Source organism: Cnephaeus nilssonii (genome assembly GCF_951640355.1).
Source record: "Cnephaeus nilssonii genome assembly, chromosome: 3".
Classification (NCBI taxonomy): Eukaryota; Metazoa; Chordata; class Mammalia; order Chiroptera; family Vespertilionidae; genus Cnephaeus; species Cnephaeus nilssonii.
This window is the reverse complement of record NC_137074.1, coordinates 58,642,326-58,782,370: the sequence shown is the minus strand read 5'-3', so window position 1 is coordinate 58,782,370 and position 140,045 is coordinate 58,642,326. Positions and strand designations below refer to the sequence as shown.

Below are 140,045 nucleotides of genomic sequence, written 5' to 3'. Positions count from 1 at the left end.
GCCAGCTGGGGCTTTATGGTGAACTCCCAGTATCTAGAAGAAGTGTCAGGGCTGTTGAATGCACTAACATTGTCAAATAAATGGCTTTCTGTTAAACACCTAAAGCATTCAGGATTTGATTAATCTCACTATGACCCTGACTTGTTGGGACTAGACAGAAAGAGCACCCCAGAGTTTACAGACACCACATACACTATTAAATGCTATGGCCTCAAGGGAAGCTGTAGATGAGTCTTCTCACACTTTAATGTGCATGTGAATCACCTGGAGATTTTGTAAAAATGTAGATTCTGATTCAGCAGATCTGGGTGGGGCTGAGATTCTGCATTTCTAGCAAGTTCCTAGGTGATGTTAATATAGCTGGTCTGAGCGCCACATTTTGAATGGCAAGACTCTGAAGGAAGCAGAGCAGATGGAAAACATCCCAGGACATAGTTCCAAATTATGTCCTTCTATGGACATGATTTTCTTACAGCTGGAAAGGAAGTCACCTTTAAGACAAATGGGAATGGCCTTCATCCACCTGGCCTTTGTAATCTTCTCCCAGATATTTTGGTGTGAGCAAGCAGAGGTAATGGAACTGGTTAGTATTCTAGAGGAACCCGGACATATGTCAATATTTCCACCACACTCCACATATACCCCCCTCAAATACTCACCTAAACACACCCCATTTTTCACCACCCACTGTGATTCAGGTCTTTAGTCCCCAGGACAGGGCAGAAGAGATGATGGGAAATTGTTCAGTGACTGGATAATGGTTAGTGCTGGACAGCTGGGATTTTCAGAAAAGGTAACAGGGTTCTTTTCCTTCTCTACCTGCTGTCCAGGTGGTAGTTGGCAGCTCACTGTGGAAATCAGAAATAAACAAAGAAAACGGTATTCCTGCTCTCTAGACACTTCTTGTCTAGTGAGGAAGCCACACGTGAGCAAATAACAATGGAACAATGTATTGACTTATTAGTAGTCTGATGACAATATCTGTTTTGAACATGCTGGGTGAGAGGATGGGGCTAAGGTTTGGGAAAGGACTTAGAAAAAGCTTCACAGAACAGAGGCATGGGGGCTAGGACTTTCCTAGGTGGAGATGAAGGCCTGAGAGGAAGTCTAAACCAGTGTCCTGACAGGCTTCCTTGAGGGAAAGGCTGGGAAGAGAGAGCAGCTCCAAAGAGGAGTGCCCAGGACCATGGTTTTCCAAAGCACAAGACGTAGGGAAGGTGACTGAAAGGGGAGCAAAGGCTCTGGATGAAAATTAGATACATATTTGGTCAGATGGAGCTCCCGCTGAGCTATGAGGGTTTTCTCTTCTCACTTTTAATATTTCTCTGAGTGATAAGAAAGAGTTGATTGCTACAATGAAAGGGGGTACTTATGAGCTTCTTAAAGATCTTTGCACCAGAAAACATCAAAGTCAGACCGCAGTGTTCCGGGGACAGGCCTGCTGTCAGAGTCAGGTGCCACATTGAAAGGGGCATAATTGACATCTAATGGCCCAAACCCACAAGTGTGAGCTCCATTTTAGTCATCTATAGTTTCTTCAGGCGTGGAGTCACCGTGGCCTTTACAAGTCACGTGGTATAACCTCCTCTGTCTTCTTCCAGGTCCTAGCCCCTTAGTTTGGTTACTGGAGAATATTGATCCAACTATGAAAATGTCAAATGGGCAGTATTACACAAAAAATTAATCCACACTAAAGTGTAAATAATTACTCAAAAAATGTTAGTGACTGGCGCTGCCCCTGTGTGTAATTCGATAGAGGAGAGCAATTGATGGAGGAACCGTGGGGAGCAGGAAGAGCAGGGGTGGGGTGGGGAGTGGGTTGTCCCTGAAGAGAAACAAATACAGGAAGAGGCGGCTGGAGCAGCAGCTGCCTTTGATTTTACTTGTTTACCTTCTCCTGGGAAGGGGCAAATAGAAGCTGATATTATTTTTAGAGCTATTTTCAAACAGTGTGGCTAGACACGGCTGTGGTGCTGTTTGGCTATGAAGAATGTTTAACATGTCTGGCTTTCTTACAGAGGCTTCCTTCCTAGGTGCACCAGCAAGCTAAACAACACACTCTGAAGAAAGAAATCCCACGTCAGTCCCTCCTCAACGACGTGGGGTGGCTCCTGGGCACCATGAGGGGCCCTGGCATGTCCTTCTGGTGCCGACGGGGGGAGGGAGGGGTGGCTTGTTTTACTGTTTTCCTGCTGTACTCTGCTTCTCCAGGGTCTCTTACTATTTGCCAAATTCTCACATTTCTCAGAGAGAACCTAAGGACTCCTTTGAGACTGTGAAAAAGGTATTTTTGGATGAGAAGGCCGAGCCATTCCAGAACTGGTGAGGACTGAAATGAGGTAAGAGTGAGTACGACAGGAAGGTGGAGGGGCTGGGATCAAGGGTTTGGCAGTAGACATCCAGTTCTCATCCTGGGGTCTTATGAGCTCTGCAAAAGTTAATAAGTTAGGGCATCTCGCTGGACTCAGTTTCCTCCTTTAGAAAAGGGAGATAAAAATAGTGTTGCCCTGGCCGGTGGCTCAATGGTTAGAGCGTCGGCGCACGCACCAAAGGTTCATGGGTTTGATTCTTGGTCAGGGTGACTGCTGGAGGCAACCAATGCTATGTCTCTCTCACATTGATTTTTTTTTTCTCTCTCTCTCTCCCTCCTCTGCCTCCTCCCTCCCTCTCTCCCTCCCACTGTCTCTGGGAATCAAAGGAAAAAATATCCTCAGGTGAGGATTAACAACAACAACAACAACAAAAGAAACCCAGTTAGTGTTATTGTGAAGATTTAAAAGAGATAAAGAATGGAAAGCACTGAGTCTGGCTCCTAGTAGGTGCTCAGTCATTACCTTTCAATGACTACCCTCAAATCTCCCTTCTAATTACCCCATTCCCTCCTCTGTGCCTCCCCACTTCCTGTTGGGAGGGTATCTCAGTCTCCTGTGTTGCTCAAAGACCCCCCTTTTCTAGATGGAGGAGCTCTCATCTGGTGGGAACAAATCCACAGAGCGGGTATGTTAAGGACAGAGCTCCTGAGTCTCTCGGGCTGGGGGCCTTCTCCTTTCAGAAGGCCCAGGCTCCTCTTTGGAATTCCTTCCTCCTTCCATGCTCAGGGCTGTGAGGGGCCCCTTACCCGAAAGTCCAGGGGTGGCGGCTCAGGCTGGTGCTGCTCCAAGTCTGAGCGAGGGACACTCTTTCCCTACTTCTTTGGTGGCCCTTTCCAAAGGGGCTCTTTTCACCTTCTGAGTGTTTAAACCTCAAAGGTTTAGGTTAAGCATCTAGGCCTGATGCGTGGGCTGTGAGGTCTCCTATTTGGGTAAAGTACAGTTCTCTCTCTTTTTTTTATTTGGTAAAATATAAATAATAAAGTCTACTGTTTTAACCATATTTACATATAAAATTCAGTGGCAGTAGGTGCATTCATACTATTGTGCGATCATCACCATCATCCATGTCCAGAACTTTTTCATCATCTCACATTGAAAGTCTGTACCCATTAATAACTCTCTAGTCCTCTTTCCCTCCAACCTCTGCTAGCACTGTTCTACTTTCTGTCTCTATGTATTTGACTATTGTAGGTACTTCATATCAGGGGAATCATGCAATATTTGTCCTTTTGGGTCTTTTAAAAGAAAAAAAATTATATAGTGCAGAATTACTCTACTGACTATTCTGATGTTGCACACACACATATGTGTAAAAATAGGTATAGAATTCTATGTTACAGAACTATTTACAGCTTAGACAATTAGAAAAATAAAATGATCGAATTAAACCTAAAAAGCCACATAATCTTATATAATTAAACTTAATGTGAGAGATGATATTTTGCTAAAACAAATCCCTAAAGTTGTTTTAATAATTGAAAGAGTTTGGGTTCTGGTTCTATATTTAATTTTTACCTGCTTTTTTTTTTAAAATATATTTTATTGATTTTTCACAGAGAGGAAGGGAGAGGGATAGAGAGCTAGAAACATCGATGAGAGAGAGACATCGACCAGCTGCCTCCTGCACACCCCCCACCGGGGGATGTGCCCGCAACCAATGTACATGCCCTTGACCGGAATCGAACCTGAGACCTTCCAGTCCGCAGACCGACGCTCTATCCACTGAGCCAAACCGGTTTCGGCTTGCCTGCTTTTTGACATGACTTATTTTAATGCAGAGAATAACTGTTTGCATAAGTAAGTTATAGAAAATGTCACTAATACATCAAAGCTTGGTTTGATAGTACAGGATAATAAGACAACACACTTAACCATAACGATGCCAGCAAACAATTCTTGAAGACCAATATTAATGAAATGTTACTAGAAAATAATGCAGAAATTATTTTTTGAAGATAACATTAGTATTGTGATGTTGTTGAAATCTGAATTAAAGGAAGCCTCTAATCTAATTCTTATTAGAATTGGGAACAGAAAAATGCTTTATTGTTATTACCTATTATACTTGCTGTTATATAACTGTTATGAGTTGATACATACAAAGACAAGCTCTGGTCAACAGAATCTGACCTGTGGCCTTGAATCACTTCTTGAATCCAGCATGTTTATAAAACTGTTCCAATGATCTATTCCTATGACACAGCCATCCCCATATTAGTGGCTTAAAATATTAACATTTATTTTGCTCACAAATCTGTGATTTGGGCAGGGCTTGGCGGGGACAGTTTGTTTCTGCTCCGCTAGACTTAACTGGGGTGGCTTGAAGACTGAGGGCTGAAGTAAACTTTTTCTGTAAAAGCCCATTTAGTAAATTATTTTTGCCTTTGTAGACCACATGATTTCTGTTGAAACTACTAAAACTCACCATTGTAGGGCAAAAGAAGTCACAGACAAATAAATGGGCATGGTCATATTCCAATAAAACTTTATTTATAAAAATAGGCAATGGGTCATATTTGGCCCACTGGTCAAAATCTGCCCACCCCTGATTTAAAAGCTTGCTCGCTCACATGTCTGGCAGTTGACACTGGCTGCTGATTGGGACCTTATCTGGGTCTTCCAGCCAGAATACCTACGTGTGGCCTCTGCATGGGTCTTGAGTTTTCTCACAACATAGAGCTATGTTCCAAGAACAATTGTTCAGGGAAAAAGAGCCAGGAGGAAGCTCTATCCTTTTTTTTTTTTTTTTTTTTTTTACCTAGCCTGAGAACCACATTCTTTTTGTAGAAGCAGTTGCAAAGTCCACTGTGGTTGAAGAGGAAGAAAAACAGATGCTGGTGAGATAGTGACAAGGCGCTGGAAGAGCATGTAGGACCAGGAATATTGCTGAGCCTATTTTGGGCAATACAACCTTCCATATTTACCATCTGTCATGTGATGATTCAATTCTCTCACTACTTTTTACATTCGAACCATTTCAAAATCTTTACTTGTACAGTAGGCCTTAACATCATTTGAGCTTCATTTATTGCGAAAACATTCACAGACACAACTTACGTACTGAAATTTCATGGAGCATTCTAAAATAGTCATCCAGATTATTTAGAACAAGCTAAGAATTATTATAAAAAGTAAAAAGTCATAATTAAAAAAAAATCTCAGAGATCTTGCAGTTCTCTGAAAATATCTTCTGCATTTGAGAAATACTTATCTCAGCCTTAGGTCAAAGGGACAAACGAACTCCTCCCTGCACTTACATGGTCCAGTACAACTTCCCAGAGTGAAGGTCAGTCTCATAATCAGAAGATGTGTGTACTTGCTGCAAGAGTCCTCGCCCTGGGAAGCTGTAGTTCAAGAATTTGGTCTTGGCCATCTCGGTGTCTTTCTCCTCAGAGACACTGCTAACAAACCCTAATTGTTTTTCACCACTTTCAGCTGCATTGTGGCTCTTCAGCAGCCTCTTCACAGCAGTGTGAGAAAAAGATTATCTTCTTTATTATTGTCTGGATTTCTGGTTGACATGCCTTAGCTTTGTGGATCATCTTCCAAAAGACTTTCTTAGGATTTTTCTTGGTGTCCAACCTGGAGGACTAAATACCTGATGCAGGCTGCCAGTTGGTAGAAGAAAAAGTATGAAAACTTTTTCCTGCTTAACCATCTGGCTTCTCTCTTTTTCTTTTTTTTTAATATATTTTATTGATTTTTTTTTTTTACAGAGAGGAAGGGAGAGGGACAGAGAGTCAGAAACATGTATGAGAGAGAAACCTCAATCAGCTTCCTCCTGCACACCCCCCACTGGGGACGTGCCCGCAACCAAGGTACATGCCCCCGACCGGAATCGAACCTGGGACCCTTCAGTCTGCAGGCCGACGCTTTATCCACTGAGCCAAACTGGTTAGGGCTGGCTTCTCTTTTTTGATTATCCGAACAAATAGGTCTTAAGAATGCGGCCCACTGTGACAAAGCCTTGCTGAGACCTTCATTCAGTGCTTTTCGTGATGAAAGAAGACATGTAAAGCATGTCTTCATGTATAAAATACCAGCATTCAGAAAATCTGTGGTGGCTGAATTGAGATACCACATCTAAAGTCTTAGGGGACATTGTAAGCACACAGTAGACCTCAAAGAGTCAACAAATGTCAGGTAGGATGGTGGTCATAGCCCATACCTCCATACCCATGGTGTCTTTTTTATATGTTGTTGGGAGCGAGGTGCTCAGTTGGTGTGGGAGACCTTAACTGAGCAGCTGGAAGGGAAGTACTAGCCTATCCTGAAGGTGGGGAGACACTTGGTTAAAAGCTATTTTGTTGTTTCTGTTGTATTTGGTAACTGAGAGGCTGAGCTATGGGCCCTTCTTTTCTTCAGTACATCCTGGTAAGGGCTCGATCTTAGGATGCTTTTCCTCTTTCCTACTGTTCATTTTCCTACTGAGAACCAAACCTCTCTATGACTCATGTAGTTGCTGGAGAGGTAATTCTGATGTCAGGAGCAGAGGCCATTGATTTGATAGGAGGAGAGCAATGACTATTCAGAAACAAGTCTCCTCTCATCACGCAAATACCCCTAATTAAGAAATCCAGAGACAGATTCTGTGTCATGGAAACATAATTTCCTTTGACTCAGGAATTCCAGGAATTGCTGCAGGCTATCAAGCTTTCTTGATTTCCTGGGTTAAACAGCTTTACCCCGAGTTTTCTTTCTTTTTTTTTTTTAATTTCTTTATTGATTAAGGTATCACATATTTGTCCTCGTCCCCCCATTCCCATCCCACACCCCTCCCCACACATGCCCCCACCCCCAAACCTCGAGTTTTCTTGAACAAAAGTGAATTCAATCTTTTCCATGGGCCAGGGGTGGGCCTAGTGTCTTGAGAATTAGGTGTGAACAACGACAGAGTTCCTGCCCTCAGGTTCCTACAATTGAGGAAAGTAATCTTTAAGTGGTTAATCCTGAATGGTATGTGGATCCTGATTTTTTTTTTTTTTAGGTGAAAATTTTGGACACTGTTTTAGGTTGAATTGCTCTCCTCCAAAATCCATATGTTTAAGTCCTAACCCCCTATACCTCAAATGGGACCTTATTTGGAGATAGGGCCTTTACAGAGGAAATTAAATAAAAGTAAGGTCATTAGGGTGCACATCAGAGAAAGAGGCCTGGAACAGATCCTTCCCTCACAGCCCTCAGAAGGGATCAATCCTTCTGATGCCTTGATGTTAGACTTCTAGTCTTCAGAACTGCAGCAATAAATTTCTATTGTTTAAGCTATCCAGACTGTGGTACTTTGTCACAACAGCCCTAGCAAACTAATATAGACACTCAGTGGCCTCCTTCTACTCTTGTACAATCTAGTGGGAAAAACCTTGAGTGGATATAAATTAAATGTTTGCATAGTTTGGACTTCTGAATAAGATGGTGGAGTAGGTTAACACTGTGCTCACCTTCTCCCAGGACCACATCAAAATTAAAAGTAAACTATAGAACAACCATTATTTAGAACTGCCTGAACAGAAGTCCTATAACTAAGGATGCACAGAAGAAACCATATTGAGACTAGTAGGAGGGGATGAGACTTAGAACAGGCTGATCCCACACCCATGTGTGGAGGTTAAAAATCAGGAGGGATTATCTCAGCTGCGGAGGTCCTCCCTGAGGAAGCGGGGTGTCCCAGCCCCATATAGGGATCCCCCAGCACAAGACTCTCCAGTGCCAAGGAGAGAAGTCCCCATAACTTCTGACTTTGAAAACCAGCTGGGATTATGGATGAGTGAGACAGAGCTGCTGAAGTATCAGGCATTCTCTTAAAGGGCCCATGCATAGGCTTACTTGTTGAAGACTCACTTGCTCTAAGCTACAGTGCTGGAGCAGGAGCTCAAAAAGTGTGAGGAACATACAGTGAAGAAATGAATTGTCTGGCTTCAGGGGAAGAGCTGGAGAAGCAGCTTTCCCCCAAGATGAACCCAGAGGCCTACACCAAGACACATCATAATTAAAATGGCAAAGGTTAAAGACAAAAAGAGAATCTTAAAAGTAGTGAGAGAAAAGGTGTTAGTTACCTAAAAGGGAGCGCCCATAAGACTGTCAGCTAATTTCTCAACAGAAATTTTGTAGGCCAGAAGAGATTTGCACGAAGTATACAAAGTGATGAAAAGTAAGGAACTACGGCCAAGATTACTCTACCCAGCAACATTATCAGTTAGAATCAAAGGACAGAGCTTCCCAGACAAGAAAAAGCTAAAGGAGTTCATCACCACCAAACCACTATTATAAGAAATATTAAAAGGACTTCTTTAAGAAAAGAAAGATAATAATATGAATAATAAAATGGCAATAACTATGTGCCTATCAATAATTACTTTAAATGCAAATGGATTAAATGCTCTAATCAAAAGACATAGGGTGTTTGAATGGATAAGAAAAACAATACCCATACATATGCTGCCTACAAGAGATCCACTTCAGATCTGAAAGTAAAAGGATAGAAAAAGATATTTAATACAAATGAAAATATGCTGGGGTATCAATACTTATATTAGACAGAATAGACTTTAAAACAAAGACTATAACAGGAGACAAAGAAGGACCCAGCAATTCCACTCTGGATATTCACCCCCCAAAAACCAAACACATTAATTTGAAAAGACATGCATTCCTATTTTCATTTCAGCATTATTTACAATAGCCAAGATATGGAAGCAACCTAAATATCCATTGATAGAGGAATGGATGAGATAGTACATATATACAATGGGATATTACTCAGCCATAAAAAAGGAATGAAATCTTGCCATCTGCAACAACATGGATAGACCTAGAGAGTATTACACTAAGTAAAATAAGTCAGACAAAGAGAAATACCATATGATTTCACTTATATGTGAAATCTAAAAAACAAACAAAACAAGAAACAAACTCATAGATACAGAGAACGTTTCAATGGTTGCCAAAATGGGAGGAGGTTTGGAGGGCGATGAAAAATGCTAAAGGATAAAGATGTGACTATTGCCGAAGCCGGTTTGGCTCAGTGGATAGAGTGTCGGCCTGCGGACTCAAGGGTCCCAGGTTCGATTCCGGTCAGGGGCATGTGCCTTGGTTGCGGGCACATTCCCAGTAGGGGGTGTGCAAGAGGCAGCTGATCGATGTTTCTAACTCTCTATCCCTCTCTCTTCCTCTCTGTGAAAAATCAATAAAATATATTAAAAAAAAAGATGTGATTATTGCTAGCTCTAAAAACAATCATGGGGATGTAAAGTAAAGCATAAGTAATATAATCAATAATATTATAAAAATGTGTATGATGTCAGATGGGTACTACACTTTTATTTCTCGAGGTGATCACTTTGTATGTTACATAAATGTCTAATCACTGTTATATACCTGAAACAAATATAATAATGTATGCCAACTTTAATTGAAAAAAATTTTAAAAAATTTTTATTGATTGATTGATTTGAGGGAGAGAGAGAGAGAGAGAGAGAGAGATTTGCTGTTCTACTTAGTGATTCTTGTATGTGCCCTGATAGGATCAAACCTACAACCTTGATGTATCAGGACAATGCTCCAACCAACCAAGCTATCCAGCCAGAGACTAAAAAATTATTTTAAAAATGTTTGCATAGTTTTCACCTACTAGATATGTGACAAATTTATTTATTTATTTATTTATTTATTTATTTATTCCCTATCTCCTTACCCTGATTTATTTATTTTTAATTGTACTCACAGTCTGGAGAATTATTTTATCTTTTGTTTACTATTTCACTATTTCTTCATTAGCTTCATGTTAGATGAACAATAAACACCTGTTGAATAAGAATTTTTCCTCCCTTGATCCCTTTCTCCCTCCATTCAATATTTAAGTATCGCTTATGTCTATTGTGTGCACAGCATTCCAGGCTCATCCCTGTCAGAACATAAAAAGGTTTAAAAAATGGCTCTTGGGAGTTTGTGATTTCAGGAGAAATAAAGCATGCCTGTGAGAGAGGCTGCATTCCACTGTGAAGTAGCGGGTGAGTGTGCGCTGGACAGAAGTTAGTTCATAATTGCCGCAGAGAGAAGGCACAGGGACTGAGGGTGTGCAGGAAAGGCTCATGGAGGAGGAGAAACCTGCACTTGAGATGAAAGTAGGTCACAGGAGAGTGTACAGGAAAATACAGAATGTTCATAATCCATTTGCCTTCCCTGATACCTGAGGCCTATATTTAGGAAGGAGTAGGAGTGCTCCAGTCCAGGGGTGGGGCAAAGCATGGGGATGGAGATGATGGACATAAACCAGAAGATTCACTGTGGCATCCCAGGAGGTCAGAGCCAAAGCCCAAGGACTCTCAACTTTGGCTGCACACGTTGGAAACTTTAAAACAAATTCTAATACCAAGACCCTACGTTAATCTGGATGTCCTGGAAACTGCAGGCAGGGCTTCAGAGGGAAGACATCCTTTTGGGATGTGGATTGATAGCAGTGGCTTCTGGCTGTAAGACTCCAGCCACTGTGGCCCAGTTATGAGACTCCTGTAGGTCCGGAGTGATGGGATAACTACTGGAAATAAGACACCTGGCCATATTCCAGTGGTATGGCCTCCTTCTCCTGAGTGTAAAAGTGCCTACTTGTGACATCAGAAGAATGTGTTGACAGATGACATCCTGTTTCCAATTCTTTACTATATTTTATGGTGGGGTCCTACCTGCTTTCTCTCTTTGTAGGAACTTTCAGCTTCCTGTAGGAGTTTGTAGTCAGGAACCATCCAGAGAAGCAGGTTTTGATGTTGCTGGTTTTTATTTGTTTGTTTGTTCTGAGGATGTTGGGGAAATTGGATCCAGAGTTTCAAGGACTTACTTTTTGGATCCTGTTAGCTTAATTTCTACTAATTATCTGCAGAGCCCTATCATAATGCTTGGCATATAGTGGACTCTCAACTAATGAGTCAGCTGAGAACCTCTGAAATGCTAAACTTCAAGTACAGTCTGAAAGAAAAGTACTGCCACATTCCTTTTTATTTACTCATGATACTTTTGGTACAAACAGAAAGGTAGAAGCAAAGAGAGACTTGGCCAGTCTTCAAAATAAACCTGGAAATGTTTATTAAGATCTACAAGGCATTAAGCACTGTGTGAAATATTGTGAAAATGCGATGATAAACATGGCTTTTGTCCTCCCATCTCTGACCATCTTGTTGGAGAGGCAAAAAAAGCAAAAACAACAGCAACAAAATGAACAAGTGAAAAGTGAACAATGAAGGATTTATAGAGCAATCAAGACAATCAAGACGGGGGGGGGGGGGGCATTTCAGGAGTATGTGATTTATTGCCCAATAAATTCTGAGGCCAGTTGGAAATGGTCAGAAGAAAGGTCACTCCAGGCTGGGGTGGTTAGAATGAGGGAGAGAGGGGCTGGTGTGAGCAAAGGCGTAGAGCCTGTGGAGGTTCAGAATAAGCGACCCCAAGATGTGCCTCCGTGGTATGCAGATTACTTTGAACTAAAGGCAACATTAAAAAAAAAAAATTAAAAAAAAAATTAAAAAAAAAAGGCAACATTAGCTGCACGCTGGAGGAACTTCTGCTCCTCCCTTTTTAACTACCCAGAAGAGCTTGAATTAGTGGCCTTGCTCATAAAAAGTTATTATCAGAGATACCTTCTTTTGACCTGTCTATAGAGCAGGGTAAACTCCTATTCACTAAATGTCTGCTCTTCTTATCATCCTGCAATGACCCTTCAAAGCCTCCAAGGTGTGTTACCTCATCCCTAGCTCAGGATGTCTTATATCTCTCTACTAGAGGCCCAGTGCATGATTAAATCATGCACGTGTAGGGTCCCCTAGGCCTAACCTGCCATCCAGGCCATATCCACTGCCTCGCAAAGCCTAGCACGCTCCACAGACATTGCTAGCAGCCTGCTCCCCGCTTGTGATGGCAGGGGGTCCGCTGGTGCCAGAGCGGACACACAGCTCCCCGCTTTCGATCGCGGGAGAGCTGGCTGTCTGTCCGCTTCGGCACCAGGCCTTTCGAAAGCCTCCGCCACGGCAGACAGACAGCCAGCTCCCCCGCTTTCACTCCCCGCTTTTGATGGTCCGCAGCAGGACGTGGGCTCGCTGCCCCAGAGGCCCCTTCTGTGCCGCAGCACAGCCATGGCACAGACGCTGAGCTTGTGCCGCCGCTGGCGATGCGAGCTCAGCGTCCCGCCGGCCCAATCGGCCACCCCGACCACCCCGAGTCCCGCCCCCCTGCACCTCCCGCTGGCCCAATTGTGGGCGTAGCAGAGTGATGGTAATTTACATATTACCCTTTTATTATGTAGGATCCCCCTTTCTGTTTCTGAAGCTCTCCTGCATGTGGAGTCTCTGGCTCTCGAATGTATGTGGGGTTCCCATGCATATGTATGTATTAATTTTGGTTATTTACTCTTGCTAATTTGTCTCATGTCTATTTGATTATTAGACCAGCCAAAGAATCTTGAGGGTAGAGGAAAGTTTGTTCCTCCCCAACCCTGAGGTGGACAGTAGTAGCAAATGAGTAACAGACAGTAAACTCATTTGGCAGGAGCAAGGTGAAGTGTTTTAGGTAAGTTGAGAATGGGGGAGGATAGAGTTCCAAAATGGACAGCCTCAAACCCAAAACCAGAGTGAGACTTCATTCTGCAGGAAGTGGGAGCAATGAAGGGCTTTCAGCAAAGTAGAAACTTGAGTTGAAGAGATTCTATGGCCCATCCCTGATCTCAGCAGCAGATCTGTTGCCTGTTTTAACTCCTGATGGGATCTCCTGCAACCCTCACCCAGCTTCATGTTTTTGTGCCATTTAAAGGGCACAATACCTGGGGCGGGGGGTGGGGGGTGGAGGGGGGTGCGACTTCCAGCTTGGGGGACTGACCATGGTCTTTTTAAACAAGGGACTTGCTTGTTTTCAGTATCACATGTATTTGGCATTGAACTTCCTGAAGAGGGTGGGAGTGACCAGGTAGCTTTAGAATGCTCCCTTCCAGCCTCTAGGAAGCTGGTCAATGACTCAGCAGTGGAGGGTTTTGCAATAGGTTTACAGAACCAGACCAGCTTGCTTTTCCCAAGGAAACCTTGGTGTCCTAAGAAAACCTCAGGCTGGGCCCCTGCCCTGCCGGGTTGAAATTCCTTCTGTCTTCTGGTAGCACGCCTGTAGCACATGCTCTGGAACCAGCATTGGGGAGTCTAAAAAGGGCTTTGGAATCAAGTCAGATTTTCAGTTCAAATTCTGGGTATAACTCTAAACCAGTTGTATGATCTCAGGCAAGTTACCTAACCTCTCCCTGTTACAGTTTCCTCATCTGTAAAAATGAAATAACCACCACATTGTGGGGTGGTTGTAAGTATTAAATGAGACAAGTATTAAGTGACACATAGTATTCATCCCATGTATTTTTCTTATTACCAAGTGTATAATGGTTCTACAAAGGAAATTAATTGTGTCTCTTGGCTCCACTCTAAAAAAAATCAGATTTCCTGATTCCCCAACTGCCCTTTCCCTCTAGGCCAGCCCTAACATTTGAGTCCTGCAGGTGGGGGTGCTCCTGCAGTAAGTGAACTTGACCTTGGGGTTCAGGGAGAAAATTCTGTTGCCCAAGAAGTGGGTTGAAACAATCCTCATTTTTCCAGATCTATTTAGAAGACCCTTCCCTCAGACTGAGCTGTCAGAGGGGAGGAGGTTGGGGGAGGGCTGAGATGGGTGAAGGGATTAAGCAAAGAAAAATAAAGAAAGATTCATTAACATAGAAAAAAAGAATACATTGAAAACAAGGTGGATTTTGGTATAAAGCAAGAAAACTTAAAGAGGATTTCTAAATATAAATCTATGTTTCCCAAATAACTTCCTAAGACAAATACTGACATCATGTTTACTGTGTGCCAGGCATAGTTCATACCACTTTACAAATAATAATTCATTGAATCCTCATAACAACCTTATGAGGTAGGTGTTGTTGTCCCAGTTTATAGCTGGGAAAACTAAGCCACGAAGAGGTTATGCAACTTGCTGAAAGGCACCCAGACACGGGGGTGACTTTAAGCCCAGGCATTTCAGTGGGGGTAGAATATTATTGTACAAAAATGAGTGGAGAAGAGAGCCCATCTAAAATGCCTTCTTTTGACAAAGGGTTTAGGTATCATCACAAAGGATTTAAAGTTAGGTGGATCAACAACACTGCTGTTCATGATAAGCCCTGCCTCCCAGGTGACTTCTATTATTATGAGTTGCCTCTTGAGGTCCCTCTTGAGACAATTCTAGATAGGTCACACTTCTTTCCTCGGTTTATTTCTTTTGACAAACATCTGCTGAACATCAACCATGGGCCAGGCCCAGTGCTGGGGACACCAAGGAAATTATGACATGTGGGCTCAGGAAGCTCACAGTTGAGTGGGGAAAGTCAAGAAATTAACCAACAGTCACATACATACTGAAGAAAGAGCTCTGCAAGGCTAAAGTGATCCTCATTTCTCTCAAAATAAAACCAGAGCCAGCTCATTTACAAAGAGGTAATTGCCACAATCTGTCCACTGACAGAGTTAAGCAGGATGCCTTTCTTCACCTCCTCCTTCATCTCTCTCATCTCTCTCTGCTCTTCGGACTTCTTGTCTTCCTTCTCTTTTTTTTTTTTTTTTTTTTACCTGTCCTTTTGCCTTTCTCTTAGTCACCTGAAGATCTTTCCAGGGCCTATCCCAAGTACTTAGGAGAGGAGTTAGCTTGAAACGCAGGCAGATAGGGCAGGGGTCCAGTGGAAAACAAAGGCAGGGGGAACACAGGCAGGGACAGACATGGCAGTTTGAGCCAGCCTAACCACAGGAACCAACCAAGCCGAAATAATAAAATGTTTCTGGACTCAAAGCGGGAGGCATGGGAAAACAAGGGAGGGCCTGCAGTAAACAAGATGTACGAACACATAGAAACAGAAAAAGTTTAGCATAGGAACAGAAAAACAACACACAGAAACAGGGAAAGTTTAGGTTCGTTGCTGGGCAAAAACAATTGAGGGAATCAATCAGGTGACAACACAGGTAGACCTAGAGCAGGCTTGTAGCAAATATATACCCTGGACCACAAGGCTTTAACGGGCAGCCCATCCTTGGGTCCCCCTCCCCTTGTGGGGAGTCTGAATCTGCTTGTAATACACTTTTCACACGTTGCTTGAATCTTCTGGTCCTCGGAGCTCATTCTTCGGCATCGCGAGACACAACCCCGGGGAAAACACCTCGCTCACCGTTCCGGTTATCACTTATTCTCTGAGCCTATGCATCTTGCTAGTGTATTTAAACATCCAAAGGTAAGTCAAAGAATGAAAAGAGTTGGGAAACATTGACAGAGATCTTGTTAAGCTCATATCAGATTATTTCTCCCCGAGACACAGGCATTTCCTGTCTCTTGTGACCTCAATAGTGAACTGAACATCCCAAGATGTTCCCTTATTCAGATGCAGTTTGGCTGAGGGTGCTAAGATCAGGAACATTTTGGGAGAGAGAGAGAGAGAGAGAGAGAGAGAGAGAGAGAGAGAGAGAGAGAGAGATCAGAGTACATATCAGAGGTGAGGCAGAGCGAAGTCTGAGGACAACAGTAGCCTCCTTCCTGCCTCGAGCCCCATCAATGCCATCTGTGCATTAGACCTCTCATAACAAAGCCCAGATGGTGTTACTGGGAGGAACTGCTTTGTTTGGGCTTCAAGAAAGGGGACTCAGGAAGGTGATGGTGATAAAGATGTCCTCCTGCCAATAATGCTTATTAGTTACAAGCCTGTGAAGAAAGCATCTTTAAGAGAAAATCTTTACCACAATAACTTTCTTGCTTCTCTTCCATTTATTCCATTCTAGCCCACTTCTCCCTACGATACTTCAAGCACTGTCATTTTCAGAATTCAGTTACTTCTGGGTGATGTTGTTTCTTGCTCTTAACTCATTAGCAAGCAGTGAAACTGGATGGCTCTGGCTCCCTTTCGGCTGCTTTGCTAGCCCCAGAACAGGTTCTTTGTCCGCCTTTGTTTCATCCATTTATCTGCTCAGAAATCCATCCATCAAACACTTATTAGGCTTATCCTTTGTGCAAAGTTCTCTGATGTCTACTCTAGAGTACACAAAAATGCAGAAGACATACTCCATGCTTTCAGGAATTTGAAATCTGTGAAGACACATTTAAATATAACAAAATAAATACAGACACAGAAGAGATTTTGTGGAACTTGAACTGACTCTTCTTTTTGCCATTTTAGAAGCCATATGGTTCTTTAAAAGCATGCCTTCTACATCTGATACTTTCCCTTCCTTCCTCTATGAGCTCCAGGAAGGCCAAGTTGATCCTTCAAGGCCAGGAGATAGGGACCAACTTTGGATTCAGGCTGGATACCTCCAACCCAAAGATTTCAATCAGCAGGGCAATATATGCTTGGGTCAGAATCATGACTGGCTCCAGAGACATGCACAACCCTGATGACAGTAGCAAAGGCAATGTTTACTTCCCCATGGTTCCTTTGTACAAGTTACAGCCCTTTCCTCAAGAGCATAACAATCAAGAGCATGCCAAAAGCCACTGCATACTCCTCCCTTTGAGAATTTCATCACTGGATTAGCTGTTCTTGGGTAAAAAAATTAGGGAAAGAGGAGTAGGGGAGTGGTGGTGCAAGAGTAAATAATGGACTGGAAACAGTATAATGGACTGGGCAGGCAGTTGTGGTGTTTGGCACATCGTTTTTGAACCAAATGATAGGAAAAATTGGGGATATATTCTCCATCTTTCTAACCAAGTCTAGCCAGGGTTACAAAGTCATTCCAGGTAAAATGGATAATAGAAGCCTCTATATAACTGAGTTTGAAACACAGGTCCCCAAACATCTTTTTTTTAAAATTTAACTGTGGGGTCAGTTAATTTTATTTTGGGGTGTTCAGGAAAGGCTCAAGAGAGAACACATGCTGTACCTGAGTCTTGAAGGATGAGTAATTCACAATGTGTGCAAAAAGGAATTCTAGATGGAAGAGGAATGGAGATGAAGAAGGGCTGGGGTGGTGGGACTGAGGCTATAGAAGCAGAGAGACTGAGATGGGTAGAAGGATGGCCAGGTATAGAGCCTGCATATTCCACAGTCATGAACAGCGGACTGCTAGTGGTGACATGCTGGGAGGGAAAGAGCTGAGGGAGGTGAAGCCCAAACACAGGAACCCCGTGGGTGGGAAGAGTCCAGAGTCTCCACAGTTTCCCCTATTCACCGGGGCAGTTGTTTCTGTTACAAATGAAGTTTGGCAGGAGATGCCCTTGGAACCCAGGGTAACCCAACGCAACTCCGGTGGCAAAGTGTCCACTCTCTGTGCCTCTACTCCCAGCCCGAGACCACAATTTCTGAAGAGACTTGCCTTGGGTGTTGCTCCTCTTTTATTGAGGTGTCACTGGGACAGCACAAGCAGACACTACAAACCCACACGCAGAATAAATTATGACATTTGTATGCAAAAGTAGACAACAGAAGAAGCTGTGCTACCAGGAGGGCCTCCCAATCCAGTGTCTGGAGACTCATGAGTATTGGCAGCCCCCGTGAGTCCATGATAAATGTTCTGTGAGACATGCAGAGCCCAGCTCTCCCCAGGCATATCTAATGAGGCTCAGACCCCTGCACACGAACATGTGCACACACACGGATGGGGGCAGAGGGCGGCCTCTAAACCATAACCAGATTAGCAACAAGCAAAGTGGACCCATCTGTGCTCTCCCTCTGGGTCTGGCAGCAGATGAGTTCCTGGCACTCATCCCTCACCAACTTCCTGGCTTCCTTGGGAGGTGCAGTGGCCCCTGAGGCAGTGAGGGCTGCTTGCCAAAGTGAGGAACCCAGTTTGTTATCTTGGGGCTGGTGTCCTGGACTCCAGGGTGAGCACGTCTCGACTTTCCTACAGCACCCTTGCTTTATTGTCTGGCCTGCTTGCCATTCCCAGAAGAATGAGTCAAGAGATGTATCCCCAGGAGAATCTACCAACTTGAAGTCCCCTGGGCTGTGGCAAGTCCTACATGAACCACTCTCCTGCAGTGTGAAGTTGTAAAAGTCACCTCAGTTCTCGGAGCCTCACATGCCCCATCTTTAAAAATGGGAATGAGAGTGTCTACTTCCCAGGGTTATCATAAGGAATTACTGAACTGTGATGCTGCCATGTTCTATGCCAGACGCAAGGTAAAATTCCAAAACCTGTTCTCTTTCCTGCCCTCTTCTCCTCCATTTCTTCCTTTCTATCTCCCTGTTTTCTATTTCTAGGTTCATGTATCCATTGGTAGCCATGTAACCCCAATGGCACCAAGAGCACCCCTTGACCAACAGAGATTGCCAATGTGTGCTTCCCCTCAGTCCACAATGGCACCAGGGGCAGTGTCAAAGGGATGGACCACAGGACCAGTAGACAGTCTGGGCATCAGGTGCCATCCAAGCCCAGGAGAGAGATCTGGGTAGCCTGCGGCCACACGGAGACCTGACTATCTCGGGGATGATGGTGAGGTGCCATAATGGTGGGAAGACATGAACAAACAGTGCTGTAGAGGTGACTGTGAGCTGAGTCTGGCCAGAAGCTGGAACCCAGGGGTGGTGCTGCTCATAACCTTTAGTGGAAACGAAGTCGCACCCCCTGCCAAGAACGGGACACCCAAGGATGTAGGAAACTTATCTGAAGGCCAGTTTGATGGGTCATAGTCCACCACTCTGGTTCTGGAGAAAAGTTCCTCCATCTCTCCATCTGTCTGTCCACTAGCCAGCCATGTGGTATATATGAAGAGTTTTGTGGAAAACAGGCTGACCGGGACAGGAAAGCTTCTGTGCTCATTTAGCGCCTTTTCCCAAAAGAGTATCTCTTATGGTCACTCAACTGGAGTCTTTCACAGGAATGCTGTGAGGTAGTAACAAGACAGGCAATCCCCAAGAAGTGCTCAAGGTGACCGTACTCAAGTGAGCATAGCTGAAACACGGTAAGGGCTGGTCAAACGCAGGGCGCTGGTGTGTTCCCCGGAGGCCAGAACCGGCCTTCCCCCCGTAGGCCTTGGTACGGCTTGTCCTGGACCGACCTCTCCATCCAGGCCTGCTGCGCTGCGGGTCACACCAGTGTGGGTTTCAAGTCATCTTTGAAGTTCACGATAGGCTTTGAGCGGGCCCACAGCTTTTCCCAGGAAGCCAGCCCCCCAGCATGCTCCGGGTCAGAGTCTGAGGAGCCACTGCCGCTGGAGTCAGAGGAGCTCTGGAAACAGATTTCACAGTAGGGCCGGTGGCAGTGGCAGAAGAAGTCGTCTGAGCTGCTGGACTCAGTGTCAAGGTAGGTGCGCGGAGAAGAAAGGGAGAGAGAGCCCGCGGACCGCAGGGAATGCAGCTGGCGCTGCTCAGGCAGATCTGGGGATAGGCGCGGGCCAGCGGGACACGGTGCCCGGCCAGACCCAGGAGGCTGGTGAGGAAAGGCTGCGCAGCTTCTCCCGGCTCCCTGGGGCTCTGCCTGGCACTGTTTGCTGTCCTCCAAGCTGCCCGGCTTGCCTTGAGGATCTGAGAGTAATGAAAGCTTCCTGGAAGAGGGTACCCTGGGATCCGCAATTTGAGGGTCCAAGCAGAGGCTGTCTCGGTTCTGCACATTTAACCCACTTTTTGTGCCAGGTACCATCCTATTTGCCCGATGATGCCCCACATGTGAGGGTCCAGAGCCCAGAAGGTGTGAGCGAGCCCGCTGGGCTGCCCGCCTTCTCCTCACCATGTGTGGGCTGAAGCCCAGCTCCCTGGAGAGGGGCATCTTCCGGGGGCCGGGGGCAGCGCTGCTCTTCCAGGGCTGCTGGGGACAAGACAGGGAAGAGGGGACCGGAGCCTCAGAGCCCAGGCCCAGATCCTGTAGGACTTCCTGCAGCTTCTCCCTAATCACCGAATTGACCCTTGACTGCTTCTGGGGCTCCCCTGAGTTCTCCCGCTGCCCCTGTCTCTCGGGAACAGAGCCTTCTTCACCTGGTGTGAGACCCCGGCGGGGGGCTGTGTGTCCCTGGTCTCTCCGTTCTGCACCCTGGCTGGGCTCAGCCTGCTGCTTCTGGCTGCAGCCCAAATTTAAATGATCAGAAAAGTCTCTCAAGTCAGACATCTCCTTCCGCCCCGGGGAGGAGCCAGCGTCCTTCCCAGGCCCCTCGAGGCTTTGTGCACTTGAGGAGGGCACTGAGGTGCTCTGGGAGTCCGGGGCCGCAGCACTGGTAGCATTCCGGGAGTCAGAGAGGCACTCCGCACGCCGCTGAGTGGCCAGGCCGTGCGCAGGGGCTGCAGCCGGACCCTCCTGGCTATGGGAAGAGGCAGGGCGGACAGCGCACTCCGGGGGGTCATAGGCGCACTCCGCTGACATCAGCCTCACTAGCTTCTCTTTGGCGTTGTTGACTTGTTCCTGCAGGCTTTCAATCACAGCATTTTTCTGTAAGGCAAAAGCAAGACCATCACCAAGAGATGCCGCTGAGGGTTTTCACGCTGTCTCCCCGGGTGGAGGAAGCGTAGCACCGGAAGACGTTGGCTTAAATCCCAGGTCCTCTGTGTATTAGCTGGTGATCTTAGGCTCAGTGAAGGCACCGCCACAAAATGAAAAAAAATGTGACCCACACACAGAGTGCTGCGTACAATAGCTGACGCCTGGTGCTCAATAAAGGTTAACCACGATTTATTGTTGTAGGATCTTAATCTCCCCCTCACGTCCCCGCTCGGTGGCATTGCCTGTGAGACGGGAGGTTGGAGGAGACGCAGCTTGCTGCTTGCTGGCTGTGCACACCCTCCTCAGGACGGAGGGGGTCAGGTCGCTCTGCAGGACACAAGTCTGAATAATGGCCCAGCTCCGGGTTTATGACACCTTTGCAAAAGGCAGGCGAATTTGAGGCACATCCCAGAAGGATGATTGAATGGGGAAACAAGTATTTTGCCTCTTGCTAAACAGACTAGAAAATGGAAAACCAGAAGAAGGGTGGAGATGTCTGGGCCAAAGAGATAAGACTGGAGCCAGGAGGGGCCAATGAGAATCTCAGATTGGTGTTATGTCCTCCCTTGGCTGGACCTCGGAGTGGCAGGTGAAAGCTTCCAGGTGGCACTGCCAGTTATTGGTAGCTCCTAAGGTAGTGCAGGCATCAGAATTATTGGAGAAGCTTTGCTTTTTTTTTTTTTATTTAATAGGATTATTGGGCCTAAGTCTCTGACACTTGATTCAGTAGATCTAGAATGGAGCCCAGAAGATGAATGAGGCTGGGGCAGTTCTGCTGTTGAGCTGCCTACCTGTTGCATAGCTTTTAGTTGGTAAACAGGCTGTGCCCAGGAGGCCTGGCAGGTGCAAGCTGCAGAGGTGTGTCCCTACTGACTGGGATCGTGGGCATGAAGTAGGAGGAAGAATACTGATGGTGGGTGTGCCCTGAGCATCCTCTGGTGATAACAGCAGCTGCCTCTCTATCTCAGACCTTATGTCCACCTTCTGAAATTTCTGATGATCAAAGGCAGTGGAGGAGAGAAGAGACCATCCTGGGGAACTGATGGTCTTGGGGCAGACAACCCAGGTCAAGTGTTTGGGGAAGGTAATAACACAAGCATTGTGTTCTAGGAACTCTCTGTCTGAATACCCAGATGCTGCCTCTCTGTTGCCATCACCTTCAAAAAGCTGAGGATGAGCATTTGGACATACACTTACTATGCCCTAGAAATAAAGTCATTTCCCTTCTTTAGGATACCTGACACAAGTCACCTATGGACCAAACCTGTGGTGCCTTCTCAAGTTGAGATGGGAGACTTGCCCAGAAATGACCCTTTCAGAAAGCAGTACTTTGAGTAAACTAGTCTAGCAATAATCTCTGGCAGCAACTCCAAGGCAGATCACTGCTCCCTATTTATAGGCAGGAAGGTGATTTCTCTGATTCCGGGATTCCCAGTTACATCCTGGTTTAGTCTACTTCTTTTATCATCAGGAGAGTCCCAGACCAGTGAGTAACTGCTGAATAAGCGGGAGGGACTGGCAGCTGAGCACCTGCCTGCCTGTTCTCCCCTTTCTCACCCCAGAGTGGTGAGGTCGGGGCGTTGGGGGATGTGTGGATGACTCGGGGCTCACCAGGAGCAGAGTGGATGAGTAACCGGGAGACAGTCATTCAGGTTCTTCATGATACCTGGGTGGTGTCAGATAGCTCTTGAGCATCTCATAGTGGTCACTGTGCTGGTTGCCCAGGAGGGACCCCACCCCTCTTCCTCCTCAGCAGCCCCTCCTCATGAAGGAGGGTTCCGGCTGGCTTCAGGAGGCCTTGACTGCCTCACGGAGTTAGGAGGAAGCCACCAACAGCTGACAACTAACCCGGCAAGTAAACTCTGAATGCTGTCTTTTTGTGCCTTACCCACAAGTTTCTTTGAGTGTAGAAAAATAGGATAAATGCTGACTTGGGAAGAATACTCTTCTCCCAGCAGAGCAAACATCTGAAACTGGCCGGTGATGGATTGAGAAATGTCAGTGTCAACAGTAAATTTCTCTCCTTTCAGAGAAAAAAAGTGGAACTCTGTTTTCACCATGGCTGCCTACTAATTAGAGGTGGGGTGTGAGTCACTGGCACTGTGAGACCAAAATCTGACCTACCATGGCAGCTGCATTTAAATGAGCGTATTAGTTATTACTTTTGGCACATCTGGGGAAGCAGAACACCCACAGATGTGTTTCACAAGGTACAGGCTATAAGGAGAAATGGAATCACCCTCTGCTTGTTATGGCTCAGGGAAGAAAAACAATAGTTGGGTGTCCTTTGCTGCGGAGTGTAGGAGGGAGGTTCTGCAGCTCTGGGAAGGGTCTCCCTGCTGGCTTCCACACAGCCTGGGAAGTCAGTGATGGGTGCTGCCCTGGACAGCCCCTGGGGCACCCCTGACCATAGCGGCAAGGGCGGCAAGAATGAGAAGGTGGACTTCCCAGGTCATGGGAAAGTAAGAGGAGGACAAAGTAAGGGTGGCAGAGGGGCTGCATTGGAGGGAAGCTGGAGTCTTGCGCACAAGACGAGGCAGGAAAGATGCTGTGTTTGCCCACCAGGCAATGCCAGAGCTGGGCACTTGGATGCTGGGGACCTCTCTAGGCCTGCTACCGCGCCTGGGGGCAGCGGCTGGTTCCCAGGCCTTTTCTGGGAGAGATGTACCAGGTGGAGGGTGTTGGGGAGAGGCCAGCTTTTTACTGCCTGTGCATCTGCTCCCTATTAGGGCCCTTCCTCTGCAGACCCAAGGCATCTTTTTGGATAGAGCAGACACAGTCACTGCGTGGGAAACAGCGTAGTCAGTGTGGCAGCAGTACAAACAGCACGTCATAAATTACCATAAGGCTAAAGAGTCAGGCCACTTGGCTGTTCCAACATTAGCTGATTGTGAATGAAAACCATCCTGACTGTTCTCGCCAAGTTTCTGGCCTTCTGTTGAGCTAAAAAAAAAAAAAAAAAAAAAAGCTTCTTTGAAGACTTCACAGAGTATCAAAGGCAATGCTACTCCCTTGCCAGGTGGGAAGAAATCTGGCTTTGAAATAGGTCCTGAATGCTTTATAAATAGTACAGAAATAGAGAAGCATTACTCTGATTTTTTTTAAAAAAGGCCCAGACTGAGGGTATGGTGTGGGAGACTAGAGGGGCACCGACAGGGGGTGCAGGGAAGGTTCACCCCCTCACTGGGCTGTGTTTCTTGGGTTCCCACCTCACCGTCCTCTCAGACAGGGACTCCTGATAACCACATGTCAGTCCAATTACAGAAAAACATAGTTTCCCAAATAGCACCTACTCCGGTATGTTCTGTACTGAGGAAAACATGGAATCTAATGTAGTTAGTGTGAAAATATTGGCTAGTTCTTCTGAGCCCTGTGCCTTCTTTCTGAGGCAGTGCAGCCTCCTGCTTCTCCATGTGCTTTCTGCAAGCCCACACCCCAGTGCCCAGTTCTGGGAGAGGTGCCAACTCCGGCTCAAGTACGGAAGAAGGAGTTGGTACTACTATGGTATTCAGAGGCCCTATTTAGCCCTCCTCCCCATCTTTAGACACTTATTGCACTTACTGGAGGCCCGGTGCACGAAATTTGTGCATCGGGGGGGGGGGGAACCCCTCAGCCCAGCCTGCACCCTCTCCAATCCGAGATCCCTCTCACAATCTAGGACCGCTGGTTCCTAATTGCTCACCTGCCTGACTGCCTGGTCACCCCTCACTGTCCCCCCTGCTGGCCTGGTTGCCTCCAACTGCCCCCACCTCGCCAGCCTGGTCTCCCCTCACTGCCCCCCTCTGCCAGCCTGGTCGCCCCCAACTGCCCCCCCCTGCTGGCCTGGTCGACCCTCACTGGCCCCCCTGCCGGCTGGTTGCCACCAACTGCCGCCCCTGCCGACCTGGTCGCCCCACACAGCCTGCTATTTGGTTGTTTGGTTGCCCCTCACTCCCCCCTCTGCTGGCCTGGTTGCCCCTCTATACCCCCCTCTGCCAGCCTGGTTGCCCCCAACTGCCCCCCCTGCTGGCCTGGTCGCCCCTCATGCCCCACCCCCGCTATCCTGGTAACCCCCAACTGCCCCCCCTGCTGGCCTGGTCGCCCCTCACTCCCCCCTCTGCCAGCCTGGTCGCCCCTCACTGCCCCCCCTGCCAGCCTGGTTGCCACCAACTGCCCCCCATGCTGGCCTGGTTGCCCCACATAGCCTGCTATTCAGTCATTTGGTCGTCCCTCACTAACCCCCATGCCGGCCTGGTTGCCCCACACAGCCTGCTGTTCAGTTGTTACTGTGAGGGCATCCTGACCAATTTGCATATTACCCTTTTATTAGTATAGATTGCCTCTTTGGGGTGGTGGGATGATTGAGATCTCTAGTTAGAACCTGGAAATACAGTAAGGGGCCCTATAAGATTTGTAAATGAGGGCACTGCTCTATGTAAGGAAAGAATGTATCATACAGAAGAAGCTAGCATCCACTACAACTCAGGGCCTTTCCAGTGCTGTTCCCCTGCTTGGAAAGCTTTTCCCCACAATCTTTTCTGGCCAGTTTGTACTTAACCTTCATCTCTCGGCTCACAGAGTCTTGTCTGACAGCTCTAAATTAGGTTCCCTTGCCCTGACCATCCATAATTCTGCCTTACCACCCTGATTTGTCCCTTCACTATTCTCTTGATCAATATCTATTTCCTCCATTAGACTGTGAGCTCCCTGAGAGTAGGAACTATATTTGTTTTATTCATCAGCACTTACCACAATGCCCAGCACACAACTGTGCAATGAATGAATAAGTGGGTGAAGATCAGCAGTGGGAGAGTCACTGGGGAAATGCCAAGGTTTTGCCCACTGCCAACGGAAGTGGGGGAATGGGAGGAGAAGAAAGAACATTAGCAATAGGACATCAGGGGCCCATTGGTGCATGACTGGAGTTCTTTATAGAGACTCCACCAGGCGGGGGTCTCGCTTACTTCTGTGAGGAGTCTTTCCATGGAGGTTTTCTCTCCTCTGGCATGGCAATTCTGTTCCACACCATACTGGGCATGGCAGCTTTTGCTGGGAGTGCTGAAATATTTGGCCATGCATCTAATTGTTTGGTTTTCCTCTTCAAATGCCTTCCATTGCTTCAGCTGTTAAATAACAGAGCATATGTTATTTATTTAATTACACACCCAGGAACACATTCTCTCTCAAGTTCTCCAAAACACCAAGGAATGACGGGGATACACTAATGCACAAACTATTCTCTCCTCAGAATGTAGTGTGCTCTGGAAAGCTAATGGACGGAAATGACAGAAGGCACAGAGAATGTTAAGGCGATATAGTTTTCAAAATGCCAAAGGAAGATGATAGGTAGATGAGATAGAACCATCTTAGCTTGACCCAACCATTGCTGAACTGCTCAAAGAAAACAGATTGAAGTATACTCCCAGGGCCATATTCTAAAGCCAGAGTTTATGAGCTATCTCAGGGTTAAGCAATCTAAACTCTGTATGTTTCAAGGGAAACTGTTTCCAGTTATATGTAGCTGTTCTTAATTATCCTCATTCGTTGGGTAATTGTGTGCTCACAGCGATTGCAAACCCAGTTCCTTGCTGGAGGACTCCTAACCCAAGTCAATAATCAAAGCTCAGATAGGAAATCACAAATGGCAATAAATAGCAATAAAAAAAGACAGAATATTAGGTCTGCGATCTGACCATCTTTTCTTCCTAGACAAATGAGGGAAGACTCAGAAGGAGTATGACTGCTCTAGGCCCTTGCAGGGGGTTAGCAGTAGAACTTGCTTTAACGGGGTCACTGTGCCACCCACACGACCTCAACACAGCTGAGAAGACAGAGACTGTTAACTGTGGGGTCCTAAGGAAAGTTTTTTGGGAGAAACTGTTTTTCAGAAACAATCTGTGGGAGCATGGGCTAGTTTACCTTAATAGGGGTGGAGCTGAACACAGAACATTCACCAACGGGGGCCATCCTCCTGAGCCTTTGGGACACTGTCTTTATCTGGCGCACGCCAGTGGCGCGGATGCCAGGGGAGGCCACAGAGACGGAAGCGTCTGTTTTTCCTGTAGGAAATCCCAGCACTGAGAGTCCTAGTGATGTACACTGGGCACCGTGGCAGCTTAGAAACGATGTTGGTGGCTGTGGGAGCCTCACTGGGATCCTGGGACTTCTTTGCTCACTCATCAAACATGTCCTAACCCCAGTTTGGTAAAGTGCAGATCGGATTCTAAATCTTTCCATCAATTTCAATACCACCTCCTCTGTGTGCTCAGCGTGTGTTGAACTGCATGTTCCTCGTGCTATCAGGAGTCTTTGTGATCTGTACTGGGTCAGGCCAGGAACCTCCCCCTCAGATGTCCTTCTCAAAGGCCTCGGGTGTCATCAGCTCCCCACCCTACTCGGGCGTTGCTGGAGCCTGGCACCATAGGGTCACTATTCAGTCCTGAGTGGATGGAGCAGACACCAGTGTTGTTCTCCCAGTACTGACCTAGCAGTATCTGGGCTCCCTTTCGGGCTCCTCAGTTCCTCAGCAGTAGAGCTTCTCTTCTCTCTCCCCAGCACCCCAGGCCCAGCCCTCTCTGGAGGAACTGCTCAGCACTGGTGTAAGGGCACATCCAGGGCTTTGGGTCTGTTTCACCCCAAGCTGATCAGGTGGAGCCAGGGTGCCCCCTGATGAAAGCCTCTGCCCCCTTAGTTCCGTGTCTGTGAGGATCCTGATCCTTCAGACTTGATCCGTTGGAGTTTCCGAAATATGGCAATAGATGACCCCAGGTCACAATTTCAGGACTTCTCCATGCCCCTTCCTCCAGAAAGACTGGCACATTCCTGGTTTTTCAGCCTCTGAGCTATGTGGGTGTGGTAGGATAAATAATGCCCCCCCCACAAAGGTGTTCCTCCTCTCCACCCTACCCACCCACCCCCGCCCTCAAGCCCTTGAACTTGTGAACAGGTTGTCTTATGTGGCAAAAGGGATTCTGTAAATGTGTTCAAGTTAAGGATGTGAGATGGGGAGATTATTCTGGATTGTACAGTGGGCCCAATGTAATCATGAGTCCTTATGAGAGGGAGGCAGGAAGAGAGAAGTGACCATGGGAATGGAGGTCAGAAAGAGAGAGATTTGACGATGTCACACTGCTGGCTCTAAAGATAGAGAAAGAGGCAGGAGTCACAGAATGCAGGTGGCCTCTAGCAGCTGAAAAAGCATGGGAGTGGATTCTCCTCAGGAGCCTCCAGAAGGGATGCAGACCCCCTGACATCTTGATTGTAGCCAAGTAAATAAGACCCATTTCAGATTTATGACTGCCAGACCTATAAGACAATACATCTGAATTAAGTCACTCAATTTGTGTTAATTTGTTACAGCAGCCACAGGAAACTAATACAGTGGGATTCAATCTCCAGTCTTTAACAGGATACACGAGGACCTTGAGGACGTCACCTCTTAACCGTCTGCCACTCTTCCTTTCCTTCGATTTGTGCTTCAAAAAGTGCAGATTTGTGGTGCTCCAAACATAGCTTGTTCTCTCTCCTACCTCTCTACCTCTTGTCATGCCACCCACTGCCCTTCCCCAATCTTGCTTATCCTTCAAGACTGGGCCCATTTTCTGAGAAGGTGTTATGGAATTCCTAGACAGGCTGGGGCACCCCTTCCTCAGCATCATATAACGTGCCTTCCCCAAACACTTAAAACATGCATTATAGTTCCTTTCCTGTCTGCTCCCAGCTACACCCAGAGATGGGGGCGTGTGTTGAACTGCATGTTCCCAGCAGTTAATAAATGAATGGATGAATAAATGAACAAATAGTTTTCCTTTAAAAAAAACAACTCACCTATCTAGTAGGGGCACTGAGACATACACAGATAACTCTAAGGCAGAGTAGGAAGTCCTAAGTACTTACATGGAGGAGCAGATGAAACACTTTGGGGGATTATAGGAGAAAATAATGTCCTATCTCAGGACCTATCTGTCTCTCAGAGGTGGAGGGAGGGAAGGAGAAGACGTGTGTGGAGATGGCTCACATGCAGGATACCATCAACAAAAGCAGAGGCTTGCTCATGGCTGGTGATGACCTCAGTGTCTGGCATCAACACTCAGGCATTTCCTGAGGACCTGTGTAGAATGCTACTTGGTCCACTTGTGCCATTTCACTCAGCTCTCTGGAGCCACCTAATTGCCCTTGAGGCATCTGTGCCTTTATTTTCATAAACCCCTCCCACGCTGTCCAGTCTGAAGGCTCAGTGGCAGGAGGAAGTACCCTCTCCTTGCTCTCTTCCTTCCCCATGTAGCTCTCCTCAGATACTTTTCCAACTTTGCTCAGCTATTTTTCTCTCCTGGGAATGCACAGTGCAGCTCTCACAGGGAGACTCTTTCTTCTACCAAAGGCCACTGAGCCAGAGGGCAAAGTCAATTAAAGGGCGCACAAGAAAAAGACAAACCTTCTAGTTACTTTTAGATTAAAAAAAAAAGAATTTACTTCCTAAACCTAAAATATAATAGAATATATGTGTATATATATATATATATATATATATATATATATCCTATATAATAAAAGGGTAATATGCAAATCAACTGGAGAAACCAAGATGGCAGCATAGGTAAACACCTAAACTGCTGCCTTGCACAACAATTTCAAAACTACAACTAAAAGACAAAATGGACATCATCCAGAACCACAGAAAAACCGGCTGAGTGGAAATTCTACAACTAGAAGGAAAGAGAAAAGCACACTGAGACTCACAGGAGCTGCGCAAGGCAGAGGTACAGAGGCGCGCACGCAGAGAAGGCTGGCAACTGAGTACACAGCTGGCTTTCTCAATCAGGAGGGAGACACAAGCTCCTGACTGCTCTGAACTCCAGTTCAGGGCGAGATTCTGGGGACCCAGACTCATACAGGGAGAAACTGGACTGTCTGGCAGTGGGCGAAACTCAAGGGCAGCTTTCTCTCAGAGGTGCTTGCAGCAATTACCAAAGGACACTGAGACCCGAGGGCCTCTTAGGGCAGGGCTGATGGGAAGCCATTGCTGTTTGATCCGCCCTGAGACTCCGCCCCATCCAAGCTGTGCACAGAGGCTTTTGCATATGAATGGCCTGGTCCTTTGAATTCTAAACTTACCTATCAAACTGCAGTTGAGTCAGAGAGACCCAGAACATCCAAAAGAAGGCCCAAGGCCCCACAGCAGCTTGCATTGCTTCGCAGCTGGACCTCATCTGGGCACCTCCAAAACCCAAACAAGGAAGAGGAATCTGCAGATCTCTCTATAGCTCCTGCTGGGTGGCCTCAGGCAGAGGCTAAATTAGCACCTCCTTGGAGATCCAAGAGCCAGTGTACCCATGGGTCAGAGTAGGACCATCCAGATTACAACTCCTCAGATCCATAAGGGACACACTCAGGGGGCAGACTCAGTGAGCACCAAAGCCCCACTGAAGCAAGTCTTGCCTCATAAGGGTGTCTCCAGCATAGACACAGCTGATCCTCACAGCCAATTGGCCTGGAGGTCAATTCCTCCCAGTGATACCAACAACAATCAAGGCTTAACTACAACAAGACTGTGAACACAGCCCACAAAGGGGTGCACCAAGAGTGTGCACTTCAGGTAATTAGGGAGGCTGAGCCACTGGGCCCTATAGGACACCTAGCATACAAAGCCACTCTATCAACTCAGGGAAGCAGCCAAAATGCGGAGACAAAGAAACGGGTCACAAATGAAAGAAATGGAGGAAAGCAAATGACTGGATATAGAGTTCAAAACCACGGTTATAAGGTTTTTCAAGAATTTTCTAGAAAAGGCCGATAAGTTTAGTGAGACCTTCAAGGATATGAAAAAGGACCAACTAGAAATTAAACATACACTGACTGAAATAAATAATAATATACAGAGATCCAACAGCAGACTAGAGGATCGCAAGAACCAAGTCAAAGATTTGAAATACAAAGAAGCAAAAACACCCAACCGGAAAAGCAAAAAGAAAAAAGAATCCAAAAATATGAAGATAGTGTAAGGAGCCTCTGGGACAACTTCAAGCATACCAAGTGGACCAAGTAGCATTCTACACATCCGAATTATTGGGGTACCAGAAAAGAGAGAGAGCAAGATACTGAAAACCTATTTGAAGAAATAATGACAGAAAACTTCCCCCACCTGGTGAAAGAAATAGACTTACAAGTTCAGGAAGCACAGAGAACCCCAAACAAAAGGAATCCAAAGAGGACCACACCAAGACACATCATAATTAAAATGCCAAGGGCAAAAGACAAAGAGAGAATCTTAGAAGCAGCAAGAGAAAAACAGTTAGTTACCTACAAGGGAGCACCCATACGACTGTCAGCTGATTTCTCAACAGAAACTATGCAGGCCAGACAGGAGTGGCAAGAAATATTCAAAATGATGAATAGCAAGAACCTACAAGCAAGATTACTCTACCCAGCAAAGCTATCATTCAGAATTGAAGGTCAGAGAAAGAGCTTTACAGATAAGAAAAAGCTAAAGGAGTTCATCACTGCCAAACCAGTATTATATGAAATGCTGAAAGGTATTCTTTAAGAAGAGGAAGAAGAAAAAGGTAAAGGTAAAGGTAAAAATTATGAACAACAAATACGTATCTATCAACAAGTGAATCTAAAAATCAAGTGAATAAAAAATCTGATGAACAGAATAATCTGGTGAATATAATAGAATCAGGGGCATAGAAAGGGAGTGGACTAACAATCCTCGGGGGGAAAGGGGTGTGGGGGGTGCGGGAAGAGACTGGACAAAAATCATACACCTATGGATGAGGACAGTGGCGGGGGGGGGGGTAAGGGCATGGGGTGGGGTGGAGTGGGAACCGGGTGGAGGGGAGCTATGGGGGGAAGAAAAGAGGAACAACTGTAATAATCTGAAAAATAAAGATTTTTTTAAAAATGCAAATCAACCAAACGGCAGAACTGGACTGGCATGGCCCCTCCCACCAGCTGGCCCTGCCCCCAATCAGCCCCCATTGGGGTGGGCTAGCTGGACCCCACCAGTGCACGAATTCGTACACTGGGCCTCCAGTATGTATGTGTGTGTGTGTGTGTGTGTGTGTGTGTGTGTGTATATATATATATATATATATATATATATATATATATATATATATGTTTTGGATCATGGTCAGGTCAAGTTACCAGAGGTTCAAGAGGAGAAAAGAATGAGAGAGAAAACAGAAAAGGAAAGATAAAGTATGAGAAAGGGAGTTTAAGACAGCTAGGAGGAAAAATGGGAAACAGAGAAGGCAAGAGAAAGGCTAACACTGTCCATCCATCCTGTTCTTGTATCCCATAATAATTCCACTGCCACTCTCACTTTAAAAATCAAGTGCTTGTCGCTATTCAAACCTGGAAGCCAGATTTCAAGGTGAACTTCATCCTGCATTTTTATGCCTATGTGTGCAGATGGGAGTGTACCTAGATATCACTACTGTCCTAGGTGCTGAGGTGGAAGTCTTGTGTCTAAGACTTGGGATGCCCAAGGGACAGATGCGAGTGCTCAGAGAGGAGATATAAGTGGAGCCACGTCATGGAGATTGCTGATTCACTCAATTTTCAGATAGAAGTCTTGTTTTATTTAGGTCAGGAAGGCTTCCTCTAATAGTTTCTTGGTGATTACTTATGCCCCAAATTATTTTTTATCTTTCAGAGATTGCTATTAGCTCTAAATTGTATCCCTAGATAAGGTCTCCATATTTGATCTAGTCTCTCATTTAAAAATATATATTTTTTTATTTATTTCAGAGAGGAAGGGATAGGGAGAAAGAAATAGAAACATCAATGATGAGAGAGAATCATTGACTGGCCACCCTCCTGCATCCCCACTGGGGATTGAGCTTGCAACCCGAGCATGTGCCCTGACTTAGAATCAAACCATGACACCCGCCGGGCACTAGTCTCTCATTTTTTAACTATCTCCTTGTGTTCTGTGGCTTTCTTTAAATTAGTTCATTAATTCAGTATTTTGCTAGGTCCAATCGCCTATTCAGTGTTTCTACTGGGGCTTTGAATTTAACACAATGTTTTTCATCCTTACTTAATATTTCATGATCTAAGATTATGTTCTTCTCATGATGGTTTGCTTTGGTTGAAGACAGGCAATATCCTTTAAATCCTATTCACAAAACAAATTTGTTGTCTTTTAAAAACTTCTATTTTCCTTCAGAGGAAGGAAGCTTGTCCAAATCTCCAGAAATTTGTGCATCTCTTCTTATGAACTGCAGAATCTCTTCATAGGTCCTTTCCCTCTGAATTTAGTTTTACATGGGAAGAACTATAGTTTTCTAGTATAGTAAATGCATTTCTTGGCTTTTCCCTCATTGTCACAAAATGCCTGCCATAGCTCCAGGCACAACAAACATTCAAGGCAGAAAGAAGGTACAAGCGGTAAAGCCAGCCACACCCATAGCCTTTTCAGCAAAGCAAAAACTTTCTCAGAAGCCTCTCAGAAAAATTTTAGCATTCAAAACTGTGTCACATAGCCTGGCTGGTGTAGCTCAGTAGTTGACCATCAACCCATAAACCAGGAGGTCATGGTTTGATTCTTGGTAAAGGCATATGCCCAGGTTGCAGGCTCAACCCCTAGTAGGGGGTATGCAGGAGGCAGCCAATTGATTTTCTATCATCATTGATGTTTCTATTTCCTCTCTCTGAAATTAAAAAATAAAAAAATAAAAACAATTAAAAAAAACATATAACTGTGTCATATGGGCACCCCAAGCGTAAAGGAAGCTGGAAAAGCATGTGTTTAGCTCTTTCAGACTATATAGTAGAGGTGAGCAAAAAAGAAAGGGTTTGGCAACAGGTGGATGGGTTACCAATCAACAATGCTGGCTACAGGGCTAAATGGTGGGCTTCCCCAAAGGCCCCTCCCCACTCCCGTTCCCCATCTCCCAGAGAGGAGCAGTCCTTGCTTTTCAAAGCCCTCTTCTGCTACATTCCAGACAAATAACACTCAACTCTCAATGGCTTCCATTAATCCAGGTCTTATAACATTAAGATTCAGCAAAAATTCCTCTAGTTTCTGGCATAGAGGCAATACTCATCCTTGATTTTTTAGTGCTGCTGCTACAGATATGTCCATATTTGTTTATTCTTTTGAGTATTTTTATGAGAATTTGTGAAAAGGCAGAAGAGTAAAAAGCCTATGCCTGTGTCAAACCTTCATGCCCCGAGTCCACGCTTCCCTTTTATAAATACCCTGTGACCCTCCATCCGCGATTTTATCGGTTAGGGCCCCATGGGAAAGTCATTCACAGTCAACTGGAAGCTGCATTCGGAACCAGATGGGGTGCTGAGGGGGTAGTGGGATGAGGGAGGCCTTGGGGGAACAAAAAGAAAACTAGAAGGGAAACAGGAAAAATGCCTAATGTCAAGTTCATTAACTCAGATGTGTGTGGCTCAGTGGTACCCTTGGGCCCAATCTGAATCATTTCACATCACTTTCCTTCCAGAGACTATGATTCCTTTACTTTCCCCTCCAGATCCCTTTTTCCCCCCTTTGCTGTCTGGACATTTCTGCTGCTATCTTTCTCCTTTGTTTGATTTTTTTCATTAATCCCTATAATATGAAACACATGTTTGCTGAGTTTTTATTTCTCCTTATTGTAAAAAGAAGAGGAACGCTTTATATTTTCCTATAATAAAAAGAAAGGAAAAGCATTTAAAATTGCATAGAGTTCCAAATGGGTTTTCCCTGTGAATCTGCAATCCTAAACGGGACATAAAGGCTCCTGACTCCCAGGCTCGGGAAAAAATGACATTATCAAGATGAGGAAGGGATTGAGGAGGAGGAAACAGACTGGAGGATGGGGGGGAAAGCAGGTCTGCGAGTCAGCTCTCAGGGGTGGAAATGTGGGACCGCTGCACTCAGCCACTCTGGCTGCCCTCTCTGCTGAGTGGGAGCCGGACTGCCTTCCTTCAGGGGAGTGAGGAGGGAAGAACAGAAGGAGCCAGCTCACCAGGAACCCACCTTCCTCCTGACTCTCCAATAAATGTTACCCAGAAGCCTGGAGAGAAAACACAGTGAGCAGTTTCCCATGCCCAGCCAATGCTCTGGAGGGCCGGCCCTGCCAAATTCTCCTTAGAACATACCTGGGGAATGAAGATGAAGCAGTTGATGGTGGTTGTGCAAACAAAGATTCCCCCGGATGTGAGGCCGAAGACCAGGTTGGGCCAGGAGTGCAAGTATCTGGTGACCACAAGGAGAAGCCCAGCAGCCAGCACCACAAGGTTGACCCCAACCATGATGGTTAAAGACTGATTCACAGGAGGAGAGCTGACGTGGTCGGTCAGGCCAGCCAGGTAGGCACCATACAGCAGCAGCAGACCCTGGATGCGGAGGGAGGACCAGAGGCTCAGGGAAGTGGAATAACGCACTCAGGGTTACAGAGCAGGAGGGCTGGGACCATTTAAAATGAGGCTAATCATACCCACCTTAAAGGGTTGCTACGAGGGTTTACTCAGACATGAGAGGACCCTTAGGGTGCCTCTGGCACCTAGTAGGTGCTTAATAAATGTTATTTTCCTCTCCTGCCCTGAGAATTGGTTTGTCAGAGGTCAGCAAGGTGGGACTCTGCTGGGATAGAGGCCCAGGACCACATAGGAGGGCATAGGCGGGCAGGAGCCCTACAGAAAGGGCTGCGGGCACATCGTGCTGCCGGTGGTGAGGGCTGCCACGTCCACTATGTGGTTTTGCACTGCATGGAGCTGAGGGCACATGGAAGCTGAAATACCCCCGTGGTCTGTCTGCCCAGCCATGTGCAGCGGCAGGAGCAATGCCCTGAGGGAGGGGCTTTTTTCCCCCCTAATTTTCCCACAGGCACCATCTGCTTGCCAAGCCCTGCACCTGCAGGATTGCATCTGCCTGGAAGGGAGGCCTTTTCTAATTTGCACAAAAGACCTCTCCGGGCTAGCAGAGGCTCTGTGCCAGTGGGTGTTTATGGGAGTGGAAGAGTGGAAACAGGAGGACAAAGGCAGGCTGGGACCTCGCCGAGCCTGTGGGGCAGGCACAGGCAGCAAAGGCTCCATCTATACCCTTCTCCCCCTTTGTGACGTTCCCGGCCCCCACCACCAGGAACCCAGGGCCCTGTTCTTTCCTCTTTCCCATGAATATAAACCTGCTCTCAAAGTTCTCATTTGTACTAAGAAGAAAACGACTCACGGCACCTTACAGTGCTGCCTCTCTTGGAAGGAGCTGCATTTAAACAGAAATTAAAACTTTAATCAATAATACATAACATATAGATGCAACGTAAGTTCACCTGACTGTGTGTAAAGTGTCATGCTAGGTGTAGGGCAGGAACCAGAGCTACAAAGAGAACGAAGCCATGGTCCTTTCAAGGAGCTCGAACTGCTAGAGAGGTTTAAGGCAAGACACAAATGTCCGTGTTTTATAACTGAACCTGAAGATGCCAGGGGGATGAGGTGGGGTGGGAACTAGGGGACTCAGAGGGAGAACTAACAATGAATATAAGGTCAGGTCTCAGCAGGGCACCTGCCAGTGACCCAAAATGCCCAACCTGACTAGCTCCACCTGCAGGTACAGCCCTGGCGATGATTTTTGGGAGGACTGACAGCCTAGAGCAGTGGTCGGCAAACCGCGGCTCGTGAGCCACATGTGGCTCTTTGGCCCCTTGAGTGTTCTAACGCCACTTCTTCAAAATAGACTCACCCAGGCAGAAAACCGACTTCTGCACATGGGCCACGAAGTTTCAATCGCACCGTGTGCGCCCGCACGTGGTATTTTGTGGAAGAGCCACACTCAAGGGGCCAAAGAGCCGTATGTGGCTCGCGAGCCGCGGTTTGCCGACACAGAGATGCCTTCTGGGTGCCCCCACGTCCAGTGTCCTAAGTGGGGCCTGACATGCCGCCCTGAGACCTTCAATGGTTAGAAGGTACACCAGTCAGGAGGCCAGAGGGGCCTGACTTTTGGGTACTGATGCCATCAGGTGACATTTGGCAGAGATGGATTATGAGTAGTTTAATCAAAGGTGAAAAGTAACTCTTTGTTTTTAAAATGTTGAAATCTGATTCTATTTAAAAATTTCAGCCCTGGCTAGTGTGATCAGTGGTTAGAGCGTGGGCCCTGTGCACACAGAGGGGGGTTAGGTGGCGGGGGGTGGGGTTTGATTCTCGGTCAAGGGCACATACCTGGGTTGCTGTTCGATACCCAGCCCTGGTCAGGAATCATGCAGGAGTCGTGCAGGAGGCAACCAATCAGTGTGTTTCCCTCACATCCATATTTCTCTCTCTCTCTGTCTTTCTCCCCCTCCCTGCCTCCCTCTCTCCCACTCTCTCTAAAAAGCAATGGAAAAATATCCTCGGGTGAGGATTAACAATAACAATAACAAAATTCAATTCCATTACAATCCTTGCACAGGGAACTAGGTATTAATACAGCCCCTATACATCCATGACTCGTGCTTAAATGAATCACATATACTTGTAGGTCATTTGCCTTCACTGCTGAGAAGTGTGGGGTAGTGGGCAGTAGACAGGTGCAGGTGGGGGCTCCTGGAACTTTATACAGAGATTTGGGTCTTCCCCAGGGACTGCTCATGGACCAGGGAGCCCATGGGCGTCTGGCTCAGTCAGTTTCCTGATGCTCAGCACTCTTTCCCCCTTTTCGTTCTTTGTCCTTCAGAAAGCTATTACAGTGAAATGAAATAGAAATGGGATTTATATACAAGGCAATGGAGAAAATAAATCAAGTTGAGTCGCAAAGTGAGTTGCTATGGGGGACGTGCTGAGTTGCTGCTGGGGAGCACATGCTCTTCTCCAGGGCTTGAGGAAGGCTGTGATTTTTCAGAACTGTCTAGGGGAGCAGTAGAAGATTAATAATAATAACTAAAATTTACTGAGCTCTTACTATGGGGCAGGAGTGGTTGAAAACTCCTGCCATGCATTAACTCCTTTGAAACTCAAAACAGTTCTGAGTGGATATTATCATTACCCCCATTCTATGTAAGGGAACTAAGGCTCAGAGAGGTTCAGTGAGGTTCAGGGTCAGCTAGGAAGGGGCTGAGTCAGAATTCAAACCCTGCTCTGTCATGTTCTGAAGTTCATTTTCTTAACCATTAGCAAGAAACCAGAAAAGAGCTGTTCACTTCCTAGTATTTTCTTTTGAAAATATTTCAATCAGAGTAATAATATATGCACATAATTAAAAAGCAACATTTCCCTGTCCCATCCCTGCCCATCCCCAGGGCTAGTTCTCTGAAGCACCCACGTGAAAGTTTACCTTTGGAGAAAAACTCCTATTCTGCCAGCAATCAGTCAACCAGGCCTTTTTGCCCTGATAATCCGACAGACAGGCTCCTGCCACACAGGGCTCACCCTATTCATTAAAACAGGCCTGCCCTATGCTCCCACAGCCAGATTCTCTGTCCCTACAAGCTGAAAACCAGCTAACAGGACAGTTGATTCTAGGGACCTCCCTCAGTGCCCCATGTAGGTATCCTGTACCCTCTGGAAATAATATCCTACTTTTACCATCTAACAGAGACAAATGAGTCTAATGATGGGAGACTCAAGGCAGCTGGAATCACTCAAAGGACACCTGGACGTTGTCATCTGTCTTAGAGCCAGCCCGGCTTCCAACCAGAGTGAGAGAGTGAGGTGGGTGAACGGCAGCAGGATACCTGAACACAGTCTTCCTTGCAGGGATTTGGGAAGAAAACTGATATTTACAAATAAATTTAACACCAAGCCAAGAAATGGGAGAAACAGTAGGGGAATTCCACATGATTTGGGGAGAACAAAATAAGGAAAAAGTGACCCCCCCTCCCAAATGTAAAGAAATAATAAGGGTCATGGCTTTGAGCGTTATGTATCAACAGAGGTCTTCCTGATTTCAAGATTCTTTGCAGGAATCACCTCATCAATTCCTTCTTCATGTATGTCCATTTTGTTGGTGACAGACAGACTGTGCCCCAAGAAGATGTGGATACCAACCTTGCATCCCAAAACAAGAACAATCCAGACGTCAGAGTAGCGGGAAGCGCAGAAGTGTGTGCTGGTCAGCGAGCAGGCCACTTCTCTCCCTGTCACCTAGGAGGGACACAGAGTCAGTACCGAGGGCGCCCACAGTTACCAGGAACACACGGCAGATCCCCGTGAAGATCCTGGAGTGTGAACTCCTGTACAGCATCTATTTTCCCCCGTAATGTGTAAAAGCTATAAAATTTAGTCGACTCCATTAGATAAATGAGAGTGACTATTAATTGGAGGAAAAGACAATAAAGTTGGATGTTTGGTGACAGCAGGGCTTACCCTCTGTTGTGTGCTTTGCTACCACAATGATTCACATTAGTGCACCAGCAGAATTATAAATTCCTACCATTTGTTAACAGCTGGAACCTTAAATATTAAATCCTGCAATGTCAAGATTCCACTGTATTCCTCAGCTCCTGTGAGGCTGGGACCATAGGATTTCCTATTAATTGAATACTATGAACCAGGCACAATTGAGTTCTTTACCTGCCCTCTTACTTACTTATCACCAAAGCCCTAAGAAAAAGGTAGCATCATTATCTCCATTTTACTTATGAGGAAATAGAGACTTAGAGACTAGAAAGTAGTAGAGCTAGGATTTGAACCAGGGTTGACTGACTCCAAAGACAACCTCAAATTCCTACTTTTACTTCCCAACCATTAGGGGAAGGCAAATTCCTGTTGCTCAGAGTTCTCATTATTGATAATGTGGAAGCCGAGATAACTGCCAGGCAGATTCCAGTGTGTTGACATCTTAGTGGATGCAGGTGGAGGACGCCTGGGGCAGGAGGAGCAGCGGGAGTGGGAGCACACCTTGCAGACAAGGGGCAAAGCATTCACAGCTCCTCACTCTCCCTCCTCTTTGTGTCACTTATCTTCGTGTTGGGAGGATGCCCACACAGTGAGTGCTACTGGGAGAACGACCCCTGTGTGCCCACAGAAGCCAGTCCCCCCAGTTCAGGAAGTGAGTTCTCCAGGAATTGGGCCCCTCACCGTCATACTGACTCCGAGAATCTGGAGGCATTGGATGGGATCAGTCAATACCCACGTCATGAGCAGGATCACATCAGCTATCACCAGGACTGCCACCAGCCCCAGTAGCTGCAGGTCTTTGATGATCTGAAAAAGAGTCAAGTTCATAATTTTCCTTAGCTCACCGGCTACACAGGGGCTAGAGTGTCCTATATGCTCTGGGTTAGTTCTCCCAAAAAGCTTCAAATCCAGCCATCAAAGGTGGAACAGATATTAAATATTTACAATGATTTCTGTGTCTGTATCATCATCACCATTAAACTTTTCCATTTGTTTGTATTTCCCATATCCTGGCTTTTCCCACAAAAGATTCAAGAGTTCTATAAAGTAAACACTCCATTATTTCTAGATATGTGTATATGAGCAGATAGAGAGATGTGGGAGTTTTCACATAAAACTATTAAAACCATTAACCTGGTGGATGGGATTGAGAGCTGAGGGGTTGCTAACACTTTCTTTATACTTATACTAGAGGCCTGGTGCACGAAATTCGTGCATGGAGGGGGGTTGTCCCTCAGCCCAGCCTGTACCCTCTCCAATCTGGGACCCCTCAAGGGATGTCCGACTCACAATCCAGGACTGCTGGCTCCCAACTGCTCGCCTGCCTGCTTTCCTGATTGCCCCTAACAGCTTCTGCCTGCCAGCCTGATCACCCCCTAACCACTCTGCTGCCAGCCTGTTTGCCCCCAACTTCCCTCCTCTGCCTGCCTGGTTACCCCTAACTGCCCTCTCCTGCAGGGTTGATCACCTCCAACTGCCCTCCCTTGCAGGCCGGGTGCCTCCCAACTGCCCTCTCCTGCTGGCCATCTTGTGGTGGCCATCTTGTGTCCACATGGGGGCAGGATCTTTGACCACATGGGGGCAGCTATATTGTGTGTTGCAGTGATGATCAATCTGTATATTACTCTTTTATTAGATAGGATAGAGGCCTGGTGCATGGGTGGGGGCCAGCTGATTTGCCCTGAAGGGCGTCCCGGATTAGGTGGGGGTTCCGGGGCGTGGGGCGGCCTGAGCGAGGGGCCTGTGGTGGTTTGCAGGCGGGCCATGCCCCCTGGCAACGCAAGCAGAGGCCCTGGTATCTGGAATTTATTTTCCTTCTACAATTGAAACTTTGTAGCCTGGAGCAGAGCCAAGCCTGGGGCTCCCTCCGAGGCCGGCAGCCATTTGTGTTGGGGTTATAATTGAAACTTTGTTGCCTTAACTGGGTGAGCCCGGCCAGGGTGTGTGGAAAGCTTTGCTTCCCCTGTTGCCGGAGGCAACCCTGGCCTGCTCTCTCAAGCTCCATTCTGCCGCCATTTGTTTGAATTTGTTTACCTTCTATAATTGAAACTTTGTAGCTTGAGTGGAGGCTTAGGCCTGCAACAGCTGCAGAAAGCTTGGCTTCCTCTGTTACCTAGGAAACCTTGCTCTCTGTGGCTGTAGCCATCTTGGTTTGGGTTAATTTGCATACTTGCTCTGATTGGATTATGTGTGTGTCTTATGGGCGTGGCTTGTGGGCGTGTCTGAGGTATGGTCAATTTGCATATTTGTCTATTATTAGATAGGATGAATCATTTGACTTCATACACAAAAAAGTCTTACTTTTGTGACTACAAAATAAAATTATGAAAATATATATCTTGCAACAGGATAAAAAAATTGAAACACATTAAAAAAAGAGAAAATGAAAAAGAATTACGATAAAAACTCAGTTGAGTAGCATACATAACATTCATGAGTTGGGCCAGAAATGTGGGACTGAGTTTTTGTCAACCAAAGGAAAGAAGAAAGCATAATCAGTTACATGATTCCTGGTGTTTGTAAGATAAAAACAGTCAGTTGCTTAATCAAACTGCTCAAAACCAGTGATATAGAGTAAATCTTTAAAGCAACCAGTAAACAAAGATACATTATATATAGAGAAACAAAGATAAGGAAGACCAGATATCTCATCAGGTAGAAGGCCAAGTGAGAAGACAGTGGAGAAAAAACTTTAAAGTACTAAGAGTAAAAAGTAAAACCTTGAACTAGAATTCTACATCCAACAAAAAATATCTTTCTGAAACAAAGATGGAATAAAGACCTTTTCAGATAAAATTCAGCACTAGCACACTTGCATGAGAACGTTAGAGATCCTTTAGAAAAATAATATCAAAAGAATACCCGTACAAGGAGAGTAAAAGCTCTGGAAATGTTAACTTCATGGAAAAATATGTGATTGATTTTTATTTTTAAATATATCTTTAAAAGAAAACAAATTTTAGCCCAGCCATTGTGGCTCAGTGGTTGAGTGTCACCATGAACCAGGAGGTCATGGTATGATTCCCGGTCAGGGCACATGTGAGCTCGTCCCCAGTAGGGAGCATGCAGGAGACAGCTAATCAATGATTCTCTCTCATCATTGATGTTTCTCTCTCTCTCTCTCCATCTCCCTTCCTCTCTGAAATCAATAAAAAAAAAACGTATTTTTTAAAAAATAAGTTCTTTCTCCTCCATCAGATATTTGATTTTTAAAAGATAACTAATTTTGAACAACAACAACAACAAAAAAAAAACACATGTAAAAGTAAAAACAATAGAACAAAGATTGAGAAGGGGAGAAACAGAAGCATACTCTTGTAAAGTACTTATACTAGGTGACTGCCAATCATACAAAAACGCTTCCAGAAACTGAAGAGGAGGGAATACTTCCCAATTCATCCCAGAAGGCTGGCATTACTCTGATATCAAAGCCAGAGGAAGATTTTACAAGAAAAGAAAATTACAGAGCAATATCCCTTATGAACAGTAATTCACATTATAAACAAAATAAATCCAACAATATAAGAAAAGGATAATACATCATGACCAAGTGGAGTTTGTCTGGAATTCAAGGTTGGTTTGTGATTCTAAAATCATTTAATGTAATCCAACATATGAACAACTAAAAAAACAAAAACATGTCAACAAACATGCATTTTACAAACCCAACATCAATTCTTTATAAAAATTCTCAGAAAAATAGGAATAGAGGGGCTTCCCCAACCAAATAAAAGGTATCTACAATTAAATGACAGGTAACATCTTACTTAGCTTTGAAAGACTGAATGCTTTCCCCATAAAATAAAGAACAACTCAAGAATGTCTGCTCTCACCCTAACTGGTTTGGCTCAGTGGATAGAGCATCGACCTACCAACTGAAAGGTCCCAAGTTTGATTCTGGTCAAGGGCGTGTACCTTGGTTGTGGGCACATCCCCAGTAGGAGGTGTGCAGGAGGCAGTTGATCAATGTTTCTCTCTCATTGATGTTTCTACCTCTCTATCCCTCTCTCTTCCTCTCTGTAAAAAATCAATAAAATATATTAAAAAAAAAAGAATGTCTGCTCTCAGCACTTCTATTGAACATTATACTATTGTTTCTTGCTAGTGCCATCATACAAGAGATTGGACAGAAATTGTCTTTATTCACATATGATATGATAATCCATGTAGAAGATTTGATGGAATCTAGTTAAAAAGCTACTAGAATTAATAAGTAGGTTAGTAAGATTTGCAGCAAACAAGGTCAGCATACAAAAATCAATTGTACTTCTACATATTAGCAAGACAAAATTGGAAAGTGAAATAAAAAACAATAACATGCATAGTAGCACAAAAATATAAAATACTTAGTTATAAATCTAATAAAAGGTGTAAAAGACTTCCACTGAAAAATACAAAAAAAAATGTTGGGAAAAATTAAAGAAGACCTAAATAAATGGAGAAATATACTCTGTTCATGGGTTAAAAGACACAACATTGTTAAGAAGTCAATGCTCTACAACTTGATCTATAAATTCAACACAATCTCAATCAAAATCTTCATAGGATTTTTGTAGAAATTTGCAAACTGATTCAAAAATCCAAATGACAATTGAAATGATCTAGAATAGCAAAAACAACACTGAAAGAGAAGAACACAGTTGGAGAGCTAACAATCCCTAATTCAATATTTAATATAAAGCTACAGAAATCAAGGTAATATGGTATTTGTGTATAAACTACATCCACGAGACAGAGTAGAATTCAGAAATAGATCAAGACATCTATGGACAAATGATTTTCAACAAAGGTAATTCAATGAAGAAAGGACAGTCTTTTCAACAATTGTTGCTGGAACAATTGCATATCTATATGTAAAAATGAACTTTGATCCATGTAGCACACCATATTTCAAAATTAACTAAAATATGATGATAGGCCTAATTGTAAAATTGAAAACTCTTAAAACTACAAGTAAACACAGGAGAAAACCTTTTGGGGCCTTGAGTCAGGCAAAAGTTTTTTAGATTTGATACCAAAAACACAATTCATAAAAAAGTTAGGTAAATTGAACATCAAAATTAGAAACTTCTTCTTTTTGAAAGACACTTTCAGCGAATAAAAAGAAAAGCCACAAATTGGAAGAAAATATCTGCAAATCATATATCTGATAAAGGACTTATATCCTGAATTTTTAAAAAAAGAACTCTCAAAACTCAGTAATAAGAAAACAAACAACTAAATTTAAAAATGTGTGAGAAATGAGCAGATACTTCCCAAAGAAGATATACTAGTACAGGGTGGGGCAAAAGTAGGCTTACAGTTGTGAGTATATGAAACAGAGTTTCTTCTTGTATTTTTTTTTATTAATTATTGTATTACTAGAGGCCTGTTGCACGATATTCGTGCAAGAATAGGCCTTCCTTCCCCTGGCTTTGCTCCCGGCCGCCCGGGAGTCTGCAAATCCTCGCTCCTGGCCAGAGCACCGCTCCTGTAGATCCCTCTGCCGCCCCCCTCCCCCTCATAGCAGGCATCCCGCCCCTCCCAGCCTCTCCGCGCCTGCATATGCATATTCACTCCTGATTGGCTGTGGGCATAGTAGAGGTACGGTCAATTTACATGTTTATCTATTATTAGGTAAGATTTTCCATATAAACAACTGTAAACCTATTTTTGTCCTGATTCTGTGTATATGAAAAAAGATGCTCAATATTGCATTAGGGAAATGCAAATTAAGTTGCAACGAGATACTATTACACACACTAATTAGAATGGCTAAAATAAAAAAGACCAATCAAGTCAAATGTTGCAGAGGATGTGGAGGAAAGGGACTCTAAGACTCTGCTGGTGAGAAAGTAATATGGTACAATCACTTTGGAAAACAGTCAGGCAATTTCTTAAAAAGTTAAACATACACCTACCACATGATCCAACCATTCTACACGTGGGTGGTTGTTTTTTTAAGATGTCCCCTCCCTTTTTAAAAAATATATTTTTATTGATTTCAGAGAGGAAAGGAGAGGGAGAGAGAGCTAGAAACATCAATGATGAGAGAGAATCATTGATCAGCTGCCTCCTGCATGCCCCCTACTGGGGATTGAGCCCACAGCCTAGGCACATGCCCTTGACGGGAATCCAACCTGGGACCTTACAGTCTGCAGGCCGATGCTCTATCCACTGAGCAAAACCAGCTAGGGCTACACTTGGGTTTTTATCTAAGATAAATGAAAGGATATCCTACATAATAAAAAGGCAATATGCAAATTGCATCACTCCGCTACGCCCACGATTGGGCCGGCTGGAGGCGCGGGGGGCGGGACTCAGGGTGGCCGATTGGCTGGCGGTAGGAGCGGGGGGCGGGGACTCGCGAGTCCCCGACTCCCGCTCCTCCCACCGGCCGTTAGGCCAACGCTGCGAAAGGACCCATGGGGCCGGCGGAAGACGCTGGTGGTGGCCGATTGCGTGGCTGCTGGCAGCAGTTTTCCGCCAGCACCAGTTTTCCTCTGGCCACCCGCCGATTGGAGCGCCTCCCGGATCGGAGTTCCTCTCAGGGTAGCCGATCGCGCTGGCGGGAGGCGCTCTGATCGGCGGGTGGCCAGAGGAAAACTGGTGCCGGCGGAAAACTGCTGCTGGCAGCCAGGTTAAAGTCTATTGCACGAAACTTCGTGCAACGGGTTTCTAGTGCTTACATTAAGGCTTGTACATGAATATTCATAGCAGTTTTATTTTTAATAGCCACAAACTGGAAACAAACCCAAACATCCATCAATCAGTGAATAGAGAAACAAACTGAAATATGTCTACACATTGGAATACTACTCAACAATAACAAGGAAAGAACCACTGAAGCATACCACAACATGGATGAATTTCAAAATAATTATGCCAAGTGAAAGAAGACAGAAAAAAAGCACATACTGTATGATTCCATTTATGTAAAATTCTGTGACATGCAAAGTCATCTATAGTGACAGGAAGCAGATCAATAGTTGCCTAGGGACAGGGACAGGGGATATAAGGATTGGACAGGAAAGGGAGATAAAGGTGTATGAGAAAGTTTTTGTGGCTTATACACCATGTTTAATAAATATACACATACCAAAACTTATGAAATCATACACTTTGAATATGTGCAGTTCATTGCATGCCAACTATGCCTCAATAAAGCTATTATTTTTAAAGTCAATATTCTAGAGGGATGGATATATTTCTTGTCCATGTTTAGGCAATGTTTTTCATATGTATGGGTACTCACAGCTAAGCTTTTGATAAATATTCACCATTATTCAATAATTAAAAAATAAAAAACATCATTCCAGAAAAGTAAACTCCCACTAAGAGATATATTGGGACTGGGCAGAGCCTATAGACAAAGAGTTTGGTAATCAGGCTTTGAGGTTTTGGCAGCTCTATCAGGGAACCTGATAAAATGGGGGATATGGTTAGGATGGCATCTGATAACAGACATGTAGGTGATCTGCTGCCACATAGCTTCTATCTGCTGAATGGGTGTCTTCTCCTTTGCTCTCTGTTCTAAGTCCCTCCTTCTTAGTGCAGACAGTGGCCTCCTACATGGAAAAGAACTGGGCTCCACTGAGGGAAATAACTGCTTACACTCAGCTAGGGCTTCTCTGTACTCACTCTCCCTCCCTCCACTTTCAACTCACACCTGTGCCAAGCAATGCTCTCTCTGGTCACCTCACGCTGGTGCCTCATCTTGGCCAGCTCACATCCCCAGAACAGTACCAGGGCCTTGGGTACATATGAAGCAGAACCTATGTTCAAAGACCTATCTCTCCAATAGCAGTAACACACAGCCTTCCAGGCTTGGGGACTTAGGAGGCCACACGACTCCAAGGCTTGGAGTGAGGGTAGGAACTTCAGACTATTGTAAAAGGGCCAGACCTGTAATCTGGCAAAGCTTCTCTAGCTTTTAATCAATAGTGAAGCTGCCATCTGCAGTCAAGCACTGGGTACTTGTTGCTACTCACCACTCTCTTGTCCGGAACCCTCTGGGTAAATACCTTGTAGAGTCGCCAGCTCTTCCCCAGAATGGGTCCAAACACAAGGGAGGTCCCAATGCACAGCATGGACAGTCTTACCTACAGGTGGAAAGGGACACAGGAGCAAGAGGCATGAGAGAAACCATTGTCATTCTCCACACAGTCTGGTCCGCAGAGCCTCAGTCCACAGAGGGCATGGGACAGAAAGTGGACCTCACTGACTCGGCATTCCAGGGATTGCCTCTGACAGAGCCCACGTCACAGGCACAGGTAACCACCACCGACAGGAGTAAGCTGATTAAAAACCTATGAAAACTTTGGCATTATATTTAAAACAAAAACTAAGGCTTCACCTACCTGAATGAGAGTTTCCATGGAGCTTCCCACTGAAGCATCTCGACCTTGAATCCCAAAGAGGTAAGCGCTACTGTAAGTCAGACCACTGCCCAGTAAGGTCACAATGTTCAGATTCGGACTGGACATCTTCACAATCCTGGAGGGAGTCAGGATAAAAGACACTCACAGTCATGACCCCTTCCCTGGGAGAGGACACAGCTTCCTCACCAGCGTCATCTCCAATGCAGCCTCAGAGGGAAGGGCCAATGGCAAGAAACCACTTGGGAGCCCTCTAAAATATCGCTATAGTTTACTTATTTTAAAAGAGATCTAAATTCTGGCACTTCTTGCTTGTGTAACTCCAAGTCTTTTAAGAGAAGGCCAACTTCTAAAAGAGTTAGGCGTTTTCCATGAAGTTTATGGTTGCTAAGAGACTGCTGCATGCAGCCTAGTGAATAATCTAGCAGGTAGATACCTAAAGAGATACAGTTGAAAACCTTTAGAAATGAGCTGTAAACTGCTATTTGGAAAAAAGGCTTGGGATTTTTTTTTCATACGCTATTACTTTATTTGATAAATAAACTGTTTTCCTGTCTCTACCTGACCAAGAGGGAACGAGGAAGCAGGGATTGAAAGCAGGGAATATGGCAAGGGTCTTTTCTCGAGGGGTTTTAAATACGGTGACAGAGCAATTCAAAGATGAGAGGGAGGTCTCAGACAAACCCTGGACTCAATAGAGGCTCAGGACAAGGTATAAATGTGTGACTTGGTTAAGCTTAAGGAAAAACCAGGCTTAAGCTGTTTTTGTTTGTTTGTTTTTGTTATCAATAACAAGAAGTAAAAGTAACTAGTAACAATTAAGGAGGAATGTATGGTTGTATTTAAGAATTTTAGTCTAAATAGTGTATTTTACATAAATGCAATATTTATACTGAATCATATGATAATTATACTTAGTTACATTTTTTATTTTTGATAATATTTGAGGAGGAAAGCATTGCTATCTATATACCTGGATTACCTGGCTGACAACTTTAAAGTCCAGAGCCAAGGCAGAGCCATCTGCTTAGTGCAGCCTATTTTAACGGCAGCAAAATATCGAGGAGGCATTAAAGAGACCATTTGCTAGTGCTGGATTTGCAAACACCATAACCACCTGTGGCTCAGTTCCATTACTTTGTGGCTGGTAGCATGATTACGTCCGCACATGTAGGAACACCAAAGCACTGCCCCAGGACGCGGCCCCAAGTATGGTCACCATAAGCCAGAGTCCAGTTGAACTTTACCTTGTCTTGGAGTAAAACTCTTGATTTTTTTCCCTCCCACCCTTTAAAAACAAAAACAACTTTCATGTATTCCCCTTATGAAACAGGGATAATAATACTCCTTCCCCTCAGAGCTGTGAGGAGTCAAAGAGGCAATATAGCCAAATGAGTGGCATAGGACCTGGCACGTAGTAAGCATGCTGCCAACAACAGCTGGTGATATTATTAATCTCAACACCTTCCAGGCTTCAGAAACCTCGGAATCACATTTCCTTCTCCTGTTTGTCATCTACTAGTGGCCTGGTGCACAGATTCGTGCACATTGAAAGAAAATTAATTAGAAGAAATATTTTAATATCGCTATTTGCCCTTTCCCTATAATAGAAGTGTCAGAGATGAAAGAAAAGTAGTAAAATGTATATGAAAATAAGATATAAATTGATTAATAAATAAACAATAACAACATGATATAACAACAAAGACATTATAAAGAAACAACAAAAACATGATATAAAAAACAAGAACATGATATAAAAACAACATTGATAAAAAACAATGACTGACAAATTGATTAAACTTATTCTAACACTGAGGCCAGGGTCAGACGGGGACAAATCAATTCTTGGAATCAGAACAACCTCTCCCTCCGCAGATCCTGTTAATACTTCCGCTTCAATTATGTTAGGTCTCAATCTTTTGATAATAAATCTAATACCATTACAAAGACTCCATTTACTATTAAGATTTCTCAGTAGCATCATGATTGCACCTACTTTCAATTCTAATTTATGACACGGCATTCCAGAAGGAGTAATACTTTTAAGAAATTCGGTGGGAAAATTTTCCTTTTCGGCATCATCCATTGAATTTAGTATTATTGTCGATTACACTGTCATCTCTGAGTCTTAATGCAATATCCTTTCCCAGTGATGGGCAACCTTTTGAGCTTGGTGTGTCAAACGTCGCCAAAAAACTGAGCATAACTCGGGTAGTGTGTCACTTTGAGGAAAAAACATTATTTCGCAAATGTTTCATCCTCAGGAGCAGCAAATGTTTCATCCTTGGCATGCGGCCAGGCGGCCGCGTGTCATCAGAAATGGCTACGCGTGTCAGTGCTGACACGCGTGTCATAGGTTCGCCATCACTGCCCCAGCCTTTTTCACCATGTGGGAAAAGAATAGGATATGTCAGTGCATGTAATGTAGGAAACAGGATACTGATTTGCTTCATTTTAGAGGCATTTGGATTATTGGGATCTGGTTTACAATGAATGAGCAAGTCCCTTTCAAAAGGAGGTCCTCCCATCTTCGTTTCTGCATATGATGGCAACTTCGGTTATACAGGGATAATTATATCTACCCAGATCACTATTACAATCATATTTAATCACCATTGTTACTTCCCTGTGCCACTGCCTTCTTTCAGCTTCAGAATGTCAACAAAAACAACCAAATTCACGATTGACAATGACAGATCAAAACACACATGTGCGATTCATGCCAGTGAGAGCTTTATATGTATCGCGCATGTGCAAGTAACCTTAGCCTTTTATAGATATAGAACAAACTTGCTTAATTAGACCTGCTTTCTGATGCAGCTAAACTTTTCCAGCCCAGTGAAACACTGCAATTTCTCTTTCAGGTAATTGTCAGCAACACAGCAGGAAATATCAACACAAAGCACATTATTATTGTAGATCACGCAGGGAGAACAAAGGGTAAAATATTTAACTGCAGCAGTGTTTGACTATATTCTGCACAGTGAGAAAACCTGCAGTCATTTTCAAGGTCCACCATTTCTTACTTCTTTTCAGTCGAGTCAAGTTTCTAAGCTTTCTAAATCTCCATTTTCCGGCTAATGAAAATAAAATAGGATTCCACTCAGTCTCCGGTCTACCTACTCCAGGACTTCTGTGAGGATCAAATGAGATGAGGCATGGGAAAATGCTTCATAGACATTTGGTTACAGTGTAAAGTGTTTCCACCTGAGGCTAGTCGTTGCTAGGGAGAGGAAGCCAGGTGTTGCTACTTGATGTCATTACCCGGATGGTCAGACACTTAGCATATTAGCCTTTTATACAGACAGATTTATATAGATAGATACACTATCAATGGCCAATTTCTTTCACTTGTTATTTCAAAATCTCTCCAAGTTGTCCCTCCCTCTCCATTCCTGCTACCACATTTATCTAAGATACAATCATGTTAGATCAACCGGAGGCAGGTGTGACAAATGGAAATCCTGGCTTCGTGTGACTCTGGGCAAGTCATTCAACTACTCCTAGGTTCCTGTTTCCTCACATGTGAAATGAAGATAATATTATCTTTCGGATCCACCCTCCAAGTAATGCAAAGATCAAATGAGGCGTGTGCAAAACTCTTTGAAAACTCTAGGGTGATGCAAAAATATTTATTTTTAGATTTTTAGTGTAATCTTTAGCTCTCTGTAACACTGGTTTTCCCGTCCTAATACCTCCTGTACATTACTTTCAGATTTATTTATTTTTTTAAATACCACATTCATCACTTAACAAGAGCATTACATGTATAAAGAACATTTTCCTATTGTTTGCCTTATGTCTCCTATATCCAAATTTAAGATCTAGCCCTAACATCCTCAGTCACCACATCTTCAAATCGTGGGCTCACAGAGTCTAATCTTCCCTAGTTTCTTTATCTGTTCCCATAAGAAGGGGAATATGTGGTGAATATTGATTAGCAAAATGAGAACAATGCTAACCAGCAGCTCCACAAAGCATTTGTTAAGAAGAATCATACATCTGAGAGACCAGTGCTGACACTGAGTCAGAGAGGAGAGCACCGCTGACCTGGGACGGGCCACTCAGTGCAGTCAGAAGCTTGGGCAGTGACACTACCACTGGGTGGGCTCCTGCAAGACCAGTAACGGAGGCCATTCTTTCCCATAGCCACCCACAAGCTCCTGGGCATGAGCAATAAATATCCAATGACCTCCTCATTAGCAACATTCTGGGTTTCACAGCCACACATCTGTGTTGTCTAGATCACTGTAGGTAGGTTTCCTTCTTTATTCTTTCCTGGACCCCTTTTATGTGAACCCTACTGTACAATCAGATCTCCTTTCGTGTAATTCAGTACTGCATGAAATCCTCATTTAGAACTCCCCACCTCCTGATTTAGTTAGGAGGAACTCAATTTTGTCTCTTTGGACAAAATATAAATGGCAGAGTCTTCACATCTCAGAAGTTGATGCAAATTCATTTTTCAAATGGGCATGACATGGACTTATATATGTATATTTCATAGTAAAACAATTTTACTGGAAACTTGCCTCAGAAAAAAAAATGAATGGAAAGTGATTTACCTGTTTTGTTTGGCCAAGTTAACACCTGTGAAGGCACTGAAAAGTGAATCATCTCCAATTCAGCAGGTGAATAATGTATGTCTAGGGAATGTCTTTGCTACTTTGATGGAAATTCAACCAGCAATGTCATTTATATTTTTCTCTTAAACTAAAAGATGAAACTACATTTGCTGAATATTTTAATCAACCACAAACCCATAATTTCCACAAAGCAAGAAGATTGAAATATTATATACTTAATTATAAAGAGCGAGTCACATCTAGATTACTTGTGTCTCTTTTACAAAGAGAATAAAGCCCGGACTGTGTTGCTGGCAGTGAAAAACAAGGTGGGTTTTCTTTTTTAAAGGATTACATAGTGATCTCATCAATTTTCCTTCATTTATTGATTGGCAATATGAAGCAAGAACTTTCTTGACTTTTTTATCCTCAAGTAAATTCTCAATACATAAAAGAAAAATATGCATCTGCAGAATTTGTATGGACCTGGATTATCATCTCAATAGTCCAGTGTCAGCACTGACACGCGTAGCCATTTCTGATGACACGCGGCCGCATGCCGAGGATGAAACATTTGCTGCTCCTGAGGATGAAACATTTGCGACTAGAGTCTTGGAGTTAGTTTTGTCCTCAAAGTGACACACTACCCGAGTTATGCTCAGTTTTTTGGCGAAGTTTGACACACCAAGCTCAAAAGGTTGCCCATCACTGCAGTCTATAATGAATTCAGATGCATTAGTGATATCCACCAGCTTATAGGTATGATGACTTAAAAATCTTTATCAAATATTGGTTTCTGAACTTGGAGGCTTATTTATTATTCTTAGAGTCATGGAGGACTGACTGGTCATGCTATTGTTTCTTTTTAATGATGGGTAAGCACTGAGTTTGGAAACTGGGCCTGAAAATGGGGTGAAGGCTACTTCTTGCCTGGCTGTGACTATTAGAAGACTTTCCTAAGATGTCATAGGACCATGCTTTCTAAAATGCTACATGAATTGATATAAATGGTATCATTGAGTTTTAAACATATCTATAACTAAATATGAATGTCTTTTCAAAAGGCATTATAATAAAATAAAGAAGAATAAATTGTGAAGATTTATTGAATTTCTTTTTCAATCCACTGTTTTCTATCTGTGCCACAATGAGATTATAAATATATCTCATCTGGATATGTTCTAAACAGCTTTATTGTAATGTTGTCTGGTACGTTTCAGCAATTGTGATCATTTTTCTCTCTTGCTTATTTCTAATCTATTAGGTTCTAAATCTGAACCCAATTCAAACTCTGTACACATCAAACTAATATTTCTGTAACCTCTAGCCGTTTATATGAAAACTTAGTATCATAAGGGTAACAATAGCCTGGCCCTGCTCCTTCCTCTCCTGCCTGGACCACCATCTTAGGAGACTTCATTAACCTTTAAACCTCCGAAGTTCTAAATTCTTTAATCATAATGACTTCACTTTATTTCACTTTCAGACACCCAGACCCAGGTCATACCCTGGGTCTTATGATTATTTAGAATGGTACCACTTCAAAAATTTTAACATAAATATCCTACTCTCTGATCACAATCCACCCAAAATTTAACTCCTATTCTTTAAAAAAATTATTTTGGTGATAATTGTCAATTACAGTTGACATTCAATATTATTTTATACTAGAGGCCCAGTGTATGATTAAATCATGCACGTGTAGGGTCCCCTACACACTTTCGCTTTCAACCGCGGTGGAGCTGGGTGCCTGTCTGCTGGTGCACCAGGCCTTTCAGAAGCCTCCGCTGCACCGGAGGCTTCTGAAAGGCCTGGTGCCGGAGCAGACAGGCACCCAGCTCCTCCGCTTTTGATGGTCCGGCTGGACGTGAGCTCGCTGCCCCAGAGGCCCCTTCTGTTCCGTAGCACAGCCATGGTGCAGATGCTGAGCTCGAGCCGCCACTGGCGACATGAGCTCAGCGTCCTGCCGGCCCCAATCGGCTACCCCGGCCACCCCGAGTCCCGCCCCCTGTGCCTCCCTCTGGCCCAATTGTGGGCGTAGCGGAGTGATGGTAATTTACATATTACCATTTTATTAGGTAGGATTAGTTTCAGGTGTACAGCATAGTGGTTAGACAATTATCACAATTTATGAAGTGATCCTCTGATAATACAAGTACCCATCTGGCACCATACTTAGTTATTATAATATTATTGACTTATTTCTTATGCTATACTTTACTGTATATCCCTGTTACTATTTTTTTTCTACCAATCTGTACTTCTTAATCCCTTCATCTTTCTTAAACTCCCCCCAACGCCCTGCCCTCTGGCAACCATTAGCCTGGTCTCTGCATCTATGAGTCTGATTCTGTTTTGTTTGTTTATTTATTTTGTTCTTTAGGTTCCACATATAAGTGAAATCATATGGTATTTGTATTTCTCTGACTTATTTCACATAGCATAATACCCTCTAGCTCCATTCATGTTTTTGCAAAAGGTAAGATTTCATTTTTTTTATGACCAAGTAATATTTCATTGTGTATATGTACACAATTTTTTTATCCACTCAACTACTGATGGCATTGGGTGCTTCCATATCTTGGCTATTATAAATAATGCTGCAATAAACATAGGGGTGCATATATCTTGTTGAATTTTAACTCCTAGTCCCCCCTGCCCTCCATAACCTGTTCCTCTCAAATTCTTCACCAGTTTAGATAATGGCAACTCCTTCTTTCTATTTGCTTGGACCAAAAATCTTGGAGTCATCCTTGACTCCTGCTCACCACCATATCCAATCTGTCATGAAATCCTATTAGTTCCATTCCTGAAACACATCCAAAATCCAACTACTTCTCACCACCTCTGCTGCCACCTCCCTGATCAGTCTTACTTTGCATTTCTCATTTGGATTATTGCAATAGCCTCCTAACTGGTCTCCCTGCTTCTATGCTGAACACTTCCTATGTCTGTTTTCAACACAGCAGCCACAGCGAAGGTGGATCAGATCATGTCACTACTTTGCTCAGAACCCTGCAATGGCACTACATCTCACTCCAAGGAAAAGCCCATCTACAAGGCTTATACATTTGGTCTCCATTAGCTCTCTACCTCATTTCCTACTTTGTTCCCTGCCCACTCCACTCGACATAGGCCTCCTTATTGTTCCTGGAAATACCAGGCACTCATACACTTCAAGGCTTTGAAGTGACTATTCCCCATGCCTGGACTCTTTAATTCACACATCTGTATAGTTTATTCCCTCTGTCCCTTCATATCTTTGTTCAAATGTTACCATCTCAACTAAAGCTACGATGACAGCCCATATAAAGTCACACCCTTTGCCCAGAATTCCAAATCCTTCTGATCCTGCTCTGTTCTCTCCATCCCCATCCCACCTTGGTACTTATTAACTTCTAATTTATTACACAATTTACATATTTATTATTATTGTTGTTTATTGCTTCTCCCAATTAAAATTTTTCATGATGTACTCCCAGCACTAGAACTCTACTCAAATATCAAAGGAATTCAATAAATACTTGATGAATGAATGAATGAATCTCCTATCTCCCAGTCGCCTCATTTGCTTATCTCTAACAGCCTTTCTCACTGACAGCCTGTAGACCTCCAGTTCCTTTGTTCTTTTGCTTTTTCACAGCCTATCAGCCTCTCTTTCTTTCTCTACCCAATTTCTAACCTCTGGTTGGTCATCTGAAATGTTCTCTCACCAACACCCAGTTCCCGCTGCAAACAAGCCCTTTTGCTGCATCTGTCCCACAAAACTCTCGTCAAAATGAAAATCCATTGTCTGCTTTTACCTCCAGGCAGCTGGGGGATAAAATTATATAACCTTGCAGATTGCTGTCACCAAAATCAATGGCCTCCAACATCAATCAACCAAGTTCATTGTGCTATCAGTCAATATTTTTATTTTTTCTATGGGGCATTTCTTAACATTTTCTTTGTAAGTGACTCATGTCATTGGAGTCAAAGAAATAAGAGCATGTATCTGCCTGGTTGGTGACTAAGTCTAGGTTTGGTGCCCTCCTCTATCTCCTAATAACACCCCAGGGTATATGAGCATCAATACAATTGTCATGTTGTATTCCCAGCTTTTCGTGTTTGTCCCACTAAACAGTTTCTATTCCTCAAAATCCAGGCTGTTTCTTATTCATCTGTATCTCAGGCTTCAGCACAGTCTTTGGAAAATGGCAAGCATTCCATAACCATTAGTTAGTGAGTAAGTGAATTCATTAATGGCTATGGAAGGCCGATCTTTTTCTTCCTTTCTTTATCCTCTTCCCTGATCTCATCTTTCCTTGGCAATGGTCTCTGATAGATGGCGAATGGCTGTAAAGCAGCAGAGATCCCTGATAGTCAGAGGGAAATTGAAGAGCTGGTTCAATGCTTCTGTGTTAAGACAAGAGGGGTACTGGTAGGAGTTTCAGGGGGATCTCTTTGGTCCCTCCTGGAAAAGCTGAGAACTCCCACTGAACACAAAAGGGCCAGGTATATTTGGGGGGCTCTGAGTTCGGTGGCCTTCCGCAGACATTGGGTTTTGATCACTTGGCCAATCCCCCTACTCCAAACCCTCACTGAAAACCTCATCTGGGTGAGCCCCTCCTTTGATTCCCCATCAGCATGATGCTGACGGGTCTAAAAATAAATGAGAGAAAGGATCACTCTGCTTGTGGACCTTCTGCTCTCCCATTTTCTTTGTTTCTAGGAAAGTGCAGCATCTTTGCAGGGGTGGGGGGGTGCATTCACATATACACACCCACATATGTATTTACTTGTCTCCAATGAAATCAGGCCACTTGGAAGATTCCTTTCTATTGGCTGAGTTCTTCCGGGAGAATTCCCCCAGGCAATGCTTTTGTCCAGTATGTCTCTTATGTCATGTGTCCAGGGCCATGCAGGCCCAGTGATATGAGGACAGCCCTCGTCCAGCAATTGATGGATGAGACCTCATCTTCACGACCACACAGATTACACTCTCAGCTTACATCTGCTCAGAGGTTAACAACTGCATCCCACTCCGTGGCTTCAGAAAATCTGCTGATCTTGGACTGATTTGCTGCTTGCATCCTTGCAGCCAGTAAATTACGTTTTTTTCAAGAGCGAACCCATTCAGCCCTGCCTCTTGTTCTGGCTGGGCCCGGCCTCTCTAAAATCCGCCTGCTTTCCCATAGTCGTACGTACTTGTGAAGAGAGCAAGCTCCTTACCTACCCTTCTGTCGGTTCAGGCCCACAGTTTCTGAAGCTGGAAAGGAACTGAAAGAACAAAGACGTTCTGCCTGCACAATTGCTAAATGGTTAGCAGTGGTTGGACCTGATGAAATCCAAGGTCCCTTTCAGCTCTTCCCTTAACTTATTCCAGAGGCAAATTTCTCTTCCCTGTCACTGGCTTATTTCCATTTCTGCTTTCCTACATTAAGCAGGAACAACAGACTGACCTGGTTACCAGACATGCATTAGGATTATTTCCCAATCAATCAAGCAAAATATTTAGCTTTTAAATGCAAAAGAAAACCTGCTAAATATCCTGACCTCAAATTCTCATTTAGCAGATGACCTCAGTGTCTCCATGTTTTAATGATCTCCTTGTGGCAAACATTAATTAAACAACTCCTAAGGATCTGCTTGGCAAGGTAAGAAGAACTGGAGGCTGGAAGGCAAATAGAATAATTTCTGTCCTCAGCTCATCAGGGCACCACCTCCCTGGTTTCTAACCTTTTCATGGCAAAGACAATTTTCTTATTCTGTCTTTTCATCTTTTAAAATAAAACAAAGCTTTAAGATAATGTAAGCAGTTGTTTCCTCAGTATTCACTGGGCTGTTTAACAAAATCTATGCATCTGAAGGTGTGTTTATTATAGATGTTTATATGTGAATATGCATATGAACTTCCAGTGTAAAATTTCAGGATACATAACCCTCCTAGACTATGAACAGACCTACGGACCAAATTTAAAAATGCATCCTTCAAATATTTTTAAAGCTGAAATGTGGAAATTTTGATATAATGCCCAATGCCATTACTTCATTATACCAGCTCAAGCCTAGGCCAGTAGTGAAAAACATACTGACAGATCCGAGATAAGCTGGAGATGCGAGGAGAAAAAGCCCCAAAGCGTACCCTTAGTCGAAAGGAGCTTGTGTGGCTTTAATTGGGAGTTTTATGGCCACACTCCACATCAATTTTATAAAAAATTAGTTTCCAAATGTATTTTTGTTATGTCTCATGCAATTGTAATCTATTTTAAATTGTTTTTAAATGCCGGGGGGAAAACACTAGAAACAAAAAAGTCCCCTTCTCTCGTAAACTCAGACCCTAGAGTGTCAGCAGTGCTGTCATTTATGAAGCAGCGGTTTCAACTACCCAGCTCCCTTAGCTGTGGGAGAGGGCCTTGGGCAATTCCCGGCGGGAGGCTTGTCGTACTTCCCAGAGGGCAGAGCAGATGCCCTGATTTCAAGTGGAGCACAGAGCACAAGCACAACTGGCCACACGGAACACCCACTCACAGGGAGTCTGCTGTGAAGCAGACGTTATCCTTCTGTAAATTCATCTCTTTGAGGCACCAAGGATTCGGCGGCCAGACTGGGGAGGTTTCCCTCTTCCATCCTTTCTCTTCCTCGGGTTTGCAGCAGCAGAACTTTGGGCCTTGGTGAATTTGAGAGGAATCCTGAACAGCTACAGCTGCTGGAATCATTCCTCACTGGGCTAGAATCTGGGAATTGCTGATGTGGGACTGGGTGTTACTTAGCTGTGTCCCCATCAGCACCTCCCACAGGGCCCGGAACCTCGTGGGAACTTGTTAAAGGTTTGCTATCCTGGGTAACTCGTGAGATTTAGAAGGGCTCTTAGAGGTTCAATACTTAGAAGAGATAAAAGGGAGACGGCCCGAAAGGCAGGACCTGCTTGCTCCCACCCCTCTGCCCCTGTAAGTTGCCTAGGACAGCATTTGAGCCTTAGGGTTCTAAGGAACATAGCTTTAGCCACTGATCTGACCTGATGCTCTCATTTTAAGATGAAGGGACCTGCATACAGTTTTACAGCCATCTAGGGACCACATTGTAATCCAGATGTACTGACTCCTGGTTCCCTCCAGTGTTTTCTCACTCCCCCCTTACCCCCCCCCCCCCCCCGCTAGTTTACCCCAGCCGCCTGGGTCCAGTGTCCATGCTCCTGATCAATGAATTTCTGTGAGGGGCCTGCCCTACCCCAGTTTCTAATGTCCAGCAGTAGTGCTGGCAGGCCGAGGGTTTTCACCTGCCCCTCAACTGAGCCTCCTCAAAGGCCCCATGTAGCTGGCATTTACCAAGAGGAGACAGGGGGAAGTCCTGAGAGCCCTGGAGTGCCTTCCGATTCTGATTGCTGGCATGGACCGTGGATCTTGGCAGGGTTCCCTTTCTGACTCCTGGCTTTACCTACTGGCTGGAACCCCAGACTGAATTCTTGCTACCATCGGCTTTGGGCTCTTGGTTTCCATCATTGTCTAGTGGCTCCAAGTTTGGGCCCCAGCAACGGCCTGGAAGTGCCTGCGCTGGGCTGTGAGAGGAGTTGTATGTTCTGTCCTGTAAGCTGACATGAAAGGAACAACTGACAGACACTCGCTCTGTGCGTGTTTAAGCAGCTTTCACGGATCCATACTGAGGTAACGTGATGTAGTGGAAAAAGCATGGGCTTTGAAATCAGACTGACTACATTTACTAGCTGTGTATGGCAGGTTTTTCACCTGAAAATGTGGAAGATAATATTTATCTTGCTGAGTGCTATAAAGGTTAGAGATCTTAAGTGAAAGCACATAAGAGGCCTGTTATAGAAAGTAACAACTATCAATTTTAAGTTATATTTTCTGTATTTACACATATAGGGACTAAGTCCTGATTTTATGAAGAATTCAAATACTGAAGGATCCTGAAATACACACACACACACACACACACACACACACACACACACACACATATACACACACACACACACACACACACACACACACACACACACACATATATATATATATATATATATAAACATAAAACATTTCACTTTATTTATCATTATCATTTAAAGCTTGATTTTATAAAACACAAAAATAGATTTTTAAGAGTTCTCTAAAATATTTTTGACTCATCCAAATATATATTAAAGATGAATCTGACTACATGCTTTTTCTATTTCTTAGAATATTGGTAATGATATTAATAATGTTAAAAAGAGTAGCCCAGCCCTCGCTGGTTTGGCTCAGTGGTTAGACCATTGGCCTGAGGACTGAAGAAGGCTCCCGGGTTCAATTCTGGTCAAGGGCACGTATCTCAGTTGCAGGCTCCTCCCTGTCCCAGGCCCTAGTCAGGGCCCTGCAGGAGGCAACCAATCGATGTGTTTCTCTCACATCGATGTTTCTCTCTGGCTTTCCCTCTCTCTTCCACTCTCCCTAAAAATCAATGGAAAAATACCCTCGGTGAGGATTTAAGAAAAAAAAGAGTAGCCAAGATTGATTATGTATTTACTATGCGCTGGGCAGTTGCTCTACCTGTCCGATCTAACGCAGTCTTCATAGCGTTCTGAGATAAGCAGTGTCGTGACTCTATTTTTCAGTAGGGAAATGGGATTCAGCAAAGTTCAATACAGAGATCAAGTCACATGACTAGTAAATGGCGGAGCTAGGATTTGAGGTGGAGTTTGATTCCAGAGCCTGAGTGCTTATGCTGTTTACTAGTAGTAATCTTTTGCTCTCCTTTGAGAATATTGTTAAGAATGAACCCTATCCCCCTCTCCGTTTTCCCAGTTGGACCTATTGAGGAAAGGCTTTCATTTTCCTCTTCACCCCAACCCAGAAGGCATGAGCAGGTCTGGGCCAAGTTCTACCAAATGGTCTCCAAGGCAGGACTCTCCACTCCTCTTTCTTCCTTTCCCACCTCCGCAGGGCAGGGAGCGCGCCTCCACTCCCCGGACCCCATTTTAGCTTTATGTCAAGAAGTGCTTCCTAATCCAGCTTTTACCAGAAATCCCTGAGCTTTCTTTTTCTCAGAAAACTTTTTATTTTGAAATTATTTAAAGCTCACAAGAAGTTGCAAAACAGAAAAGAGACTTTCACCCAGCTTTCTCCAAAGATAACATCTTACATAATGAGAGCACACTATCAACCCAGGAAACTGACACGGGCACAATACTATTAATTCTACATCCGATTTACATTTCACATGTTTTTACATGTGCTCTGTATGTGTGCATATGTGCATGTGTGTGTGTGTGTGTGTGTGTATGTGGAGTTCTATGAAATTTATCACATGTATGGATTAACATAACTACCACCACAATCAGGACACTGAACTGTTCCATCATGCAAAGAAAACAAGACATCCCTCAAACTACCCCCTTATCTATATATATAAAAGCCTAAGTGACCGTTATGACTGAACAACCGGAATGACTAGAACCACCGGTTGACCAGTTGCTATGATGTGCACTGACCACCAGGGGGCAGATGCTCAATGCAGGAGTTGCCCCCTGGTGGTCAGTGCACTGCCACAGCCAACCTCCCCCAACCACTCCCCCTGGCCAGCTCCCACAGCCCCTCCCTCTGGCCGGCCCCCCGATAGGCCCCAATGGGGGGCTGGCCAGCCAACCTCCCACAGTCCCTCTCCCTGGCCAGCCAGCCCTCCACCCCCGATAGGCCTCGATCACCGGCCAGGCCGAGGGACCCCACCCATGCACGAATTTGTGCACTGGGCCTCTAGTAGTCATATATTTCCCCAACTGTAACCCCTGGCAACCTCTGATCTATTCTTCATCACTATAAATTCATCTCTTGAAAATTCAAAATAAATAGAATCGTACAGTGTTAACCACTAGAGATTAGCTTTCCCCCCCCACTCAGCATAATGCCCTTGAGATTAATCCAAGTTGTGGCATGTATGAAAAGATTGTTCCTTTTTATTGTTGGGTAGTGTATGGAAGTTCCATAGTTCGGTACTGTTGAAGGAGGTTTAGGTTGGTTCTAGTTTTTTATTATTATCAAGAAAGTTTCTGTGTTTGTGTTCAGGTTTTTGTGTAAACATAGCTTTCATTTCTCTAGGGCAAATACCCATTGCTGAATTACCCAATGAGTGTATTTTTCATTTTTGTATCAATCTGCCAAACTGTTTTCCACGACAGCAGTAACATTTCACATACCTGCCAGTAATGTATGAGAGATCCAGTTTCTCTGCATTCTTGCTGACACTTGGTATTGTCAGGATGTGCTTTTGGCTTGTGTGGCACATGTCAGTCTTTAAGAGTAAAAACCTTGGACATCATTGATTATCAGCCCTGTGTGTTTGTATGCACTCTGACTAGACTGGATCCTTGAGGGATGTGAAGTATGTTTTAGGCTCTGAATTCTAATCAAGCACCTCCTATGTGCCAGACACGGTGGCAGGTGCCAGGAAACGCACAAAAATATTGTATTTGATGTTGAGGACTCAATATGTAGCAGAGGAGAATAATAAGTGACTAGCTAAATATGATTACAAAAGACTGAATAGGTAAATATGTGGTAAATAATATAGGTACATGGCAAGTGCTATGGGCATTGATAAAGGAACTGTGCCTTAGGAGAGTAGCTCTCAAATTTCAGAATTGATACAAATCACCTAAAAAGCTTGTTAAAATACAGATATGCTCATCATCCCCAAGTTTCAGATTCAGTAGGGTCTAGGGTAGGGCTCCATGAATTTATATTTCTCCCAAGTTCCCAGATGATACTGATGCTGTTGGTCCAGGGACCACATTTTGATGGATGTGAGTTTGTTTTACAGGATGAATAGGAGTTTGTCAGGTGAAAAATGAGGAGAGTCATGAAACAAGAAAAAGTGCGAACAAAGGCTTGGTGATGCAAGTGCATGGCATGCTCGAGGAATGGCCATTACCTTGTATGAGGAAAGCACAACTTAATTTAAAGGGAATAAGCAGAAATTGTAGATGAAGACCAGATTATAAAAGATCTTCAATGCTCACCTAAGGAGTTGTGTAGGCAGTAAAAGTCTATGTTGAAAAAAACAGGTCTGTGTTTAAAAAAAAGAAAAAATGCTGGTAAGAGGACAGTAGCTAAATTGGAAATGGAAAAGACCAGTTAGGGAGCTACTGCAATTGCTCAGATGAAAAGTAGGTCAGGGCTAAACTTGGGCAATGGACATGGACAACAGGAGACAGATTTGGTAGATGTTTCAGAGGTTTGATATTTGCGACTTGGTGACTAACTGGATGTGTAACAGAGGAATTACACACAAGGAATAGAAAGCTGATAATGCTATTAACTGAGATAGGGAAGACACAGAAGTAGAGAAAGATTAAGGTATGCTGTGAATCTGGTTTTTTGGTCACCGAATGTGAATTGACTGAGGAACACCCATCTGACAATATCAACTAGCAAGTTAGGAAATGGGATTTGAAAGAGGCAGGGCTTGGAGATTAAGGTCATGAGAGGGATATCATGTAAGAAGTGAATCAAGACTGGAACCCAGGGTGATATCAATATTACATGGGTAGGTGGAGTTCAGGAGCCAGTGAAAGTAGCTGGTAAGAAACAGAGAGGTAAAACTAGGGCATTTGTATATGGTAAGGTCGAGAAAAGAGGTTTCAGAAAGGAGGAACAGAGAAAATGGTTCAGTATTATATGGCTTGAGGCTAAACAGGATGGAGGCTAAAAGATCTGTTGATTTAATGACTTTGGCAAGGGACATGTTAGTGGAATCAGGGCTTGGGGTGAAGAATGAATTGGAAACGAGGAAATGGAGGTGACTAGTGAAATCACCCTTTTATGTCGCTTGGTGTTACTAGGAAGCCAGAGGGCTGGGGCAGTAGCTTCAGGGAGAGTTATGACCAAGAGACACGTTTCTTCCAGAAGCCTTCAAATGTCTCAAGAGGAATGCCAATGGGTTCCAGTGATTAATCAGTGTTTGTCTACCTGACTCAAAATATGCAAAACACAAAAAAGCTATTTGATCAACAACTACTGATCCATCCATCCATAGGGGACAATTTGTGTGTGGTAATCATTCCATAAATTTAGAGGCACATAATTAATTTATCTTATTGTCTTTTGGCTTCTGAGCACTTCCTGTGCCCATTATTACCAGCAAAAGATCCCACTGCTGTTCGAGCTTTTTCCTTTTAATAGATTTAAATAACCCCTTTATGTGTTTTGAACTCTCTTCAAAGGTGCTTCTTAAAGTCCTTTTTCCTATTTTGTACCTAACCTGACAAACTGTGGGTTCTATGCTCTCTGGGAAGTTTTTTACATTCTTAAAGAGATGTCGTTTTCCCTACACTGTGTCTCTAATCTTCCTATGACTTCAAATGCTTACCTTTCAGTTTTCTCCTGGTCAACAGTCACATGTTGTCAGTTTCTTCCTGAACACTGAATAATTGAGATAAATGTTTTGGGATTCAACTGTATCATGATTACTCACATTTATTGGCTCACCCATAGTTGCCTCTTAAGACCAACCTTTAGTCACTAGGCAAAAACCACAGCCAAGACATTTTCTCTCATTGTAAGTAGTTTGAAACTCCCTGTTATGGAGAAGTTCATCCTATTAAAAATTATTTTTAAAAAGTTCATCTCCACCTCTTGAACTGTTTAGGCTTTTTATAATTCACATTTAGTTCAATTATTTTTAATACCTGGTATGATTTCTAAGTTCCTAAATCTTTAATGTTTCTATATTGATATCATCAGCTTGGTCATCTAATCTAGAGCACTTGTTCTCAAACATTGGAATTGCCTGCAGATTTTGTTTTTTAAATGCTGCTAGTGTACTACCCCCAGATACTCTAATTTAACTGGTTTACCATGAAGCCTGGGTATCAAGATTTCTTAAAAGCTCCTTAGAAGATTTTAATATGAACCAAATTTGAGAAATCACTGGTTTAAGTATATTAAAAGATAAATAATCTACTTTAAAAATTGTCAAAGGATTTGAATAGAAATTTCTCCAAAGAACGTATATAAAAGGCCAAAAAGATGCTCAATGTTATTAGTCACCAGGGAAGTGCAAATCAAAATCACAATGATTTGAATAAAATCAAAATCACAAAACCACTTTGTTGGCTAAAATAAAAAAGACAGATGACAGCAAGTGTTGATAATGATGTGGAGAAACTGGAACCCCCGCCTCCCCCATACATTGCAGGCGAGACTGTAAAAAGGTACAGTCACTTTAGAAAACAGATTTGCATGTAAATACAGAGCTACCATATGACCTAGCAATTCCACTCCTAGGTACTAGTATATACCCAAGCTAAACAAAAATACATGACTACACAAAAACTTGCACATGAATGGTCAGAGGAGCATATTATTTTTTATAGCCAAAAAGTGGAAACAATCAACTACTTACCAAGTGATGAATGGAAAAACAAAATGTGGAATATGCATAAAACAGAACATTATTCATCAATAGAAAGAAATGAAGTACTACTTTCTACTACAACATGGATAAACCCTATAATCATTATGCTAACATTGTGCTAAGTGAAAGAAGCCAGACACAATGAGCCACATGCTTTTATGATTCCACTAGAGGCCCAGTGCATGAAATCATGCACGGTAGAATCCCTAGTGATTGCCAGCTGCTGGCTTGGCCTCCCTTCCCTGGTCGAACTCCCGGTCGAACTCTAGGTTAAACTCCCGGTGGAGGGGAAAATTTGCATATTAGGCTTTTATTGTATAAGACTTATGTACATTGATCAGATTAGGCAAATCTATAGGGACAGAAAATAGACTAGTTGTTGCCAGCAGCTAAAGGGATAGAGGAATGGAAGGAGACTGCAAATGAGTATAAGGTTTCTTTTTGGGTAATAAAAACATTCTGGAATCAGACAGTGCTTATGATTGCCCAACTTTGTGAATATACTAAAAACTACTGAACTGTACACTTTACAAGGTGAATTTCATTGTACGTAAATTATGACTCAAAAGAAAAAAACAATAAGTATATTCCTATTGTTATCTTATGTGTATGAAAATTGTTTACCAGTGGAGATTTGAGAAAGACTCCCTTTGCCAATAACATTTCTATTTTACTGTTGCTTGTTGTACATCTCATACAAAACTAGGCTATCTCCTCCCTCTTCTTCTGAGACTCTAAAATCCAGGGTAAAGTCTCATAGTGTGCTAGAATGAGACATCTTGCTTTGGTTATAAAAGGAAAATAAATTTCAGAGAAGGAAAACTAGCATGTCAGGATATCTATTAAGTGAAGACAGACCATTATGCAGCCTTGAAAGAGGAAGGTCAATGGGGATGTGATAGAAACCTATTAAATCACTAAGAGATCTTGAGAATGGTAGAATGAAATTCTGGAATAGTTGAAAGAGAGGATATGACTTCAAAGTTCAGATATGAAAATTTAGGATATGAAAAATAAAGTAACAAGGGATTAAGAAAAAAACAAACAAACAAACAAAACCAAATAACCCCTCATGGACACAGATAATAGTATGGTGATTACCAGAGAGAAAGGGGAGTGAGGGGAGGTACTAAAGAGTAAAGGGGGGATAAATGGTGGCAGGAGACTGGACGTGGGGTGGTGAACACACAATACAATATACAGTTGATATATTATGGAATTGTACACCTGAAACCTATATAATTTTATTAACCAATGTCACCCAGACAAATGCAATAAAAAAAGAAAAACAAAGTAACAACTTCACAAAACAGGTAGTGATTTAAGGATGATCATTATCTCCTAAGAAATCGGGTAGGTAATAAAATATAGCAGTGATTTTCAGCTTTTTTCATTTCATGCCACACATAAACCAATTACTAAAATTCTGCGGGTATACCAAAAATATATTTTTTGCCAATCTGACAAAAAAATAGGTATATTTTGATTCATTCACACCAGATAGCTATTGTTGTATTCACTGTTGTTGTATCGACTTTTATTGTTGACAATCTAAGGAAAAAGAGGTCAGTCCCCCTGATTAGTCAGGTATTGCATGTTTTAAAAATTCTTGTGGCACACAGGTTGATAATTGCTGAAATATAGTTTTAAGAAAATGGCCCCGTAATAGATTTTTTGACCAAAAGGAGTTACTTACCAATAAGAGTTTCTGTTGCTTTATCTTTAAAACATTTAAAAAGTTTTAAATTGTGGTAAGATACAATAAAATAACATAAACATTTCCATTTTAACCATTTTTAAGTGTATAGTTCAGTCGTGTTAATTATATTCTTAATAGAGGCCCAGTGCACAAATTCGTGCACAGGTGGGGTACCTCGGGGTGGCCTGGTGCCACGCCCTCACCTGCTCCACCATCCCACTGTGGTCCCACTCTTGTCGGGGCCCATCAGGGCTGGCAGAGCCTCCACTGCCACCTGCTGCCAACACCGCATCGCTGACACCCGCCATGTTCCGTGCCACCCCCTGGTGGTCAGCGCACATCATAGCGAGTGGTCAAACTCCCAGTTGAGGGGACAATTTGCATATTAGGCTTTTATTATATAGGATTGTTGTTCAACCAGTCTCCAGAGCTTTTTCATCCTGCAAAACTGAAACCCTATACCCATTAAACAACAATTAAATGAACATTAATAGAAACTCTGTACCCATTAAACAACAATTCCCCATTTCTGCCTCCCCCAACCCCTGGCAACCACCATTCTAGTTTCTATTTCCATGAGTTTGATTATGATAGATAATTCATATAAGTGCATTCACACAGTATTTATTTTTTTGTGGCTGGCTTATTAAATTTAGCATAATGTCCTCACGGTTCATCCATGCTGTAGAATGCATCAGAATCTTCTTTCAGGTTGGATTATATTCCATTGAATATATAATACCCTTTATTTATCCACTCATCTGTCAAATGGACACTTGGTTTGCTTGCTTCTCTTTCTGGGAGACAGGCCCAATCACTAAGGGTGACATCAGGAGATTAACCTGTCTTTTCCTAATAAGGTGCTTGGTAAAACTATCAGAAACAGGAAGACTGTCAGAGTTGGGGCTCAAATGGTAGGTGAAGAGCTTAGACCAAAATAGTTTGAATTCAGGAGTCTAGGCAGACTCCTAAGATTAAGACCCATAAACCAGAGCAGGAAAGTAAGGACAAGCAGTGGTAATCTAGGGATTCAATCTGCAAGGGTGTTTAAAACCAGATCATTCTGAGGAAGAAAAATGCAGAAAGAGTCAGCAAAGGAGTAAACTGTGAGTGAGAATCAAGCAGGGTCAGGGAGTGCAGAAAATGAGCAGAGGTCCCAGTGAGTGAGGGGTGGTAACAGAAAGGCCCAGGCTAGCATAGACAGCTACAGCTAAGGTCTAGGGTTCTGGCAGGAGTGGGCCCCTGGAAAGGAAGGAACAGACTCTGAATAGGAACTGGCTGCTCCTCGTTAGCCTCAGCCTCAGGGTATGCTGACCTGATAAAGAGAGGGAGGAAAATGAACATGGATAAACCAGGCCCAGGACATTTATACTGGATGATTTTGGAGCTGACTCCCAAATATCCCAAAGGGTGTGGCTTTGGTCTCCAGGCTGGTATCAGTGTCAGCAGGGGTTGGATCTGGTGAGGCTGCAGGGATATCTACGTAATGGGGATGGTTGGGGTTCAGAAAGTGTTAGTTACAGTCTGAAGGTTGTGGTGGGGGTCTGCTCTAAAATGAATTCATTTCTAGTTTAGAACACGTATTTTCTTGTGCCTGGAACCAACGTATGCCCAGATTCTGGGACTGGGACTAAATTGATAACTGGGAGGCAGGGGTGGGCTGGGAACAGTTACAAAAATAAGAAGGGTATAGAGGTTAGAAGACAGTCAGCTCTTTGCAACCCAGGACACTGGCCCAATGTGAAATTTCTCAGGATAGGAAATAATGGTTCAGATGTTATATAAGCAATATTTCCAGTTTGCTTTTCTTTTTCTTTGTCTTCTTCTTTTAAAGAATTCACAATATATAGGTACAGATGTGCAGAAAAAATGTGTTTCTAGATAATTATATTCACAGATAAGCTTCTCTAATTTGCCAGTTTTTCTGTGCTGAGGCATGTTTTCCAGCAAACACAATGCATGAATAAATCTATCAGGGGCAGAAAGGCAGTGGGAGGCAGCTGCAGCCGCAGCATCCAGGAGTGACAATGATTAATTCCTACATCTGCTCGGTCAGATAGAAACAAAGGTCACTGTGCATAGATTAACATCCTGATCACTGCCTCCTCCCAACACACACACACACACACACACACACACACACACACACACACACACACACAGAATAGTATCATTCACCATTGATAACAGCAAAATTCAAAATGCTTAAAAATGTTTACTATATGACACCTACCTCCCTCAAAGCAAGCTCTTTAGTGGAAGTGAGATGAAATAAGGCATAGAATAGGATAAAAAAATGGTTAATGTCAGATTACTGTCTAATCTTGTTAGCATCCAAATTAAGTAAAATTCTGATGCTCAGCTACATTAATGAAAGCCAAGGGAACAGGAAATTTAAGAATAAATCTTGATGCAGTAATTTGATCAAAGTAAGAAAGCTTATTAGGGTGAAACAGTTGAACACATGTGGATATTTGATATTATGTAAAGAAGGTATTTGGAAGTTGATGCTGTCCTCATGTTCAACAGTCCCCTGAAGACATTGCCACTTCCTTTTCATGACTCCTATAACTGTAGGTCCTTGACAGGTTGACCTTAAAAAGAAAGATTCTTGGCCCGGCCAGTGTGGCTCAGTGGTAGAGCATTGATCTATGAACCAGGAGGTCACGGTTTGATTCCCAGGTAGGGCATATGCTTGGGTTGTGGGCTTGGTCCCCAGTGTGGGGCATGCAGAAGGCAGCCATTCAATGATTCTCTCTCATCACTGATGTTTCTATCTCTCCCTCTCTCTCCCTTCCTCTCTGATTTCATTAAAAATATATTAAAAGAAATAAAATTTTAAAAGAATCTTGGACTAGAAAAGGTATTTTTAAGTGCAAAAATTATAAATATTTAGCTCCGTGAATAATCACAAAGAAGATATTGATGTAACTATCACCTGAGTCAAGAAAGAAAACATTACAACACCTCAAAATCTCCACTCTGAATTATCCTCCTTTCCTTCCTCCCTAAAGGTAAACCACTATTTTGACTTTTAACACAATAGATTAGCTATGTTTGGTTTTGAAATTTATATAAGGGGAATCATAGAACATGCTTTTTGGTAGCTGGCTTTTTAATTTGACTTTTGTGAGATTCTTCCATGTTACTGGATGTAACTGTAACTCGATCGTTTTCATTGCTGAATAGTATTCCATTGTAAGACTACACCATGATTTATTTATTCCTTCTACTACTGGAGGGCATTTGAGATTATTACAAACCAGTGGCCCGGTGCATGAATTCGTGCACATTGAAAGGAAATTAATTAGAAGAAATATTTTAATATCGCTATTCGTCCTTTCTCCATAACAGAAGTGTCAACCAAATTCATGATTGACAATGACAGATCAAAACACATGCGTGTGATTGGTGCCAGTGAGAGCTTTATATCTTAATTAGACCTGCTTTCTGATTTAGCTAAACTTTTTCCAGCCCAGTGAAGCACCCCAACTTCTCTTTCAGGTAACTGTCAGCAACACAGCAGTAAATATCAACTCGAAGTACATTATTATTGTTGAATCAACTTCCAGGGATAACAAAGGATAAAATATTTAACTGCAGCAGTGTTTGACTATATTGTGCACAGTGAGAAAACCTGCAGTCATTTTCAAGGTCCACCATTTCTTACTTCTTTTCAGTCAGGTCAAGTTTCTAGCTTTCTAAATCTCCATTTTTCTGTCTAATGAAAAGAAAATAGGATTCCACTGAGTCTCCTATCTACCTATTCCAGGATTTCTGTGAGGATCAAATGAGATGAAGCACAGGAAAACGCTTCGCAGACATTTGGTTAAAGTGTAAAATGTTTGCATCTGGCTATAAAGCAAGTCGTGTTCCTGGGCTGAAGAAACTCCAAGGAGGCTAGTTGCTAGGGAGAGGAAGCCAAGCGTTGCTACATGATGTCATTACCCAGCGCCCACAGCCACCATTTCCAGGCTGGGCTGGGCTGTGGGCCCCATTTTGCACCATGGGTTCTTGGCAGCGTTGGCTACGATTTGGTGGGGTGTCGCTCCAGGATGGTGGCAGGGCCTGTGTCCCATTTGGGGGAAGCCGAGTGTTGCTTTGTGGGCACCAGGTCCACATTGCTGTTTCTCTGTAAATGGCCAGTGCGCATCTGCCCCCTGGTGGTCAGTGCATGTCATAGCGATTGGTCGACCAGATACTTAGCATATTAGCTATATATATATATATATATATGCTAAGTGAATATATATATATATATATATATATATATATATATATATTCACTCTAGCATTATATATATAATGCTAGAGTGAATATTCTTTATACAACTCTTGGTATAAATGTGAATACACTTTCCTGAGTATACCTGGTAACTTAGAAGTGGATTTGTTGGCTCACAAGATATATGTGTTATTTTAGAAGATATGTCAAATTATTTTTCAAAGTGGTTGTACCAGTGTGCACTCTCACTGTGAGTAGATGAGTTTCATTGCTTTAACATCTTTATTTTAATATTATATTTAAAAATTTAAGCCATTTGGTGTTATATTTCTCACAAAAGAAAAATTCTGAGATGCCCCCAACTAAATTATAGCAGGCCGGAGGCTGAGAGGAAGAGACAGAGAGGTTAATCAGTTAACAGCCATGGGCCTGAAACCAAGAAAAGACTGCTAATATTCCTGAATGTATGTTGAAACTTTGTGGGTTTTATAAAAAAATATATATTTATTGATTTCAGAGAGGAAGGGAGAGGGAGAGAGAGATAGATACATCAATGATTAGAGAGAACCAGTGATTGGCTGCCTCCTGCATGCCTCCTACTGGGGACCAACCCTGCAACCCAGGCATGTGCCCTTGACCGAATCAAAACCGGGACCCTCCAGTTCACAGGCCGATGCTGTATCCACTGAGCCAAATCTGTTAGGGCTAAGTTGAAACTTTGAATCAACTTCCAGGAGGCTATCTCAGTGATTATCTAGAAAGAATAGCAGACCACCAGACGCTACCACATACTGCTTATGTATGAACTTTCCAAAATGTTGCCCACAACCAATCCAGAAGCATCAAGTAATTCTTTCTTATGGACTATTCACCCATTCCAGAACTACTCCCTCTTAACCTTCTCCACGCCCCCTTATCTATAGCCATATAAATTATTTCAAAACAATTTACATTTTTCTTCTTCAAACATTGTATAAAAGAGCCAATTAACCCCAGGGTGGGGGACATGTTCGTCTTCTCCATCTAGCTCTGCTGCTAGTAATTTAGACTGCATGCCCCAGGACTTGCTTTTGTTTTTTTTTCTGACTAGAATATGGATCAACAAACTTTCTTCAGGATAGCTTTTAGCCTTGAAGGTTTTTGTTTAAGATCTTATAGTTTTAATTTGCTTTTCCCATCTATAGACAACTGGTCATCTACTTCCTATCTCCATAGCTTTGACTAGTCTAGACATTTCATATAAATGGAATCATACAACATATGGTCTTTTGTGACTGACTTCTTTCATTTGAATATTTGGGTTGTTTCTGCTTTGGGACTATTATAAACTAGAGGCCCAGTGCATGAAATTCATGCACAGGGGTGGGGGGTTCCCCTCAGCCTGGCCTGCGCCCTCTCGCAGTCCAGGACCCCTTGTTCCTTACTGCCTGCCTGCTCACTACTCCTTACCGCTCAGCTCGCTGCTCCTTAGAGCTGCCACGGAGATGGGAGAGGCTCTCACCAACAACACTGCGCTCGCTAGCCTTGAGCCCAGCTTCTGGCTGAGGGGCACTTCCCCTGTGGGAGCGCGCTGACCACCAGGGAGCAGCTCCTCTGTTGAGTGTCTACCCCCTGGTGGTCAGTGTGCATCACAGCGACTGGTCGTTTCACTGTAATGGTTGTTTAGGCTTTTATTATATAGATAATGCTGCCATGAATATTCAAGTCCCTTATGAGATACATGATTTGAAAATATTTTCTCCCATTCTCTAGATTATTTTAACTTTCTTTATTTAAAAATTTATTAAATATTTATTGTTCAGTTTATTATAGTTGTTCCTCTTTTTTCCCCCCATAGCTCCCTTCCACCTGGTTCCCACCCCACCCCATGCCCTTACCCCCCCCCTGCACTGTCCTCATCCATAGGTGTACGATTTTTGTCCAATCTCTTCCTGCACCCCCACACCCCCTCCCCCCTGAGAATTGTCAGTCCACTCCCTTTCTATGCCTCTGAATCTATTATATTCACCAGTTTATTTTGTTCATCAGATTTTTTATTCACTTGATTTTTAGATTCACTTGTTGATAGATATATATTTGTTGTCACTTTGTTGTTCATAATTTTAATCTTTACTTTTTTCTTCTTCTTCCTCTTCTTAAAGAATACCCTTCAGCATTTCATATAATACTGGTTTGGTGATGATGAACTCCTTTAGCTTTTTCTTATCTGTGAAGCTCTTTATTTGACCTTCAATTCTAAATGACAGCTTTGCTGGGTAGAGTAATCTTGCTTGTAGGTTCTTGCTATTCATCACTTGGAATATTTCTTGCCACTCCTGTTTGGCCTGCATAGTTTCTGTTGAGAAATCAGCTGACAGTCATATGGGTACTCCCTTATAGGTAACTAACTGTTTTTCTCTTGCTGCTTTTAATATTCTCTCTTTGTCTTTTGTCCTTGGCATTTTAATTATGATGTGTCTTGGTGTGGTCCTCTTTGGATTCCTCTTGTTTTGGGTTCTCTGTGCTTCCTGGACTTGTAAGTCTATTTCTTTCATCAGGTAGGGGAAGTTTTCTGTCATTATTTCTTCAAATAGGTTTTCAATATCTTGCTCTCTCTCTTCTTCTGGCACCCCCATAACTCAGATATTGGTACACTTGAATTTGTCCCAGAGGCTCCTTACACTATCTTCATATTTTTGAACTCTTTTTTCTTTTTGCTTTTCTGGTTGGGTGTTTTTTGCTTCTTCAGATTTCAAATCTTTGACTTGATTCTTGGGATCATCTAGTCTGCTGTTGGATCTCTGTATATTACTCTTTATTTCAGTCAGTGTATGCTTAATTTCTGATTGGTCTTTTTTCATATCCTTGAGGGTCTCACTAAGTTCCTCAGAGGTTTCTAGAAGATTCTTGAGTAACCTTATAACTGTGGTTTTGAACTCTATATCCAGCAGTTTGCTTTCCTCCATTTCTTTCATTTGTGACATGTTTCTTTGTCTCCGCATTTTGGCTGCTTCCCTGTGTTGATAGAGTGGCCTTGTGTGCTAGGTCTCCCATAGGGCCCAGTGCCTCAGCCTCCCCAATTACCTGATGTGAACACTCTTGGTGCACCCCTTTGTGGGCTGTGTGCACAGTCTTGTTGTAGTTAAGCCTTGATTGTTGTTGGTATCACTGGGAGGAATTGACCTCCAGGTCAATTGGCTGTGAGGACTAGCTGTATTGACAATGGGAGAACTGCTGTGCTGGAGACACCCTTATGGGGCAGGACTTGCTTCAGTAGGGTTTTGGTGCTCACTGAGTCTGCCCCTTGAGTGTGTTGCTTATGGATGTGAAGAGTTGTAATCTGGTATGGTCTCACACTGATCACTGGGTACACTGGCTCTTGGATCTCCAAGGAGATGCAAAGTCAGCCACTGCCTGATGCCACTCAACAGGAGCTACAGAGAGATCTGCAGATTCCTCCTCTTTGTTTGGGGTTTGGAAGTCCCCAGATGAGGCCCAGCTGTGAAGCAATGCAGGCTGCCACTGCAGGGCCTTAGGCTTTCTTTTGGATGCTTTGGAGCTCTCTGACCCAGCTGCAGTTTGTTATGTTTTAGGTTGCAAGAGGGACAGGACATTCATATGCAAAATCCACTGTGCAAAGCTTGGGTTGGGTTGTAAATTGGGTGGGGCAGGGTCTCAGGGAATCACCAGGGTAGAGCAATCAGCAATGGCTACCAGTCTGCCTTGCCCCGGAGAGGTCCCTGGGTCTCTGTGTCCCACGGCCCCGTGCAGGAACAATGATCACTGTGAGCACCTCAGAGAGAAAGCTGCCCTCACATTCCTGCCTGATGCCAGACAGTCTAGTTTCTCCCTGTATGAATCTGGGTCCCCAGAGTCTCACCCGGAACTGGAGTTCAGAGCAATCAGGAGCTTGTATCTCCCTCCCGATTGAAAAAACAACAGTGTACCCAGTTGCCAGCCTGTTTCGCGTGCCTCCGTACCTCTGCACTTCTGCACCTCTGTGCTTCCTACCAGTCTCAATGCACTTTTTTCTTTCCTTCTAGTTGTAGAACTTCCACTCAACCAGGTTCCCATGGTTCTGGATGATATTTGTTTTGTCTTTTAGTTGGAGTTTTGATGTGGTTGTGAGAGGCAACAAGTACAGGTGTTCACCTATGCTGCCATCTTGGTTCTATTTTAACTTTCTTGATGGTGTTCTTTGAAGCACAAAAGTTTTAAATTTTGATGAGACTGAATGTATTTTTCTTTTGTTACTTGAACTTTTGGTATTATTTACCAATGTTGTCTTGATAAACAAAAATTCTTAATGTTTTTACTACTATCAATGGTGCCATAAAAAGTCTTACGCAATTCACCTTTGCATTTAAAGTAAAACTATCTATTCTATCTTTCAATGTCCATGATATAAAACCTTAAGTGATAAATTTTTTTCAGAAAGTAATATTAAAAAATAGTTTTTTCGCCGAGACCGGTTTGGCTCAGTGGATGGAGCGCCGGTCTGCAGACTGAGGGGTCCCGGGTTCGATTCCAGTCAAGGGCATGTACATTGGTTGCGGGCGCATCCCCAGTGGGGGCTGTGCAGGAGGCAGCTGGTCGATGTTTCTCTCTCATCAATGTTTCTGGCTCTCTATCCCTCTCCCTTCCTCTCTGTAAAAAAAATCAATAATATATATATATTTTTAAAAATAGTTTTTTCTCCACTGATAAGTTGACATGTATCCTCCATTTGGATATTTCCTTTTGTTTATTTAGAAAACTCAAAGATAACTTTTAAAACTTTAATTGAAAAATATGCATAAAGAAAAGAATATTATAAGCATACAATTCAGTGGATTTTTGAAAACTGACACACCTGTGCAACCAGCAAGCAGGTCAAGAAATAAACATTACTAGCACTCCAGAGCCTTCCTCTTGCTCCCTCCATTACTGAGCTCCCACCACCACCCCCTAAACTTCTCAACCTTTCTAATGCCGCAACCCTTTAATATAGTTCCTCATGTTGTGGTGACCCCCAACCATAAAATTATTTTCATTGCTACTTCATAACTGTAATTTTGCTACTGTTAATGAATCGTAATGTAAATATCTGTGTTTACTGATGGTCTTAGGCGACCCTGCTAGTGGTTCTCAACCTGTGGGTTGCGACAGGTTGAGAACCGCTGCTGTAGAGCCTAGGGACTTGCTCATGTTTTTCCACCCCGATGATACAGTTGAAGCTCCAAGGAACCCTTAAAATCACATTTTTATATAGTCTCCTGAGCACTGTAGGGGTTTAGCCCAGGAAGTATTTACAGTTGATATTGAAAAACCTCATTCAGGTGATACTATAAGACTTTAAGGAATGGAAAGAGTGAAGATGAGGATGAGTCTAATCTTTCTCAAAAGTGTGGAGATCTTCAGGCCTTTTATTATAATAGAAAATAATGTGAAACCTGGGTAGTCAGAGAGATCTCAGAAGGCTACAACAATAACATGCTTGAGAACCATGACTCATACAGTGTGTTGGATTTCCTGAAGGCAGAGAGAACAAATATAGCAGGGTACATGAAGTAAGTAAGTCAATTCTGATGTATCTGCCAGAGACCTGCATAAGGACCTATCTAAGAAGTTGTGATAAAGGGAGGAGGCCACAGGGATGGACACATTTCAGCCATTTACCAGCATCTGGTTCTTTGGCTTCCCCTCCAGCCCATGGTGCAGACAGAGGTGGCAGGTGCCTCTATGCAGTTCCCCGTGTTGGGAGAGACAATCTGCCATGTACCCTAAGTGGCTTTTAGTATTGTATCTAAGAAATCTTTGCTTATTCCAAGGTCACAACATTTTTCTCTTAAGTTTTCTGTGAGAAAAATTTAGGACTAGGTTTTACAGTTAGGTCTATGATCTATTTTGAGTTAATTTCAGAATATGGTGCAATATGTAGATCAAAGTTCATTTTTTCAAGTCACCTGAGGGTTAAGCCATTTTAGTTTTTTTCTTTCTAAAATAGGTGCCTTCTACTTATCTTTCTTATCTTCTTACACTGGCTAAAATCTCCAATGCTGAATAAAAGTGGTGAGAGCAAACATCTTGTTTTCTTTCTGATCTTAAAGGGAAAATAATCAGTCTTTTACCATTAAAAATGGTGTTAGTTAAAGGTTTTTCATAGATGTATTTTCTGAAGTCGAGAAAATTCTCTTCTATGCCTAGTTTGTTGATATTTTATCAGGAATGGATGTTGATTCATGTCAAATGCTTTTTCTCTATTCAGATAATCCTATGGTGTTTTTTTAAGTTGGTAAATATGGTGAATTATATTGGTTGAGCTTTGAATGTCAAACCAACCTTGCATTCCTTTGTCATGGAGCATTATCCTTTTTATATTTAGCAGGACTCAGTTTGTTAAAATTTGGTTTAGAATTTTGAATTTATGTTAGTGAGGGATATTAGTTTATAGGTTTTTTGTTGTTGTTAGGTTTTCATGTTAGGGTAATGCTGTCCTCATATAATGAGTTAGGAAATACTCCATTATTTTCAGTATTTTTAGAAGACTTTGAGTAAAACTGCAACAATACAGGCAGATTAACCAGGTGCCTCTGGCACATTCTCACAAGAATACAGGCAACCGGCCAGCTATGGCTGCAGTCTTTCACGACTTGACTGGGTGGGGAGGGGGGGCGGGGCGGGGAGAATCTGCTTCTAGGCTCATTCACTTCTAGGCCTCAGAAGATCTATTTTCAAGTTCACTGACATGGCTGTTAGGAGCCTCAGGTCTTTGCTAACTGCAGACTGGAAACATCAGTTCCTTGCCCTGTGGGTCTCTCCATAGGGCAGCTCACAACGTGGCAGGTGGCTTCCCTCAGAGTGAATGACTCAAAGAGTAAGACAGATCCAAGATGAAAGATATAGTCCTTTTGTAACCTTGTCCCCAAAGTGACATCTCATTTATAAGCAAGTCAATAAGTTCAGGTCATACTCAAGGAAAGATGATTTCACAAGAATATAACTATCAGGAGGTAGAAATCATTGAAGAACATATTAGAGGCTGCCTACCATAGTTGTTCTTAACATTACCTTACTATCCTTCTAATACCTGTAGAATCTTAGGTGCTTTCACTTATCCATTCCTTATTTGGGTAATTATATCTTCTCTCTTTTTCTCTTGATCACTTGAACTAGAGGTTGGTCAACTTTATCAATCTTCATAATGAACTTTGGTTTCATTGTTTTCCCCTGTTGTTTTTCTGTTTTTATTTGATCAACTTCTATTCTGATCTTTATTATTTTCTTTCTTTTCTTTACTTTGGGGACTATTTGCTTTTTTTCTTGCTTTTTAAAGCAGAGTTTTCTTCTTTTCTGCCACCAACTACTGCTTTAATGGCATCCAACAAATTTTGATACTTTATATTTTCATTTTCATTCCGTTGAAAATGCTTTTCATTTCTCTTTTGATTTCTTCCTTGGCCATGAATTATTTTAAAGTGTTCTATTAGGTTTCCAAATATTTCAGGATTTTCCGAAGATCTTTCTGTAATTGATTTCTAATTTAATTCCAATGTCGTCAGAGAACATATTCTGTATGACTCGAATCCTTTTATATTTAATGAGACTTTTTCCATGTCCCAGAATATGATCTACCTTAGTAAACATTCCATGTATACTTGAAAAGAATGTGTCTTCTACAGATGTTGGTATAGGATTATATAACTATCAATTAGGTCAGGTTGGTTGATAGTGTTATTCTATATCTTTACTGATTTTTCTCTAGTAGACTATATTTTTAAATTTTTATTTTAAAATGCAATATCTGCAACTGAACTCAAACATTACTGTGTTATTTTATTTTATTACAATATTTTCCTTTCCTCTGACACATACATGTGTGCATGCATACACATATAATCACAAATTTAGAGACCACAGAACTGGAATGAAATGAAGCATCTAATTGTGATACTGCACCTTTGAATAAATGTTATTATTTAAGAAAGAACTTTTGAAACTGGGTTATCTTATCTTCCCTTATCTGACCTTGTAAGCTACTTAATTGCAAAATGTGTTTTTATTCACGGTGCCTCTTACTATTTTTTTTATGGTTTCTTTTTTTTTCTTTATTGATTAAGGTATTTTATTCTTCATGCCAAGTCATGCTCCCACTGCAAGCAAGGCAGGCAGTAAACACAGTTGTTCTACTACCACAGTGTTTCTATTTTAACCAGATATATAAATGATTTTAAAACCTTGCATTCTACAATTGTATATAAAAATAATGTGTTGGGGGGGATAGTATGGCCCTAACACTTGAAACATATTTAACTCTGTAACCAGAATGCTAATAAAAATAATAATTATTGTATTAAAATACTAGCACTCAATAAATTTCCACTATCATTTGTACCCAGGATCATAGCTGATTTTTGTAGCTTAAATCCTCGAGGGTATTTGCCTCCCATAAATGACATTATCATCCAAATTTGCTCTGGATCTGTGCTTTCTTCAACAATCAATTCTTTTTAAACACAAGGGAAATGTGTTTTCTGCTTCTTTATCTATTGCTACAGCTTCACCAAATAGCTTCATATTGTAGGAAGGACACCCAATTCTTGAAGCCAGTAAACCAGCCTAATATTATTATATGGGAAAGCAGTATCCTCGTATTCTTAACTTAAAGCTTCCTTCTTTAACTGTAGAAAGCTTGCTCCTGAATTCTTTAAACCATTTATTTTTCTGGGGGAAAATTACATAAAAACCAATAATAATATTTTCTTATTTGCCAATCAGGTATTAATTTGCATTATAAAAATCTGCTATAGCTAAAAAGACTACTTCATAGTTCTCTAACCTTGAAATGTGTGACTTTCTTAGTCATTTTCTTGGCAGCAGCCACAACATGTTTACTAAGCACCTATTATATTCCAGAGTCTGTTCTAAATATTGGAGACAGTAGTGAGCATGAAAGACAAGGCCCCGGTGTTTACAGTCTTTATATTCTGGTGGGGGATACAGACAACAAAAAGGTAAATCAATAAATATGGTCATATCAGAGAGTTATACTTACTATGAAGTAAATAAAACAGTGATGGGCTATGGAATGAGATATGGGGACTGGGTAGCCATTGAGTAAAGAGGCTACTTTAGATAAGATAGTCAGGGAAGACTTCTCTGAAGAGGTGACATTTGAGCCAAGACCTACATGATGAGAAGTAACTAGTCATGAAAAGATACGGAGAAGACTGTTAGGTAGTGGGAATAGCAGGGGGCTGTAAGTCAAAGGCCTGAGATGGGAGTAGGTTTAGTGTATTTGAGGAACAGAATGAAAGTGGCTGGAGCAGCGGTAGGGGTATACTCAGGACAGGGTACCACATATCACTGCCATGTTGAGGTTGGCTCCACAGACCAAGTCACTGCTACTTAATAATTCCATGTCCTCCATGCCTCAAGTGGCCAATGGCACCCCAAAAGGCCCGCTAGACAAATTCTACTGACTGATCCTCCTCTGAGTGCCAAACCAGGTAATGGAGCATGATACACTTGATCACCACCAAGTTTAAGGCTGGAGTGGGGCCAAACAAGTTTGGCTTCTCTGAGGGAGTTGTTGAAATCTGATGTGGGCTCCATCCAGGAAAAACAACAACAACAACAAAACAAAAAAAGCTGTGTGGAAGGAAGGGAGGACTGGAGGCCGCCTGGGACCGCTGGGGCAGGATGAGGGTGCCGTGTGCTGGAGTGGAGGGGATAGAAGGGTTGGTCCCTGAGGAAAGGATCGAACAGCAGTGAAGGCAAGATTCTGCAAGTCCCTTCAGAAGGCAGTCATCATTGTTTCCTTTTGTCAGCCCTAGGAGCCACAGGTACTTACCCTAATGAGCCAGTGATCTTCCAGCCAGTCAGAATTGTCTAGCAGGAAAACCAGGTATTTTTGCAAAAACCTTCACCCAACCAGATTGGTTCCAATTGTGCTGCCACAAACTTAGTATTGCTTCAGAAGATTTCTCTACATGCTCTCCATTTTTAATATAAACCCCTCATCTTCTTAGAAGAGTTGCGACCTTCTTTCTGAGGAGAGAATCTCCATGCTCTTTGGGGGAGGGGGGTTATTCTTGCAGTAGGTAGCACAACACTGGGCTAAATCTTTCTCCTCCAGACGGAATTCTACCCCAAGGCCAGGACCATTGAGGCGGGGGGAGTTCTTACATAGCTTAATGCCACAGAAGGAGACAAGATCTACTGATACCGCTGGCAGTTTATAGTACCAAAAAGATACTAACATTCTGGGTTTCATGATCCAGGCAGTGGGAGATGAGAAACGAGGCATGGGCTGCTTACCTGTTCTTTCTGCAACGAATTGTGAAGCCAAGAAAGAGGACTATCAGAAGAAGTCCACAGCTGAGAAAAGTCCAAACGATACCCACGAGGGCAGGAGACAATGAGGAAATGGTCTTACTGTGGGGGGAAGAGGTCTGAGAACAGAATAAAGAGAAGCTGTCAGGAATGAGGCTCTTCGGTAGATCAAACGGGAACTACCCCATAAACCAAAGCCTGGGAATACAGGTCCTTCATTAACATTCCCTCCTCCTCCTCCACCCCCTCCCCGCAACACATGTATTTCTGAGCAGCCCTGACTCCCCAGGGCTGCTTACTCACAATGGTTGTCTTGCAGAGATCATGAATGGGTCTCCGATCCAGCTCCTGGCCAGGTAAACTGTCACACAAGTCAGAGCAGTTTATTTCAGGCTCCATGTCATCACAGGCCCCTCTTGGTGTATGCGTATTCAGTCTTGATCACCCGCTGGTAGGGTACCAGCAGATCTTTGTCTAAAACATAAGAGCATCTCAAATCTTGTCTTCAGAGGTGCCATTTTGGGGCTGGCTCCTGGCTCAAAATCTGGGATGGACAACTCATTCAGGTGGAAGCGAAGGGTTATTCCACTAAGCTCCTTCCTCAGCCACCCTCCAGGCTCTCCGGGTGCCCTGTTGCCAGTGCATACCATGTGAGTCAGGAGTGGGCATCTTAGTAACCACAAAGTGATGATTCTGGCTTGCCACCAGATGGCAGTCACTGCTCCAAGTACTCACGCAGGTCCCGAAGGAAAGGAATCAAACCTGTTAACAAATAAATTATACATTTATGTATATGTAAATGGTCTATTAGAGGTTTCAAATATTTTATATATTTTAACTAGATAGTTATATTTTATTATATACAGTTATATACTTTATTACATATAACAAAGGTTTAAAATAGTATACTTAAATAAAATATATTGTAAACCTCTTTAATAAGCAATCATTTAAAAACAAAGACAAAGCACATCTGACAATTAGATATAAAGCTTTAGAGATAGAAAGCCCTACAGTCTTTCTTCAGATCCTTTTTATGGCCCAGCACTGTAAAAACTTTAGTTCAGAGATGTGAAGCACATCTTCCTTTTTTCCCTACTGAGAAATCCTCTGCCCTTCCAAGATCTTTCCACGCAACTCATGGCTTAAGTTCTGTCTGATCCTGGGGGGTGGGGGGCTCTGGTGCCCCCCGCTGTCTGCATGCAATGTCTGCCGGTCACTCTCGCTACTGATCTCTGGGGGAATGGAGGGACTTTCTATGTCCACTCAGCTGGGGGCACAGGAGGATATCTGAGCCCTTTGCCAATAGTTTTCTGCTTGTTTTTAAACTACTAGAAGAAGTGGAATAGGCTACTTAGATAATAGGGGGAGAAACTGAGGACTTTAGGAATGTCCTCAGAGTGAGCAACTGGACAGAGGATGGCGTTATTCCTTCAGAAGATGCTCACAATGTGAATACTGTGATAAAGAGAAGCTCTACCTTGCAGAACAAAAGTAGAAATACAGAAAGACTCAGTTTAGCCCCAGCAGAAAAGGTAGGTAGGTCCCTTTAAAGCAATCTATCACGTAATAGAGAAAACAGATTTGAAGTTTTACCAGTGGAAATTTATAAGAGGATATCATTTCTGCTTTTAAAACAGCTTAGCACAACTTTCTCTTATTGTAGAGAAAAAGTGGAAGCAGAAAAAATATCAATTATTATTTCAATTGCCACAGAACACAGAATTTCTGTTTAAGCCAGAACAATAGTGACAGGTGTAGAATGCCAGCTTTGGATTCTGCGTGCTTAAGCATGAACAATATAGCACCAGGTGCTGCCTACTCATTGGCCTCTCCTATGGCCCTGAATTATTTACCAGGTTCATTATAATGAAATCCCAAGAGAACTAACAGCCACTATCTCCTGTCAAGACATTTAAATTCTTGTGCAGTCTAGTCAGATTACTGAATGCAAAATTAATAAGTAAATATTAAAACATGACTATTTGCATCCTAATCTAATTGATATTGTTGAAAAGACCTTTTGTTCTTTTTCTTCTATTTAAAGTTAGACATCTCCTATTGTGCCTTATAGCATAAGAGTAATATTGTAAGCTTTATTACTTGATGTACTACATGTACATCATGATGGATTTGAAGGTATATTTTTCCTATATTTCCCTTTTTAAATTTTTTAAGTATTTTTTATTGATTTCAGAGAGAGGAAGGGAGGCGGAAATAGAGATAGAAACAACAATGATAAAAGAGAATCATTGATTGGCTGCCTCCTGCATGCCCCCTACTGGGGATTGAGCCTGCAACCTGGGTGCGTGCCATGACCAGGAATCAAACCGTGACCTCCTGGTTCATGGGTCGATGCTCAACCACTGAGCAGCACTGGCTGGACTGCCCTTTTAATCATACTGGCAAATAAACACACTTATATTTGAACCATTATCAAGTCCATGTTTATGTATCCTTAAATCAGATTGAAGTATATATCAGTGTGTGTGTGTGTGTGTGTGTGTGTGTGTGTGTGTGTGTGTGTGTGTAGAACTTCATTTTGTTCTCGCTGCAACAGCAGAGAAGTGAGGAAACTTGCCCCAAATCTGTAAAGGGAGGACTTGAATCCAGGAGTTTACAATCCAAAAACAATGTCCTCCTGGCACACACCCTTCCGTGGGCAGACACTCTGGACTGACTTCTCCTGAGAATACATCAAATGGTCTGGTGGGTGTTTTCATGTTTAGTTCACAACTATGGGTTCCCTGCAGTGTGGCACACAATAGTCTGTCTAAACCAGTATTTCTCAACCGGAGTGACTTTTTATCCCCAGAGAACATATGGCAATGTCTGGAGATACTGTGGTTGTCAAAACTGAGAGGAGCCCTGGCCATTGTGTTAAGTGGTTAGAGCGGTGGCCTGTGCACTGAAGGGTTGAGGTGTGATTCCCCATCAAGGGCACATCCCTATGCTGCAGGGTCATTCCCTGGCCCGTGTCAGGGTGTGTGCGGGAGGCAACCAATCTGTGTCTCTCTCATATCGACATTTCTCTCCCCTGCCCCTCGCCTTCCTCTCTCTCTCTAATAATAATAATAATAATAATAATAATAATAATAATAATAAATAAATAAATCATTGGGAAAAAATATCCTCAGGTGAGGATTAGCAAAACAAAAAACAACAACACACAAATTGAGAGGAGGGTGCTTCTGACATCTAGTAGGTGGAGGCCAGGGATACTGCTGAACATCCTTCAATTAACAGGATGGTCCAAAGAACAAAGAATTCTCAGGCCCCGAATGTCAATAATACTAAGGTTGAGAAACCCTGATCAACACTGGATCCTAGAGAGCTGACAATTTTAAGCCCAAATCATCCTTGGGAGATTCTGTGAATACGATGGGGTTGTCCATCTAGACATAAATTCCCTAGGGGATAAGTTTCTGAGTACATTGGAAAGGCCCCCTTGGACAAACTGAACTCACTGGCATGGGACTTTGCATTCCAGGTTCCCCTCCAGTCCATGGATATCCAGTGTAGAGACCTTACATATCACGATCCTGGGCTCCCCCAGGGGTAGGCAATCAACTTCAATGTTAGCACACATTCAAAGAGACTCACACATGAGGAGCTGGTGAAACAGTGAATGGCTCAGTATTGAGAAGAGAGAGTTGGATGATTCAAAAAAAGAAGAAAATCAATCTTTAAGAATTAAAAATAAATTTAAATAAATGAACCAAACTATATCAAGTTGATGGTATAACCACATAGAGAAAAATTATTTTAAGTAACAATAACTTGATTATATATTCTAAGGACAAAAAATACCCACAAAATATCTTAAACTGCATTAAGTGGGTAATGTTCCTAGTTTATATATATGAATACACACATATAAGTATCTATTAGACAAAGCAAATAAGTAATTATATTTATGTCATTGGGAACTAAGATTTTCAAAGTCAGAGAAAAGAGATACACACATAAAATAAAATAAGTTTAAAAAAAGCTCAACATTTAATATTAGTGGGGAATAACAGTATGAACTCAGAATTTTTTAAAAAACATTCATATTTCCCAGTCTGTTGGAAATAATTATAACCCAGTAACAATAAAGATGTTCAGATCATTGTCTTTGAAGCCACTTTTCACTAAAATAAATCTGCTTTCTTTAGCAAAATGGACAATTTATGGAGCTGGAAATAAACAACATGAACCTGGGACGTCTTGCCATATCCTATATAATAAAGAGGTAATATGCAAATTGTCCATCACACCCTCACACACAAGATGGCCACCCCCATGTTGTCACAAGATAGCCGCCCCCATGTCATCACAAGATGGCCACCACAAGATGGCCAGCAGGGGAGGGCAGTTAGGGGTGATCAGGCCAGTAGGGGAGGGCAGTTGGGGGTGAACAGGCTGGCAGGGGAGGGCAGTTAGGGGCAACCAGGCTGTCAGGGGAGGGCAGTTAGGGGTGACCGGGCTGGCAGGGGAGGGCAGTTGGGGATGTTTGGGCCGGCAGGGGAGGGTAGTGGGGGACGATCGGGCTGGCAGGGGAGGGCAGTTGGGGGCAATCAGGCTGGCAGGGGAGCAGTTAGGCATCGATCAGGCTGGCAGAGGAGTGGTTAGGGGGTGGTCAGGCTGGCAGGCAGAAGCAGTTAGGGCAATCAGGCAGGCAGGCAGCGAGTGGTTAGGAGCCAGCAGTCCTGGATTGTGAGAGGGATGTCCGACTGCTGGTTTAGGCCTGAGGGTCCCAGATTGGAGAGTGTGCAGGCTGGGCTGAAGGACACACACCCCCATGCATGAATTTCATGCACCGGGCCTCTAGTGAGAAAATAAGAGTATCAGAGCAGTGTCATGTCAAAATGATATAGGTGTCAACTGCCTCTCACCAGGTAATGACAGGATAATTTCAGCATCAAAAATAATAATAACTGTAGTACACTGGAACATACATGGCACATAGTAGGCACTCAATAAATGCTTATTGAATGAACGAGTGAATTTAGCATTGTAGGTATTAATAGGCTATTATTGAGGGTGTGATCTACAACACTGACTTAGTGGCTCCTCCAGGAGGACACATGGTATAATTTCTCTTCCTCTCAAATATCAGGAAACATACTATGTTTCTCTCTTTTCTTTCTTTCTTTCTTTCTTTCTTTCTTTCTTTCTTTCTTTCTTTCTTTCTTTCTTTCTTCCTTTCTTTCTTTCTTTCTTTTGCTTGCCAGGAAGATCTCCTTATGTCTTTTCTTCCCACTACATATTTTATATTAAAAGCAGAAGGAAGGAGTACAGTTGGAATAATAGGGATGTTTCCACCCAATGTGAGCAAACAGATACATTATTTGAAGTCCCACAACCTCAGGTTACCCAGTAAGAAAGATAAGACAGAGCCACAGGCAAATGCATAAAAAAAATGTATCTATTCAAACCACTACCACCAACAGCATTGTACTAGATGTTCACTGAGGTTCCTTTTGGCACCAATGTTGTCTGAGGTAATAGTTCTCTGCTAACTATACTAATGTAGGCAGCAGATACATGGACAATTATAAACAACAGGGAATCTGAAATGCATTTTTAATTACCTTTGAATGCATTGTGTTATGTTCTGGTAGCAGATTTACAAATATCCTGAATATGGGTCACTTATACTAATAGTAAATTCACTTCTATTCTCTGTGCATACACTGCTTTTCATGGGGCAGCAAGCAGGTGCAAGCAGGTGCAAGCAGGGCAGAGGGGATTCAGTCTCCCTAAGACCATCTGCCTCAAAGATCCTCAGTCCAGAAGATGGCCCATAGTAGTAAATACTTTCTAAGAGAGCGTGGGCGTGAGAGTGGGGCGGGAAAATATTGCATATCTAGGAAGAGCTAGTTCAGCCAGGCAAAGAAGGTGAAGTTACAGATATGATAGAGTTGGAAGAAACCTCAGATATTATAAAGTCCAATCTCTTCATTTTATGGATCAGAAAATACTCCCACAGAGGTTGAGAGGCTCAGGATCACACAGTGAGTGTAGGAATAAAACCTGGGTCTCCCAAGTTCAGTGCTCTTTCTATAATACTTTAAAAGACCTTTAAAGGAAATTATGGTTGGTCTTTCACACATTTGGGAGAGGTGGGGCAGAGGCCTGGGCTTGGGAAAGCAGGCAGGGTCATAAGGGTAACAGCTTAGAGCTTGGTTAGTAGTCTGTGGAGGAGGTCCCAGGGAGACAAGAAACACAATGGAAGGGGAAAGAATATTCTCTTGGGAGAGTTTAAGCTTTGGAACTTGTACATTTTCTCCCTAACAATGTAAAGTAGACTGAATTTATCTGTTTCTCAGAACTTCAGATTTGCCTTATAAAAGAGGGGGAGATGATAAAAGTTTTCTTTTAAAACCTTTGAAGTGCCTCCAATTGAGGTCTCTGTACATTTTCAAGGTTTCTGAATAACCATCCCAAGGAGCTGAAGCAGCCCCCCCCCCCCCCCCGGGATTCCTGCTCCAAACACATCCTTCGGGAACTTCAGAAGCAGAATGGAGTCATTGTTGTCCCTTGGCAGGTGTGGGAGGTGGGTGGGGTGGGGGGAAGGAGAATAGACTTCATGCACTCCCTTAGGCTTTGAGATCTTTGGGTTTTGTATGAATTCTTGAACTATACCACCATTCTTTCCTAATCCCCATGTTCCAAAGCCTCTCTCCTCCTACGCTTTCCAGCACACTGTTAGTGATCTTCCCACAATCTGGGGAACATTTTGCTCAACACTATACAAGGTTGTACACAACCTCTTAGCTTCATATTGTAACTTTTCTTCTACTAAACCTGACTTCTCCCTTTGCTATACAGTGTTTAAACTTTTCTGGTTGCTTGGTAGAATTATACTGAATCAGACTGGCTATTGGATTGGGTCCCCCATGGAATGTGAGAAACAGTGTAAATAATAAGTTTAACCATAAACAGTAGTCAACTGAATACAGAGCCCATCCTGAATACAGGGCTAATTCAGCCCTCCATCCCCATTCTTGGAATTTGGCTTCACCTCACATATCCTAGAACCATCGGGTGTAATGAGCGGCACTGAAAGGGACAAAGCTGAGGCTGAATGTAAATCTCAGAGACTTCATTTTCTGTGGCTTTGGTTAGTTACTTAACTTCTCCATTTCTTAGGTGTCTCCTCAATGAAGTCAAGATAATACTGCCCACATCTCATAGGTTTTGCTGGTGATTAAATCATAGTATGTATAGGATGTATGCAAATGTAATCTATATATACTAGATCATCAATAAGTATCAGCTTCTTTCATTTCTGTGCTATAGAAGGGTCATCTGTACAGGAGACTTGGGGCACATAACTGAGATTATCCATCTTGTTTCCTTAAATTTCCTAACAGAATCTCAAGTTCCGAGTCATTGATGTATCTTTCAACATGAAGAACAATGTTCTCTATACTATATTCAAAATCAGATTTTGTAAGAATAATAGATCCCCAATGGTAGAGACCGTGTTCATTAATTCAATAAATATTGATTGATCAACTACTATGTGCCAATCACTATGCTAAGAGCTAGGGATGCAGCAGGGAACAAGTCAGCATGGCGTTGCCTAGGACCTAGCACAATGCCTGGCACGAAGTAGGTGATCAATACCTATTTGTTGAAGTGGACTCAAAGACATTTAGAAGACATATAGAATAGGAGTCCTAGACTCCTAGGAATGATCCTCAAGACTGCCTGGATACTCTTATCACTCAGGAGAAACTGGAGGTTTGATCCATGAAGTAGGGCGGGATCATCTTCCTCCAATAAACCGAGAGCATCTTCTGATTTCTGAGCCCTACACTGATGTGTTTTGCTGACTCTCAGGTGTAAGTTCACACAACCACACAAACTGGGCTGTCTACTTCCTTATAGACGGATCCTAGAGATCTGTTAGTATTCTACACTGTTGCTAGGGACTGGAGTTGGGAATTTAAAAACAAAACAAAACAGCAACATACCAAAACCATTACCAACTTCCCAGAGTTGCATTGTTACCTAAAAGCACTTAGGGACTATTATTCAAATTGATTTCCATAAAAAAACAGTCACAAATGTCAATTAGTGCTCATTAATATGCAATAAAATTCTAATTTTAAAACTATTAAGAGCCAAGAATGAATTCCACTTGGCTGCCTTTCTTTGATGAGAACTGCTGTGAAGAGCTCTATGCTGTTATTCAGTGAAACAGTGAGGTGTCACGACAAATCAAGCTCCAGGCACCAGAAGGACCAGAGAGAATGATCATTTGAAGGTTTGAGAGGCTGGTTTGGACAGCTCAAGTTCTATGCTGCTACAGCTGAGACCTCTGTCCTGTGGGGTACTCAGAACACAAGCTGAGTGAATTCACTAACATCTCTTTTACAAACAGATCCATGATGACTCTGAGAAATCTTTTAAAGGACATTTGTGAGAGTGCCACACCATTGGGAAAGGGTAGATAAAACTTCAGTCTGTTCAGGAGACTGAAGGAAGCAGAGATCCAGGAAGCAGAGATCCAAGGCCCTTGGAATTACGGGGGCTCCTGGTCAGAACTTTTATAAGTGAACTTACATGCTATGTCTCTAAATTCCAATTTTAGTTGGACATAGGATTTCTCTAAACTGTTGCTCACTGTTGCTGTGCAACCCAAGACACTTGTGTGAGAGCAATTCAGGCTCTTTGAGGATAAAGATGAAAAATATCAGCTATCAATATTGTCCTTACCAAACTGTCCTAAACTTGCTCTGGAAGCAAGGGGTAGAGAATAGGCTTTTCTAAGTATAGTTTAACACAGTGGCTATCAAACTTTACTGCACATCAGAATCACCTCCAGAGTTCTGATTCAGTAGGGCCTGAGAATTTGCATTTCTAGTAAGTCCCTAGGTGATGCTGCAGCTGCTGATCTAGGAATCATACCATGAGCACTCCAGTCCAGCTAAATGAAATATAGGGCTTTCATCAAAGTTTAAGCCACACAAATCATTGGAATACTACTTTTTATTCCAAGTTGCTGTGATGAGGCTCATGCACATGCTTATAGGCCAGATAATTTGAATTATTCATTAGAAATTAATTTCAGAGAAATACTCTTGAGAAATTGGACACTTAAGAACATCACTCAATTTTTTTCCTCATAAAAACCATGATGCATAAATATTGTTTTTTGGACATGAGATACTGATGGAAGTTATAGATCCTATCCTGAAAAACATATATACATATGTAATATTTGACATACAAAAACAAGAGGGGGAAATCACAGGCTACCCATCAACACCTCCCTATAAATCCAATCCCAAGTGAAGAGGTTCATTTCAAACCACAACTCAGCTTAAACCAGGGATTTAAATATTTTTTAATTAAGTTTTTCTCTTAAATCAAATATTTCTTCATGGCTACCCACTAATAAAGAATAGTAAAGATGGTAAGATGATAAACACTATGACAAACTCTGTCACCAATTAAATCATTTTAGTAATCATTTTGGCAGAGAGATCCAAGATGGTGGCAGAATAGGTGGAAATTACACTCACCTCCTCCCACCAAACTGCAATTACAACTAAAATATAGAACAATCACCTGAATAACCAACTGAAGATTTGGTTATAAATCTTATAACCAAGGATTTACAGAAGAAGCCACATAGAGACTGGTGGGAGAAGTGCATACGCAAAAAGGTTTGGTCCTGCTCTCACAGGTGGTGGCTGAAAATCCGGAAGGCTACAAAAATTCTCCCTGAGGAATGAAGGGTCTCAACCCCACATAGGGCTCCGGAACTTGGAAGAGGCATCCCAATATCTGGCTGTGAAAATCAGCCCTGGATTCTGTCTGCCAGGGAGAGGTGGGAGTCTCTACCCAGGTACTCTCTTAAAGGGCCAACACACAAAATCTCATTTACAACCACTCACCCTCAGCTCTGGCCAAGGGATGGAGGAACAGACTAGAGTTGTGTTAGGACAGACTGGGGTTTGTGGCTCTGGGGAGAAAGTTGACGGGACAGCTGCCAGGGTCCCTATGCTGAGTCCCTCTCCTACACAGCAGGCATCATCTTTCTTAGGTGGAGCACTCCCCTACAAATGCACCTTCTCAACTTCCTATTTTATACCCTGTGGAGCTCATGCCCTGCAGAGGAGTCAGCTGCCTGGTCCTGGGGTGTAGAGCTCCAGGCAGACTCAGGGTGGGGAAGGTCAGTGATGGAGATTTGTGGCTCTGTGACAGGGGTCTCTTCTCCTTCCTGTGAACCTGACCTGTTCCTTTCCCTCATGGGAGATCCACTAGCCCCATCCTTCCAAATCCTGGCAGCCCTGCCCTGCCAAGCTTGGGCTCTCCAGGAGGTCCAGGTAAATTCTGGGACAGACTAAGTTGTGTGGCTCTAGGACTGAGGCCATTTCTCCCTCACAAGCCAGTGCAGAACCCTCCCTTCACACGACCACATCTTGGTCTGTTAGGGTCCAATAAACTCTGCTGACCTCACCCTCATGACTCCCTGAGACCCTTCCCTACTACAAAGATCTGCAGGCACCCAGCAGGTGGCAGCTAGCCTTGATGTACTCTGAGACTTTTACTAAGTGGCTTCAGTCTGAACCCAGCACTGACACCGACTTTGAGCCTGTATCAGTCTGGTGAACACTCACCCCTACCTGGTGAATCACTGAGAATATACTTCATGCAACTCAAGTACCACCAGAGGCTCTTTCAGTGACTGAGACTAATAGGCAGTGGCAGATCGAGGCAGGTGGAGGCAGGCAGAAGTGGATATCTAGGTGCCTTTGGTCTTTTGCTGACCTACCCCCAGGCTCAGTGCTGGTGGAAGCTGGACTTGGTGCATAGCTTGGTCCTTCCCACACACAATTAGTTCCAACAGAGGAGGCCACAAACTATGGATTGCAGAGAGCATAGAGAGTCCCAAACAAGATGAACTGAAAGAAGCCCTACCAAGTCACATCATAATTAAAATAGCACAGGTTAAAGACAAAGAGAGAATCTTAAAAGCAGCAAGATAAAGGCAGTTAGTTACCTAAAAAAAGCTCCCATAAGACTGTCAGCTGATTTCTCAACAGAAATATTTCAGGACATAAGAAACTGGCATGAAATATTCAAAGTGATAAAAAGCAAGACCTACAACCAAGACTACTTTACCAAGAAAGGCTAGCATTTAAAACTGAAGGAGAAAAGACAACAAAAAACTAAAGAAGAAAGAAAAAAAGAACAGAGTCATAGTAGGTGATTCTAACATCCCATTGACATTGATGAATAGTACTTTCAGAAAGAAAATCAATAATGAAACAGTGGCCTAATGTGACACACTAGATCAGATGTATTTAATTGATGTCTTCAGAGCATTTCATCTCAAAGCAGCAGAATATAAATTCTTTTCTAGTACACATGGGACATATAGGCCACATGTTAGGACACAAAACACAGTTCAATAAGTTAAGAAGATTAAAAATACTAATATATCAAACACCTTCTCTGACCATAGTGGTATGAAACTTGAAATTAATCACAAAAAGAAAAACACAAAGACATGGAGGCTAAATAACATGTTACTAAACAATGAATGGGTTAACAACGAGATAACGAAGAAATCAAAAGACACTGTGAAACAACTTACAATGAGAACACTACAACCCAAAATCGATGGGACACAGCAAAAGCAGTTCTAACAGGAAAATTAATAGTATTACCTCAAACTATGAATTCGTGGTATTCATAGGCCTACCTCAAGAAACAAGAAAAGTCTCACATAAACAATCTAACCTTACAGTTAAAGGAACTAAAAGAGAACAGCAAACAAAGCCCAAAGTGAGTAGAGGGAAGAAAATAATAGAGTCTAAAAAATTATAAAAGATCAATGAAACCAAGAGCTGGTTCTTTGAAAAAAATAAACAAGATTGACAAATCTTTAATCAGACCCATCAAGGAAAAAAAAGAGAGAGGACCCACATAAAAAAAATCAGAAATGAAAGAGTAGAAGTAACAACTAACACCCCAGAAATACAAAGGATTATGAGGAAATATGAACAACTATATGTCAACAAATTGAACAATCTGGAAGAAATGCATAAATTCTAAGAAACATAAACTCTCCCAAAACGGAATCAAGAAGAAACAGAAATTCTGAACAGACAGATTACAACTGATGAAACTGAAGAGGTAACCAAAACCTCCCAACAAACAAAGTCCTAGACTGGATGGCTTCACAAGTTAATTTTACCAAACCTCTAAAGAACTAACACCTATCCTCCTCAAACTATTCAAAAAACAATTCAAGAGGAGGGAAGACTCCCAAGCTCCTTTTATGAGGTCAGCATTATTCTAACTCCAAAAACAGATAAAGACACTACAAAGAAAGAATATGGTAGACTAATTCCCAGATAAACATAAATGCAAAAATCCTCAACAAAATAATAGCAAATAGAATCCAGCAATACATGAAAAAGATCATATGCCATGATCAAGTGGAATTTATTCCAGGGATGCAAAGTTGGTATACTATCGCAAATCAATTAATGTGATACATTACATGAATAAGTGAAGGATAAAAATCATACGATCATATCAACAGATGCAGAGAAAGCTTTGACAAAATCCAGCACCTATTTATAATAAACACTCTCATCAAAGTGGGACTAGAGGGAACATATCTCAAGATAATAAAGACCATATATGACAAACCCACAGCTAACATCATACTCAAGGAAGATAAACTAAAAGCATTTCCCTTAAGATCAGAAACAAGGCATGGATGTCTACTTTCAACACTCTTATTTAACACTAGAGGCCCGGTGCACGAAATTCGTGCATGGAGGGGGGTTGTCCCTCAGCCCAGCCTGTACCCTCTCCAATCTGGGACCCCTCGAGGGATGTCCGACTGCCCGTTTAGGCCCGATCCCACTGGGCAGTCGGACATCCCTCTCACAATCCAGGACTGCTGGCTCCCAACTGCTTGCCTGCCTGCCTTCCTGATTGCCCCTAACCGCTTCTGCCTGCCAGCCTGATCACCCCCTAACCACTCTGCTGCCAGCCTGTTTGCCCCCAACTTCCCTCCTCTGCCGGCCTGGTCACCCCTAACTGCCCTCTCCTGCAGGGTTGATCACCTCCAACTGCCCTCCCTTGCAGGCCTGGTCCTTCTCAACTGCCCTCCCTTGCAGGCTGGGTGCCTCCCAACTGCCCTCTCCTGCTGGCCATCTTGTGGTGGCCATCTTGTGTCCATATGGGGGCAGGATCTTTGACCACATGGGGGCAGCTATATTGTGTGTGCAGTGATGATCAATCTGCATATTACTCTTTTATTAGATAGGATAGAGGCCTGGTACAGGGGTGGGGGCCAGCTGGTTTGCCCTGAAGGGTGTCCTGGATCAGGTGGGGGTTCCCTTGGGGCATGGGGCGGCCTGAGCGAGGGGCCTGTGGTGGTTTGCAGGCCAGCCACGCCCCCTGGCAACCCAAGTGGAGGCCCTGGTATCTGGAATTTATTTACCTTCTACAATTGAAACTTTGTAGCCTGGAGCGGAGCCAAGCCTGGGGCTCCCTCCGCGGCTGGCAGCCATTTCTGTTGGGGTTATAATTGAAACTTTGTTGCCTTAAGCGGGTGGGCCCGGCCAGGGTGTGTGGAAAGCTTTACTTCCCCTGTTGCCCGGGGCAACCCTGGCCTGCTCTCTCAAGCTCCATTCTGCCCCCATTTGTTTGAATTTGTTTACCTTCTATAATTGAAACTTTGTAGCTTGAGTGGAGGCTTAGGCCTGGCAAGGGCAGGCGGAAAGCTTGGCTTCCTCTGTTACCTAGGAAACCTTGCTCTCTGTGGCTGTAGCCATCTTGGTTTGGGTTAATTTGCATGCTCGCTCTGATTGGATGGTGGGCGTGGCTTGTGGGTGTGTCGGAGGTATGGTCAATTTGCATATTTGTCTATTATTAGGTAGGATAGTACTGAAAGTCCTAACCATAGCAATCAGACAAGAAGAAGAAGTAAAAAGCATCCAAATTGGAAAAGAAGTAAAACTGTCCTTATTTACAGATGACAAGATACTGTATATAGAGACCCTAAAGATTCCACCAAGAAACTACTGGAACTGATAAATGAATTCAGTAAAGTAGCAGGATACAAAATAAATATCTAGAAATCAGTTGCATTTTTTATTCACCAATAATGAAGTATCAGGAAGGGAAATTAAGAAAAGAATCCCATTTAAAATTGCACCCAAAAAAAACCCATACACCTAGAAATAAATTTAACTAGGAGGTAAAAGATCTGTATTCAGAAAATTATAAGCATTGAAGAAATTGAAAAAGCTACAGATAAATAGAAACATATACTGTGCTCACGGATAGGAAGAATTAACATTTCTAAAATATCCATACTACCAAATGCAATCTATAGATAGTCAATAATACTGGAATAGTCAATAATACTATGTATGGTGCCAGTTGGGTACTGAAAACATCAGGGGCACACTTTGTAAGGTATATGATGGTCTAACCTATATGCTATACACCTAAAACAAATAAAAAATAATATTTAATGTAGCCCAGCTAGCGTGCCTCAGTGGTTGAGCATCGACTAGGAGGTCATGGTTCGATTCCCCAGTTGGGGCATATGCCCGGGTTGTGGCTCTATCCCCAGTGGGGATTGTGCAGGAGGCAGCCAATCAGTGATTTTCTCTCATCATTGATCTCTCTCTCTCTCCCCCTCTCCCTTCCTCTCTGAAATAAACAAAAATATATTTTAAAAATAATAATAATATTGAATGTAAACTGCAATTGAAAAATATTTTTAATTAAAAATAAAGGGATTTTTAGAGTGTAAAAATACCTTCATAACCATCTTTAATGTTTATGCTTTAGCTCAATGTCTTTTAATTGGAATAGTATATTTATTAAGATAATTACTGACATAAATGAGTTAAAAATCTAATATGCTACTGTTTGTTTTATTTTTCCAACCTGTTTTATGTTCCTTTTCTTGTATTTTTTACTCTCATTTTCCTACCTATTTGCATTTTTAAAACAGCTCTATTGAGGTATAAATTACATGTGATAAACTACATATATTTAAAGTGTCAATATGGTAAGTTTTAATATATGTATATATCTGTAAAATCATTCTTCCACTCAAAATAATGAACAGGTATTGATAGTCCTCTAACTTTATTCCTGCACATTTTCCCATGAATTTTAGAATGAGGTTATCAATTTCTATAAGAAGGTCACCTGGAATTTTGAAATTGCATTGAATCTGTAGATCAATTAGGGGAGAATTGACATCTTAATATTGAATCCTATAAGTCATCCTATATAATAAAAGCCTAGGTGGCGTCACACCCTCATGTGATGCCCTCATGCGACGTCGTCACAAGATGGCCGCCACAAGATGGCCGTACACACAGCGGAGGCGGGGCCCAGTGGCTGCTCCATGTGGTGAGGCCTGGGGGTCCCGCAGCTCTGCACAGCAGGAGGAGGCCAGTCCCGGCGGAGGAGGCAGGCTGCAGCAGGGGAGGGCAGTTGTGGGCAATCCCCATGCATGAATTAAGTGCACCAGGCCTCTAGTTGTCTATAAGCAAAATGCCAAAGACTAGGTAGCTTACAAACAAAATAAATTTATTTCTCACAATTCTGGAAGCAGGAAGTGCAAGATCATGGTGCCAGCATGGTTGAGTTCTTGTGAGAGCCCTCTTCCAGTTTTCAGATGGCTAACTTGTTGTACCCTCACATAATGGAAAGAGTGCTACTAAACTCTCTGGCCTCTTCTTATAAGGGCACTCACCCCATTCACGAGGGCACCAACCCTCATGACCTAGTACCTCCCACAGGCCCTGCCTCCAAACACCATCTCACTATAGACTAAATTTCAACATATGAATTTGGGGGTGAATGAAAACATTCACTTCATAGCACCCACGAACAATGTACATCTCTCCCTTTATTTAGGTCTTTGTTAATTTATCTCAGAAAGGTTTTATAGTTTTTAGTGTATGGGTCTTGCATAATTTTTAATCAAATTATCCCTAAGTATTTAATATTTGTTATGCTAGTATAAATATTTTTACTTTCAATTTTGAATAATCAATATGCACAATTGATGTTTGTATATTGATACTGTATTTTGAAACCTTGCTACACTCATTCATTAGTTCTAATAGCTTTTCTGTAGATTCCATTGAATATTCTATATAGATTATCAGCTGACTTTAAAATAAAGACTGTTTTACTTCTTCCTTTTCAAAATGGATGCATTTCATTTTTTTTTTTTTACCTTATTGCATTGGCTTGGACCTCCAGGACAATATTGAATAGAATTAGTGAGAGTGAACATCCTTGTCTTGTTATTAACCTTGGGGGGCAAGTGTTTTGGTCTTTCACTATTTTTTTTAAATATATTTTTTTATTGATTTCAGAAAGGAAGGGAGAGAGATAGAAATATCAATGATGAGGGAGAATCATTGATTAGCTGCCTCCTACATGTCCCTACTGGGGATCAAGCCTACAAACCAGGCATGTGCCCTTGACCAGAATCAAACCCAGGGCCCTTCAATCCACAGGCCGACACTCTATCCACTGAGTCAAACTGGCTAGGGCAAGGTCTTTCACTATTAAATATAATGTTAGATGCAGATTTTCCATAGATTCCTGTTATCAGGTTAAGGACATTTTCTTTTATTACTATTTTTCTCTTTAAGGGATCTGGGCTTTTACATTATCTAATATTCTTGAATGAGTTTGGTAGTTTTTGTCTTTCAAGGAATTTGTTCATTTCATCTAATTTGATGGAATTACTATAATAAAGCTATTTATAATATCTGTAGAATTTGTAAGTATGTCATCTCTTTAATTCATGATATTAATATGTGTCTGCCCTGTTTTTTTTCTATATATTTCAATCCCTGAGTTTCCTAAGTCCATGCTTATATTAATACTTTCTGTATTAGTCAGGGTTCTCTAAAGAAATAAAACCAATAGGATGTGTGTTATACACTAGATAGATAAATAGATAGGGAAGGAGACAGATTGATTTATTATAAGGAATTGGTTCATGTACTTATGGAGGCTAAGTTGCAACATTTGCAGCCAGTAAGCTTGAGATTTAGGAGAGCCAGTGATAGAGTATCTAAGTTCCCTGAGTGCTGATGGTGTAAGTGCAGCCTGAAAGTCAAAAGGCTCAAAACCCAAGAAGAGCCAATGTTTCAGTCCGAGTCCAAAGGCATAAGTAACCAATGCCTCATTTCAAGTAGCTAGGGAGGAGGGTCTGCCCTGTTTTGTACCCATATCAGTCTGGCTAGAGGTTTATTGATTTTATTTATATTCTTAATCAGTCAGAAATTGCTTTCATTAATCCTCTCTACTGTATTTTTGTTATCTGTTTTATTGATTTCTGCTGATATTCGGTATTCCTGTCTTCTGCTTGCTTTGGGTCTCATTTGCTCTTTTTTTTCCTAGTTTCTTAGGATGGAAGCTCAGGATATTGATTTGAGACTTTTTTTCTTATAAGCCCTTAGGACTATAAATTTCCACCTAAGTACTGCTTTTGATACATAACTTTTCATTTTCATTCAGTCCAAAATAATTTCTCATTTCCCTTTTCATTTCCTCTTCAACTCATGAGCTACTGTGAAGTACAGTGTTTAGTTTCCAAATATTTGAATATTTCTGTTATTGATTCCTTCATTGATTCCTTTGTTGTCAATAACATTTTTTATATGACTCAAATCCTTTTTAAATATATTGAGAATTGTTTTATGGTTCAAAAAATGGTCTACCTTGATAACTGTTACAGATGCAATAAAAAGGAATGCATATTTTGTTGCTGTTGGGTTTGGTGCTCTAAAAAGATCAATGAGGTCAAGCTAATTGATTGTGTTGGTTTCTTCTTCTTCTATATCCTTAATTATTTTCTGTGTTATTATATCTACTAGCAGCCCGTTTGCACGAAGATTCGTGCAATAGACCTTCATTCACCTGGCTGCCTGCACCAGTTTTCTGCCGACACCGGGGACCCAAGCCTTGGCTGTGGCCACTGCCTTCTGCCTTCTTTCAGGGTCGGGGCTTGGCCCCGGGCGGCTGCCTTGGCTCTGCTGCACCCCAGCCTCCCTGCTACGGATCGTAGGAGCCGACCGCCCCCCTACCCCCCCCCCCCCCGTGGTTGCCTGCGATCCGTGCAGGCTCCCCGCTGGTGCCCAAGACCAGGAAAGCCTCCGCCCGAGGCTTTCCTGGCCTTGGGCTCTGCCACACCCCAACATCCCTGCAACGGTTTCCTGGTGGGCGTGGCTTGTGGGTGTAGCAAAGGTACGGTCAATTTGCATATTACTCTATTATTAGGTAGGATTGCTGAGAAAAATCTAATAAAATTGTGGACTACAATTATGGATTTGTCTATTTCTCCCTGAAGTTATGTCATTTCTACTTTATGCATTTTGAACTTCTGTTATTAGGTGCACATATGTATAATATTGTTATGTCTTTCTGATAAATTGACTACTTTATCATTATTATCTTCTTTATCCATGGTAATATCCTTTGCTCTGCAATCTACCTTATCTAATATTGCTATTCAGCTATATTTTGATTATCAGTATTAGCATGATAAATCTTTTCCATCCTTTTCTTTTAATCTATTTGTATCTTTTTAAAAATCCCCACCCAAGGATATATTTATTGATGAGAGAGAAAGATATGAGAGAGAAACATCTATCAGTTGCCTCTCATATGCACCCTGACCGGGGATTGAACCCAAAACCCAGTTATGTGACCTGACTGGAAATTGAACCTGCAACTTTTTTGGTGTATGGGACAATGCTCTAACCAACTGAGCCACCCAGCTGGGATATATGTATATGTATACATATACGTATACGTATACATATATGTATACATATATGTATATATGTATATATGTATATATGTATATATGTATATGTATATGTATATATGTGTATATATATATATCCTATCTAATAAAACAGTAATATGCAAATTGACCGCACCTTCGCTACACCCATAAGTCACGCCCACCGGCCACGCCCACCGGCCAACCAGGAGCAAATATACACGTTAAACCAGCAAAGATGGCGGGGGGAAAGGGCAGCACCCATGTCAGTGAGATCCAAGCCATGATGGTGGACCAGGGCAGGCGGCGTGGGTTAAGGCCGGCAGCCGCCTGCCCAGGTCCGCCATCCCCGATCGCAGGACCTGGGCAGGCGGCGTGGGTTCACGCCGGCAGCCGCCTGCCCAGGTCCGCCATCCCCGATCGCGGGACCTGGGCAGGCGGCGTGGGTTCACGCCGGCAGCCGCCTGCCCAGGTCCGCCATCCCCGATCGCGGGACCTGGGCAGGCGGCGTGGGTTCACGCCGGCAGCCGCCTGCCCAGGTCCGCCATCCCCGATCGCGGGACCTGGGCAGGCGGCGTGGGTTCACGCCGGCAGCCGCCTGCCCAGGTCCGCCATCCCCGATCGCGGGACCTGGGCAGGCGGCGTGGGTTCACGCCGGCAGCCGCCTGCCCAGGTCCACGATCCCCGATCGCGGGACCTGGGCAGGCGGCGTGGGTTAAGGCCGGCAGCCGGCTGCCCAGGTCCACGATCACAGATCACGGACCAGGGCAGGCGGCGTGGGTTCACGCCGGCAGCCGCCTGCCCAGGTCCGCCATCCCCGATCGCGGGACCTGGGCAGGCGGCGTGGGTTCACGCCGGCAGCCGCCTGCCCAGGTCCGCCATCCCCGATCGCGGGACCTGGGCAGGCGGCGTGGGTTAAGGCCGGCAGCCGGCTGCCCAGGTCCACGATCACAGATCACGGGACCTGGGCAGGCGGCGTGGGTTAAGGCCGGCAGCCGGCTGCCCAGGTCCACGATCACAGATCACGGACCAGGACAGCTGCCTGCCCAGGTCCATCACTGATTTCAGAGCTGGGCAGGCAGCGTGGGTTAAGGCCTGCAGCCGCCTGCCCAGGTCCATGATGAGGGATCACGGACCAGGGAAGGCGGCGAGGGTTAGCGCCCGTAGCTGCCTGCCCAGGTCCGCCATCACCGATCTCGGACGAGGGCAGGCAGCTTGGGTTAGCGCCCACAGCCGCCTGACCAGGTCCTGGATAAGGGCTTCGAGTCAGCCATTGCCAGTGGCAGCTGACTTAAAGCCCCTATCAGGGATCATGGACCAGGTCAGGCAGCGTGGGTTAAAGCCCACAGCCGGCTGCCCAGGTCCGTGATCACCGATCTCAGAGCAGGGCAGGCAGCGTGGGTTAAAGCCTGCAGCAGGCTGCCCAGGTCCACGATCATGGATCACAGACCATGGCAGGCGTCATGGGTTAGCACCCGCAGAGGCCTGCCCAGGTACCGGATCACGGATCCAGGTGGCGTGGGTTAGCACCCACAGCCGCCTGACCAAGTCCCCGATAGGGACTTGGAGTCTAGCATAAGGAAAAGAATAGTCAGCAAAAGCAGGAGACAAGGTTTCATAAGTTCTCCCCCAGGTCACCACTGTTCTCTTATACATTTTTTAAGTATCCCAGACTTTGCATGATGGGATTTGATTTGAATTATGCCTGATAGAGATTTCATGACATGAATTGTAGGCTCATTCTTTCTTTTTGTGGTTGCCTGACTGAGAAAGGCCTTGGAATGAGAGAAGGCACTTTTATTTTCCTTTTTCATTCTTTAGAGGCTGAGGAATTACAGTTATATGAAGAAGTTAGTGAGAGAATGAAAGTCTCATGCTGTATTATTCTGTAAGTTTTATCATGTGGACTATCAAAAACTTGGTGGGATCCTTTTCAAGAGGTGTTACAAAAATTATGTTGAAATTAACATTCAAGAGTAAAAGGAGAGAAGTGAGTGGTGGGTAAAGGAAAGAACTTTGTCCTAGAAACCAAATAGAAGCCACATAAACCTTCAGATTCTTACTCATTGTGCTTTGGAGGTATCCTATCTAATGAAAGAGTAATATACAGATTGATCATCACTGCAACACACAATATAGCTGCCCCCATGTGGTCAAAGATCCTGCCCCCATGTGGACACAAGATGGCCACCACAAGATGGCCAGCAGGAGAGGGCAGTTGGGAGGCACCCAGCCTGCAAGGGAGGGCAGTTGAGAAGGACTAGGCCTGCAAGGGAGGGCAGTTGGAGGTGATCAACCCTGCAGGAGAGGGCAGTTAGGGGTGACCAGGCCGGCAGAGGAGGGAAGTTGGGGGCAAACAGGCTGGCAGCAGAGTGGTTAGGGGCAATCAGGAAGGCAGGCAGGCAAGCAGTTGGGAGCCAGCAGTCCTGGATTGTGAGAGGGATGTTCGACTGCCCGTTTAGGCCCGATCCCATCGGGCCTAAACGGGCAGTCGGACATCCCTTGAGGGGTCCCATATTGGAGAGGGTACAGGCTGGGCTGAGGGACAACCCCCCTCCGTGCACGAATTTCGTGCACCGGGCCTCTAGTATATATATATATATATATATATATATATATATATATATATATATATAAAAATATATATATATATTTTAAATCTTAATATGTAAAGTGTGCTTCTTTTACATAGTATGTAGTTGGTTTTGCTTTTTTTCTCCTATCTGGCAATTCCTGCCTTTTAGCTGAAGTATTGAGATCATTTACATCTACAGTAGTTATTGGTATATTTAGTTTTAAGTGTATTATATTGCTACTAGTGGCCCAGTGCACGAATTCATGCAGATTGAAAGGAAAGTAATTAGAAGAAAGATTCATGCAGTAATTACGTTACTGCAAAAAATTACATGTCAAATAGTATATATAATACTAGAGGCCCGGTGCACAGATTTGTGCACTTGTGGGGTCCCTCAACCTGGGCTGTGGAGATCGGGCCGAAACTGGCAGTTCGACATTCCCCGAGGGGCCCCGGATTGTGAGAGGGCACAGGCCAGGCCGAGGAACCCCATCGGTGCATGAATCCGTGCACCAGGCCTCTAGTATGCATATAAAATCTTTGGTTAATCTCTTCCCGCCCTCCCCCCTCCCCTCTTCCCTCTGAGATTCATCAGTCTGTTCCATGTTTCCATGCCTGTGCATTGAGTGTCTGCCCCCTGGTGGTCAGTGTGCATCATAGCTATCGGTCAAATGGTCAAACAGTTGGACACTTAGCATATTAGCCTTTTATATATATAGATAGTATTACTAGAGGCCTTCCTTCCCCCAGCTGCTGGCACTGGATTCCCTCTGGCACCCGGGATCCGGGCTTCCCTCGCAGCCCCTGCTTCGTCCAGAAGAATGTCCAGTCTAATTAGCATATTATGTTTTTATCATTATAGATAAAATTAAAACACGCGTGCAATTAGTGCCAGTGAGAGCTTTATATGTATCATGCCTGTGTGAGTCAACATTTACTTTTAAATTGCCAGTGCCAGTCGGTTGGTCAGATGGTCAGATGGACGTACGGTTGGTCACTTAGCCTTTTATATGCACTGAGTGGCCAAATTATTATGATCTCTGAACGTATAATAATCTGGCCACTCAGTGTGTGTGTGTGTCTGTGTGTGTGTGTGTGTGTGTGTGTGTGTGTGTGTGTGTGTATTAGAGGCCCGGTGCATGAATTCGTGCATGGGTGGGGTCCAGCCAGCCTGGCCACGGGGAGGGGACATGGGCAGTTGGCCGGCCTGCCTGCTGGTCGAACTCCTGGTTGAGGGGACAATTTACAAATTAGCCTTTTATTATATAGGATATACACTGAGTTGCCAGATTATTATGCGTTCAGAGATCATAATAATCTGGCCACTCCGTGTATATAGATAGATTTGTAATTGATCTCATCTCTTATTTTCTCCCTTCTTTTCTCCCTTCTCTTAGGTGAATTAGGTATTTCTATTATTTCATTTTATCTCTTTGTTGACTTATTGCCTATCCTTAGTTGTGCTATTTTTATGTTTATAGATACATCTTTAACTTATCACAGTCTACTCTCAAGTGATATCATATCACTTCACATGTAATATAAGCAACTTATAAGAATGTACTTGCATGTCTCCACTCCCAGCCTTTGTGTTGTTATCATTGTCCATTTCCTTTACCTATGTTATAAATCCCACAATACATGTTTTCATTTTTCTTTAGATGGTCAATTATATTTAAAAGAGGCTTAAATAATAAGAAAAATCTTACATATTTTCTCATGTAGTTACCATGTCTGGCGCAGCTCTCTTTAATACTCTGTCCTACAAACTCCAACTGCCTTGGCCTCCCTAGACTTGAAACTGTCTTCTTAACTCAGGGAGTTTGAATTCTTTCTTTTTGCACCAAATTCTGAAAATTGTACCCTGGTATACCTGCTTTTCTTTTGTTTCACTGAATATCTGAAACCATGTATTAAAAATATAAAGGCTCTGGATCATTTTATTTTCTCCAGTGAATATGTTCTTTAGCTTCTGCTAAGGTGTTAGGATAAAAACAAGTAATTTAATCAAATCAGTGACTCATCTGATTAGGGGGTAGATTTCAATATGTTATAAGACCAAGTCTATTTCTGCACTAACTCCTCAGGTATAGTCCTTTCAGAGTCCCAGATGAAAGCTTAGGCTGTATTAGTCTGGGTACTCCAGAGAAACAGCACTGATTTTTTTATATAAAGAGATTTATTATAAGGTTTTGGCTCATGTAATTATGGAGGCTGAGAAATCCCAAACTACAGACTCAAGAAAATGATGGTGTAGTTCAGAGGCCCAACAACCAGACAGCTGATGGAGTAGATGCCAGGCTGAGTCTGAAGGCCTGAGAACCCAGAGCGCCAAGGACAGGAGAAAGTCAAGGTCCCAGCTCAACACTCAGGCAGAGAGAATTTCAACCTCCCACTGCCTCTTTGTTCTGTGCAGGCCCTCAACAGATTGGATCATGAGCACCCACACTGGGAAGGGCCAACTGCTTTACTCAGCTCACCAATTCAAATCTCTTCCAGAAACAGCCTCTCAGACACCCCCCCAAATAATGTTAAACCAGACATCTGGATACCCTATGGCACACTCAACACATAAAATTAACCATCACAGTGTTTTTCAGCCCTTTTCACCTTGGTGGACTCTACACTCCAATTTCTCTCTCTCCATCACAATAAGACTGCAAGTGGCTCTGATTAGCTTCTTGGCTATTTAGCACCTGCTTTCTGTTTGGCTCTTTTACCTTTCAATCTGCGCTACTTATAAATTAGTGAATGACTTGGAAGGAAAATTGCTGAGATTATTGGGCTGATTTCTGTGTGCCTCTTTCTTTCCATGTTCATGGCCCCTCATGTCCTGGCCCGTTTAGTACCCTTGAATTCCTCTTCCCCTTCCCAGCCCTATCAGAATGTTCTGCTCAGTTTTTCGGACTCTTAGCAGCTACTCTTCACTTGGGGGAAATCTTAGCTTCTCCTCAGGTGCTACTTAAAAGATGGTAATTAACTGTCTCAAGGGAAAAAGTAACCTAGAATGTGGGACACTTGAGGTTCTGTTCTTTCTAAGGTCTTAGCTCTCAGTCCTAGCTATCTTAGTAAGTCTTTTATGCCTTCAAATAGATTTCTTTAAAATGTAGCTTTTCTGGATGTCCCCTAAGGGAGCAATGGTCTACTATTGGGTGGTCCATTATAGATAGAAGCATATGCTTAATGTCTTGTGATATATTTTAACCTTGAAATATTTTTACTGACAAATCAAGCTCTTTAAAGATAATCTTTAGTTTATAGACACAAATGGCAGTGCAAACAGTATGAGATATAACTATCCTTACTATTAACTTATGACACCAATTAAGATACATTATAGAATCCCTAAGTTATAAAAGAGAAACCTATTATAGGGACTGGTTATTATTATTATTACTGGTCAGCGCATATTTGGAAATTAAAAGTTTATGTAAAAGTCTGTATTAACACAAAGGCTAATGCTCCTTATGCACGTTTATACATGTTCAAACTATAAAGTTTCTCCTTAGAAATGAATTGCAATAACTTCTATTCTGGTTTTCTTTTCTTCCTTTAGTTTTCAATCTAGGACATGAAATCCATTTCAAAGCTACTGAGTGAAAACTGCAGCCTGTATTGTAGAATACAATAGCAAAATGTCTGCCCAGGACTTCATAATTTCTTTTCCTCTGCTTAGCTAATGTTTGTATTCTGAACACAGACTCGCAATGGCGTTTCTAGTGTGGCTTGGAGATCACAGATTTCCATTAAATGTCCACGAGCTCACAGGCCCACTGGTCACACAGCAGCCTTCAGCTGAGGATTTTAAAATCTCATCTACTTCTTGCTATTTTGTCAGTTCACTGTTTATATTTCACTTGCTTGTACTCACCAGCTTCCCTTAAGGCTTCTCTGACATGTTCTCCAGCCCTGGAGTGTTGGCGAGTCCCACTCCTCTGGTCTGGTGGACCAGACAGAAATTTTACATTCAAACAAGAGCAAAGCTGAAAATGAAAGCCAAGAAGTCCTGGGAAGCTCACTAATACCAGGTTTGTTAAAATCATTTGTTTAAAGATGTTCGCATCTGTTGCTTGGCACTGATCCTTAAGCTCCAAGACCCCTACCTTCTTAACTAATTATCCTCATGTCAAGTAATCAGTTGGAGTTGATTGAGTATATACTCATAAAAGTCCCCAAATCCCAAATCCCTCAAAATACAAGCAGAACACTGCGATGGAATTGAAGAACTTTTCTCAATCCAACTATTAAAGAAAGGGCATAACGGAAAACATGGCAGCTAGGGCTTTGTGAGAAAGCATGGTAACCGCCAGCCTGTTGTCCCTGACCCCCGCCCCTCGCCCCGCCCCCGCAATGATCACACTGCTCCTGCTACAGATGAAGACCATGTATAATTCCACAGCATGGAATAAATGAGCAAGGGGAATTGTAAACAGTCTGGCCAACCAGAAGCAATAAAGACACAATGCTACCAAGATATGCAGGCCCTGTTCCCCACTGAGCTGATATAATCCACACATGGCAAGGATGAGTTCTCACTATAGGGCTCTGCTGCCTAAATACGCAGGCTCCCCTGGAGAAAGGCAGTGGGAGAGGGGAGAGAAGGACAAAAGGAGAGAGAGAAACAACTGCTGTAGGGGAGACCCACGGTGAGAATTAAAATTGTGAGTATTCCCTTTGACCCAGAAATGCCAATTTTGGGAATCTTCTTATGAAAGTAAAAACCAAAGTGTACAGGTAAATGTAGAATGTTTATTGTGGCATTATTTGTATTTCTAAGAAACCTGGAAGAAAACCTGAAATATCTATAAATACAGAAATAATGTGGAAAATTAAGAAACATCCTACAAAGGAATATAAGGTAACTACTAAAAATAATAAATTGAACAATTATAGGTGTATATATATTTAGAACAATGTACATAATATAATAAATCAAGTGAAACAAACCCACATCTGAAACCTATATGTTCATGTTGACCAATGTCACCCCAATAAATAAAAAATCCTATATAATAAAAGACTAATATGCAAATCAACTGAATGGTGGAATGACTTGTCACTATGACGCGCACTGACCACCAGGGGTCAGACGCTCAAAGCAGGAGCTGCCTGATGGTGGTCAGTGCGCTCCCTCAGGGGGAGTGCCGCTCAGCAAGAAGCCAGGCTCATGGCTGGCAAGCGCAGCGGTGGTGGTGGGAGCCTCTCCCGCTTCCGCGGCAGCACGACTGATGGCCCCCATGGGGAGTGGGCTTAAGCCATCAGTCAGACATCCCCTGAGGGCTCTCAGACTGTGAGAGGGCGCAGGCCAGGCTGAGGGACCCCCTCACCCAAGTGCACAAATTTCATGCACCAGACCTCTAGTAAACAAATAAAATGAAACAAATAATAGAGTTTGTTACATATGAAATAAAAAATAACTACCTATTGCCCTAGCTGGTTTTGCTCAGTGGATAGAGCATTGGCCTGCAGACTGAAGGGTCCCAGGTTCAATTCCCATCAAGGGCACATGCCCAGGTTGCGGGCTCGATCTCCAGTAGGGGGCATGCAGGAGGCAGACGATCAATGGTTCTCAATATTATTGATGTTTCTATCTCTCCCTCCCTCTCCCTTCCTCTCTAAAATCAATAAAAATATATTTTAAAAAATACCTACATATGTCTGTTTAAACACAGAAAAGGAGTGAAGGAATTCACACTGAAATTTGATTGTGGTCTTGTCAGGAAGATGGAAGGAACAGAAGGTCGAGATTAATAACATTTTTCTTAGACTTGCTACAATGAGTGTGTATTATTTTCATAATTTAAAAATGTCATAAATTTAAGATATAAAAAAGATTTGAAACTTTAATAATTACAACTAACATTACAAGTAATGCCAGGCCCCAGAGCTCAGTGGGTGTGCAGTTCTCTGGCATTTGCTTTAAATTGATCCTGGTGGGTAAAGGTAAATAGCAACTTCTGCTCTGGAAGAGAGGTCTTACCTTGGGTCCCTCAACAGAAGCCAATTAAAGCACAGACTTGACAGTACCTCTGGAAAAGGCTGGTGGTTGTGAAATGAAAACTACACTTGCCTCTCCATAGCCTCAGCCACAGAGCTTCCCAAGGGGCCTCCGAAGCCAGTGAGAAGCCAGCAGAGGCATGGATAAAACTAGAACAGGCTTTTGTCTGGGAAAATCCCATTACTCCAACTACTGACAGCCTTTGTTGGCTCCTGTTCCACGCTTCAGAGATAAGATGCACAAGGCTGGCCCAGCTATTGCAGGAGTAAACATCAAACGCTGTAGGAAAGATGCTGCTGTACAGGTTTGACGTGCTCTGTGTTAGTATTTTGGTGGGAGACTCGAGGACCACTGGAAGCTAGCTGTGGGCCCTCCAGTTGTCCATGGATGGCATTTAGACCTTGGAGGTGTGACACTTGGCTCAGTATTTCAAATTTGTTTCATGCTAATAAAAGTTTCCAAATCTTCTGGAAGGCAAAAGATATATGATATTCAATAATAATAAAAATCATATGCATAAACTATCTGTCCAATTTTCCCAACACCATTTATTCAATAGGCTATCTTTACCTCATTGTATGTTCTTGCCTCCTTTGTCAAATATTAATTGACCATAAGGGCATGGATTTATTTCTGGGCTCTCCCTTCTGTTCCATTGATCTATATGGAACTATACACCAGAATAAACTCAACATGGATTACAGACTTAAATGATAGCCTCAAAACCATAAAAATTCTAGAAGAAAATATAGTAAAATCTTGGACATTTCTGGTGGCTATCATTTTTCTGATATATCTCCTCAGGCAAGAGAAACAAAAGAAAAAATAAACAAATGCAACTATATTAAACTAAAAAGTTTTTGCACAGCAAAGGAAATTATCAACTAAATGAAAAGACAACCCATTGAATGGGAGAATATATTTGCCAATGATACATCTGATAAGAGGTTAATATCCAAAATTTATAATAAAGAACTTATAAAACTCAACACCAAAAACAAAACAAAACAAAACAAAAACAACCACACACACAATCCAATTTAAAAATGGGCAAATGACCTGAATAGACACTTCTCCAAAGAGGACATACAGATGGCTCATAGGCATATGAAAAGAACCTCAATACCACTAATCATCAAAGAAATGCAAATTAAGACCACAATGAGATATCACCTCACACCTGTCAGACTGGCTATCATCAAAAAATTAACAAACAACAAGTGTTGGCAAGGATGTGAAGAAAAGGGAACCCTCATGCACTGTGGTGGGAATGCAGATTGGTACAGCCACTGTGGAAAGCAGTATGGAGTTACTTCAAAAAATTAAAAATAGAACTGCCTTATGACCCAGCAATTCCACTTCTGGGTACATATCCAAAGAAACCCCAAACACTAATTTGAAAGAATATATGCACCCCTGTGTTCATTGGAGTGTTATTTACAATAGCCAAGCTATGGAAGCAACATAATCGTTCATCAGTAAATGAGAGAATAAAAAAGCTGTGCTATGTTTACACAATGGAATACTATGCAGCTGTTAAAAAAGAAGAAACTCTTACCCTTTGTGACAGCATGAATGGATCTGGAGATTATTATGCTAAGCAAAATAAGCCAGTCAGAGAAAGAAAAGTACTATATAATTTTACTTATATGTGGAATCTAATGAACAAAATAAACTAACAAAGTAGAAACAGCCTCATAGATACAGAGGACAGACTGACAGTTATCAGAGGTGAGAGGGGTTGGGGAGCTAGGTGAAAAAGGTTAATGGATTAAGCAAAAACAACACAACAAAAACCTGAATTCATAGACACAGACAACACTATGGTGATTACCAGAGGGAAAGGGGGTGGGAGGAGGTAGGAGAGAGTAAAGGGGGGATAAATGGTGGTAAACACACAATACAATATATAGATGATGTATTATAGAATTATACACCTGAAACCTATATAATTTGATTAACCAATGTCACCCCAAGAAATTTAATAAAAATAAAAAGTAGGTTTTGATATCCTATATAATAAAAGGCTAATATGCAAATCGACCAAACAGCAAAATGACCGGTGGCTATGACATGCACTGACCACCAGGGGACAGACACTCAACGCAGGAGCTGCTCCCTGGTGGTCAGTGTGCTCCCACGGGGAGCACCGCTCAGCCAGAAGCCGGGCTGATGGCTGGCGAGCGCAGTGGTGGTGGCGGGGAGTGGGCTTAAGCCGTCAGTGGAAATCCCCCGAGGGCTCCCAGACTGTGAGAGGGAGCAGGCCAGGCTGAGGGACCCCCCCACCCCCAAGTGCACGAGTTTCATGCACTGGGCCTCTAGTCTAAAAATAATATGCAAAAACTAGAACTTTGTGAAGAATTTACATTTTTGATCATTAATTCATCTTCCAACATATTTTTCTTCCTGTACAGTCCTACTCTCCTTGACCCATTCCTCTTCTCTATCCCTAATTAACCTCTTTAATAGATGTTTTACTTAACGTTTTCTTGTTTATCACAGAAACACTTGCTATAGCAATCATGGAAAATATAGGTAAGTTTAATAAAGGAGGAAAGTAGTGATTTGTAATCTAATCCCACTGCTGGTAATATTTTGAAATAGCTTCTTCTTGTCTTTACATTTACCTTTTCTTTTTTTTCTTATTGATTTGAGAAAGAGAGAGAGAGAGAGATTGGTTGCCTCCCAGATAAACAGGGATCGAACCACAACCTGGGTATATGCCCTGACCAGGGAATCGAAGCTGCAACATTTTGGTGTATGGGACAACACTCCAACCAACTAAGTTACCTGGCCAGGACATATACTTACCTTTTTAAGTAGGTCTGTATTTGTGTAGCTAGATGAACGTCTCAGATATATACTTAATATTATGAATGAATATGAGAAAGTGTATGGAAGTGAACGGGGTTTGTACAGCATATTACTGCTATCATCTGCATGGCTCTAATGTGGCTACATGTTCTGGTGTGTCAAGCCTGTATTAACATTCCTCAGACGGACAGTGACAGTAGCCTTTATGTTTCCACCCTCCTTTTCTCCTCCAGCTGCCTTGGAAGTCAGCAATATTTGCAGGTAAAGATTCCCATAGGCAGTTATTTGATCTTCTTTCATCCAGTTTTTCACTTGCAGATAATTGGGTACCTAGGATCCCAGTCGGTCAAAACTCTCTATCCTTTGCTGTCTTTTGCTGCTTCATCTTTACTTGATTTTCTGGATTTATCCTTACAATATCTAAAAGCAGGCAGCCATCACCAGAATCATCGAAGTGTCCATTTGGAAAAGGTGCTCAATTAAGCATGCATTCTGTTCACCTGTTCGGAGGAAATACTACAGCCCCTGGGATATTCCACTTCACACAGAAAATTAGGAATATCTTAATATCTTAGATTAGAACCAAGAAGGACCATGGTGGTCTGGAGTCTTGTCAGATCAGCACTTTGGGCCTTCACCACACCTTCCCTCCAGACCACCCCTTCAGGCCCTGACTGTTTCCCTCGTTAGGGCATTCACTTCCAGGTCTCCCCAGTTACCCTTAGAAAATCAGGACGGAGAGCTGCCAGGGCTGACTGATAGTTTGACTTTCCAGCCTAGACAGATGGCAATGGGAAGGTCCAGAACATTCTTTCTTGGGTGCCCACGGTCACTCTGGAATAGGTACCCACAGCAGTAAGAGAGTAATTCCAACCAGCAAAGCCCAGGGCAGAATAATGAAGTTTCTCATGGAGGCCCTCCATACCCTTTCCTGTCCTCACAGCAAGAAATCCCTTCTTCCCATCAGAACTCCAGGGCTTCCTGGCTAATCTATACACATGCAAAGCTCCTCACTGCAGCACTGAAGACTGACTTCCCCAGAGCCATCACTCGCACAATGATCTCTTCCGCATTGCAAACTTCAGGAAGTATAGATGACTGACAGGCTTAACAGCCCTCCCCACTGCCTCCCTATTTTCTTTTTCTTTTCTTTTTTTTTTTTAGATAGAGGTAGAATGATAGGGAATGAAAGGAGAGAGTTTCCTAATCTGAGAGAACAGCACAAGCAAAGGCAGAGTAAATTTTATATATATATATATATATATATATATATATATATATATATATATATATATATATTGATTTTTTCCAGAGAGGAAGAGAGAGGGATAGAGAGCTAGAAACATCGATGAGAGAAACATCGATCAGCCGCCTCTTGCACACCCCCTACTGGGGATGTGCCCGCAACCAAGGTACATGCCCTTGACCGGAATCGAACCTGGGACCCTTGAGTCCGCAGGCCGACGCTCTATCCATTGAGCCAAACCGGTTTCGGCTGCCTCCCTATTTTCATTAGGAGTCAAAAAGTAAACATCCTGGGGGGCACTTTTGAATAGGAACCTACAATCTGAAAGGAGAACATATGTGGAAGGGAGCTGGGGAATCCTATCTATGTTATCAGTCTGTGTGGCCTTAACCCTCTTTAGTCACTGCCCAGTAGCTTAGTCAAAGGTGGTCTGAGTTCTACAGGGATGGTCTGCCAGCCTCATCTCTTAGTCCTCTGTTGTTTAGCAACCCACGTCTAAAGTATACTGACCCAGTTTGGGGTTCAGGTGTTAGAGGAGTATTTAGACTCTCTTAACTCCCTCCACCGAGGCTAAGTGGCCATGACAGAGATGGGAGGATGGAGCATACTGCCTATGAATTCAGTTTGACTTGGAGCATTCTGAGTGACATACATCGTTATGGGGTGTAAGAAGGTGACTGGTAAGATCTGTTTCTGGCCAATTCCAGGAATATAATGAATTAGTCTAACCCTCCTCTTAATTACCTCCTTTAGAGTAGACTGTACAATGTTTCTAGACTACACTGGACACAGGAGAATATTCTAAAAGCGCCTTGGACATAAGCAGACCTCAAGGCCTTGCCTGAGCTGGATGCACCTCCCAAGAATTGCTCAAAATCTGACCCAATTTCTGGTCAAAAGTTACGTGGTTCCCTACAACAAACAGACTAAAGTTCGTTCACACTGTTGTGTCCTTGACAAGTTGGCCTTTATCTCATATTGCAAACCTGCCCTCCCCTGGACCTCCTCACCTCTTCACCTTATTCAAGCCACACCAGCACTTTGACTATGACTCAAATATCTGCTCAAGTTATTCTGTCTTTCATGAAATGCCCTTCCACACTACGGCTGCCAAAGAGCCACACCTCCTTCAGAACTTGACTCAAAAGGAACCTCTACCTTTGAGGAAAATAACAGTTCCTCTTGAAATAGTTAGCTCTCTACCCCCACCTAGAAACCCTGGCTAGCCTCCAATCCCTTCCCCATATTTTCACAGCAGGTGTGATAACCTGATCATAGCACTCAGCATAGTTGTCTTATATAGACCTTGTCTATATCAGTGTCCAAAAAACGGTGTCTTTTACAAGACTGATTCCATCATTCTTCTATTTGGAATGAATGCATCCCGCTTAATTAGTCTCTCCTCCTTCTATCAAGTTCTTCCCCACTGTCCCCTCTGGATTCACACCTTCAGGAACACAATATACTAGTAAACAGGCCCTCCCCTTTTTTTTCAATCCATTTCCAACAGCATACACAGTCTTTCTCCTGATCCAGACACTATGAATGCACATTCTTCTGTGTGCTCATTCCTCCCCGTCCCTAGAAAGCAATCTGCAAGGTGGGGTTCAAAAACATGGGATGTTCTTAGGCCACATCATCTCCCTCTGTCTGGGTACCTCATGGTTATGACACGTATCTCAGAAAACACCTTGAGAAGTCTCGCTGGAAACCAGTGCCCCATGGAAACACATAAATATTTTATCAGTCTCTGAACAAGACTCTTACTCATAAATATTTAAACTCAATAGCATAATGCTCAGTAGCTGATAAGAGTCAACTTGTATGGGGGGCGGGGAGCTGAGAGGAGGAGGGGAATACAGCAGCAAAGGCAGCAGGCATGCTACAGTCTCTTTTATGGATCTAAAAACACTGAAAGTGCACCTGAGGGCTCTCCAATTTGCAGGGACACTCGTTGTCTAGAGTGGGAGGCAGGCCAGCACCCACAGAGCTGTCTGGGAAAGGCACTCGCTGGGATTCAGGCAGGCTGCCACATCAGTCACAGCCCCCACGACCTTGCCATACTTCTCTCAGCACTGGGGCACATAGCAGCTTTTCAAATAAAGTACATAGGACTCAACATGAGGCAGATCCCGGAAGAATGCTCAGGGCAGCTTTATTCAAAATAGGCCCCAAATGGAAACAACACAAGTTTCCATCAATACGAAAATGGATAAACACATGGTAGATATTCATCTTGGAATGAAAAAAATAAAAATGAACTGATATACTCAATAACATGGATGAATCTCACAGACATTATGTTGAGCAAAAAGAAGCCAGACACAAAGTACGTACCATGTGTAGATTCATTTCTATGATGGTCAGGAATGTAAAACTAATCTATGATAACAGGAATCATAACAAAAGTTGCTTCTGGATGATGGGAGTGACCAGGAAGGGGCATAGGGAAATTTCTGAGATTGAAATTTTTAATATCTTGTTTGGAATGTGAATTTGTCAAAACTGGCCCAGCTTCTAGCAAAGGATTCAGCTTCGAAGCGCTGTGAAGATAAAAGAGGCCACTGATCTCCAGGATCATCATTTACCTATAAAATATTGATTGACTTGAATTACCTAAAAGGACTTCTAGCATTTTGCTAAGGGTTCTGCAACCCTTATGGGAGTCAATGCCTTATTTGTGTCATTTATCTAATTAATTCAACAATTATTCATTAATTGCTTACAATATGCCAAACAGGAGCATAGCCATGAATACAACAAAATTTCTTGTCATTACAGAGCTTATATTCAAGTGGGGGATATAAAGACAATTAACAAACAAACAAAAAAAACATACATACTATAGAATGCCAAGTAATAAGTGCAATAAAGCAGGTCAGAGAACAGGGAGTGACAAAGGGCTATTCTGGATCAGGTGATCAGGGGAGGCCTGATCGAAGAGGGCATATTTGAGAAGAGACCTGAATAAATTGAGGAAAGAAACAAGTAACTAAGGGAACAGTATTCAGGCAGAGGGAAGAGTAAAGGAGTGGAGAGTGATAGCATATGAGGTCAAACAGGCCAGATCATATAGGGCTTTGGTAAGCCCTGGATTTCATTCAAAGTGTGAAAGGAAGCTCTTGGAAAGTGTTAAGCAGGGGAGTGATATAATCCAACTGATGATTTAAGAATGAGAAAAAGAAGGCAATTAAGAGATTTGTCTAAGATTCTTAGGAAAGAGTCAGAAGAATAGGTCCCTATTTCCCCCCTCACTATCTTAGTATTCTTCACACATCTATTCCTTAGCCATCTTTGGACACAAGCTCTATCAGGGCCAGATCACATATGTCTGAGTTCCAAACTCTTATTTTAATTAACAAGGTTATGTCTTGAGACAGTTCGTAGTTTATAAAAAGAGAAGTAGGTTACTTTTCTGTATGTCTACAATTTTTCATAATAAATTGTAGATAAAGAGAGGTAGGGCTTTATCAGGCGAAAGTTATCAGCAACTAAATATGAATGCTGTGGTTCTCAACACCTTTGTGCAAAATAGAGGTTGGGATTTGTAACTAAAGGAAGAACATTCCTTTCAGCTTTCATATCCAACTTCTCTGCCCAAGACTGTCCATGCTCCATGTCTCTGTGGCATGGCAGAGCCTCAGTGCTTCTTTCCTCTCTCCCTTTGCCCTCAATCACTTTTTGAAAACCTGTGAGGGAGTGGAATAAAATGTGAATGGGAGGGCACTTTTGAGAGAAATCCCCATACTCCCTCAACACCATATGGAAATGCCCGTATGGTCAAACAACAGCAACAAAATCTTAAAACCCTCAGCAAGAAACAAACTGCTAAGCACCACCTATTGTCCTTCCCAGAGAATTTCTGTCCCTCAATCATTATTCTCCCACTCTTTAGGGAGCTTTCTAGGCTCGAAGTCAGTGGTTCATCCCACCCCACCTCTGGGTCTCTCCTAGACCACAATTCTGCTTTCAGTAATTCTCTATCCCCAAGCTACCGTAACTCTGCCTCTGACCAGGCTCAACTCTAGACTTGATTGAGGAACAGGGGGAAGCTAAAAGCTGGTGGTAGAAGAGAAGGGGGCAATACAGGCAGCACTTCAGAGACAGCGGTGGCCCTGAAGTGGAATTAGGCTGGCAAAATGGGGACCAGAGAGCCACTGTCACCCCCAAGAGATCCCTAACTCAAGCAAAACCTGCCAAGGCATTTTATTCTCCAGACGCAAACTGCCTTACACGATACACAATCACTTCCTCTGCCACTTCTCTGCACACACCCGGCTACTCCAGCTGCAGCAAAGGAAGAAGCTACTGTTTTGCAAGCCCGGCTCTTGCCCAGCCTTCAGGGAAGCCTTCTGTGCTGCATTTCGCCAGTGGTTCAGAAAACTTCATTTTCCTCTGCAGGCCTTGCTGCCTAATACATCTGTCTCAACCATTTTTTCCATCTTCTAATCCTGAACATCTTTCACTTTTATGTAGGGATGCGATCATTTAATGTTATCCTCCGTATCCTGGCTTAAAGGACTCCATCAGGAAAGCCATTTCATTATAGGGTAGGGCATAATTTACCTATTATTCATGCACGCACTTAGCTACAAAACCAACAAAGGGAAGAGTAAGCGCATCATGCCATGACTTCACTCACCACAGATTTCAATTCTGAAATGTTAACAGCAGAACTCAATACTACAGAGAAACCTCAAGGTCTTTTTCCTCGGGAGTGCATGCATACCTAGATATACACCATTCAAACATCGAGTTCTAACAGGTGGCCCCTGGTTTCTGAGAGAGCTAAGTTGGCAACTGGTGCTTGCCAGGCTACAAGGATGCAGCAGCTCCCGGGCGATTCTCCTCAGCCCAGTTCCACAGGCCACAGGGCAATAAAACTTTCTGCAGTCGGGACTTCACAGCCCCGGAGAGGGAGCCCCTCCTCTCTGTCCCCTGCACCTTGGGGTTAACGCGCCCCTGCAGGGCAGATTGGGGACAAGTTCAAGGGCGCGCTGCTCACCTCGCCAGGTCCCCGGCCGCCGAGAAGCGTCAAACTCACACTGCCCGGGTCTCTCGTGGGCTCGTGGGGCTGAAAGGGACCGTGGGCAGGGCGTGGGCAGGGCCAGGGGCAGGAGCCGTGCCCATCGCCGCGCCGGCAGCCGGGCGTGGAGGCGGAGAGACTGCGGCGCCGGCCCCTGCGGTCTGCGCGAGCGTGCGGTGCCCCGCGGGGAAGCCTCTGGCCCGTCCCTGGCGGGGCCGCGCCTCCCGCCTCTTCCCCGGGCTCCTCTCCGCTTGGCGCGTCCGGACCCCGCGCTCGGCCGGCCGGGGGGCGCGGGCACCACCTGTGAGGCTCCGGGGGACGACGCGCCGGGCTCGCATCCAACCGCGCGCTCTTTCTCCGCGCCCCGCCGCCCGCCGAGTCCCCGGGGCAGCCCCGCCTCCGGGCGCCCTGCTCCAACCCAGCCCGGCCCGCGCCTCCCCGCGGCGTCCCTCCCCGGGCCGCTGGCCAGCGGCTGCCTCTGGAGCTGGCCCTGCGGCCCGGGAGCCTCAGGCTCGGCTCCCCAACAGGCCAGTAACAAAACTGGAAGGATTCCATGCCAGCATTCATTTTTTTATTTCGGGGAGGGAAGGGGGGTGTAACCAATTAGCGTTTTTATTTTTATACTCTCTGGGTTTTCCAAATTCTTTACGTTGAGTTTGTACTTTTATAATCAGAAAGACGAGCGCGTTACTTTTCCCAGGAATGCTAACAGGCAGCCACAAACAGATGTCCACCCATTAAAAGTATGCCTGAACCTTTGTTTAAGACACCCTGAAGAAGTTAGATAGGGTGAGAGATCTGGACAGGGTCGTGGGAACCTATTTAGACTTGTGTCTTTTCACTTATTTCACGCTGGTTGGGAAATCCCACTTTTTACTACTGTCTTGAGGAAACTCTTGGCCTGTGAGGGGGGAAGGGAGGAAAGCCAGGTGGGGCCACTCACAGTCCAACAGGACAGTAGTAATATTAGATGTGTTAGGCAGAATGTTACCCAAAAGAATTCTTCTCACAGGTTCAACTGAGGGGGAAATAAGAGGGACAGCCTGGGGTTGCCTCAAGGCAGTGAACAGAAAGCTAGCTTTTCCAAAAGCAAGAATTAAGTCTACAACTCTTTGCAGAGCTCTCATTCTTTATAGGCAAACCCTTTCATTTGGAAAGCCGAGGGGGCGGATTTAATCCTCCTCCGTAGGGTTGCTCTCCTTCAGAAGGATTGTGGGTTCGTCTGTTCCTTAGGACAGCTGACTTCAGAGACCTGAAATGTTAACAACCCAACTCCATACTACAGAGACACTCAAGTCAAGATTCTGACTTCAGATCTTCAGTTCTGTGGTTCTGGATTTAGGATTTGTCCTTTGGATATCTGTGATCTTCTGATCCCTCAGAATTTCTCTACGGATTCTTAGCCCATTATTCACACCATTCCCTCTATATTCTGTAAGATAGTGGACTCTTTCATTTAGTGTGGTTCTCACCTCCCATCCCAGTGTTCTCTTTCTCAGATTGGAGTATCCCCAACTTCAGTTGCCGGGCACAGAAAGTTTTCCATCTTCCACCAAGGCATGCCCTATTTACCTTAGAAGTGTTTCTGGAATCTTCCCCCTCTGCATTCCCACATTGCTGCTCTTGTTAGACTTTGATTACCCTCGGCAGAACCATTTTAATAGTTTCCTAACTGGTTTTCTTGTCTCTCCCCACCCCCAACACAGACCTACGAATGTCACTCCCCTGACAAAACCAACAAAACATTCCCTCTACCCCCTGCACGTAAACCTGTGGAGCTCCCCTCGGCAATTAGAATACAGTCTAAACTACTTTCACAGTTGGGAAACAGCTTCCTGTCCAACCTTCTGTCTGTTCAACACCTGTGTTCCAATTATACCGAGCCAGGCCAATTGCTGTTCTTCGAATACACCTTGGCTTTCTAATGCCCTTGTTTATTTTGCTCACTCTGTTCCCTTATCCTGGATTTCTCTTTATCCCAATCTTTACCTGTTGAATTGCTCCCAAGCCTGCAAGACCCAATTCAAATGTTACTTTAGTGAAATTCTTCCAGATCTTCCAAGTGAGATCTGTGAGATCAATTAATACCTCTTTCCCAGCACTCTGTGTTTCTGTTACTACACTCACTACATTTGGGTGTATGTTACAGCTGGCTGTGTCCTCTTGTCTCCCACTAACTGTGAGAGCCTGCAAAGCAGGTTGTGTTTCTGACTGATCTTCATCCCCCCTGGGCAAAGTATAAGGAAGAAAGTAAATCCATACACATGAAATAGCCACTGTAAATGTTTTAGTAATAATATTTTCTCACATCTCTTTATGCACATGTCCATCCATATATGCACTCATGCACTCATGCATGCTGTTTTCTTTTGGACACCCTCTTTTTTAGTCTTGTCATTTTTTACCTCATTCTACCCTTACTATTCTTCCTCTCACTATTTAAAAAGTTAAGCATGTATATATGTGTGTGTGTGTGTGTGTGTGTGTGTGTACACACACACACACACACACACACACACACACACACACACAAGGCCCAGTGCACAAATTTGTGCACCAGTGGGGTCTCTTGGCCTGTCCTGTGGAATTGGGCCAAAAACTGGCTCTCTGACATCCCCTGAGGGGTCCTGGGTTGCGAGAGGGCACAGGTCAGGCTGAGGGATCCCACCGGTGCACGATCAGGGCCGAGGAGGGATGTGGAAGGTTGGCCAGCCGGGGAGGGACTGCAGGAGGGCTCCAAGGCATGTCCGGCCCGTCTCGCTAGGTTGGGATCGGCCAGACCCTAGCAGCAAGCTAACCTACCGGTCGGAGTGTCTGCCCCCAGGTGGCCAGTGCACGTCATAGTGACTGGTTGACTGTCTGCCTCCTGGTGGTCAGTGCACATCATAGCGAGCAGTTGAGTGGCCTTAGCATATCATTAGCATACTAGAGGCCCGGTGCACGAAATTTGTGCATGGGGGTGGGGGTGGTGTCCCTCAGACCAGCCTGCACCCTCTCCAATCTGGGACATCCCTTTCACAATCCAGGACTGCTCGCTGCCTGTCTTCCTGATTGCCCCTAACCGCTTCTGCCTGCCAGCCTGATCACCCCCTAACCACTCCCCTGCCAACCTGATTGATGCCTAACTGCTCCCCTGCTAGCGTGTTTGCCCCTAACTGCCCTCCCCTGCAGGCCTGGCCACCCCTAACGGCCCTTCCCGGCAAGCCCGGTCCCCCCCAACTGCTCTCCCCTAAAGGCCTAGGTACCCCCCAACTGCCCTTCCCTGCAAGTCCAGTCTCCCCCAACTTCCCTCCTCTGCTGGCCTGGTCACCCCTAACTGTCCTCCTATGTAGGCTTGATCACCCCCAACTGCCCTCCCTTGCAGGCCTGGTCCCTCCCAACTGCCCTCCCCTGCTGGCCATCTTGTGGCAGCCATCTTGTGTCCACATGGGGGCAGACATCTTTGACCACATGGGGCAGCCATCTTGTGTGTTGGAGTGATGGTCAATTTGCATATTACTCTTTTATTAGGTAGGATTACGCTTTGATTGGTTGAATGGCTGACTGATCAACCGGACACTTAGCATATTAGGCTTTTATTATATAGGATATATACACTGAGTGGCCAGATTATTATGCGTTCAGAGATCATAATAATCTGGCCACTCAGTGTATGTGTGTGTGTATATATATATATAGTCCTTATTTATTTTGCAAAATGAGGTATCATAGTATATACACTTGTCTACTTCTTGCTTTTCTCATTTAATAATAAGTCATAAAAATACTTTCAATCTAACTGGTGTTGCTCTAATTCATTCTTTTATTTTAGAGGCTGTATAATGTTTTGGATGTATCAAGAGTTTTCCTATTCATGACATTCAGATTACTTTTTAAAAATTGCCACTGCCATTAATATTTGAGTAAACATCCTTATATGTGTATCCAAATGCCCTGGTACTTTAATTTCTGAGGGATTAATTCCTAGATATGAGATTTATCAATTTACAACATTAATAGATTGCCTTTTAAAAGGCTGTAACAATTTGCTCTGCATAATTTTAGCCATTCTGATAAGTAAATAATGGTAGTTTGTTGTTTCTTTAATTTGTATTTCACTTACTACTAGTGGAGCTGCTCATGTTTTCTCTCTTTCTCTTTTGGCTTTTCTGTTCTGCAAATTGCCTATTCGGATACGTAGTTAATTTTTCTTTTTGAATCAAAATTCTGGTTACCTTGGGAAAATGCCTGCTGTTGTCTTTCTCATGCAATTCTAGAGATCTGCCAGTCATGAAACCTCACTCTTATGACCACAATAGTGGGCATGACCCATACTAGGACAAATTCCTGTCCCAGGAACTTAAATCTTGAATTTTAGGTCAGCAGTGTCTTAAGTAATTATCTTGAATACCAGCCCCTAAAATCCTAAGATCTACCCTGTTTCTTTTACGTATTTTCACACATTTTTTAAGTGATTGCTCTGGGTGTTATAATTAACATCTAAACTTAAAATAATATAATTTAAAGTAATATCAACTTGATTTGTATAGCATATGAAATTTTTGCTTCAAAATAGCTCCATTCCATCCTCTGTCTTTTGTGTTATTATATATATATATATATATATATATATATATATATATATATATATATATATATTACTTGTATTATTTTATACATTACTAGAGGCCCAGTGCATGATTGAATCATGCACGTGTAGGGTCCCCTACACGCTTTTGCTTTTGATCATGGGGAGCTGGGTGCCTGTCCGCTAGTGCACCAGGCCTTTCAGAAGCCTCCAGCGCGGCAGAGGCTTCTGAAAGGCCTGGTGTCTGAGCGGAAAGGCATCCAGCTGCCACGCTTTTGCTTTTGATCGCGGGGAGCTGGGTGCCTGTCTGCTGGTGTCTGAGTGGACAGGCATCCAGCTGCCACGCTTTCACTTTCGATCGCTGGTGCACCAGGCCTTTCAGAAGCCTCCGGCGTGGCGGAGGCTTCTGAAAGGCCTGGTGCTTGAGCGGAAAGGCATCCAGCTGCCACACTTCTGCTTTTGATCGTGGGGAGCTGGGTGCCTGAGTGGACAGGCACCCAGCTCCCACGCTTTTGATGGTCCGTGGCCGCTGAGGGGGGCTACCCTGCTGTTGAGAGGCGCAGGGGGCGGGACTCCCACCCCCTGCGCCTCTCAACGGCCGCTGAGGGGGGCTGCCGCGGACACCTGGCTACCCTGCTGTTGAGAGGCGCAGCTGGGTGTCCGCGCAGGCCCCCTCAGCGGCCGCGGATCTGGCCTCGATCTGGCCATTGAGAGTCGCAGGGGGCAGGAGTCCCGCCCCCCTCAGTGGCAGCGGATCCGTGCCTCTCAATGGCCAGATAGGCCACCCCGAGTCCCGCCCCCCAGCCTCCCACCGCCCAATCGTGGGCGTAGCGGAGTGATGGTAATTTACATTTTACTCTATTATTAGATAGGATAAGCCCATCAACAGTTTTATAATTGATTACTGTTTAATGCAGTTGTCTTTGAAATCAGATAGAAGAGTTACAAATGAAAAATACATTTATACTGTCATATATTTACCTATGTAGTTATGTTTCTTTATGTGGATTCCAGCTACTGTTTAGCATTCTTTTATTTCAGCCTAAAGGACTCCCTTTACCATGTCTGCTAGCCTCATACTCTCTCTTTTCTGTTTTCTTGTAATAACTGAATTTCTCCATTTTTGAAGGACAGTTCTGTAGATATAGAATTCTTGGTTGGTAGTTTTTTTCCTTTCAGCATTTTGAATATGTCATCCCACTGCCTTCTGACCTCCATAGTTTCTTATGGAAAGTCAGCCATTAATCTTATTGAGGATTCCTTGTATGTGAAGAGCCATTTTTCTCTTTCTGACTTAAAGGCTCTGTCTTTGGTTTTCTATAGTTTGACTATGATTTGTTCAGGTATGGATCTCTTTGTGCTTATTGTACTTAAAATGTTTGGAGCTTCTTATATGTGTAAATAAATACTTTTCATCAAATTTGGGATATCTTTAGCCATTATTACTTCAAATATTATTTTTTCTTTTTTTCTCTATTGTCTCCTTCTGAGACTCACATTGTATTTATGTTGGTACACTTGATGTTGTCAGACAAATTGTTGAAGCTTTTTTCATTTTCTTTTTTCTTCTTTAGACTATATTATCTTAATTGACCTATCTTGAAGTTTGCTGGTTCTTTTTTCTACATGTTAAAGATCCTCTAGTAAATTTGTCATTTCAGTCATTGTAATTTTCAACTCCAGAATTTATATTTGGTCCATTTTTATAATTTCTGTCCCTTTATTGATATTCTGTATTTTGTGAGACATCCTTCTCATTCTTTTTTTTTTTTTTTTAGTTCTTTACACATGATTCCCCTTAATTATTTGAAGATATTTATAATTCCTGACTTGAACACTTCGTCTAGCAACTCCAAAATCTAGGTTTCCTCAGAGACAATTTCCATTGACTGCTTTTGTTTCTCCCTATGTAGCGGCCATTCTTTCCTATTTCTTTGTGTGTGTCTCATAGATTTTTGTTGAAAAACAGGGAACTTTAAATTATATAATGTAACAACTCTGTAAATCAGATTTCCCCCACCAACCTCAAGATTTGTTGTTTCTTTTTGTTATTTTTGTTGTTGTATCTGCTGCTATTGTTTGCTTGTTTAGTGACTTCCCTGGAATTATTTTGTGAAGTCTATGTTCTTTTCTCTGTGCAGCACTGAAGTGTCTGCTAAGTTTGCTTAGTAGTCAGCTAATCATTGAACAGAGATTTCCTTAACTGCCTTGAACCAATAGGTTTCTTATCCTTTGCCAAGGAGGTGTGTGCGTGTGTGTGTGTGTGTGTGTGTGTGTATGTGTGTGTGTGTTGGGGCAATACTTCACATCCTGCTTTTCAGAGCCTCCAGATCAGACAGAGTTCAGAGATTTCTGGGTATGAACAAAGCACCACATGTGCACCTTGCTTTCTATATCTCCAGGAATATTTTGGAGCTTTCATTTAAGTTTTTGGGTGTTTTTTTTGTTGTTGTTGTTTTTTTTGTATGTGTGTGTTTTTTGTTTTTTGTTTTTGTTTTTTGAAAGCCTCTTGTTTGCCCCAACTGGTATTGCTGCCTCAGGCAGCTGTGATGTTAAAAAAAAATTGTCGCTGATTGGTTTTGACAAACACCCTGGGGATAGAGGTTTTCTCAGTGACCAAGTTCTGAAGTGAAATAAAGATAAACCTCTTGAATAGGACTTTTCAAATAGTGACAATTCTCTTGAGACTTTTTTGGAGGCTCCAAATCCATTACGCTCCCTCCAGTGGCTGCTAGATGACTGTTCTCCACAGCTATCATAATTATGAAGCTGTTGGTTTTTCAGTCTACTGAAAAACTGGGGTAAAGCAGATATAAATAGGGCATGTTAAAATGCCACAAAGCTTGCTGTTTTTATTGAGATTCAGCCACTTCATTTGAATAAATGTTCCTCAATTGCTATAGGCTTTTGATCAATTTCCACAGTTCTGAAAAAGTTGATTTGATTTTTCCCCCCCGGTGTTCTTGTTGCTTTTATAAAGGTGTAGATTTTGGAGATACTTGCTCTGCTATTCTGGAAGGTCCTTACTCTGCTATTTCCTTTCTAATTAATTAAGTATTTTTATTGTTTTGTCACTATTTTGAGGGGAATATTTTCCCCATACAGAGTTGACTTATATAGAAAAAACTCTTATACAGAGCCACCTTATCCAATTTATTTTCATTATGTTTTTGAATGTTTTTTAAAAATCTAGATAAATAATCATATTATTAAAAATAAATAATTTTTCCAGTATTTATAACAATTACATTTTTTCTCATTTTATTGCATTTTCCAGAATCTACAAAACAATGGTCAACAACAATGATGTGGAAAATTTCCTGTTTTATGACTGATTTTAACAGCAATGGCCTAATGGTTTTCATGTTTAGAATAATTTATGTTGCTTCTAATTAAATAATTTTATTACATTTAATTAATTTTTTTCAACAATGAATGTTGAATTGAATTGAGCTCCTGGTTCACAAAGTTTTGTGAAGCTTTTTAAATTTAGGTCTTAACATTACTCTGGGCTATTACTTGAAGGTAACTTGTGAAGTGTCTCATAACCTTGAATTACTTAGGCAGTCAGATGAATTATAAATTGAGATATTACTATAGGGAACTTGAAGAAGGCTAGAGAGTATATCCATGCATGTTTTAACAGAAACTTTCTGAAGGTAAAATTTCTTCCTGGATTGTTTGTGACATTAATGCCTCTACTTAAGTGAGGTAGGGAATCCAAGGCATATGACAAGGAAAGGAATCCCTGTGTCAGACGGGCAAGTGTGATGTTCTGGGATAGGAAGAGCTATTATTCTTGCTGTAGAGTCTCTCCTGTATTATCTGAAACCCAGGACACTCAATTAATGGAATGGCATTGGCACTGGAACTCTTAATTCCTAAAGGTGCCCCCTTCCTGTATCCCATGCTAAACCTTCTCATGAAAAAGGTAACCTCTATTCTTTACCCTCTTGGCTCCTCATCTTGATTCCCTTTTCATTTTGTTACATTTGCAATTTAAAGTAAAATTCCAGAATGTTTGCCTTGAAATTGACCTAAAAGCCACTAGAATCCCCAGGCCTCCCACTCACTCACCAACTAGTGGCATCAGGCATTGAGACTCAGCACCCACATCAGAATCCTGAGATGCTCCCTGCCTGCTCTCAAAATGACCTCCAAAGGTTGGCTCCAACTTCTACTGGTACCTAGAAGGCTGCAGGTAGTTAATGAATGGTACATTTAAAAAATGGGCTACTGTCAGATGGCATTCATTCTTTTATTATTATATTTTCACAAAAATTTATCAAGTATAGGAGATACCAACCTCTTCCTCTCTATTTTCTTACCTTGCTCCAAAATACAATTTTTCTGCTTTCTCAGAAGTGTTAGGGGGAAAGCTGCATTCCTTTTTACTTTCACCTCCCACTTGTTTCTTATGGGAGGTAGAATGGTTTATGTGATTGCTATTTTAGAAAAAGAATTATTGCATTCATTTTGCCCAGTCCCTCCTTGACTTTCTTTTGGAATGATATTGCCCACAGGAGATGTGCATTCTTTTCTTCTTTGAATTGTAGATTAGCTGGAGCAGACCCTGCTTGTGGTTGTACAAGTTCTGCCTGTAATTAACTTCAATTTGGGAAGAGGAAGTGTGAAAGTGACTTTGACCTCTAATACAGGCTATGTTCTCCAATCTAGCATTGCCATAAAAAGCTGGTATTTGTATTATTATCTGATTCCTGGATTGATATTTCTACAGTCCGGAACTCAGAAGCAATAGGGATGTGATTCTCATTCTCAAACTTCAATTTTTGGTGTTCTTCATTGTTAGGAAGTTAAAGAATTATACACATGGTCATTGACTTCAAGAAATTTGTAGCTTGCCCTAACTGGTTTGGCTCAGTGGATAGAGCGTCGGACTGCGGACTCAAGGGTCCCAGGTTCGATTCTGGTCAAGGGCATGTACCTTGGTTGCGGGCACATACCCAGTAGGGAGTGTGCAGGAGGCAGCTGATCGATGTCTCTCTCTTAATCGATGTTTCTGGCTCTCTATCCCTCTCCCTTCCTCTCTGTAAGAAATCAATAAAATATATTTTAAAAAAAAGAAATTTGTAGCTTTGTAGTGGAAATAATACATTTACATAGATGACAATTCAAATGAGGATATTACCACAAATATTTTGAAATCATTTTTTGGCTTAAGGTCATTTTTTTCTTTCTTTATTGATTAAGATATTACATATGTGTCCTTATACCCTATTGCCCCCCAACCCCACTCATGTTCATGCCTTCACCCCCCTGCTGTCTGTGTCCATTGGTTAGGCTTATATGCATGCATACAAGTCCTTTGGTTGATCTCTCCCCCTCCCCCCACACCCTCCCCTACTTTCCCTCTGAGGTTTGAGCATCTGATTGATGCTTCTCTGTCTCTGGATCTGTTTTGGTTCATCAGTTTATGTTGTTCATTATAATCCACAAATGAGTGAGATCATGTGATATTTATCTTTCTCTGACGGACTTCTCTTAGCATAATGCTCTCTCCAGCTCCATCCATGCTGTTGCAAATGGTAGGAGTTCCTTCCTTTTTACAGCAGCATAGTATTCCATTGTGTAGATGTACCACAGTTTTTTAATCCCCTCATCTGCTGATGAGACTTGGCTTAAGGTTTTATGACAGACTCTAAGGATACAGAAATATGTTATGGTTTCTGTTTTTTATGGACTATACATTAAAATCTTCACAGAGAAAAGGGAACTTGACCTAGTCTTTAAAGGGTAGCATCTCAAAGGGCAGAGATAGGAAGATATTCCAGGTAGAGGAAATAGCATGAGCATAAGCTTGGAGGGAGGAATCAAAGCAAGCTGGATGGATCTTTCAGGAGAGCAATGGGAAATAACCAGACAGGTATATTGGAGTTAGATTGTGTGTTTTCTTCATTGCTGGCCTAATCAGAGGCAGTAGTGCCTGATGGTTAAGAGTCAGTTACCCTGGGTAAAAAAAAAAGGGGGGGGGAGGGTTTTCAATAGAGGCTAAACTCCTTAAGAGAAGGAAAATATTCCCAAAATATATACTTTCCTCTGTAAACTTACTCAGTATTCAATTACTGACTGACAAAGACCTTAGAGATATTCTACTTTAACCTGTTCATTTTAAAAATGAAGAAAGAAGCTCATAGAGATGAAGTGAATATTCATATGAACACTAGGAGCATATCTGAAAAACTTAAAAATGATGTCAACATGTCCTGGCTAGTGTCTCAGTGGTTAGAACATTGGCCCGCATACCTGTAGGGTCACGGGTTTGATTCCTGGTCAAGGGCACGTAATTGGGTTGCAGATTCAATCCTGCATAGGGTGCGTGCAGGAGGAACCAATCAATGTATCTCTCTCACATCGAAGTCTCTCTCTCTTTCTCTCACCCTCCCTTCCTTTCTCCTTCCTTTCTACTCTATCTAAAATCAATGGAAATATGCTCTCAGGTGAGGATTAACAAACAACAAAAATAATGTTAATATGGAAAATTCATTCCAAGAAATAAAAGCAGAAATAGCATCATCTTTGAGAAGGGCAGATGTACTCTAGAATTTCAATAACACAAGAGGTAATGAACTGTTTCAGAAACACAAACCAAACAATATCTTACAAAGTGAGTGGGAAGATTCCTAGTCCTTACATGTGTGGACACTGGTCTTTGTGAACCAGAGGGACTGAGTCACAGTAATTAGTAGATTATTGTTAGGTTATATATTCTTTTCATGTTACAGTCATGCACCAAAATGACTCAAAGGTTACCTTTCAACCTTCAGCAAGCCTTTAAAGGTAAGAGACTTCTTTTGTTGGTGCCTGCTAAGATGACGGGAGGTCATTGGAAAGGGTTACCATTATGAGTCTTAGTAGGGAACCTGCCTCCTAGGCCTCACTTGTCAGACAGTTCCCGGGGACAGGCAGGAACAAGATACAGAGGGGAACACCTGTGGGAAACAGAAGTAAACATTATATTAAGAATAATTAAATTAATAAAATGGACATTCTCCAACCCACTTCATCACTGAATATATAATGCAATGTGGCCAGAGGGAGAGTTTTAATGAGCACCAGACACCCCGAAACTAGGTGTCCAGAATCCAACACAGTTGATGCAAATTGCCAGTCCTTTGAGGTTGGGAAGCTTGCTGGTTGTCTAGACCTTCTTACTGTGAAAGTTGAGACGGGCTCAGTCTATAGTGCTCTTAAGCAAATGTCTTTTTTGCTTTAAAAAAAAACAACAACCATGTTTATTTATTCAAGTACTACTACTATACAATTCACCCATTTAAACTCAGCAGTTTTCAGTACTTTCGCAGATATCTGCAACCATCACCACAGTCAGTTTTAAGGTAATTTTATTTCCTCAAGAAACCTCAGCTGGTGAGAATGAAATGTAGAACTACACATAATCCAGCAATTCCAATCTTGTGTATATACCATAACAAATTGAAAGCAGGGACTCAAACATATTTGTATACTTGTGTCTGTACCAGCATTATCTGCAGCAGGCAAAAACAAAACAAAACAACAAAAAACAAACAAACAAAAAGGTGGAAGCCATCAAAGTGTCTATCACTGGATGAATGGAAAAACAAAATATGGTATATACATATAATGGAATATTAATTATCCAGTCTTACAAAGGAATGAAAGTCTAACTCATGGATGAACCTTGAAAACATTATGCTAAGTAAGATAAGCCAGTCACCAATGACAAATATTGTATAATTCCATTTATATGAAGGACCTAGAGTAGTCAAATTCATACTGAGAAAACTAGGATGGTGGTTGCCCGGGGTTGGAAGGAGGGGTGGGAAAATGGGAGTTATTTTTTAATGGGTGCAGAGTTCCAGTGGGGGAAGATGAAAAAGTTCTGGAGAGGGATAGTGATGATGGTTGCACAAGAAATGTGAAAGTGCCTAGCTGGCGTGTTTTAGTGGTTGAGTGTCGACCTATGAACAAGAAGGTCATGGTTCAATTCCCGGTCAGGAAACAGGCTTAAGTTGGGCTCCATCCTCAGTGTGGGATGTGCAGGAGGCAGCTGATCAATGATTCTTTCTCACCATTGATGTTTCTATCTCTTTTTCCCTCTTCCTTCCTCTCTGAAATCAATAATAATGTATTTTTTTAAAATGTGAATGTGCTTAATGCTACAGAACTGTACACTTAATAATGGTTCAATTAGTAAATTTTGTTACATATATTTTACCATATTTAAAATATATATTTTTTTATTGACTGGTATCAAATCCGGGACCCTTCAGTCCACAGGCTGATGCTCTATCCACTGAGCCAAACCAGCTAGGGCACCGTACTTTTCTTGAAAGAGGGGGTATCATTTTTAGGCCCTTGGGAGGAAAGATCCTTTCTTGCCTATCTCCAACACAACTGAAGGTCACAGTGCAGAAAGGGTGTGGACTGCGGAGGCAGACCGGCTTCTTGCCTCCACTTGCAAGCCATGTGACCAACACACTCTACTTGTTCTCTGTTTCCTCATCTGGAAAATGGAAATAATAAAGCAGCATGTTTCAGATATTGTGGAGCTTTCTTGAAATCTAACATTCTGTTAGACCACTGTAGAGTATATTCTCCAACATAAAATGGCATTAAACATAAATATATATATATATGTATGTGTGTGTATATGTATGTGTGTGTGTGTATGTATGTGTGTGTGTATATATATATATGTATACTAGAGGCCCGGTGCATGAAATTTGTGCATGGAGGGGGGTGTCTCTCAGCCCAGCCTGTACCCTCTCTAATTTGGGACCCCTCACAATCCAGGACTGCTGGCTCCCAACTGCTCGCCTGCCTGCCTTCCTGATTGCCCCTAACCGCTTCTGCCTGCCAGCCTGATCACCCCCTAACCACTCCCCTGCCAGCCTGCTTGATGCCTAACTGCTCCCCTGCTAGCCTGTTTGCCCCTAACTGCCGTCCCCTGCAGGCCTGGTCACCCCTAACTGCCCTCCCCTGCAGGCCTGGTCACTCCTAACTGCCCTCCCCTGCAGGCCCAGTCACCCCCAACTTCCCTCCTCTGCCAGCCTGGTCACCCCTAACTGCCCTCCCCTGCAGGCTTGATCACCCCCAAATGCCCTCCCTTGCTGGCCTGATCGCCCACAACTGCCCTCCCTTGCAGGCCTGGTCCCTCCCAACTGCCCTCCCCTGCTGGCCATCTTGTGGTGGCCATCTTGTGTCCACATGGGGGCAGGATCTTTGACCACATGGGGGCAGCCATCTTGTGTGTTGGAGTGATGGTCAATCTGCATATTACTCTTTCATTAAATAGGATAGAGGCCTAGTACATGGGTGGGGGCCAGCTGGTTTGCCCTGAAGGGTGTCCCGGATCAGGTTGGGGGTTCCCTTGGGATGTGGGGTGGCCTGGGTGAGGGGCCTGTGGTGTTTTGCAGGCCGGCCACACCCCCCAGCGATCCAAGCGGAGGCCCTGGTATCTGGGATTTATTTATCTTCTACAATTGAAACTTTGTAGCCTGGAGTGGAGCTAAGCCTCCTGCTTGCTCCGTGACGGCAGCCATTTCTGTTGGGATTTATGTATCTTCTATAATTGAAACTTTGTAGCCTTGAGTGGAGGCCTAGGCCAGCAAGGACAGGCGGAAAGCTTGGCTTCCTCCATTGCTGGGGAAATCCAAGCCTCCCTCCTGCTCTCTGTGGCCGCAGCCATCTTGGTTGGGTTTATTTGCATACTCGCTCCTGATTGGATTGTGGGCGTGGCTTGTGGGCATGGTTTGCGGTGTAGCGGAGGTATGGTCAATTTGCATATTACTCTTTTATTAAATAGGATATATATATCCTATTTAATAAAATATATATATTTAAATAAAAAGGAAACTCCATATTCTTTAGCTATCACCCTTCACCCCAGTACTCATTCCCCCTTCCTACTACCACCCTAAGCAACTGCTAATCTGCTAATCTACTTTCTCTACATGTAGATTACCCTATTCTGGGCTTTTATATAAATATAATCATATAATCTGTGATCTTTTGTGAATGGACTTCTTGGTCTTTTTTTCTTTGAACTAAGCTGCCTCTGCCTGTGAGAAGCTGCATTTCCACAGTGGGAACATAGGGGCTGTGGGCAACGCTGGGCAGAGCAAATGGAATTATTAGGAATGAAAACTAAATGAAAGTCCTGAAATGTAAAGCAATTTTAATTTTTCTTATTATGAAGTAATATATTTATTTTAAAAATCTCAAAGAATATTGAGTAGCAAAAATAACAAAATAAAATACAGCTCTAATCTCACCACCCAGAAATAACAACTGTCAACATTTTGAGAAATATTCTTTCACACTTTTTGCTATGCATATTACATTCTCGTATACACATATATTAAATGTGCTTTTTAAATCTTTTTTTTTTTGGTTTATAGAAGATATAAATGCTTTCATATAGCTATCAAACCAGCATAGAAATATATAATTTAGAATGTATTTTATAACCCCTTCATACGTGTATATTTTCATCATGACATTTTTAATGTTAGCACATAGAAATTTATTTCATTTTTTTAAAAAGTTGCTTAGTAGCCTATATGATTGTGCCATTATTTTTTTTGCATTATCCATTGATAAATTTAGTGTAACTTCTAAAATTTCACTGAAATTATACAATCAAGATATTTATACTTGTTTCTTTGTGCCAGTATTTCTTAAAAGTTAAGTTTTTGGGTCAAGGGGTATGGAAATACACTATTGTGTAACATGCCTTTAAAAAACAATAACCTATTATATATTACTAGAGGCCCAGTGCACGGATTCGTGCATGAGTGGGTCCCTCAGACTGGCCTGTGCCCTCTCGCAATCCAGGACCCTCTGGGGGATGTCAGACTGCTGGGTCAGACTGTCACTGGGAGAGCACTGACCACCAGGGGACAGCTCCTGCATTGAGCGTCTGCCACCAGGTGGTCAGTGTGCATCATAGCGACTGGTTGACCAGTCATTCTGGTCGTTCTAGTCTCTTGGTCTTAATGGTTGCTTAGGCTTTTATATATATAGATGAACTTCTTTTCAAGTCATTCAACATTTAGTTGCCTAATTTCATAATCTATTAATGTATTAAAATTTATTTTCCCAATGTCTTACCATCAGACATTGAGTTATTTCTACATTTTTCTCTATTATAAAAAACTTTTTGATAAACATTACTTTAGCTAAATCATTGCATGCATGTTTAAAATGTCAAGATATAGAATTGCTCATTCAATGTGCTCATACACATTAAAAATAACTTTCATGTGTTTTTTTTTCTTATTGCAGAAATAATACCTGTTCATCCTAGATTAGAAAATATAGATAGGCAAGAAAATTAATACATAACCTCACTACCCAGAGGTAACCCTTGGTAATGTGGAGGTAACAGCTGGTAACTACTTTGTTTGCATACTTTTTTTTACATGAATGCAAATATAGAGAACATTCTGCTTTGAACTATCTATAATAGGCATCTATTCATTTATCTCTACTGTTATTTTTTTATTGATTTTTTTTTTATATACAGAGAGGAAGGGAGAGGGAGAGGGATAGAGAGTTAGAAACATCGATGAGAGAGAAACATCGATTCAGCTGCCTCCTGCACACTCCCTACTGGGGATGTGCCTGAAACTAAGGTACCTGCCCTTGACAGGAATCGAACCTGGGACCCTTCAGTCTGCAGGCCAACGCTCTATCCACTGAGACAAACCAGTTAGGGCTCTACTGTCATTTTTAATATCTAAAATTATTATATCTTATAAATGCAAATTTTACTGATACAATCCTCATTGCTGGGCATTTAGGTTGTTAATGTACATATTTTGAAAACTTTACAGGTGGATGTAGTACATATAGGGGAAATCATCTGTCAAAGAGCCCTGAACAAAAGGTGCCTGCCTCTTTATGAACCCGGGGGCCAGGAGGAGGGAGAGAGGAGGAAGGGTGAGTAGTAGAAAAGTACTGAGAGAAAGTAGAGAAGGGCCTCCGCCAAGGCCCCCAATAAGGAGGGATCTGAGTGGAGGCATCTAGGTTAGGAATGTAGAAATGTGTATGAGCTGGGCTGGTTGGTGTGAGGAGAAGGAGGGTTAAGTCCTTGACTGCAACTCCCTCCAGGAAATTGTAATGCATTAGCAGTGCAAGTCTGGTGTGGGAAGGGGTGCTTCTCCCCATGAGGCCTGCTGGACAAAACCTTATAATTTCTTACTAGAGGCCCGGTGCATGAAATTTGTGCACGGGGGGGGGGGTGTCCCTCAGCTCAGCCTGCACCCTCTCCAATCTAGGACCCCTTGAGGGATGTCCGACCGCCCGTTTAGGCCCAATCCCAGTGGATGGACATCCCTCTCACAATCCAAGACTGCTGGCTCCCAACTGCCCTCCCCTGTAGGCCTGGGTCCTCCCCAACTGCCCTCCTCTGCTGGCCTGGTCACCCCTAACTTCCCACAACTTCCCTCCCCTGCAGGCCATCTTGTGGTGGCCATCTTGTGTCCACATGGGGGCAGCCATCTTTGACCACATGGGGCGACCATCTTTTGTCTTGGTGTGACGGTCAATTTGCCTATTACTCTTTGATTAGATAGGATGACCAAGTCTGAAATATTACACATAGGATATTGGCCTGGAGCTGGACTCTTCAATAAATAATGACAAATTTCCTAAACTTGTACAGTGCCCCCTTCCACCCAAGTATGTGAGAGTGCCAGTAGAAATAGAAGTTTGTCAGCGACCCAGTAGAGAGGACTGAAATGATTTCCTTTGAGGTGTATAGACTGACATCTGAGTTCAGGACAAAGAGTCCCAGCATGGCTGGGCAACTGAATGAGCCCCAGAGAACCCTAAGCAGGATCTGATGTACTGGGCCCCCCACTTTTGTGAGATGAGACTGCATCATCTCCATTATCCACTCAGCTGAGGGCTCTACTATTAGAGTGAAACCTAAGCACATATTGTGTGAATGTTTAGCTGTACTCAATGACCTCAGAAAGATATGATAAATCCTCTGAATTTTTATTTTTCCCTAAGAAATAATCTATTTTGGTTCATCCCTCTTTGATTTCCTCTAAATCTTTTTTCAACTTGCACTGTTTCATTGAGGTATGGATTCTCTCAGTCCCTTACCTACTGTGTATACTGCTTGCTTATTAAATTTTCCTGCTTCACAATTTACATACTTGGCGATTTAATGGAGAGTCGGCACTCTCTGGTTACCTCATCCACACTTTTCATTATTTCATAAACTTTTATCCCGTCTCCTTTCAGAACTATTGCAAGGAATGTTATGAAGGACTTAGGCAAACCAGGAATTTCCATATGCTGTATGTGGTATTACTTTTCGGGGTGTAATTTGTAAGTAGCTAAATGCATATAACAAGAAATTGAGAGGGACATTTTCTGTTTCTAAATTGCATTTAAACCCAAAGGTGATCCACAAGATACTAGGTAAAAAAATAAAAATAAAAAACTAGTCCTAACCAGTTTGGCTCAGTGGATAGAGCGTCAGCCTGCGGACTGAAAGGTCCCAGGTTTGATTCCGGTCAAGGGCATGTACCTTGGTTGTGGGCACATACCCAGTAGGAAGTGTGCAGGAAGCAGCTGATCGATATGTCTCTCTCATCAATGTTTCTAACTCTGTCTCCCTCTCTCTTTCTCTCTGTAAAAAATCAATAAAGTATATTTAAAAAAACAAACTAGATATGTATACATTTCCAGGAGAGCCATCAACTGGTCACCTTGAAGGAAACAAAACGGGCACTGCTACTAGCAAGACCACCCAACCAAAATGCCGAGTTAATTTAAGAAGACGGGGAGGAACAGGAGGAATGCTCAGCGGTGGTCCAGTGAGGAAAGACAACAGTGGTCACTCTAAGAGGCTTTTCTCTTCTCCTTTGGGGGAGAGAATGAGGGATTCTTTCCTGTCCTTGAATCCAAGTGAATGGGGTGCCAAGAGAATCATTAACAAAGATTAGGGCTGCCAGCAAGAAAGGGAGATAGACATTTCCTTTCCTAAGAGAGGTCTGCTCAGGCATGGACAGGTTTATCTTCCCCTGTGCCTACCTGACATGGGGGAAATTGTTGGATAAAGTACACAGTGGCTAGCTTTCCATGACCTTGGGTGGCAAGGACACTTGGTTGTCCTATGGATTGAGAGGACCCTACAGAAGGTGTCTGGGCTTGAATTATCTTGCAGTATTCCAAGATATGATAAATATCAAGGAGCAACAACTGTGAAGTGAAGGACCCCAGCTGTCCAATGGTGGGAACTAAGGTGCAGAGTGGAAGAGGCTGAGTCAGAACTGCACCATCCACATGGGGGAACTGCAACAGAGAGGGAGGCCTCAGGAAGAACTCAAAATCTTGATGCCTGCCAGCAAATAACATCAACCATCTGCCCGAATTAGCCAGAGAAGCAGCGTGGCCCACAAGAGATGTTTCCACTCAAGATGTTTGGCTTTCCCGTCATCTCCATTCCTCCTCCGTTTCTATCATTGAAGGAGCCCTTCCAAGTCTCTCCAGGGAAGGGGGAAGCTTTGAATCAGCTTTGACGTTTTAAATGGACTGGCAAGTTATGGAATTTGCTCAAGACATGCTTAAGAGCCCAAAGGGTATTTAACATCACATAGTTGAAAGCGATGGCCGGAAAAACGATACCACTTCACATTGCTTATTCTTTACCAAGAGAATCTTTAAAAATAAACCAGCTTCATACACATCCGCTTTGATCTTACAATTCCCCAGGGCGGAACTGAGACTTCAAATGTAGTAGCTAAAGTACGGCAAGTTATATATTCAAGGATAGTCATTGTAATACCATCTGTATTAGCAAAACAATAGGAACAAAAAACTAGAAACAACATGATGCTATTAATAGGATACTGGTTAATCACATAATTACCTCAGAATCACACAACAGAAAGACGGAGGGAGAGGTGTATGCGTTGACTTAGAGACAGCTCCGCGATATTTTGTTATATGAAAAAAGCAAGGGGCAGCACAATGTGCATAATTCTTTAAAAATAAAAAACCTGCTTGTGTAAGTATTTTTGAGTATTTACTGTGTATACCAATATACGAATTTAAAATATTTATGGAAGCATTTACAAGAAATTTAAGAGCCATTTCCTTTGACATGAATGACAGGAAGATTTTCATTTGATACATTTAGGTGCTATTTGAATTTGTTACTTAGGGCATGTGTTGTGTGTTTTTTTAATGTTAAAAGTAAAGTAGGTTGCCGAAACCGGTTTGGCTCAGTGGATAGAGCGTTGGCCTGCGGACTCAAGGGTCCCGGGTTCGATTCCGGTCAGGGGCATGTACCTTGGTTGCGGGCACATCCCCAGTGGGGGGTGTGCAGGAGGCGGCTGATCGATGTTTCTAACTCTCTATCTCTCTCTCTTCCTCTCTGTAAAAAATCAATAAAATATATTTAAAAAAAAAAAGTAAAGTAGGTTGTTTGTACAACAACATGAATATACTTAATGCTCCTTGCCTGTACATTTAAAATGGCTAAAAGGGCAAGTTTCGTGTTATGCATATTTTTCCACAATAAAACATTAAATAAATATATGTAAATTCATTTTAAGTAAAAGAAGTTCAAGAGAAGAATGCAGAGTGAATGTGTGTGTGAGAAGGCTCCAAGGTGGCAGTAAAAACAAGTTTAAAACCTGGTCTTGTGACCCTCTCGGAAGGCTATTGCATAGGAAGCCTACGGGGGCTTTAATGGGGTTAGAAAGGAGCCAGGACATGCATATTTGTCTGGAATAAGTTGGGGAGGTGAACCTGGTAATTTTTTATTTTCATTCGAACTGTGATTAGACTCTGCACTGTTGTGTGAAATTAAAGCGCAGACAGATTTATTGGGTAGTGTGACCAGTTTTCTACCTGAGTAACCCAGGGTTTGACTTGCACAAAATCCTATACAAAACCCGGGCTGGATTCTTAGTGGATGACTCATGGACCCCATTCTATCAGAGCAGGAAAGGACATTGAGTATGCGCTCCTTTTACTTGAGGACATTGAGACCCAGGAGTGACAGATGGTAAGGGACTGAATTAGGAGTGTAATTCAGGTCTATGGGCACCCAGATCAAGTACTGTTTTTCTAAAAAGGTGACACCAGACTATTTTAGTAATGGCTTGACTATCTTCATTCAATTTTTCTTCCTGTAATTTGCCCAACTGAGCCTCAGAATTGAAGGTCTGGTGTTTGGTCATGATTTTTTCCTGATACATTGCCAGATTGTGGTTGCTAACACACTATCTAGAATATTTGCTAACACACTATCTAGAGTCTACATAATAAAAGGTTAATATGCAAATCGACCGAACAGCAGAACGACCAGTTGCTATGATGTGCACTGACCACCAGGGGGCAGACGCTCAATGCAGGAGCTGCCCCCTGGTGGTCAGTGTGCTCCCACAAGGGGAACACTGCTCAGCCAGAAGCCAGGCTCACGTCTGGCAAGCACAGCGGCAGTGCTGGGAGCCTCTCCCTCCTCTGTGGCAGCACTAAAACTCTTTGGGGGGATGTCCGCCTGCTTGAGGGCACAGGCCGGACTGAGGGACACCCCCCCACACAGTGCACGAATGTTGTGCACCAGGCCTCTAGTATTTATTATATGAGATTAGGCTATAGTTTTCTGTTTTTGTACTAGTATTTTTCACCAATTCGGTGATACCTATTTTTTCATGTTTCAGTATCTTTGCAATCATGATGCAGCTGACAATTGCTGTCAGCCAGGCCTGAGTAGCACCGTAGCTGTCGTAGCCTGTGCCTGTTAAATTTGTCTGAAACCTTCCACTGACACCTGCAGAAGAGCAAGGAAGCTATGGCATCAAAATTTACTGTGTGAATGTCAGCGGTTTGGATGAAAAAATAACACACCCCTACAGACAATAATAGACCCTGCTTTCAGGAAAAGCAGTATTCTTAATGCCTTTGTGGCATATGAATGCACAACAGTAATAGAAGATAATCTTTTAAAATAAGCCTTTGCAGGAAGGAATGAAATATTGGCCAGTTTATGCCCTCAAGTTTTGGGGATGTATCTAGTAGAGCTTGCTGTGGCCATGTACTGGCTGGTGGGATTCAAAGGACTGATGCTACAAGAACAAGAGTCAGAGGTGAATCTGATCTTTTATTGGTTGGGGATCCTGGCACAGGGAAATCTCAATTCCTCAAATATGCAGCAAAGATTACACCAAGATCTGTGCTCACCACAGGAATTGGATGTACTTGTGCAGGTATTTTACATGACAATTTCATTTAATGTCACTACAGAAACTAATACAATTATTTTTTTCTTTTTTTTAAATTATTTTCTTTTTAAAAAAATATATTTTATTGATTTTTACGGAGAGGAAGGGAGAGAGATAGAGAGTTAGAA

The 140,045-nt window shown here is 43.0% G+C and overlaps 1 protein-coding gene across 2 annotated transcripts; it reads right to left on the bottom strand.

The window, feature by feature from the left end:
* Positions 1 to 19,429: 19,429 nt before the first annotated feature.
* GPR156 (G protein-coupled receptor 156) lies at positions 19,430 to 82,033 on the bottom strand (the record flags this gene model as incomplete). Of its 2 annotated transcripts, none has more annotated exons than XM_079766877.1 (9): positions 19,430 to 20,761; positions 25,756 to 25,914; positions 34,895 to 35,131; positions 38,756 to 38,851; positions 39,788 to 39,913; positions 47,077 to 47,187; positions 47,446 to 47,581; positions 81,620 to 81,753; positions 81,938 to 82,033. In XM_079766877.1, the coding sequence occupies 9 exons, from the start codon at positions 82,031 to 82,033 to the stop codon at positions 19,430 to 19,432; spliced, it is 2,427 nt and encodes an 808-aa protein (XP_079623003.1). The 2 variants fall into 2 exon arrangements, with proteins under 2 accessions (XP_079623003.1, XP_079623004.1); XM_079766878.1 differs by having other exon boundaries at positions 39,800 to 39,913.
* Between the last annotated feature and the right edge of the window lie 58,012 nt (positions 82,034 to 140,045).